Source organism: Pistacia vera, unplaced genomic scaffold (assembly GCF_008641045.1).
Source record: "Pistacia vera cultivar Batoury unplaced genomic scaffold, PisVer_v2 Contig678, whole genome shotgun sequence".
NCBI lineage: Eukaryota > Viridiplantae > Streptophyta > Magnoliopsida > Sapindales > Anacardiaceae > Pistacia > Pistacia vera.
The window spans coordinates 140212-282892 of NW_022196532.1; the positions used below are offsets into that span (position 1 = coordinate 140212).

General features: G+C 35.7%; 14 protein-coding genes and 3 pseudogenes across 19 annotated transcripts; 7 read left to right on the plus strand and 10 right to left on the minus strand.

The window, feature by feature from the left end:
* Positions 1 to 9101: 9101 nt before the first annotated feature.
* Positions 9102 to 10145, minus strand: LOC116113326 (protein FAR1-RELATED SEQUENCE 5-like). Its single transcript, XM_031399483.1, has one exon. The coding sequence runs from the start codon at positions 10143 to 10145 to the stop codon at positions 9102 to 9104; it is 1044 nt and encodes a 347-aa protein (XP_031255343.1).
* Positions 10146 to 20378: 10233 nt separating this feature from the next.
* Positions 20379 to 21559, plus strand: LOC116113327 (annotated as a pseudogene).
* A 4576-nt stretch (positions 21560 to 26135) lies between these two features.
* On the plus strand, positions 26136 to 27974 carry LOC116113354 (squamosa promoter-binding protein 1-like). The gene is made up of 3 exons (XM_031399501.1): positions 26136 to 26196; positions 26303 to 26694; positions 27433 to 27974. Exons 2-3 carry the CDS (start codon positions 26363 to 26365, stop codon positions 27662 to 27664), a joined length of 564 nt encoding a protein of 187 aa, XP_031255361.1. The 5' UTR covers positions 26136 to 26196; positions 26303 to 26362; the 3' UTR covers positions 27665 to 27974.
* Positions 27975 to 30080: 2106 nt separating this feature from the next.
* Positions 30081 to 36648, plus strand: LOC116113361 (putative E3 ubiquitin-protein ligase RING1a). Of its 2 annotated transcripts, XM_031399514.1 has the most exons (10): positions 30086 to 30473; positions 30598 to 30640; positions 33040 to 33098; positions 33831 to 33912; positions 34052 to 34172; positions 34262 to 34303; positions 34844 to 35380; positions 35574 to 35681; positions 35860 to 36042; positions 36353 to 36648. In XM_031399514.1, the coding sequence occupies exons 1-10, from the start codon at positions 30227 to 30229 to the stop codon at positions 36383 to 36385; spliced, it is 1455 nt and encodes a 484-aa protein (XP_031255374.1). In that variant the 5' UTR covers positions 30086 to 30226; the 3' UTR covers positions 36386 to 36648. The 2 variants fall into 2 exon arrangements, with proteins under 2 accessions (XP_031255375.1, XP_031255374.1); XM_031399515.1 differs by lacking the exon at positions 36353 to 36648 and having other exon boundaries at positions 30081 to 30473; positions 35574 to 35746; positions 35860 to 35986.
* A 183-nt stretch (positions 36649 to 36831) lies between these two features.
* Positions 36832 to 42701, minus strand: LOC116113360 (protein TPX2). 2 transcript variants are annotated; one of them, XM_031399513.1, is made up of 21 exons: positions 42392 to 42701; positions 41560 to 41645; positions 41329 to 41472; positions 41190 to 41254; positions 40825 to 41049; positions 40629 to 40725; positions 40358 to 40471; positions 40172 to 40270; positions 39887 to 40036; positions 39732 to 39794; positions 39561 to 39641; positions 39316 to 39468; positions 39089 to 39220; positions 38915 to 38995; positions 38703 to 38822; positions 38438 to 38604; positions 38243 to 38351; positions 38112 to 38171; positions 37928 to 38022; positions 37727 to 37837; positions 36832 to 36955 (listed from the first exon to the last, which is right to left on the minus strand). In XM_031399513.1, the coding sequence occupies exons 1-21, from the start codon at positions 42546 to 42548 to the stop codon at positions 36952 to 36954; spliced, it is 2313 nt and encodes a 770-aa protein (XP_031255373.1). In that variant the 5' UTR covers positions 42549 to 42701; the 3' UTR covers positions 36832 to 36951. The 2 variants fall into 2 exon arrangements, with proteins under 2 accessions (XP_031255373.1, XP_031255372.1); XM_031399512.1 differs by having other exon boundaries at positions 39316 to 39471; positions 42392 to 42700.
* A 1662-nt stretch (positions 42702 to 44363) lies between these two features.
* On the plus strand, positions 44364 to 44651 carry LOC116113328 (non-specific lipid-transfer protein 13-like). Its single transcript, XM_031399485.1, has one exon. It carries the CDS (start codon positions 44364 to 44366, stop codon positions 44649 to 44651), a length of 288 nt encoding a protein of 95 aa, XP_031255345.1.
* Positions 44652 to 53084: 8433 nt separating this feature from the next.
* Positions 53085 to 53821, minus strand: LOC116113329. Its single transcript, XM_031399486.1, has 2 exons — positions 53477 to 53821; positions 53085 to 53321 (listed from the first exon to the last, which is right to left on the minus strand). Exons 1-2 carry the CDS (start codon positions 53819 to 53821, stop codon positions 53085 to 53087), a joined length of 582 nt encoding a protein of 193 aa, XP_031255346.1.
* A 3399-nt stretch (positions 53822 to 57220) lies between these two features.
* On the plus strand, positions 57221 to 59413 carry LOC116113300 (probable protein phosphatase 2C 58). 2 transcript variants are annotated; one of them, XM_031399448.1, is made up of 5 exons: positions 57221 to 57304; positions 57695 to 57940; positions 58077 to 58353; positions 58719 to 58873; positions 59095 to 59413. In XM_031399448.1, exons 1-5 carry the CDS (start codon positions 57272 to 57274, stop codon positions 59230 to 59232), a joined length of 849 nt encoding a protein of 282 aa, XP_031255308.1. In that variant the 5' UTR covers positions 57221 to 57271; the 3' UTR covers positions 59233 to 59413. The 2 variants fall into 2 exon arrangements, with proteins under 2 accessions (XP_031255308.1, XP_031255309.1); XM_031399449.1 differs by lacking the exon at positions 59095 to 59413 and having other exon boundaries at positions 58609 to 58746.
* Positions 59414 to 61630: 2217 nt separating this feature from the next.
* LOC116113358 (zinc finger CCCH domain-containing protein 2-like) lies at positions 61631 to 62987 on the plus strand. Its single transcript, XM_031399509.1, has one exon. It carries the CDS (start codon positions 61702 to 61704, stop codon positions 62872 to 62874), a length of 1173 nt encoding a protein of 390 aa, XP_031255369.1. The 5' UTR covers positions 61631 to 61701; the 3' UTR covers positions 62875 to 62987.
* A 2052-nt stretch (positions 62988 to 65039) lies between these two features.
* On the minus strand, positions 65040 to 84765 carry LOC116113313 (phospholipid-transporting ATPase 2). Its single transcript, XM_031399469.1, has 25 exons — positions 84698 to 84765; positions 83622 to 83823; positions 83079 to 83292; positions 82058 to 82174; positions 81451 to 81543; positions 81175 to 81349; positions 80424 to 80590; positions 79571 to 79675; positions 78589 to 78686; positions 78355 to 78497; positions 78065 to 78161; positions 77813 to 77922; positions 77561 to 77725; positions 76462 to 76616; positions 76278 to 76358; positions 76002 to 76122; positions 75154 to 75260; positions 74132 to 74263; positions 73503 to 73656; positions 72347 to 72464; positions 72056 to 72229; positions 71897 to 71948; positions 71171 to 71298; positions 65832 to 65982; positions 65040 to 65668 (listed from the first exon to the last, which is right to left on the minus strand). Exons 2-25 carry the CDS (start codon positions 83744 to 83746, stop codon positions 65336 to 65338), a joined length of 3315 nt encoding a protein of 1104 aa, XP_031255329.1. The 5' UTR covers positions 83747 to 83823; positions 84698 to 84765; the 3' UTR covers positions 65040 to 65335.
* Positions 84766 to 90162: 5397 nt separating this feature from the next.
* LOC116113314 (ethylene-responsive transcription factor 4-like) lies at positions 90163 to 91239 on the minus strand. Its single transcript, XM_031399470.1, has one exon. It carries the CDS (start codon positions 91113 to 91115, stop codon positions 90447 to 90449), a length of 669 nt encoding a protein of 222 aa, XP_031255330.1. The 5' UTR covers positions 91116 to 91239; the 3' UTR covers positions 90163 to 90446.
* A 1238-nt stretch (positions 91240 to 92477) lies between these two features.
* On the minus strand, positions 92478 to 96559 carry LOC116113296 (probable aminotransferase TAT2). Of its 3 annotated transcripts, XM_031399440.1 has the most exons (7): positions 96147 to 96559; positions 95425 to 95767; positions 95097 to 95315; positions 94878 to 94937; positions 94635 to 94790; positions 94424 to 94533; positions 92481 to 94053 (listed from the first exon to the last, which is right to left on the minus strand). In XM_031399440.1, exons 1-6 carry the CDS (start codon positions 96401 to 96403, stop codon positions 94432 to 94434), a joined length of 1137 nt encoding a protein of 378 aa, XP_031255300.1. In that variant the 5' UTR covers positions 96404 to 96559; the 3' UTR covers positions 92481 to 94053; positions 94424 to 94431. The 3 variants fall into 3 exon arrangements, with proteins under 3 accessions (XP_031255299.1, XP_031255301.1, XP_031255300.1); XM_031399439.1 differs by having other exon boundaries at positions 92478 to 94533; XM_031399441.1 differs by lacking the exon at positions 94424 to 94533 and having other exon boundaries at positions 92479 to 94053.
* A 489-nt stretch (positions 96560 to 97048) lies between these two features.
* On the minus strand, positions 97049 to 98827 carry LOC116113330 (annotated as a pseudogene).
* Positions 98828 to 113197: 14370 nt separating this feature from the next.
* LOC116113332 lies at positions 113198 to 114647 on the plus strand (annotated as a pseudogene).
* A 2475-nt stretch (positions 114648 to 117122) lies between these two features.
* On the minus strand, positions 117123 to 118334 carry LOC116113333 (zinc finger MYM-type protein 1-like). The gene is made up of 2 exons (XM_031399487.1): positions 117944 to 118334; positions 117123 to 117808 (listed from the first exon to the last, which is right to left on the minus strand). The coding sequence occupies exons 1-2, from the start codon at positions 118332 to 118334 to the stop codon at positions 117123 to 117125; spliced, it is 1077 nt and encodes a 358-aa protein (XP_031255347.1).
* Positions 118335 to 127701: 9367 nt separating this feature from the next.
* Positions 127702 to 132007, minus strand: LOC116113370 (nicotianamine aminotransferase 1-like). Its single transcript, XM_031399526.1, has 7 exons — positions 131832 to 132007; positions 130028 to 130367; positions 129590 to 129808; positions 128970 to 129029; positions 128474 to 128629; positions 128270 to 128363; positions 127702 to 127975 (listed from the first exon to the last, which is right to left on the minus strand). Exons 1-7 carry the CDS (start codon positions 132005 to 132007, stop codon positions 127857 to 127859), a joined length of 1164 nt encoding a protein of 387 aa, XP_031255386.1. The 3' UTR covers positions 127702 to 127856.
* A 5536-nt stretch (positions 132008 to 137543) lies between these two features.
* LOC116113368 (nicotianamine aminotransferase 1-like) lies at positions 137544 to 140460 on the minus strand. The gene is made up of 7 exons (XM_031399524.1): positions 140174 to 140460; positions 139461 to 139800; positions 139070 to 139288; positions 138518 to 138577; positions 137972 to 138127; positions 137770 to 137863; positions 137544 to 137662 (listed from the first exon to the last, which is right to left on the minus strand). The coding sequence occupies exons 1-7, from the start codon at positions 140458 to 140460 to the stop codon at positions 137544 to 137546; spliced, it is 1275 nt and encodes a 424-aa protein (XP_031255384.1).
* Between the last annotated feature and the right edge of the window lie 2221 nt (positions 140461 to 142681).

Sequence of the window (142681 nt, forward strand, 5' to 3'; positions counted from 1 at the left end):
CATCAACATACACTAGAATGTAGACAACAATTGAGCCCTGGGAGTAGTAGAAGAGGCTGGAGTCAAAGGAGGAGTTCTTGAAATGTTTCTATAACAAGGCAGATTTGAGTCTATCAAACCAAGCCCGTGGTGCCTGCTTTAAACCGTAGAGGGCCTTGTGAAGTTTGCAGACATGATGAGGTTTGGATGAGTCAAGAAAACCTTCCGGTTGAGGCATGAAGACAGACTCAGAGAGTTCACCATTTAAAAATGCGTTATTCACGTCGACGTGCTGTATATCCCAGCAATGGTGTACTACCAAAGAAATAATTACTCGGATTGTAGAACCCTTGATCACGAGAGAGAAATTTTCAAAATAATCGAGACCAGGTGTCTGATGAAACCCCTTGGCGACGAGTCTAGCCTTGAATCGTTGAAGGCTACCATCAATATTTAATTTAACCTTAAAAACCCACTTGTTACCCACTAAAGTCATATCATTTGTGTAGGGAACTAAGGACCAGGTTTGATTACGTTAAAGGGCCTCGTATTCCTCCGTCGTGGCTTTCAACCATAAAGGATTATTTAAAGTTGATGTAACAGATGCAAGTTCTGTGTGTAAAGAAGGAACGACAGAACTGAGGAGAGCAGTATTTTGAGTAGTTGTCTTGCTTCTAGTGAGCATGGAGTGACAATTTTGTGTCAAGGAAGAAGGTGGCAGTGCACGGGAGGAAGGAGCATGAGTTTGGTAGGACTAAAGATCAACTTCCAGCCTGATGGAAGGATGCACAGATGAGTGAGTGAGAGAACCAATAGAATTGCTACATGAGGTGGAGCTCTTTTGAGGTTCTTGTTGTGAGGAAGGCCCACAAGAGATGTCTTGATAGTGACATGTATTAAAAAAAATCAACAGAGGAGGATAAGTTAGTAGGAAGTCGCCAAGGTTGTGACAAAAGGAGTTCACTAGTTGCTTCAGATCCTAAATTAGAAGCACTAAGAAAATTAGTAGAAAAAGGAAATATTGCTTCATTGAATTTAACACTCTGTACAGTATACACCTTGCCACTTGAATTAAGACATAAATGCCCCTTATGATGTGAACTGTAGCCTAGAAAAATACATTGTTCAGTGTGAAATGCAAATTTGTGTCTCTGATACAGTCTAATAAAAGGAAAACACTGGCAACTGAAAGTTCGAAGGGCGTTATAAGCTGGTGTCTTGTAAAATAAAAGATAATAGGGAACCTGATTTGATATCATAGAGGAAGGTAGGCAATAAATCAAGTATACTACTGTGTGAAATGCAAACCACTAGAAGCGAAGAGGAAGAGAAGCTTGTGCCAGCAAAGTCAGCCCCGTTTCTGTTACATGGCGATGTTTACGTTCAATCTTGCCATTTTGTTGATGTGTGTGCAGACAAGGGTGGCGAAAATGGATACCCTATTGAACAAAAAACTGAGCCAAAGGTCTGAACTCGCCTCCCCAATCAGATTAAAACACCTTTATTTTACTATTAAATTGTTGCGACAAAAGCTAATTAAATTACTGAACAACAGTGATAACTTCATATTTTAGTTTAAGAGGATATATCCATGAGTATCCAATGTAGTCATCAACAAACAAGAGATAATATCGGAAACCTGTAGCAGAAACTATAGGTGCAGGTCCCCAAACATCAGCAAAAACCAGCTCAAAAGGATTTGATGATTGAGTAACAGAAGGTGGAAAAGAATTTTGATGAAGTTTGCCATATTGACAGGCTTCACAAAACTCTGTTTTATTTACTGTATTATCCTTTACATTCAATGTTGGAACAAGACATTTTAGAATAGAAAAGTAAGGATGACCAAGGCTCTAGTGCCAGAGATCACCGTTACTAGTATGTGATGAAGGCTGACTTTTATTTTCAACTACACCAGATTTATTACAAGAAACTAATTCACTTGCTGAACAACCAGGGGTAGCCATCATGTTGTGAGAAGATGTTGAAGAGGTGGTTGATGCTTGTCACAGATAGGATTGAGATGAATTAGATGACATGGACACATCTTGCCGACTTACACCATTTCCAGTGGGAACATCAAGCTGGTATAAGCCATTATGCTTGAAGCCCTTAAGAAGAACCACCTGTGAAGCCTTGTCCTTAATAACACAAGTATCGGTAGAAAATTCAACCAAAACATTGTTGTCCCTTGTTATTTTGGATATACTAACCAGATTTTTTGTCACATGTGGAACACAAAGAATATTTTTGAGATGTAAGGATCTGTCAACACAAAAGGAAGGGAGAGTAGTCAAACCTGTATGAGAAATATTCAAACATTGGCCACTGCTGACTTGCAAGGATTCTGATCTAGTGTACTAATTTTTGAGAGAGAGGTTTTGGAGATCAGGAGTTATGTGATGAGTTGCTCCGGAGTCAATAAACTAGTTAGGATCTACTACTGTGAGAGGTGTTGCTGTTGGATTGGACTGTTTTGCTCTAGAGAATTGTGTCAGTTGAATTTCCCCTGAACTACCAGAGTGCTGTTGTGGCAAGTTATTCTAAGATGGTGATTCGTTGTTTGGTACATCATTCTGAGGAGTCATTTGAGGGTACATAGCTGTAGGTGAATTGGTGAAAGGTTGGTTGGAATAGTAATTGAAGTATCCAAGTTGAGTATTGGCAAGCTTGGCTTGAGCAGGACCTAAATTCTGAGTAGGTTGTGATGATGAATTATACTCATAACCAAAGGAAGGCCTGTGATTTTGATTACCTTGAAAAGAGGTATCAAAGCGATGGTAGCATTGGAGCGCCATATGGCCACTCTTCCCACACAATTGGCAAAAAAATCGTGGTTTGTAAAAATTTCTTCCTCTTCCTTTACTTCAACCAAAATTTGGAGTATAGGTTTGAAAATTTGGAGCAAGCTGATAGGAGTTCCTTGGTTCATTCTGATTCTGATTCTATAAGAAAGACTGTGTAAACTGATTTTATTGCTGCTCTGAGGTGTTTGCAACTGACATGACTGTTTGAGGTTGTGAGTTAACAGTTTGTTTATTTGCAATGAAGGCAGCAGCTTCATGAAATCCTATATAGGCTAAATGTTGTTTCTCCAACCTCATTTCATGCTTATGCAACAAGAACTGTGCTTCTTGCAGTGATACTTCATTACTTCTAACAGTTAAGGTTGTTACCATGGTATCATACTCCTGTCCAAGTCCATCAAGCAAATATAACAGCAGTTCTTCATCAGTCACCGTCACACCACTTGTGGTTAAAAATCCAGCAATCTCTTTCATTTTTAACACATTCATTGATACATGAATTTTCTTTTCTTGTGGTTTTAATTGATTTATTAAATGCAGAATCCTAGCCTTAGAATCTATTAGAAAATGCATCTCTAGAGTGTGCCAGATTTCACATGTGGTTTCACAGTTAGCTACATGCCTAAACATTGTTTCAGAGATGGAGGACATCAACCAACTGAACACAAATTGATCAATCTTTTTCCATAAGATATATTCTGGATTTACTATCTTCTTTGGTTCATTAGTTTCAGAAAGGATAAAAGAAGGAGGACAAAGTTTTTCACTTGACACAAATCCTTCTAGTTCGTATGCTTTCAAGGCTGGAAAGACTTGTGATTTCCAATAGCCATAGTTTTTCTCGCCTAGTTGCACCGTGACAGTAGGTAAAGCATTGTTGAGTGTTGAGGATGAAAGTGAGTTCATTGTTTTTCCTTCTGTGTTGAAGGCTGAAAATTGAGGATTTTTTGAATCTGCCATTGACGTCTGTAAAAAAAGCTCTGATACCATATGAACAACTCAAGAACAAAGTAAGAAAGAAAAAATCAAAACAAAAAACAGAGTAAGCTGAAACTTTTCTAGAAAAAATGAGAGACTGTTTTTCATACCCAAAAGACACAACTCTTTACACTTTATAGGAAAAATTGTTACAATCCTTGTCAGCTTTAAATCTCAATCATTCATTAGATAACAAACAAACACAAAACTTTCTATTTGAACCCTTCGATTCAGCAGGAATCTTTTTCTGTTACAGCTCACACTTCTTGAGTTGACGAAGAAGAAGCTCACATGAAACATGTTTGCTGAGATGAAAAATAAGTAAAAATGACACAGAAGAATGTCGTTTCTTGCTTGATTCTTTTGAGGCTTGCATGCATGTTAACAGGGTCCAAATGATTTGGACATCATCAATAGAGAAACAACTACAAAATTTAAGAGTAATTGCTACAATTATTCAAACAAGAAGCTGATTGTGATGGTTAAGAGAGATAGTTTAATCTGTTTACTCAAGGAAGCAAATTGAGTTGATGATTCTAACAATCAATGAAAAAGAAATTGTACTATCTTCATTGCTAGAATTTAAGAATAATTGTTGGAATCATCGTCAGGATTTGCAGACAAGGGAAACGAATTGCAAGGTTGGGTTTTGAGGGAGTGAAGAGTGAGAAAGAGAGGGGAGAAGTGGAGTTGGAGGAGAGAGAGAGCGAGGGTTGGCTGGAGGCAGAGAAGGCGATGTCGGAGGGAGTGAAAAGAGCGTCAGCGGTGGCAATAGAGTGGTCGTCGTCGACGGTTCAAGAACCGCTAGCACCAGTTGGTTGGCAACCTACCCACCAATTGTTGCTTTTTCTATTTTCAAAATTGTTATTTATTTATATAATTTTTAAACTATTTTAATATTTAAAAGAAAAGAAAAAATAAAATAACCTGAATTTAAAATTTCTATCTTTTCTGTAGTTGAAATTAACAGACAAATTATAACGGAGGGTGGAAAAATGTCATTATGAAACCTGGTGGGTGGGAAAGTGTCATTAGGTCAAACCTTGGGTGGGAAAAAGTCGTTTACTCTTTTTTATAAGATAAAGATGATGGTATATTTTTTATTTGAACCATACCATTACAGTCCATACCATAACGTGTCCACACTATTTTAACAATAAATAATAATAATAATAATAATAATAACTTTAAAATTATCATTTAACTTAACATTTCAACCGAAGTCTTATTATTGGCAATTATACTAGTTTGTGTTAAATTTATATGTATAGTATTTGATTAAATATAAAGCTTGCTATTCATTTAAAATAGTTAAATTAATCAAGACAAGTTTTGATATGTTAATGACCATACGCAATGAATTGACAACACGTGCATCACATGAAAGAGAAAGACCACTGCTATCCCTAATACAAGCACCATTCTTCCCTTTTTCTTTTCTTTTTATTTACAGAAATACTATGCATACTACTGGTTTTTACTAACCATTATACAACATGACATGACATCTGATATGGCGATGCCAACTCATTTGCCACATCAGTTACGTGCCACGTCAGATAGTTAAAAAAAAGTCCCCAAAAAAATTTCCCGCTTACGAATTTTTTGCCCAAAAAAAATTTGTGCCCTAATCTCCTTCTCCCCTAAATCACCAACCACCACTCCGGCACCGAAAATAAACTCCAACACCACATTTCACTTCATCGGCCTCCCCTGACCAAAACCCCTATCATCCCCACCGAAGATCACCCATCAATCACCGGCCGCCGCTCATCTAGGGTTCGCACTCTTCAAACCAATTTTCGATCGATTTCGGCATCGGAAATCTACCCCGATACCACATTTCACCTCACCGGCCTCCCCTGACAAAAACCCCTATCATCCCCACTGAAGATCACCCACCAATGCAATGTTTAAACTTGTTTTCTGGGTTTGCGATTGTTTCAATTAACTGTAATATTTTTTTTTCATTTTTCATTTTGGTTTACAACAAGATCGGTTATGTTAGTCAATCGAATCAATCCTTGGTCCCATCAAATGCTAGAACTTCTTTTGGAAAACAATGCTTTGTAAAACCAATTTGTGCAGAACTAAGGAGCGACTTAGGGGTTCCTCTTGCAGCTGGTGTGGTTGCTCCAGGTACAGTTAAAATTATGAACCCTGCAAATGCGATTTCTAAAATAAATTGAAGTTGAAAAAATTACATACAACATGTAGAAAATAAGAAACAAGCAGTAACATTTGATAGATTGTCATAATCTGAACTTAAGAAAACGTTGAAAACCAAATGAAAAGAAATTTCTTGGCTGAAGGTGGATTTGGTTCTGTGCACTGGGGTGTAATTAATTTACTGTAAATTTCTTAAAAAGTGTGTAAATAATTTACTCAAATTGTTTTTCATGTAAACAGTTTCTTTCTTAAGAAGAGTTTCTTGAATTGGTTTTGAAATTTGGACTGTATTGTGTATGGTTATAGTGTGCCTTGAATATACTTTTTGTGGCCAAGCAAGTTAATAGCAGAATTGGGGCTTTGCAGGATGTGATCAAGAACCATTGGAATGGTATGCAAGTTAATTAATATTAGTTATTGAGTAAAGAGTAAAGCTGAAGTTGAGAGAGAGAGTTCTTAAATTTCAGAATTCACATTAACTCAAATATGTTTCGAAGTGGTGGTGCTCATACTAAATGTTGTGGTTCAGATTGATTAATGCTCCTGCTTTGCAGATTACAAATTGCTGATACATGTTTTTAACTTCAAAATTGAGTGTCTGGTGAATCAATGGTACAAAGTAAGGTGGCTCAGTTTAAGGGAGGATATTGAGTAAGTTGAAAGATGAAAAATGAAAAATGGTCACAGTAAGGTGGTTTGGCTTACGGGTGGAATGGATGGTGGGAATGGCAGCTTGATTGGAGTATTTGTTTTGGAGTTTGTTTGATGGGAGATTGATTATATTGGGAGTGTTTGTGTTGTTAGATTGGTTGTAATGTTTTTCGGCCTTCCCTATGCATCCAGTCAGTCAGTCACCATATCCACTTGAATATGTTCTATGCTCACCACTTGCTCAACCATTTGCCAAAACCAAAACCAAGGAATAAGCAAGCAAGCGCATGCGCGCGCAAGCAGCTCCTAGCGCATGTGCGTCTCCTCCCAGCGCCCCAAACCGCCTTTCTTGGCCTTGCCCAACCTACATTTCACCAACCTAACACTGCCAGCACCCCTGCAACCACCTGCAGCCATTGCCTACCACACACTGCCCCCCTTTTCTGTCTATTGCAGTCACTTCCCAGCCATCACCCACCACCACACACTGCCTCCCTTTACTGCAGTCTCTTCCCAGCCATCACCCGCCACCACAGCTGCCTCCTACTATACACAAGCCACCCTGCCCTCCCTGCGCCCCAACCACCTTTCTTGGCCTTGCCCAACCCAGATTTCACCAACCTAACACCCCTAGCACCCCTACAACCACCCGTAGCGATCAAGAAAATCACATAAATTGATTGTTTAGAATCAAGAAGTCAGCTCATCAGACTCAACTTGTTTAAAGAGAACCATATTTTTGTGACTCATTGATGTAATTTATTGCTTCTAATTTAGGTTTTCAAATGCTTCAAGGTTTAGATGTTCTTTCCCCAATGTTATGTTGTGGGGTCATGTTTTGTTTTGGTAAAAATATTGTACAAGAAATGGCTAATACCAACAATTGTATTAATAAAGTGTTTTTTTGCTTATAGTAAATCTTGCATCTTTTAAATTGATGTCTTGCATGTACAAAATATTATACAAGAACAAAATATATTGTTCATGATACAAGGGTAAGAAGCTATGCACAATATATGATACAAGAACAAAATATTATCCAAGAACAGCATGATATGTTTAGCTTGGATTATAAACGAACAAAAATAAATTATATAATACAACTTTACGATATAACATCTTCAAACTGTCTATTCTTTTCACTATGGTCTTCACCCATTATTCTTCATTCACAAGCTTGAATCTGTTGGATACGGCCTATAAGCGACTGACCTTTCACTGTAATTCTGGAAAATGTAAAACAAAATGACTTAAGAAATTAATTGTACACCAAAAAGAAAAGGGCAGAAAATTAATGAATCATACCTGATTTAATATATGAACTCCTTTTTCACATCCTTGGAAGTTAATCGCATCTTGAAAAGCTTCATTTGCTTGCTTGGTTTCTTGGGAACCCCCATCATACAATCAATTTAGGGATGTCGCAGCACACACTTTTTCATGAAATTTCTTTTGTTTACCTTTACATACATTTTGTTCGAGCTTCGATTGCTTCCTTTTGAATGGAGGTCGACCTTTGCAATGAACAGCCTGGGGAGTTAAAATTTTATTGCTTGCCTCTGTGGAATTAGCATGAACACTATCAAAATTTGATCCACTGTGACATGACATGTCACCATGTCTATCAAGCCCACCAGCACGTTCATTTGACAATAATTTCTTCTTCATGTCAGTAATCATATGCATCACCATATTACTATCATCAATATTGGTTAAGGCTAAATCAGCCACTTCAGAGAATGAATTAGACAACTGATCAAACCGTTCTCCTTCAACAGTCGTGCTCTAGCTATTATAACTAACTCTAATCTTTGTGTGGCATCTATATACATTTTTCCTCCACTTTCTTAAAATGAACTTTTCAGGTATATGATAAATCTCTTTATGAAGCAATACCACTATTGCATGTCGACAAATAATCCCTATAAACTCAAACAATCGACAGTTGAAATGAACATCACAACCACGGTCATCATAGCAAACCACAAAAGGCACACTACGACATGTATCCCCAACCACGACAACTTCCTTTATAATATATTCTATTTCAGATTCAGTGGCCTAGAAAGAAGATATCTCACAAGGCAACTTAGCAGTAAGCTCTTACTGAAACTCTTTGAATTTTGCGGTCGTGTATGCCTCCTTAAATTGTTTCTCCATTGGATAACCGGTTATGCAAGGAATCCATGATTTCCATGATTTAAAATCAGCCTCCTTTTCTTTTTCTACTTTATCACACAATGCATTCTCATACTATTCTGCAAACTATTTCAAAGTGGTTTTAGAATTTACATACCCATCAAAGAATGCATGCATACTTTCACTCCGTTGAGTGGTAGACATACCTGCCCAAAAGGTGTCTTTTACAAACGTTGGCACCCAACGTTGTCTTTCATTATACAGTCCAAGTAACCACTCATTGTTGTGAAGGTTGTATTTATCAATGAATCCAGTCCAACATTGTTCGTGTGTCAATGAATTATACACAGCATTTTGCAAAGCAAACTTAATACGTTCCTATTCGCTATAACCCCTTAACTTTTCTGGCAATTTCTTCATTATGTGCCACAAACACCATCTATGCCGTGTACCAGGAAACACAATCTCGATTGCATTTTGCATCACCTTATCTTGATCAGTGATTATTGCATTTGGAGCACAATTCCACATACATGCAAGCCAAGATTCAAAAAGCCAAACAAAAGTCTCTGTGTCCTCATGAGAGATTAACCCACAACCTAAGAGTGTTGAATGCCCATGATGGTCAACACCAACAAACGCCGCAAATGGCATATCATACTTGTTGGTCAAGTATGTAGTGTCAAATGTGACAACGTCGCCAAATTCCTTAAATGCAGCCCTATTTCTTGCATCCACCCATATAACATTCTGTAATCGACCCTCTTCATCTAAATCCATCATGTAAAAGAAATTTGCATTATCTTTTTGCATCTTCAAAAAATATTTTTGGATTGCATAAGTGTCCCTAGCACCAAGTCGCATCCTCATAACTTTTTCAATATAGTTCCTATAATCTTTTTGCAAGAAAGTCAAATTCTCAAGACCGCCTGCTTCAACTAACATGGAATTGAAATATTTATTCGGCCTAATCCCGGCCCTATCATTTACTTCAAGTCTCCTTTTCATGTATGGTTGTATACCACGATTGCTCCTAAAATATCTAGTTTTTGTTGGGCTACTGAGCTCATGGTTATGATTCAACCCCACTGAACATATTTGCCATTTTTCGTTACCAAGTATATATGCACCAACCCGAGCCTTACAAACCGTCTTTGTCACTGGGTACAATTTAAAAGCATTTCGGGTGTTACTACTCAACTTCCCAGTACAAGAACAAGCTAGTGTTGCGTTTGTCATCTCTCCATCATCTCCTTTCCTTAAGGATCTTATAATAACTTCAAACTTCATTCTATTCCCGTAGCTTCTGTAGTATTGGAGAAGATTATCAAGTGAATCAAAAACCATCCCAAGCTTCGACTCCCATTCCTCCTCTGCACTTCTTTTATCTTCAACTTCTTCAAATTGATTATCCTGATTCATTTATATTATAATAACAGAATTAGAATATTATAAGATAACAAACATGATAGAAACAAAACCATCAAATTTTTTGTTTAAACTACATTAACTTGTGCGTATACAAAAATTTATCATTTATCATACAAACATGGGTACTCATTGATACATAATAATAACTTCGTTTCATTACAATGCTTACCCTTTTAGTATTAGAAACTGAAGCCTTTAACTATTCATTTGTCTCCTCCATTGTCTGCTCCTACATGTTATCAGCCTTTGTTTCTGCCTCCTCTGCAAAACCCTTAACAACTTAAATTCATTTTGAATGCAATGAACTAAACTAAACTTGTGTATTAATAATTAAGAAAAAAAAATTAATAATTACAGTTAAATCAGGAAGATAATCTATTACATTTATGAAGAAAGTTCTATTCAGCACTCATGTTTCAGTACATGGGTACTCTCTATGATTCCCATTTATCCACATGCAGCAACTATATGTAAAGACACAACAATCCAAACCATATAAGCTAGCACATCAAATCAAAGTAGTAACAACTAACCTCCCAATTGTAAGAACTAAATGTTTTCTAAGATACCAAGGAACATCTCTCCTGGATATATAATAAGAAACTGATTTTTAACAAGAAGGTAGAAAACAGGAAGAAACATCCTTATGAAATAAGGGGCAAAAAGACAAGTGCCTTTATAGCAGGATATTTGCTACGAGTTAGCTAAATCTAAGGAAACAAAAATGATAGAACAAAGATCATCAATTTCCTTAAACATATAAAACCATCTGCAAATTTATGAATAATCATCCATCAATATTTCCCAACAAGCCGTAAATCTAAACTCAATATCCAGTAAAAAAAGGAGTTGACCTCACCAGAGTCCACCATCCTGCTGGTTATAATAAGAAATGGGTTTGTGTACATCCCAACATCAATGACCAGCACCTAACTCAATAAAGTACATATCATTACTTAAAAGCATGCATGTTAGTAACAAAAACAATACCAAAAATGTCCACCACCAATATTAAGGTCACACAAAGATGTATTTTCCATGAAGAATTTCAAGAAAGCATGCATAAATCCAGGCCTTCGACAGACACAAAGATTTATTAACTTGAACAACACATAACAAAACTATACCAACACATACCAAAACTATACCAACACATACTAAAGAATTTGGGTTGCACTTGAAAATTGGGGAAAGACAGTCCAAATGGCTACTTTAGCCATTATGATTATATGATTATGATAACTAATATAAAAGATTTCTAAGTGTCTTGTTGAAAACTATATTATTAGTCCTCAAAAAAAAGGTTCCAGGCATTACTAAAACCAGTCACCAAGTCATCCGATTTTCACCTTTTCTTCCTCAAATTGTGCAGTTCCCTTTCACTGTTTTACATTTGCACAAAATTTCCTCAATTTATTGGATTTACAAAGCTCCTTTTCACTATAATATTGTTTATCATAAAATTTATACACACTTATACATGGTTCTCAACTCAAAAGCACCAAGCAAGTGTTGTGTTCCACTTCTCCCAACAGCAGCAAGTAAGTAAGAGAGACCATTGAGTGAGTAAGCTCTTACCACTCAAAAGGAACTCTCACTGGTCAGTGACGGCGACAATGGATGTCACAGCCGGCAGTTCAAAGTTTTTGGGTTTTGAGTATGATTTAATTTGGGAGAAGATTTAGGTTATTAAGATTGGGATTTGAGAGAGAAGATTTAGGTTATTAAGATTGGGATTCGGGAGAGAAGATTTTAAGTTATTAAGATTGAGATTAGGGAGGCAAAGTTTTTGGAGGCAAAAATTCGTTCTAGTAAGACAAAAGCAAAATTTTTTTGGGAATTTATTTTTTTAACTATCTGACGTGGCAGATGAATTGGCATCACCACGTCAGATGCCACGTCATGTTGTATGCTGGTTAGTAAAAACCAATAGTATGCATAGTATCTCTGTTTTATTTAATACATTACAAATATTTTGTTTTTAAAATGCCGTGTAGTCAAGTGATATACTGTTAAACTAACAAAAAATAAATTTGATTGATAAAACGGTATAAAATGCAAAGTAAATATTGTGTGATGTATTTTATCAGTCTATTGATTTATCATTCGTATGATTCAATTACTCCCTCTATTTCAATATATATGTCTTTTTAGACTTATTACTTTTTTCTAAAATAAGTGTCTTTTGACAAAAAAGTTGAGCGACCCTCTTTATCTTTCTCGTTTTATGGCCCTTGTCTCCTCTCTTTTTCTTTTTATCTGGCCACTCGTCTCCTCTCTCTCTTTGTTTCTTGATGTGCCCTTTATTTCCAGCAAATTCAAAATCCCTCTTGTCTCAATTTTGAATCTGTCTCCGCGACTTAAACACAACCCATGTTAGCCTTGTCTACATCTCTCTGTTTATATACTGTGTTTTTGTTCATTCTTTCAAACACCATTAACTCTTCACATTTCTCTCTAGTTTCATATAACTGGCATCAAAATGTTCTCCTCTCACTAGCTTCTAGCTCACAAAGCTTCTATGGGACAAATATGGTGACCTTATTTAACTTTTATGAAATTAATTAGTTGGCAAAGTTCTTCAAGGTTCAAACTTTAAATTATTGGTGCTTTTGTTTTGCTTGAACTTGATTTATTCTTTTATTTTATGTCTTTGCTTCCATTTCCCAGGTCACTTATACTTTCATTATTGTTAAAAATTGTTACTTTCTATACTGGGTATTAACTGGTCGACATTAAATTATGAAAATTTCATTGACATTAGAACAGATTTGGGACACTGCTGGTCAAGAGAGGTTTAGAGCTATTACTTTTGCTTCCTATAGAGGTGTTGTTGATACACTAGTTGTTTATGACATTACCAGAAGAAAAAATACTGTAATTAGAAGGCGTTACTGTTATAATGGCTAATGAGGGAAATAGTAATAGGGCATAATGAGAGAAAAGTACTATAAAACCAAAAAAATCCACCAGACTTTGAGAGGGAAAAGTAATTTTAAATTTGTAATTTGTCAAATTTTCAATTATTGAAGAGTAAATAAGAGCAGACAAGGTAAAAGACAGATTTTGTTAATGTAAAAGAGTAGCAACAAATTATTAAAGATGATTTGTTTATATAAAATTATTTCTTATAAGAGAGAAAAGGCATCATTATTTTCATTTATAAGAGAAAAATATTCACCTTAATTCGTAAAAAATGGTGTAATTTACTAAAAATAAAAAGAGGGAGTCGGGTCGTCAGTCAATAAACTGGGATCCCAGGCCCACCACTGTAAATAGTTCCAGCTTGCGCCTTGATATGCATTTCATAAACACACCTCATTCTCCGTATCCGTGTGCATAACGACTTTCCACACCCATCCAACAAAAGTCAAACTGTCATTCTAATGAACGCCACCATCTTACTATCTCCTCAGTCACATCCATCTGATAAACACGACACAATTATTCATTGCATCGGTATTAAATGACATATTACACTTGACACACATACGGATACGGCTGGACCCTAATGTCTGCCAAGACATACGGCCACATGGAGGTTAGCTAGCTGGGTCATTCAACTGGAATTTATCATGTTGTAATATAAAATATAATACGTGGGTCAATTTCTATTCTCCTTATCACAGTTATGAATTTAATTGGTGTGTCTTATGCTTAAATTATATATATATATGATTTTAGTTAGGAATTTGTCTTTAAAATTATATTTGTTTTGAAGAATTAACATATATTAGGGTGTATGACATTTCTTTTCATCATTGTTTCAATCTAATATTGATATACACATTATAATAGTACTGGAGATTTGTTCGTCCTTGCTCCTAAATTAATTATTTTCAAGGTTTTTAAGTGAATCTACCTGTGTTTGACTTTTTTTGTCATGAATTTAAAAAGAGTAATACTATATGCACTAACCAATGTGTACTAATTCAAGTATTAACATTGAAAATTTGAAAAAAAAATTTGGAGGAAATTTCAATTTCCAATGTTAATACTTGGATTAGTACACATTGGTTAGTCACATATTTTTATTCATTTAAAAATGTCTTTAACCCTTTAATATTGAGTAACCTAAATTAATTATTTTTCAAGGTTTTTTTTAAGTGAATCTCCCTGTGTTTGACTTTTTTTGTCATGAATTTAAAAATGCACTTTAACCCTCTAATATTAGTAACAACTTTTTCTCTCTCAAATAATAGCTTAATGATACTTTTCTATCTACAAATTTTAAAATATCATTTTCTATCCAAATTTATATCCGTTTCCGATTCTGGTATCATGGTGACCTCACACCACCACCATTATCTCCTAGATCATACTCACCAAAACCCCTCAAACCCTACTCTTGTCGACCCTGTTATTGCTGGTAATCGAGCGATTAGGGTTTATGCAACCACCCCTCCCAAATCAAATTATGATCAATCACAATCACACAAAATCCAACTTTCCACCACCAAAAGATGCATCGACCTCCCCTCTTCAAATGTCCTAACAGTTTGACTATGTTTGCTCTCTGTTCATCATAGGAATATAATTTTGATAATAAGTGATATTTGAAAAATATGTGAGTGGAAAAGTGTTATTAAGCCATTATTTGGGTGGAAAAAGTCGTTAACTCTCTAATATTTGACTTTTTTTTTTTTTTTTTTTGTGAACATCCATTGTTTCAAAAATACAATCCTAACTTCTGTTTTTAATATATTGTTAGATTATTTAGTTTAAATTGGAAGGAAATGATGTTTTTATTAAATTCTGTTAATAACATTAAGAGATTATTTTATTGTTTATAGGTTAAATTGATGAAGTTATTGATTTGAAGGTTCAATTGATGATATTTGTGAACTACAGTGCCAAGGCTAGGATCGCATTTTCCAAACTAGCGGGAGCTAGAATACATTTCTGAAACTAACGAGGTGCTCACTAAAAAAAGTCAAAACACACTAGAGTTTACTATTAAAAAGAAACTCTTTCAAATCACCAACATTTTTCATTCTATTTGTTATAGATATATCTTCAAATCTTTTATTTGTAATTAAGTTATTTCAAAAATTTGAATTTTTTTTTTTCTAGTTATCGAAGATGTCCAACCAGCTGTTGTCACCTCGACTAGTCCTACAATCCTGAACAAAGCTTTCGAAATAAGGCAAATCTCCAATCCGTGACCAACAAAATATTAACAACCTTTCATATAATTCGAATTTGAGACCACTATGAGCAAACCCTTTAATCCAAGGCTTTACCACTAAGCCAGGCCATTGTTGGTTATAAATTTGAAATTTATTATCAAATAACTTTATACAAATATTTCATCTAAAATAGATAAAAAAAGATATTATACATAAAGAGTTCACATGTACATAAACCACTGCGCCGACGTCTCATCAGTACAAGTTCGAAATTAATTAAATAGAATGATAAAAAAAGGATGTGTTAATAATAGCGCAAAGTCATATCTTGATCAATTAATCTGTGGTTGAAAAAACTGTAGAGGTGTTAATTTGATTGGTAGATATAATTATAGAGGTTTCGAAAGAAGAAAAAGAAAAACTCCGGCAGGTGGCGCGGGGAGAAGAAGAAAGCGTCTCAGTCAACAAGCGTGTCATTACAATCAATGGTTAGGGGCCACCACTCACGAGATCGATGAACCCCGCCCCAGCTTACATTACACTGCAGCGTTCCCTCTCATATATGAAAATTATTATTAATTAATTAATAATAAAGTGAATATTTTGTTTAGCGTTTCTTTCTTTCTGACCTTCCTATAGACAACAAAAAAGCCAAGACACAGAAAAATAAGAAAGAAATGAAGATGGTCTTGTGGTCCTCCTCTCTCACTCTTATCAATATCTTTCTCTCTGTTCCCTTTCCCCTTACTTATTAGTTATTACTCTTGTACCACCACTTTGGTTTTTATTTTTACTTCTATTTCTATTTCTCTGGGTGGTAGTCGTTTCTCGCTCTGCGCATACCTCCACGCTTTTAAGTCCTTCACTTTTTGCAACGAACTATGGATGCAAAAGGGAAGACACGGTGGGAAAAGTCGTCAAAGGGAAGCTGGGGAGTCTGATGAGGAGGGATACTGCGAGTCGTACAATAATATGGCAAAGATGGCCATAATAGTAGCTGCGGGAAAAAGAAAGGATTCGTGGTAAAGAAAGCTGGTTCAAGTGGTGTGGAGGTGGGAGTGGGAGGAATTGTCAAGCGGAGAAGTGTACGGCTGATCTGAGCGATGCAAAGCAGTATCATGGAGGCATAAAGTGTGCGAAGTTCATGCAAAGGCTCAGGTGTGCTTTTGGCTGGGATCAAGCAGAGATTTTGTCAACAATGTAGCAGGTTTCTCAGTCCTTTGCTTTACCCGCTCTTGTTTCTTTCACATTTGATTTTCTACTTGATTTTATGAATATAGCTCCATATCACAGCTGTCGCTTCTAAATTGTCCGTTTTGATGGATTATTCAGATTATTTATTTTATTTTTTAATCTTTTTTCAGTGTTTATCAGTGTTCTTTTTCACTTCAATTCTGGTTTGTTCATTGTTTCTATGTTTCTTATTTGATTGAAGAAGTATGGTAGAGCATTATCTTTTTTCTTTCCTTAAAGTTTATGATTATGTTCCCTTTACTTTTACATAAGAAAGTTTCTTCTGCAGATTAGCTTATGATAATGAATTATTGAATTTAATAGGCACTTCAAATGTTTGAATTGTGTGTCTAGTGATATACAAATATTTTTTAGAGTGCCTTTTAATCCTCCCAGGTGATTCTGCGATATCTTGTTTAATCTGGTGATCATGTTCTGATTGGATTTTAGTGCCTTGTCCTTTTCGCAATTGAAATTTTTAGTGTTTAGTATAAGATGATCAACCGACCAGCTTTTAGTTTTAGATTTCATTGGATAATTTTTCTTATCTTATCGAAACCGCATGACAACTATTGGATGATCCCACTATTCACATATGGTTGTTGCATATCCTTATTATTGCGGTCTTCATTCGAACTAATTATTTTGTTAGTTAGTCGTCTAATTTTTATGATTTGGAATTACTGTGAGCAGATTCCATGAGCTATCAGAATTGATGAACAAAAGAAGTTGTCGTAGGCGTTTGGCAGACACACGAACGACGAAGGAAGAATGGAGCTGATTCAACGGGGAAGGCTCAAGCCGCAAAGGGATAGGCACTCATTAAAGATATGGTCTGTGGCAGGTTGATGAAAAGGGAAGAATCAAAATAGCTATTCAAGAGAATGCCACCAAACATTTCCAGATCAGATAACTGTTTACTCTTGAGGATGCTCTCTCTCTTCTGTCAGCCAAGGGATGTAATGACAGTGATCGTGCTATTAAACATTGTACGTATTGAATTCATAGTATTAAGCTGAATACAAGCCATTGAATCAGAACATTCATTTCGTGGTGTTAGGATTTCTAGCTAATCGCGGCCTTAGTATATATACTATCATTTTGTTAGCCATTAACTCATTTACGCTATTTAGTTAGATTATATTGCTTGTACTTCCTTGACTCTTCCTGAGTGAATTCCTCACTCTATTATCGACTGAGAGTTGACTTTTAAGAGCTATTATGCTGAAGATAACAGATGTATTTGGCATTTGAGTATAGGAGATAGCCACGAATAAGTTATATGCAAGATTGAACATTATCTTTGTGGAGGTTCATGCTAAATATTCTACCTGGTTTATGTTAGTACATCTATTATCTCATGCCTTAAGCTATCCATATCATATGAATCACGAGTTGATTAACAGGTAAATTTTGTGTGGTTTATGTTTTGCTGAGTGAAAATGCACTATTTGTTTGTCAAGGAGGCAGAAAAACAAAGAAACATGGTCTTATTGCTGATTGCTGTGGAATATTGTGGTCTCCCACAAAATCCTGAGATATATGAATTGCACATGGGTATTCTGTTCCTTGCAGAAAGGATCCACTGCCAATCTTTTGGTTTTTGAGGTTACTGTTTAAGGCTTTCTTCTATATAATTTTCTCTTTTAAATATTTTATTCACTTATATAGTCCTTGTTGCTCCATGACAATTTATAAAATTTGCTCTGGGTGATGCCAACAACCTGACAACCTTAACCGGCTGGCCCAGCCGTATCATCATTCACATCACAATGCATTGACATTTTTTTTTTTTTTGGTTGCATTGTCTGCATTTCATTACATACATGCTCTTATAAGAACACACAACACGTGTTATATTTTGTCACAGTATTTGCCACTTCCTGGGCTGTAAGTGAGCCCCACAACCCTTTTATTGAAATTTTGCGCTTGTTTTTGTTACTGGGAAGTGTGAAAAAGTATTGGCCCTATTGCCATTCACCCACTAAATACAATCTACTATTATCCATGACATCTTTTTACTAGGTTTCTGCCCCAAGAGGGACCAACCGCAAAGTTCTGATGTCCACTTTACTTGTTTTCCCCTATCAACTTCTTCACTGTTTAGCCTTTAACACAAGGCAATGAAACGGCAAACCTGTGACCTTACTGTCTCCATGTACCGTTGATTTTCCTTCACAAGAGTGGCAATCGAGGGCACGCATGGGGGCTAATGTAACCCTTCCCTAATATTAGCTAAGTCGCAATCAAATAAAGTCTACATGATTGTTGATAACATAATAATCCACAATGACCAATAGCTGTGCAATGAAATCCCTTTGGGGCGTTTGGTTGACGGTAATGTGAGATTATTAGGGTAATGTCATCTTATATTACTTGATTACCACGTTTGGTTATCAAGTAATATAGATTCTGGTAATCTTCAAATACCAATAGTAGTTACTATTGGAAATATAGGGTAATCTGATTATCCAATTTTCTTAAATATTTTAAGATTACCAAGTTATCTTTTTTTTGTTACAATTTTACCCTTATTAATACAAGTTGTTGGACAATAATGCCCTCATTTTAAAATAAATTTACATTAATATCCTGTTTCAATTTTACCCTTATTTAACTAAAATTTTGGACAATAATGTCCTTATATTTAAAACAATTTATAGACCACCACTGCTACTTAACCACCACCACCATTGCCACCCAGCGACCACCGTCGACAGCGGTCAACCACCACGGACCGCCGTCGAAAAGTTGCCGGAGTCCCTAAAAAAGAACGAGATTCGGTGGGAGGCTCCGGGAGGCTTTGATATGGCCGTTTGCGGCCATATTGATGGTCGAAAACGGCCATATCAAGCCAGATCTGGCCGTTAACGGCCATGTCCCTAGCAGTTAATGGCCAAGGATCTAGCCGTTAACGGCCAGTCCCATCGATTTGGCCGGAAATTGCCAGAATAGATCTGGTCATTTCTGGCTTGATATGGCCGTTTTTAGCCATCAATATGGCCAGAAACGACCATATCGGAGCCTCTTGGTCACGATGAGCTTCTCACGGGGACTTTCAGAGCTTCCGACTGTGGTTTGCGGTGGCGGCAGGAGATGAGGGTGATTTCGTAATAAATTAAAGTTTTATATAAGCGGGGATGTTTTAACTAAATTTGAAATATTGGGGGTTAAAAAAATTATTCAAAAATTAATAATAAAAATAATATTATATTAATATTTGAAAAAGAGACAATTTAGTAATTTAAATAACATACCCACCAATTTATTCCTCATAACCAAACATATTAATATAATATATCCATCAACTAACCAAACATATTTTCCTAAAAATTCTCAGTAATCTTCCAAGGTAATCTATCTTTCCAGTAATCCAATATTCCCAGTAATCTAACATTCATGAACCAAACATCCCTTTATTGCAGCGAATACTTTAAAACATAAATGTGATTAGTCAATGTATGTGCATCTCTAAATGACACTGTTTGACTTAAATTTCATGTAAGTGGGCTCTCTGGACAAGATGGACTGTTCACATGATGAACCACAACTCCCAGCTTGCAAGTTGTTCATATTTTGGACTCAGTAAAGACTTGTTTTGGTCAGTCAAACAGAGTAGGGCTTTCACATTTCTATTACTTTGATTCCGGGATAAAAACATTATAGAATCCTGTTGGATTATAAAATTGAAAGCAATTTTTCTCTTTCTTTTGTGTTTTATATAATTAAAAGAAAGCAGCCTATTTTCTTTAGATGAAGTAAACCCATCTTCTTGATTTTAGTACCAAATCCAATCATAAGAAAAGTCGTCAAAAGGGAAGCTGGGGAGTTGATGAGAGGGATACTGCGAGTCGTACATAATATGGCAGAAGATGGCCATAATAGTAGCTGCAGGAAAAAGAAAGGATTCGTGGTAAAGAAAGCTGGTTCAAGTGGTGGTGGAGGTGGGAGTGGGAGGAATTGTCAAGCGGAGAAGTGTACGGGGATCTGAGCGATGCAAAGCAGTATCATAGGAGGCATAAAGTGTGCGAAGTTCATGCAAAGGCTCAGTTGTGCTTTTGGCTGGGATCAAGCAGAGATTTTGTCAACAATGTAGCAGGTTTCTCAGTCCTTGCTTTACCCGCTTCTTGTTTCTTTCACATTTGATTTTCTTACTTTGGATTTTATGAATATAGCTCCATATCACAGCTGTCGCTTCTAAATTGTCCGTTTTGATGGATTATTCAGATTATTATTTTATTTTTTAATCATTTTTCAGTGTTTATCAGTGTTCTTTTCACTTCAATTCTTGTTTGTTCATGTTTATGTTCTTATTTGATTGAAGAAGGATATGGTAGAGCATTATCATTTTTTCTTTCCTTAAAGTTTATGATTATGTTCCCGTTACTTTACATAAGAAAGTTTCTTTGCAAGATTAGCTTATGATAATGAATTATTGAATTTAATAGGCACTTCAAATGTTTGAATTGTGTGATTCTAGTGATATACAAATAGTTTTAGAGTGCCTTTTAATCCTCCCAGGTGATCTGCGGATATCTTGTTAATCTGGTGATCTGTTCTGATTTGGATTTTAGTGCACTTGTCCTTTTCGCAAGTTGAAATTTTTAGTTGTTAGTTAAAGATGGAATCAACCGACCAGCTTAGTTTTGATTTCATTGGTAATTTTTCTTATCTTATCAGAAACCGCATGACAAATATTGGATGATCCCACTTCACATATGGTTGTTGCATATCCTTATTATTGCGGTCTTCATTCGAACTTAATTATTTGTTAGTTAGTCGTTAATTTTATGATTTGGAATTATGTGAAGCAGATTCCATGAGCTATCAGAATTTGATAAAGCAAAAGAAGTTGTCGTAGGCGTTTGGCAGGACACAACGAACGACGAAGGAAGAATGGAGCTGATTCAAACGGGGAAGGCTCAAGCCGCAAAGGGATAGGCACTCAGTTAAAAGATATGGTTGTGGGCAGGTTGATGAAAAGGGAAGAATCAAAATAGGATTCAAGAGAATGCCACTTACAAACATTTCCAGATCAGATAACTGTTTACTCTTGAGGATGTCTCTCTCTTCTGTCAGCCAAGGGATGTAATGACAGTGATCGTGCTATTAAACATTGTGTACGTATTGAAGATTCATAGTATTAAGCTGAATACAAGCCATTGGAATCAGAACATTCATTGTGGTGTTAGGATTTCTAGCTAATCGCGGCCTTAGGTATATATACTATCATTTGGTTTAGCCAATTAACTCATTTACGCTATTTAGTTAGATTATAATTGCTTGTACTTCGACTCTCCTGAGTGAATTCCCCACTCTATTATCGACTGAGAGTTGACTTTTAAGAGCTATATGCTGAAGTATAAGCAGATGTATTTGGCATTTGAGATAGGAGAATAGCCACGAATAAGTTAGTATGCAGAGTGAACATTATCTTTGTGGAGAGGTTCATGCTAAATATTCTACGGTTTTATGTTAGTACATCTATTATCTCATGCCTTAAGCTATCCATATCATATGAATCACGAGTTGATTAACAGGTAAATTTTGTGGGTTTATGTTTTGCTGAGTGAAAATGCACTATTTGTTTGTCAAGGAGGCAGAAAAACAAAAGAAAAACTCATGTCTTATGTGATTGCTGTGGAATATTGTGGTCTCCCACAAAATCCTGAGATATATGAATTGCACATGGGTATTGAGATTCTGTTCATTGAAGGATCCACTGCCAATCTTTTGGTTTTGAGGTATATGTTAGGCTTTCTATATTAATTCTCTTTTAAATATATTTTATTCAGCTTATATAGTCTTGTTGCTCCATGACAATTTATAAAATTGTGCTGGGGTGATGCAACAACACACTGACAACCTAACCGGCTGGCCAGCCGTATCAGTCATTCAATCAGAATGCATTGACATTTTTTTTTTTTTGGTTGCATTGTCTGCATTTCATTACATACATGCTCTTATAAGAACACACAACACTGTTTATATTTGTCACAGTATTTGCCACATTCCTGGGCTGTAAGTGAGCCCCAACAACCCTTTTATTGAAATTTTGCGTTGGTTTTTGTATCTGGGAAGTGTGAAAAAGTATGGCCCTATTGGCCATTCACTCCACTAAATACATCTACTTATCCATGCATCACTTTTACTAGGTTTGCTGCTCCTCGAGAGGGAGAAACAACCGCAAAGTTCTGAGTCACTTTACTTGTTTTCCCCTATCAACTCTTCACTGTTTAGCCTTTAACACAGGCAATGAAACGGCAAACCTGTGACACTTACTGTCTCCATGTACGCGTTGATTTCCTTCACAATGAGTGGGCAAATCGTTCAAGAGTAGAGCGACAATTGGGGCCAAAACTAATGTAACCCTTCCCTATATTAGCTGCTAAGGCCGGGCATCATCAATAAAATGAAGATGGAACCATTGTGTTGAGGGTATAGGAATGCACTCCTACGATTCTCAGTATAAATTCGCGATTGAACTAGACCCCACATAGAGCTCGTGCACACTGACGCAATCCCTTTGGGGGTTTGGTTGAACCCCTGCGCTACCGTGAGTTTTGTTATGTGGTGCGGTGTATGGTAACTTGCTCCCAATCCCTATCTATTCTACCCTTATGATATGAACACGTTTACTCTTGTTAAGGTATTAACAAATGTTTAAATTTAGTTTAAGATTATGTGGGAATATTTTTTTCATACAAGAATAACTATGCTAAAATCAACTATAAGTATGTTTGACCCGGGATGGGGTCGGGATATTATTGATAGTTGGTCATACTGGAGTTGATCGCTGACTTTTCGTATTATATTATTTGGATTTAGGAATTAGCGAAATTGGGTGAATAGTTTATACGTGTTTATTATTTGTTGTACAAATTTTATGTCCTAATTATGTAATAAAAAGGTATTATTTATGAGGTGACAATAATGTTGACTCATTGCTGATAGAAAATAAAATTTTACACTGTATTAGGTATTCCTATGTTGTGCTAAGGTTTTTACGTCACTTTTAGTTGTAACTAATAATTTGGGACAATAAATTTGATGCCTTTTTATGTTATAAAACAATGTATAGTACCACCTATGTTGAACGTGTTCTAACCCACCACCATTCGCATTGTAACCTTACGAATTTGTCACACCTAGCGCGAATCTGAAGCGACGCCCAGGTCTGATCATTGAAACGTTAACGGCCTGAGTCACGAACCATGTCATAACGGTACTCGACGGCGTCGAAAAGTTGCCGGGGCCCTAAAAAGAAAGAGCTTCGGTGGTGCAGTTCATAGTAGGATTGGGAGCTCGGGTTTAGAACCAATCTCCTCGTACATCTTAGGTGGCTTGCTGAATGTAGTGGCGGACATCTTTAGAGGGTCAGGGGCCATTTGTAGGTCTGAGAAGGTAGGTTTTACTATCTCCTCACTGTCAACAATCCATCTGATAAACACGACACAATTATTCATTGCAGTCGGTATTAAATGACATATTACACTTGACACAACATACGGATACGGCAAAGTTCCTGGACCCTAATGTCCGCCAAAGGACGATACGGCCACATGGGAGGTTAGCTGGGTCATTCAACTGGAATTTATCATGTTGTAATATAAAATTATAAATACGGTGGGTCAATTTCTATTACTCCTTATCATCAGTTATGAATTTAATTGGTGTGTCTTATGCTTAAATTATATATATATATGATTTTAGTTAGGAGATTTGTCTTTAAAATTATATTTGTTTTGAAGAATTAACATTATATTAGGGTGTATGACATTTCTTTTCATCATTGTTTCAATCTAATGATTGATATACACATTATAATAGTACTGGAGATTTGTTCGTCCTTGCTCCTAAATTAATTATTTTTCAAGGTTTTTTAAGTGAATCTACCTGTGTTTGACTTTTTTTGTCATGAATTTAAAAATGCACTTTAACCCTCTAATATTGAGTAAACAACTGTTTCTCTCTCAAATAATAGCTTAATGATACTTTTCTATCTACAAATTTTTAAAATATCATTTTTCTATCCAAATTTATATTCCGTTTCCGATTCTGGTATCATTGTGACCTCACACCACCACCATTATCTTCCTAGATCATTACTCACCAAAACCCCTCAAACCCTACTCTTGTCGACCCTGTTAATTGCTGGTAATCGAGCGATTAGGGTTTATGCAACCACCCCTCCCAAATCAAATTATGATCAATCACAATCACCAAAATCCAACTTTCCACCACCAAAAGATGCATCGACCTCCCCTCTTCAAATGTCCTAACAGTTTGAACTATGTTTGCTCTCTGTTCATCATAGGAATATAAATTTTGATAATAAAGTGATATTTGAAAAATATGTGAGTGGAAAAGTGTTATTAAGCCATTATTTGGGTGGGAAAAAGTCGTTAACTCTCTAATATTTGACTTTTTTTTTTTTTTTTTTGTGAACATCCATTAGTTTCAAAAATACAATCCTAACTTCTGTTTTTAATATATTGTTAGATTATTTAGTTTAAATTGGAAGGAAATGATGTTTTTATTAAATTCTGTTAATAACATTAAGAGATTAATTTATTGTTTATAGGTTAAATTGATGAAGTTATTGAAAATTTTGAAGGTTCAATTGATGATACTTTTGAAACCAGCAGTGCTCAGGGGGCTAGGATCTCATTTTCCAAACTAGCAGGAGCTAGAATTATATTTCTGAAACTGACGAGTGCTCACCAAAAAAAGTCAAAACACACTAGAGTTTACTATTAAAAAGAAACTCTTTCAAATCACCAACATTTTTCATTCTATTTGTTATAGATATATCTTCAAATCTTTTATTTGTAATTAAGTTAAATTTCAAAAAATTTGAATTTTTTTTTTTCTAGTTATCGAAGATGTCCAGACCAGCTTATGTTGCACCTCGACTAGTCCTACAATCCTGAACAAAGCTTTCGAAATAAGGCAAATCTCACGATCCGTGACCAACAAAATATTAACAACCTTTCATATAATTCGAATTTGAGACCACATATGAGCAAACCCTTTAATCCTAAGGCTTTACCACTAAGCCAGGCCATTGTTGGTTAATATAATTTGAAATTTATTATCAAAATAACTTTTATACAAATATTTCATCTAAAATAAGATAAAAAAAGATATTATACATAAAGAGCTGACATACATAAGCCACTGCGCCGACGTCTCATCACTCATCAGCACAACTTCGAAATTAAGTTAAATAAACAATGATAAAAAAGGATGTGTTAATAATCAGTCTTCACTCATATCTTGATCTATTAAATCTGTGGTTGAAAAACTGTAGAGGTGGGTTAATTTGATTGGTAGAATATAATTATAGAGGTTTCGAAAGAAGAAAAAATAAAAACTCCGGCAGGTGGCGCGGGGAGAAGAAGAGAAGCGTCTCAGTCAACAAGCGTGTCATTACAATACAATGGTGTAGGGGCCACCACTCACGAGATGCGATGAACCCCGCCCCAGCTTACATTACACTGCAGCGTTCCCTCTCATATATGAAAATTATTAATTAATTAATTAATAATAAAGTGAAGTATTTTGTTTAGCGTTTCTTTCTTTCTGACCTTCCTATAGACAACAAAAAAGCCAAGACACAGAAAAAATGAGAAAGAAATGAAGATGGTCTTGTGGTCCTCTTCTCTCACTCTTATCAAGTATCTTTCTCTCTGTTCCCTTTCCCCTTACTTATTAGTTATTACTCTTGTACCACCACTTTGGTTTTTATTTTTTACTTCTATTTCTATTTCTCTGGGTGGGTAGTCGTTTCTCGCTCTGCTCATCACTCCACGCTTTTAAGTCCTTCACTTTTTGCAACGAATTATGGATGCAAAAGGGAAGAACAAGGTGGGAAAAGTCGTCAAGAGGGAAGCTGGGGAGTCTGATGAGGAGGGGTACTGCGAGTCGTACAATAATATGGCAGAAGATGGCCATAATAGTAGCTGCAGGAAAAAGAAAGGATTCGTGGTAAAGAAAGCTGGTTCAAGTGGTGGTGGAGGTGGGAGTGGGAGGAATTGTCAAGTGGAGAAGTGTACGGCTGATCTGAGTGATGCAAAGCAGTATCATAGGAGGCATAAAGTGTGTGAAGTTCATGCAAAGGCTCAGGTTGTGCTTTTGGCTGGGATCATGCAGAGATTTTGTCAACAATGTAGCAGGTTTCTCAGTCCTTTGCTTTACCCGCTTCTTGTTTCTTTCACATTTGATTTTCTTACTTTGGATTTTATGAATATAGCTCCATATCACAGCTGTCGCTTCTAAATTGTCCGTTTTGATGGATTATTCAGAATTATTTATTTTATTTTTTAATCATTTTTCAGTGTTTATCAGTGTTCTTTTTCACTTCAATTCTTGTTTGTTCATTGTTTCTATGTTTCTTATTTGGTTGAAGAAGTATATGGTAGAGCATTATCATTTTTTCTTTCCTTAAAGTTTATGATTATGTTCCCGTTACTTTTACATAAGAAAGTTTCTTTGCAAGATTAGCTTATGATAATGAATTATTGAATTTAATAGGCACTTCAAATGTTTGAATTGTGTGATTCTAGTGATATACAAATATGTTTTAGAGTGCCTTTTAATCCTCCCAGGTGATTCTGCGATATCTTATTTAATCTGGTGATGATGTTCTGATTTGGATTTTAGTGCACTTGTCCTTTTCGCATGTTGAAATTTTTAGTGTTTAGTATAAAGATGGAATCAACCGACCAGCTTTTAGTTTTAGATTTCATTGGATAATTTTTCTTATCTTATCAGAAACCGCATGACAACTATTGGATGATCCCACTATTCACATATGGTTGTTGCATATCCTTATTATTGCGGTCTTCATTCGAACTTAATTATTTTGTTAGTTAGTCGTCTAATTTTTATGATTTGGAATTACTGTGAAGCAGATTCCATGAGCTATCAGAATTTGATGAAAGCAAAAGAAGTTGTCGTAGGCGTTTGGCAGGGCACAACGAACGACGAAGGAAGAATGCAGCTGATTCAAATGGGGAAGGCTCAAGCTGCAAAGGGATAGGCACTCAGTTAAAAGATATGGTCTGTGGGCAGGTTGATGAAAATGGAAGAATCAAAATAGCTATTCAAGAGAATGCCACTTACAAACATTTCCAGATCAGATAACTGTTTACTCTTGAGGATGCTCTCTCTCTTCTGTCAGCCAAGGGATGTAATGACAGTGATCGTGCTATTAAACATTGTGTACGTATTGAAGATTCATAGTATTTAAGCTGAATACAAGCCATTGGAATCAGAACATTCATTTCGTGGTGTTAGGATTTCTAGCTAATCGCGGCCTTAGGTATATATACTATCATTTGGTTTAGCCAATTAACTCATTTACGCTATTTAGTTAGATTATAATTGCTTGTACTTCCTTGACTCTTCCTGAGTGAATTCCTCACTCTATTATCGACTGAGAGTTGACTTTTAAGAGCTATTATGCTGAAGTATAAGCAGATGTATTTGGCATTTGAGTATAGGAGAATAGCCACGAATAAGTTAGTATGCAAGAGTGAACATTATCTTTGTGGAGAGGTTCATGCTAAATATTCTACCTGGTTTTATGTTAGTACATCTGTTATCTCATGCCTTAAGCTATCCATATCATATGAATCACGAGTTGATTAACAGGTAAATTTTGTGTGGTTTATGTTTTGCTGAGTGAAAATGCACTATTTGTTTGTCAAGAAGGCAGAAAAACAAAAGAAAACTCATGGTCTTATTGCTGATTGCTGTGGAATATTGTGGTCTCCCTCAAAATCCTGAGATATATAAATTGCACATGGGTGTTCTGCTCCTTGCAGAAAGGATCCACTGTCAATCTTTTGGTCTTTGAGGTTACTGTTTAAGGCTTTCTTCTATATTAATTTTCTCTTTTAAATATATTTTATTCAGCTTATATAGTCCTTGTTGCTTCATGACAATTTATAAAATTTGCTCTGGGTGATGCCAACAACCTGACATTCAATGTTTTCTCTAATTATTGATGGACCCATGTATGGTGAAGTTGCTTTCTATGGTCCAGATTGCAGTCCAAACTGGAGGCATGACTAGTTCAATGCCATATAATTTCATGGCTTGTAACTAAACTTCAACTCTCCAACCTTAACCGGCTGGCTGGCCCAGCCGTATCAGTCATTCACATCACCAATGCATTGATATATTTTTTTTTTGTTTTGGTTGCATTGTCTGCATTTCATTACATACATGCTCTTATAAGAACACACAACACTGTTTATATTTGTCACAGTATTTGCCACATTCCTGGGCTGTAAGTAAGCCCCAACAACCCTTTTATTGAAATTTTGCGCTTGGTTTTGTTACTGGGAAGTGTGAAAAAGTATCGGCCCTATTGGCCATTGACTCCACTAAATGCAATCTACTATTATCCGTGACATCTTTTTACTAGGTTTCTGCTCCTCAGAGAGGGAACAACCGCAAAGTTCTGATGTCCACTTGACTTGTTTTCCCCCATCAACTTCTTCACTGTTTAGCCCTTAACACAAGGCAATGAAAGGGCAAACCTGTGACACTTACTGGGTAATAAGACTCTCCATGTACCGTTGATTTGCCTTCACAAGAGTGGCAAATCGAGGGCACGCATGGGGGCTAATGTAACCCTTCCCTAATATTAGCTAAAGTCGGCAATCAAATAAAGTCTACATGATTGTTGATAACATAATAATTCCACGATGACCAATAGCTGTGCAATGAAATCTCTTTATTGCAGCGAATGCTTTAAAACATAAATGTGATTAGTCAACGTATGTGCATCTCTAAACGACACTGTTTGACTTAAATTTCATATAAGTGGGCTCTCTGGACAAGATGGCCTGTTCACATGATGAACCACAACTCCCAGCTTGCAAGTTGTTCATATTTTGGACTCAGTAAACACTTGTTTTGGTCAGTCATACAGAGTAGGGCTTTCACATTTCTATTACTTTGATTCCGGGATAAAAACATTATAGAATCCTGTTGGATTATAAAATTGAAAGCAATTTTTCTTTTTCTTTTGTGTTTTATATAATTAAAAGAAGGATAAATCTATCCTTATAAAGAAGTTTACAAAGTAGTTTACAAAGTGAAGGAAAAAACAAAAAAAAACGGAAAAAGAGAAAGAAAGAGAGAGAAATGATGAAGATGAAGGGTGGAGATTAACTTCGTATGCCCCCTTTATAGGCTTCTTTATAAGAATAGCAACTCCCTTAAAAGAAAGCAGCCTATTTTCTTTAGATGAAGTAAACCCATCTTCTTGATTTTAGTACCAAATCCAATCATAAACTAAATATTTAACAATTTTTTTTATATTAATGAATAATGGTGGATACATACAGTAATAGAGTAAAAACCTATTAAAAAAAAAAAAAAATGGTTGGAAATGACAAAAGTAGAAACAAGGAGGAGAAGTAGACAGAGGGCCGCCCACCCAGCCAACAAGTGCTGCTCTTTTAGAGTTGCCGTAACATCTGATTCTGCTCTCTCTCCCAATGTTTATTTATTAATTTAATTAATTAAAATTTTAATTAAATAATTAAATTAAATACACAGCAACAGCGGCACCTCTTCCTCATCATCTCTCTCTCTCTCTCTCTCTCAACTTGTTTTCTTTCTTCATTTGTCTTCAAAGAAGCCGAAAAACCAGCAGAGACTCCAACAAATCTCTCATTCTCTTCTTCATCAATGCCTGCTCAGAGGCGGTCTTCGCTAGACAATCACCAGCCCAACAACGATGACCAACACCAACCACAGCACGACTCTGCTCACCACAATCTCCACGCCAAGCCATCACAACATCTAGATAATAAACCACCACTCCAACACCTAGACAAAGACAAAGCCAAAGACAAAGACGTGAATTTTGAAGAACAAAAAATCGAAGCTTCTCAAGATGGAGACGAAGCTGAAGCTGAAGCTGAAGATGACGATGGTAACACGACGTGCCCCTTTCTTTATTTTCCTTTACATGTGTTTGTTAAATGCATATATTTATAATACACCACGTGTAATGTAATTAACGAGATTGATTCAAGCGATTCCTTTATTTTTCTCAGATTCTGAAGCAACCCCATCTTCTACTTCTCAAGATAAACCTGCGTACTGTACACTCTTTCCCTCTCTTGAGCTTATTATTGCTTGGTATCTGGGTCGGTCAGATTTTTGCTGTTTTATGAGCATTTCATGTGGTTTAGTACAACACTTTCTGTGATTTGGCTTTTCTGTGCTGAGTTTGATTTTGGGGTTTACATGTTTTTGTTCTTGCATGTAGCCCAATGTTTCTCGTAATTGGCACCCGAAAATTCGGTCTTTTGAAATTTTGTTTTGGAGGCGTTGTAGCCTTTCAGGTGGAAACAGTTTCTTGTATATAATTACAGTAGAAGTTGGCAGCTGCATAAATTGGTTGTAACAATTTTCATGCATCAACTGCATTGAGAAATTAGAAGTTCTTGTCTTTCTACTGTATGTAAGTTTATATGGCCATTTGTTCGAGCTGCTGTCTACTTATTTATTTTCCTCTAGTTTTTACCTTTACTTCTAACACTTTTGTCAATTATAAGAAAGTCCGTAGAAAATCTAAGCTGTAGTCTCATCTTGCTAGTCTAAGCAACATGTTTTCAACGAATGTATTTGCAGTTTAATTAAGCAGTTCAATTTTAGAATTAACATGAATGCATACTTCCCATCCTTTAATAACTCTGTTTCCATGTTCTATTTGGTTGTCCAATTATTTTTACAATACTGTATTTATTAATATATTATATCTGGAAAACAGTGCAACTGCCCTGCTTTCCTCTTGCATGTTTGTACGCAGAAAATGATCAGATGTGGTCATTTCTATTGCGCAATTCTGTTTCTGAGAATCTATTTAGTTTTTCTAGGTTAAAATAGCAGTGTAGCCTTGATTCTATGAGATTGTGATTTCCAGAGCATATATCAGAATGCACCCATGTTACAGGAGCTGATTATGAATCGTGATGCTATTCTGCATTAGGATGGAGTTACGTTTCAAAAGCTTGATTGACCTTATTGGATATGAAAAAAAAACTATGATGCTAGGCTTGTCAGCATTGATCAGTTTCTATAATTTTGATGATGATTGTGCTTTGCTACTAGAAATAATAGAGAAGAAATTAGAAAATTAAGGGAATGTGATAAAGCAGTGTGATGGAGCTTGAATGTGAATCCTAATTGATTCTAGATTTACCATTCTAAGAAATGGGTGGGTTGCCCTGTCTGTTAATCTATCTTCACTGTCATCGGATTAGTAGTTATGAATTTTCCTCGAACTTGCAAATAACCATCTCAACTAATAGGGAAACAGTAATTTAAATAATGAACCCTCTTACTCTTAATATTTGGGATTTGATTAAGAGATAATCATGTTCATCAATTTAGTTGTGAAAAGTAAATACCATTTTCCTAGTGTTGGTGTCACTGTGAATAGGTTATTGGGCAGCATGAATTTTCATTAGAAGATCACTGGGAAACTGAGTGAGGCAAAAAACTTTAAAAGTCTAGGAAGGCCTAACCAAAAGAAAAAAAATAAAAGAGAATGAGCAAACTTTAGCCTATGAATGGTGTTGGCCTCTGGCATTTTCCTTTTTGCTTTACTCTTTGATGGAACACACACAATTATTAATGCCTTTTGTTTTCTACGATAAGGGCCAAAAATATCATGTCTGGTAAAAAAAGGTTTCCTTCTAATTCCACTAAAGGTGCAGCTTTTATGCATCTATTGTGGTTGTAACTGAAGTACAGCTGATTTATCTGTAATCTTGAAATTATGTAGCCTTGAATGTTTGTAGGTAACATAATACAAATCTTTTACCCTGCTGCTTTCCTCTCTGATTGGGGATGAGTCAACTTAGTCTTCAAACTATAACAGAGGCACTAGCACTGTATTGGGGAATTATTTAGATACTTGGGTCTGGTCACCGAGTCTTCCGCATAGGAATGTGATTGCTAGTTTTTTGCAGTATCTGAAGTAGGCAAGAACATATTGTGCTTTTGCATTGAACTTGATTGCTTAAAAAAATTGGTAGCTCTCACGTAAACCAACTCTGATCCCAAGACTGTTGCTTCCTTCTCACCTCTTATAGTTTCATATATGTGTTGGTTCAATCCTGTACTTCTTAAGCTGATCACAGTTTTAATTTTGCTGATTTTGATAGTCTGAGCCACTGGGTCAACTGATGTTTCATGCTAATGTAATTTCCACTAGAGGAAACATGAATCCTTACTCCTCTGTTGCTCCTGTGTTGGGCAGTTATATGCATTTCCTACATTCTAGTCTTACCTTGAAGTAATATCATTTGGAAAACTAATTAAGTTGCTTCTGTAATGTATAACTACAGTAAGAGGTATATGTATGCACTTCATAGCAATAACTTTCTCATTCATTATTCAGCGGTTTGTATGATTTGCATATTTTAACATAATTACCAATGACAATATATAAAGCTTCAATCATGTTCTAGTTCTGGCTTCCATTGCAGATTTGTCTATGTAGAACTGCCAGAAATTCGCAAAGATGTGCAGTGTCCGATTTGTTTAGGTACTTTTTTCCTTGAATTTTCAACATTTCTTCTTTTCCTTTTGTTTCTTATCTTGTAAAATTATTATTGTTAATTCTTCTCCAAAGAGGATGGTATCTGAATGTATAATACATGATATGTTGGACATATATTCTATATAGAAAAGTTTTATCTTCTGCAAATGGAGAAAATCAGAATGAGGATAAAAAAATCTAATACGTAACTCTTTAGTGGACAGGGCTGTCCTGGTTTTCAAGTATTCTGCGTGACATTCCCCCGTGAAGTAAAACTTAAAATTTTACTCTGACTAACATTTAATATATTAAGTTCCGCTTCCATTCAAAATTTTGTGATGTTTAGACTGCATATTGTTGCACAGTAATGCTCATATTGCTTGACTGGTTTTCCAAATAATGTTCAAAGTGCAATGCCAGTTTGAATTTCTCTCAGTAAAGTTCTGGTGTACTTTTTGAAGCAAATTTGAGTTTTACCCAGCTTCAGTGTGGCAGAAGATGACATTTTTTTTCTCAGTCATCTATTACATGAATGAAATGCAATGAGAACGCATTTCTACGAATATAATTGAATTTGGTATCATCTAGTCTGAATGTAGTAACATTAGTGTAATCCTTGAAGGTTTAATTGCTCCATGTTATGATCTAGGCTGAATTCAAGGTCAATGATGTTTATATACAACTAAAAAAATTTCACTGTTAAGGTCAATGATGTTTATATGCATTTTGCTTGCACAGGGATCATAAAGAAAACACGAACTGTGATGGAATGCCTGCACCGTTTTTGCAGGGAATGCATAGACAAGTCAATGAGGCTAGGGTATGTGATAAAAGATGGGCCATATCACATTTGATATTTTCTGTTCAATGTTCATACCATTTTCAGGCTTAATTGTTTGAATGATTCAAAATTTTGTTTGTTCAATTGAATTCTAACCTAAATCGATATCCAACTGCAGGAACAATGAATGTCCTGCTTGCCGCACACACTGTGCCAGTCGGCGTTCTTTGAGAGATGACCCGAACTATGATGCCCTAATTGCTGCTTTATATCCTGATATTGATAAATATGAAGAAGAGGTATAAATTGCATTCCTTATTTACTCATTCATATGTTTTTCATATTGTTTTGCAAATTGAAAAGTAATGTACTGAGTATTTGTCCTCAGGAATTGGCCTTTCATGAAGAAGAAAGAACTCGCAATAAGCAGGTCAGAGGCCACGGTACACTTGTAATCCTGCATGCTTGCAGATCTCTGCATTTGTATTTTATTGTTTGGCTTGCATGCATGGTTTCCCTTTTAAATTTTAGGTTAATAATTACAAATGCAAGAAAAAAATTCGTGGTGTCCTATAATATGTGTTATTTTTCTGATTAATGAATTAGAATATCTTAAATAAATAAGCTAAAAATTTTTAGTTTCAAGATGAGAATACAATTGAACTGGTGGCCTGAGCTTGGCTTGAAGCTTGCCAAGTGTTCTTTAAGTCAAGCTTGATCGTGTATTTTGGCCTGAGTTGAGTTCCAGCCCATGCTCAAGCACTCGTATCACACAAGTGATTTGAGCAGGAAAAGCCTCTACTACTCAGTTCAGTTTGTTTACTGTCCTAAGTCCTAGAGAACTCCTGGAGACTGACCTATCCACTCATTATTGTCATTGCTTGAAATTCAGTTTTCAGATTGCATCCCATGCTTTTGCATGGGAAGATAACTAGATAACCGGTTTAACTTAAAAAGCTTTGTTGGATAGATTCAAGCATCAATTGCCCAAATATTTCAAAGACAATCAGAAGCACTGGTTAAGAGACGCACACAGGGTAAAGATACACTTGGTGCATTTATGACAAGACCGCAGCGAAATTCTCGTAGTGCTCATTTTAGACTGAGAAGAAACTGCCGAGGCACTGAACACCAGGGATCTGAAGACAATGAGGATGATCATGATGATAATGCTGGCAAAGAATCATCTTCTACTGATGAGCGCTGTACAGAAGTTCGGCCTAGAAGGCGTAAGAGACGACGAGGAACTTGGCCATCCCAGCCTTCAACATCAGCAGCAAACTCAGATGGTGCATGCATTGAGAATGATATAGAAGTGGGTAGAGATAGTAGAGGAATATCTCCTGGACTTGTTTGGAACCCGGAAATGCTTGCTTGGGGCAGGGGCGGTGCTCGGAGTAACACACGACATGGCAATGCTAGTGGTTGTAATAATAAGAGTTTGCGAAGTGCCCGCTTAAATAGGCTGGTAGAATATCTCCGGGGATTACATGAAAATAATGATGAGGTATAATAGGATGCTGTGGGACTTTAATCGAGCATAAATTATGTCAATCATGGTTCTCACATTCCACAATTGATATTGTTGCTGAAGAATCTTTCAGTAATCTCTGGAATGTCCTGATCTAATTTAGTAGTTCTTTTTCCAGGCATGTTTGTTCACATCCTCTGTAATTAAAGCCTATGCTCCTTTCTTGCAGCTAGATGTTTATCTCAGGCTTGTTTCTCTGGACAACCAAAGTACACCAAGTTTGCAGCAGCCTTACCTTTGTTGTCGGCCCACTTTGTCAGTTAAAAAGCTTTGTGAAGTGAGATTCCTCACCCAGCTCGTCAATTCTTAAAAACAACTACTTTAATGAAGTAAAATGACTAGGTTTTGGAAATTCTACCTACACTATACTTACTCTCTCCACTTCAAAATCTAACAAAATTTCTGTTTTTCCCCTTTCCTATCTGGTGCTCATAAAATCTTGTGGATGTATACAGTATGTCTCACTCCAGACACCTTTGCGAGCGGAGGAAGTTGAAATATTGGTAGTAAAAGAGCAACTCAATACCATTGGTAACCTGTCCACCCCAAATCCTTCAACAGATAAGCTGCAGATTTTGGAAGGCCAAGAAACTTTGGCAGGGCTAAGAGTCAATTGCACTTCCAATAAGGATCATCTGGTGAGCATAAATATATTGATGTTAATTTGTGTATCTTGCTGTATGCAAACATATGGACATCTCATAGTAATCCTTTCAGAACAATTTCCTCCTAATAGAAAATTTCAAGTCAAACCCAAAAATTGCCGAAATGGTAAGTTCATAGAAACAAAATTATGCACATTTCATATGTGTTTTTTTATTTTTATTATTATTGAAAATGACACTATTTTCTCATGAGTCCATCGAGAGCTATGCAGATAATGATTTCATCTGCACTTAGTTTTTCAGCTGCCTCTAACTTTATCTGTGTTGTCTTCCCCTATTTCAGATTTTAGCATATAGGCGGAAGCAGAGTAGCTAGCAAAGTTTTTGGGAGTTACAGATACGAAGGTCTGACTAATTTGTTTGATGAAGATTGTAATGTAGTGTTACAATCTCAAGACATCTCATCAATTGAAGCATTGTTTTCTGATCTTTCCACCTGTATGGAGAGTTAAATTAACCGTTTAAGCATTATTTTCTCATGAATGGATAAAAATTCCCTTTGTTTATTAATTTGGCCTGCAATTTTTGACATTGAAAGTTTTGAAGTTGTATTCACTTTGAAAGTTAATTTCAGATTTGGTTGCCTTCTCGTTATAGAGTTTGTGTTATTCCAGCTTTGGTTGCCTTCTCGATATAGAGTTTGCGTATTTGCTTTTCCCGGATGGGTTCATTTTTTGAACGCAACAGATGCCAGATTTTCTGAACTTGGGGCTTCGCAACGTTCGTAAATACTTGGGGATTTGCAAAATAATGTGATTCTCCTCATAAAATTGAAAATAGTGTACATACATTACACTTAAAAAAACATTTTGCATGATACATATTCCTTTACAAGTTCAAGAGTTCTTGAACAGCTTCCAACATTCAAGAACTACAACCAAATCACCTGTGAGCTGTAGCGCTGGAAATTACTGTTGCAAGCAGCATTTTTCTTCGTTCTTTTCTCTGGATTACTCGCAACTTCGGTGACTTTGGTTTCGTTGATTCTTTAGAAGACCTATTATGTGACATATCAATCAGTCAGTGGGGAAAAGACCCAAAAAACAGAAAGAAAAAAAGACAAAAAAAAAGAGTTTTCCTTACTTCTGTGGGCAAAAAGGTTGGTCGAAATTAGGCACTGGTCTTGCATGAGGAACTAATGTCCTTCTCAACTGTTTCAATGCCTTCTCTTCCTCCATCTGTGGGATATCAGTCAACACAATTGAGGATCAAAATTTAAGGCAATACTCAAAACAACAATGGTAATTCTTATAAATATCAGAATCATACCATCCTTGCAGCCTCGGTCTCCTCTCTGTATCTCTTATACATCATTTCCTTCTCCTTAATCTGTAAATTAACTTTATTAAGTAGTTGAGCAATTGCCTAGTTATGTTCAATCATAATGAAACAAATTTTACCTTCTGATCAAATTCTGCTCTCTCCGCAACGCGATGCTCTAAATGAAGATTAAAGCCCTTGACTTCTGTGAGGGGTTTACGTACTTTCTCTGGAACGGGAATTGGATCCCTACAAGAAAAGACGTTATATGAATTTAAAAATCTTAAAATCCTTCAACTGTATGCTAGATTATTCATGTGCCATGAACAACTTACTCTTGCAGGACTGGCTGTGCCTTGAACATCCTCATCTGGGCTTCATCTTTTTCCTNAATCACCTGTGAGCTGTAGCGCTGGAAATTACTGTTGCAAGCAGCATTTTTCTTCGTTCTTTTCTCTGGATTACTCGCAACTTCGGTGACTTTGGTTTCGTTGATTCTTTAGAAGACCTATTATGTGACATATCAATCAGTCAGTGGGGAAAAGACCCAAAAAACAGAAAGAAAAAAAGACAAAAAAAAAAAAAGAGTTTTCCTTACTTCTGTGGGCAAAAAGGTTGGTCGAAATTAGGCACTGGTCTTGCATGAGGAACTAATGTCCTTCTCAACTGTTTCAATGCCTTCTCTTCCTCCATCTGTGGGATCGGTCAACACAATTGAGGATCAAAATTTAAGGCAATACTCAAAACAACAATGGTAATTCTTATAAATATCAGAATCATACCATCCTTGCAGCCTCGGTCTCCTCTCTGTATCTCTTATACATCATTTCCTTCTCCTTAATCTGTAAATTAACTTTGTTAAGTAGTTGAGCAATTGCCTAGTTATGTTCAATCATAATGAAATAAATTTTACCTTCTGATCAAATTCTGCTCTCTCCACAACGCGGTGCTCTAAATGAAGATTAAAGCCCTTGACTTCTGTGAGGGGTTTACGTACTTTCTCTGGAACGGGAATTGGATCCCTACAAGAAAAGGCGTTATATGAATTTAAAAATCTTAAAATCCTTCAACTGTATGCTAGATTATTCATGTGCCATGAACAACTTACTCTTGCAGGACTGGCTGTGCCTTGAACATCCTCATCTGGGCTTCATCTTTTTCCTTCTTCTTTCTTTCTTCCATTTCCCTTTGCATTTCGTCTTCATGTCTCACTAGACTTTCTAATTGAAAAGGTTCGGGTTTTGTGTATTGCTTGGGCTCTGGTTTTGGTGGAATCTACATAAAAAGTGGTGGTTAAAACAAACTTCATATATGTTTGAGAGGTAAAGCTGACTTGAAAATAGATGGAACGGATGGAGTCTTGGGCTCTGTACCACAGGATAGTCAGTTGTATAGGGGTAAGGATTAGCTTTGCGAATCCTAGCTCTTTCCTCTTCCAATTGTTTGTGCACAACTTCCACCACGAATTTCCTCTCCTTTTCAGCCCCTCTTTCCTGAAGTCGTAAAGCCACAAGCAAATAAGAACACGAGTAAATCATAAAGATTCTGTTGTCCTCCCATCAACCATGGAAATTAATGAACCTACCTCTGTGTATAGATGGAATGGATTTGGTTTTGTATTTCTTGGAAGTGGTTTGTCATATCGAGGTTCTGAGTTCAAAGACAACTGAAAGAAAAAAGGACATCATATGAATAACTGCCATTACTGTTTTTAAAGTGCTCTAGTAAATTCAAGAGGTGCACCTCCATTTCAGTGTACCTTATCAAACATATCAACCACAGCAGCAGCTGGCGGGATCCTCTCATTTATACTGAAATGAAATTCTTGGGGTTTGGTCACATGTTTCTTTGCGTTACAGAAAATCCCCAATTCCCCTTTGCTTTCAAATATCTACGCATAAAATCCCCGATTAATCATTTTTTAATTTATAATGGAAAGTAAGGTCAAAAGAACTGCCCATTACATAGAAAGTAATGGAGCCCCACCTTTTTATTTAGAGGCCTTGCCTTAAACTTTGGGGCCTTCTCAAGTTCTTCCAGCTCAAGTTCTGCAGAACTTTTAACTGTTGGTGGACGGGCTCTCAATAATGTATTTAGTGCAGGGCTTCTAGGTTCAGTAAGGCAAGGTTTCCATTGTTTCTGCTGTTAAGAAATTGAAGAAATGTAGTGAGTACTGAACCAGTTCCACAAGGACAGAAAAATGAACCAAGTATCAGGATATAGCTCAGTACCCGACGAGAAACTTCGGTTGAGGCCACGGAAGATGTTTCCGTGTTTTGATTGGCCCTAGCCATTGTCTCCAAATGGAACTCCTGTGACAATTAAGAAACATGCGGCCAAATTAAGAATACTAATTGTCATTGTTCTTTTTCATTCATCAGGTTTTCCACAGTATAGCTTACCTGAAATTCCGTAGGTTGTCGCGTACTTCTAGGTGGTGCAGGTAAGGTTGGAGCTTCCATAATCTGTAATGGAAACAAGAAGAAAAAACTGGTAAGTAAACAGTGAACTAAATTAACACATATCGAGGAAACTGAACAAGCGGAAAAAAGAGTACCTTTTTGTTCAGTGGGCGAGCTTTGAACTTTGGAATCTTAGCCATCATCTCTTCCTCAAGCTCAGCTGTACTCTTAACCCTGACTGAGCGGACTCTCTGAGATGTTTCCAGTTCAGGTTCCTTAGGCCTTGTCAGTGTCAGTGCCTTCTTCTGGATAACGGAAACGGGATTTGGGAAACAAAGAAGGGTGACAAATTCGAAAATGTAGAAAAATGCAAGAAAAAACAACACGGGCAAAAAAAGTGGAAGCCATGTACGTGTGGAAGATGTTTCCAATTCACTTACATGAACGTGTGGCAGTGACAAGTCTCTAGTACTAGAATTGAACTTTTTCATCATCTCAGCCATTGAAACAAATGGTAGTTCCCGCTCGCGAACATAAACCTTCATGATAAAAAGGCATTTAGTGAGACCGTCAACCATCAATCCTGTAAACATTTCGCAATCTAAGATAGCTCAAACACAACAAACCTTTCTATCCTCTTTGTTAGATTTACTAGCAACCGAGGTGCAAAAGCTGGAACTGCTTCTAGTGAGACCCAATTTGGACTTGTGGGGCAAATTTTGGGGCTTGACATTTAGAATCTGATTAAGGGAAGCAGACACCCCAAAAGAAACAAGAAAAAAAGAAAAGTTAAGTTGGAACAAAAAATTAACGAGGCAAAAAGGAAAAGTCATGAAAAAGAATAGCCAACCGAAGAGTCACAAATGACAGTCTGTAGTAAGAGCAGTAGAAAGTCACCTGTCTGGATCTCCCACTGTCAAGCTTCTGCCTCTTAATGGCTTGGTTTTCCAGAGCTAAACTGGGAGTGCCTGCAACATTTTTTGCATTTGTGTCTCTGCAAGTATGAGTTGAGTGAGAGTCAGTAAAATAACAAAAAATCAAATGAACACATATCAACACATACACACACTATTAAGACTAAATATATATCAACCTCTTAGCTTGTGCTGACTTTAACTGATTTTTTGGCTTCAGTGATGATGGGTTTTTAATTATACTAGCTATCTTTTTAGCTGTCTGTTGCTTCTTGGAATCAATCGCTCCTTTTTGAGAAGGGATTAATGGTTTTGGGGTGCAGAATTCTGCTCCCACCTGAACAGAGGATTTACTCTTCTCTTCATCACCAGCCGGTTCCATATTCAGAGTGGAAGATGCCGTTCTATCCAAAAACACTCAAATCAGCACAAAGAAAAGCAAAACAGAAAAAGGAAAAAGAGGTTGGATTTACATAGCTCTACTTTATACTAGCAATTCTTTGTCTAAACAAATCTCTAGGAACAAAAATAAAGGGTAACAAACCTTCCATTTTCTTGCGTGGATACAGTTCCAGCCAAATCTTCACAGGCATCCGTAGCAACAGAAACCTGAAAGGAAATTGAATTATGACAAGACAACAAAAACTGAAGAAATATAAATCGAATGTAAAAAAGGTGATTACCACATTGACAAGGTCTCCATTGTGTTCTTCCTTTGCCTCAGTGGGAGTCACTTCAACTTCCTTTGTTTCAGCAGAAATAAGCTCGGGTTGCTGCTTCATTTCTGAGGGACAATTAGTAGCATTTGAATCTGATGACTCTGAGGCCTGTAACACAAAAAAATTGACCAAATTAAATCTCAGAATTGTTTATTCCAGATTCCGAATCACAAAACAAGGATAATGACTCATAACCTTCTGAATTTGGTCTGCTGCTTCACTAAAATTGCATAAGCTCTCAACCTTAAAAGATCTATCCGTCTTAATTCTTGGCATAAAAGCTGGACAAATAAGAACCAAACAAGGTCTCAAAGTCAAGTTGACTGCAATTACTTAGAATTGTTCAGCAATACACATAGAATGGTAGACAAAGAAACTGAAACTAGAATTTTCATCATCTGAAGACCTATAAAACTAATCCAACACAATTATTTCAACTTTCATTGCTAATACCACAACAGATTCATTTGATGGATAATGAACTATGGAGCAAAATCATAATTCTAAACCTTATACTTTAAATCCTAAAACTGAACCTAATTAAGCCTTGGTTAACTCACAAATTTTTTATTACATCTCCGATGTTTCCCACATTTTCTATGCGAAAAAAAAAAAAAAAAACGAATATATTCTCCTACTAATCCATGACGTTGTTACAGTTAGCATGAAATGTCGTATAATAGATTCAAAAACAAAAGAGAAAATTCTATTTTGAAACATATAATCTACTAGTAATTCTACTGTGACTTAAATCTTTAACCGTAATCCTAATCTTTATCTTAGACATGCAAACCCTAACTCTGTACTACTGATCCACTGAATAACGGACTCACAATAATATTAAAAAGACACAAAATTTGAATTCCTTGATCCACAAACCCTAAAATTGAGAGAGCAAAAACACACTAAATAGCAATTCAAAGATTTTCAAGAACCATCAATCTTTAAATTCTTGATTCAATCTCTTGTAATGGGAAAAGACAAGTGTAAAAAAAAAAAAAAAAAGAGCAACGAAGAAGAATCGTACGGGAGGGCGCGTAGCTGAGAGCTTTATCAAACCAGAGTTCGGCTTTCTGCATTTCTTCATCGGATTCTCCTTTAATGAAGTCGAAGAATCGGGGAGCCGAGAACTCGTAAGTCTCGTCTATCATCACCATCATTGTCGGTTCCTCCACCACGGACATTGTTGTTGATTCCGTTGAGGTTTAGTTTTTGGGATAGAGAAAGAGAGCGCGAGAGAAGAAAAGGAAATCTTTTGGTGTTGTAAATGAGAGATCACAGGATGCGGGGAGATATGAGAAAAAATGGAGAGGAGTGGAGAGTGGAAAGAAGTAATAACGTTCGGAACTCAACGGTCGAATTTTTGAAATTGGGGTAGGAGTGCAACGGCCATGTAATATAACACTTCGCTCTGCTTAGTTGTGTTTCTAACGGCTATATTTCTCTGTCCGAGCCATTTACAACGCTGCCGTTTTAACGCTTTTTTTTTTTTTTTTTTTTTTTCAGAAAAAGGAAAAAATCTTTTTTTTTCTTCATTAATACTTGAATACATGTACCCAACAAACCCACGGCTACAATACATCACCACACAACATCTTAGTGAACCAATCTGAGGACTAAAGGCTTATAAATGTTAAAAATATATTTTTAATACGAAGTTAAAACTTAAATTCATATCATATTATTATTATGATTGATTGATTGATTATAAATCTAGTAATGATCTGTTATATCATTTATTTTACAAGCTTAGAAAGAGATGACAATTGTAAAGAGTTTTTATTTAAATAGACCAAGAGAATTCTGGAAATTTTTTTGTGAAGAACTCCAACTTTGAATTAAGCACAATATTATATATGTATAAAACTTTGCTGTCTCACATTATGAGTAATGCTATGCCATCAACCTTTTTTTACAAACTTCTCTTACAACCCCTGACCTGGCAGTTGAATTGGCATTGTCACGCCAAAATTAACCAAAGAAACGGTCGTCACTTATGAAAGAATGACCGTTCCTTATGAAGGAACAACCATTCGAATGATTGTTCTTTATGAAGGAACAACCATTCCTAATGAAGGGAACAACCATTCTTTTTGTCGTTCCTTCAAGTTGTTCCTTAGAAAAGAACGATCGTTCCTTCATAAGTAACTAACTTTTCTTCTGAAGGAACGACCGTTCGTTTTTAGTAGTGCCTTTGGTGTCTTGGGTGTAGTGGGAGTTGACATGACATTACTAATCTGCTGACATGTTAGGGTTGTAAGATAAGGTTGTGAGACTGCGTTGTAAATGTATTATTTTTCCTCACATTATATATAAATTTAGGAGTGTTTATGTGATTTTTCCAAGTAAATCTCTTCTCAAGTCTTTTTTGTATAATCAAACTAACCAATTATCCAATTCAATAAATATTGGCTCACAACCCAATCTTATAAACTTTCTCTTACAATCTCGACATGGTAGCTCGTAATTGAGTAGACGAGACCCATTGCGAGCTGATCAATTACGAACTATTATGTTGAAGTTGTGAGAGAAAGTTTGCGAGATTGAGTTGTAAGTGAGCATTGCCCTTATCCAATTAACTAGTTCTTGTTTGTTCAATTAATTGCTCAATTTGAACTACATTAAGATATAAATAGTGTATATTCAAGAACTATAAAACTATAAGAAACTATTTATAATTGTACCCTTTTAAATTCTTATACTGATCTATTCAACGAGTTAATTTACAATGAGCTCAATCTGGAAACGAAACTTCTCAGTGATTCAAGGAGCATGAGAATTGCATGGGTGATGCAAGTTGTTGAGCTTGAGTTCCCTGATATAGAGTTGTCAACGACTTGGATGCTGCTTGGGTGTTATATTTGTACCCTCTTCTTCACAATCGCAAGCATCAACTTCATGGCCACGACCGCTTTGCTGTTAATTAGCAATTAATGGGTTGCCATATTAATCTTGCTTGGTTTTTAACACTCTTCCTCCTTTTGGTTTTTGAGTCAGCCATGGCTGACCCTTCATGTGAGATGGTTTTTGTGTCCTTCCCTTATTGCTTGGAGTTTCTGATGGGTTTGTATTACAAACCATCAACCAAGTGCTGTAACCACATCAAGAAACTAAATACAGTTGCAAAACAAAGCGAGGGGAATGTGAGGCTATTGTGCAATTGCATTGAGAGCATGGTGAGGGAAATGCAACCTCCACTGCAAGCCTCTCGTATTCGGCAGCTTCCATACCAATGCAACACACATCTTAGTTTTCCCATTTCCGAAAGCATGGACTGTTCCAAGTAAATAATTTAAAAAAAAAATTAACCTTCTCTCTCTTACTATAGTAAAATCTAACTACTTTTCAATTTATTGCAAGGGATTGAAAATTAAAGTAGTATTTGGGAGCCCTTATGGAACTGCTAGTGTCAAGTTAATGAATTAATTAAGCTTGCTTTGTGGTGGTATTGTAATGGTCTGTTATAAATAAATATTATGAAATGGAATAGAATTGTATCCATAGTTGTAGTCTTGCGTTTTAAGCAGGGGATGAGATAGAAAAAGTGTAGAATGGATGTGGTACAAAAAAACTCTCCCATCTGCTATTGATTAGGTTCATGAAACAACTATGAATCTAATTGCTCAAATGATTCAACCATGACACGATCTTTCAGCCCTCATGCTGCAACAATGACATGCTACAACAATGACATGCTTAATTTTTCAAAATGTTAAACCATCATGATCTCACAATCTCAGTGATTCACGGAAGCATGATATATATGTACATGTTAACAAAGCTTATCAGCAAACTAACAAATGCACTGGTTTTGATTGTAAATAGTGGATAAATTATGCTATGCGTGATTTTGACACCAACGACTGTACACATGCAAAATGCTAAGAAGTTACACGTGAGGTGGTTATGAGAGTGTTTATGGTGCAGTAATGATATTTGTTTGTTAATATGTAAATAAAAAATTTACAAGAGAGATTTTTTGAGTGGTTCGGATGCTATGAGCAAGTCCTAAATCCACTGTGATTGTATTTATGGTTTCCTCTATTCTCGTTATTGAGGAATACAAAGGGAGCGATCTCTCAAGGTTACAAGATTGAAGTGTTCTAAGAGAGAACAAGTCATTCTCTTTCTAGTAGTGTGTCTTTGCTATTTTTTTCTATAGAATAAGTGTGAGAATAAACTCCCTTTTGAGGAGGGAGAGCTGTCTATTTATATTCTTTTTAGCTCAATGTAATGAGTGCTTTTGCAAGTTATCCCAATTTGGTGAAGATCTTCCTTCATTCTGATTCGTTGAGAGCTTTCATCCGTATCCTTAAATTTAATGAAATTACAACATTTGCCTGCACAAAATATCCTTCTAAATTGGTTTAAGGTCAGACAACTAATATAGTTTTGTCTTCAAGTGCTTGATGAATCCTGATTGGTGGAGATGCATGCTAAGATCTGATTGGTGGAGAAGTCTATTGCATCTTGATAGGTGGAAATGACGTTAGCATATCATTTAGTCATAACACTAGTAATTATGTAAGATAATCAAGTGTTTATGCTTTGAGAGAATGCCTTGCTTTTACTAAAGGAGAAACTTGGCTTAAATAGCCTTTACAACATTGGAAAAACAGAAAGATAAACCCATGACTAACAACTCCTAATTTCATGGGATTTTTCTAAGGAAACGTTTAAACACAAAGACTAATTCAAACACTAATCTAGTTTCCTCAAGAAGAGGGATTATTCAACTAAAACAAACAAACAAGAAACTAATATCTTCACATCCTCCCTTAAACTGAATCAGATTAAGTATTTAGTCTACACATGAACTTAAACAAACTCCAAGTAGGTTGCGTATCTTCAGGAAAGCTTTTAGTTTTAATGGTTTTGTGAATATATCAGCAATCTTCTCTTGACTTTTGCAATGACTCAGCTTTACCACTCCATCCTTGGTGAGATCATGAAGCAAATGAAATCGGATATCTATGTGCTTGCTCCTCCCATGCATCACATGATTATTGGACAACTTAACTATTGAGCTGTTATCACGAAAAATTTGAGTAGCTTCACGTTGAGGAAAACATAACTTTTCAGGCAATCCCCTCATCCAAACCGCCTGACATGCACACGAAGCTACAGCTATAAACTCTGCTTCAGTAGTTGATAGAGTGACCATAGGTTGCTTTTTTGATAACCAAGCCACAACCGCTGAACTAAACATAAAAGCATACCCTGAAGTACTCTTTCGATCCTCCAAGTCACCACTATAGTCACTGTCACTGTATCCTACCAAATTTGCTTATGATTTTCTTTTATAGATCAATCCAAAATCGATAGTCCCCTTTAGATAACGCAAAACTCTTTTTGCTACTTGGAAATGTAGCTTTGTAGGTGATTCCATAAATCTACTAATGAGGCTCATTATAAACATTAAATCAAGTCATGTGGCTGTTGAATACATTAAGCTCCCCACAATTTGTTTGAAGTGAGTGCTATCAACCTTTATCCCATCAACATCTTTGGTGAGCTTAGTTCCTAGTACAATCGGAGTTTGGACATAATTGCAGTTGCCCATTTGAAATCTCTCAAGCACTTCCTAAGCATACTTCTTTTGCCCAATGAAGATCTCACTCGTTGTTTGCTTCATCTCAATACCTAGGAAATAGTGCATCTTCCCTAGTTTTGTCATCTCAAATTCAATCATCATGGAGTTCTTAAATTCATCACACATTTCCTCATCATTTCCAATATATATAGATCATCCACATAAAGACATATCACCAAGATTTTACCTCTTTTTCATGCTTGATGAACAATGTGTGTTCATATGGACACTTCTTGAAACCCGCCTTTGAGAAGTAAGTTTCTATACAACTGTACTAGCTCTAAGAGCTTGTTTCAATTCGTATAAAGCTCTTTTTAATTTGAATATCTTCTGCTCTTTTCTCTTCTGTACATATCCTAGAGGTTGATCTACAAACACCTACTCATTTAGTTCTCCATGCAAGAAAGCTGATTTTACATCAAGTTGGTAGATAGACAAGTTGTTTTGAGCTGCCAAGGATATCACAAACCGAATTGTATCGAGTCTAACTACAAATGGAAACACATCTGCATAGTCTACTCCATACTTTTGTGTGTAGCCCTTAGCCACCAACCTAGCTTTGTATTTGTCTATCTCTTCATTTTCTTTGAGTTTTGTTTTGTATATCCATTTCACTCCAATGGTTTTTTCTCCTACTGGCAAATCAATAAGTTCCCAAGTATTGTTTTTCTCAATTGCTACAATTTCTAAATCCATGGCCTTCCTCCATTTTGAGCTTCTCACAACATCATTAAAGGTGATCGGATCATTGTCACAAATAGAGTAAGTTGAGCATAATTTCCATCATCAGATAACTCATCACCACTCACATAATTTGTCAACCATGTTGGAGTTCTCCTTATTCTTGGATCTCTGGTTCTGTGCTCATTTGAGTTGTCTTCAGATGACTCATTTTCTGACTCTATGTCTATTGAAGACTCATTTTCTAATGAAGCACTTTCTGATGCTCCTGATATGATGTCTTCAGTTGTGTTTTTTTTAGTAGGATCAAAAGCAACAACAATCTTTTTCCCTTCATCTGTCCAGTCCCAACATTTCTTTTTATCAAAGACCACATCTCGACTGATTACAATCCTTTTGGTAACTAGTTATACAGCCTGTAAGCCTTGAACTCCTCACTAATTCTGAGCATGACACATCGTATGTTTTTTTCATCAAATTTGCTCCATAGATTATCATTCACATGAGCATATGCTAAGCAACCAAATACTTTGAAATGAGCAACCCTTGGTTTGTCCCCACATCCCTCTTCTAGAATGACATTCTTCACAGTAACTGTTGGGCATCTATTTAGAATGCGAACACTCCAATTCACAGCTTCAGGCCAAAATGTTTTTGGCACTTTCATCCTTGCAAGCATGCAACGTACCATATTCATAATGGTGCAATTTTTCCTCTCTAAGACACCATTTTGTTGTGGTGTATAAGTTGAAGTTAACTACCTATGAATACCATTCACTTCACAAAAATCATTGAAATCCTTGTGAAGTGAACTCTCCTTCACAATTCGTGCGAAATGCTTTAATAGACACCCCAGTTTCTTTCTAAACAATAGCTTTAAACTTCTTAAAACAGGTTATAACTTCAGATTTCTTAGATAAAAAATACACCCAAGTCTTTCTATTGAAATCGTCAATAAAGGTTATGAAATACCTTTTGTCGTTGTTGGAGATGGGTTTAATAGATCCACAAATATCTGAGTGAACCAGCTGAAGTATATGAGACCCTCCAAGTAGGGGTGTTCAAAAGAACTGGCAAGTACCCGGGGTTTGGTTCTGGTTCCTACCCGGAACTGGCTGTCAACGAGTAGGTTCTAGTTCCAAAAATTTGAAACTGACATTTTGCGATTCCGGTTCTTGCAATCAAGAATCAGAACCGAAATCGAAATCGGGAATCGAGTCTAATATTAAGTAACATTAAATTTTTTTTGGGGGGGGGGGGGGGGGGGGGGGTGGGGGGTTGGGGGGTTTTGGGGTTTGTAATTTTGCTATCATAAATAAAAACTTCAAGATTTTAGGGCAAACAAATTTACCCTTACTTCAGTACTTCTCACTGCTTCTGACTCTCTGTTGCTCTCTTCAAGATTTTAAGGCAAATGATTTTAGTCCCAATCCATCCCAAATCCCACACTCTTCTCAAACATTCTCTTCGTTGGGTTTGAAAGGTATGTCACTTTGTGTTTCTCACTTTCCATTTTTCCTTATGTAAAAGAATAAAGATTAAAGAGTGCTTTGCTTGAAGTGGAAACATACGATTTGATGCCATCTCAACTTTCATAAATAAACCCTTTTCAGCATAATAAATTTGACATGTGTTCTTTTGCATGAGAACAACAAATCCTTTTTCTTGTAATTGGCCAAGGTTGATGAGACTGCTTTTCAAATATGGTACATAGAACACTCTAGAGATACAATGCATAACTCCATTCACTCCATTCACTTCAATCTTGATATCTCCTTTTCCTTTGACACCTAAATTGGAATTGTTCCCCAGTTTCTCTTTTCCTTTGAATGTTTCATCAAGATTTGAAAACAACTTTTTATCTCCACTCATGTGATTACTGCAACCAGAATCAAGATACCATAATTTGTTGGAGTAATCATCTTTTACGTTCACATAAGACATCAACAACATTTCTTCTTCAACTTCAGTGAAATTTGCCTTGGTGTCCTTCTCCTTTTGAAGGCATTCATAAGCAAAATGGCCCAGCTCATGACAATTGTAGCACTCGGTAGTGGCCTTGTCAATTCTTCCTCTTCCTCTTCCACGTCCTTTATATCCTCCTCGGCCTTGCCCTCCCCCTCACCCAGGTGAGTGATTATCCAAACTTACTTTCAGGGCTTGTTCTTCTATTACATGGTCCATAGTTCTTTGCTCATGCACAAACAAACTGCTATGCAATTCATCAATCAAAAGATCATTTATCTCATTTGATTCCTCAATAGAGCAAACCATATAACCATACTTTGGTGTCATTGATCTCAAAATCCTCTCAATGACCACCACATCTCCCATATGTTCTCCATGAATTCTTATCTTGTTAGCCACTGTCAGTATTCTTACAAAATAGTCATTGACTGATTCTCCCACCTTCATGTGAACCGGTTCAAACTCTTTATGAAGAGCCTGCAACTGTGCGTGCTTGACCTTAGCCGTGCCTTGGTACTTCTTCTTCATCGAATCCCAAATGTCTTTTGTTGAGTCCTTTAAAATAGTCTCTAGTATGACCTGATCTGTAGCTTGAAATAGATAATTCTTGGTCTTCAAGTCTTTCAACTTCTATTCTTCTAGAGCTTTGGTATGGACATCAATTAAGACAGTTTCGTTAGGATATTGTGTGATCCCACTCTCTACGAGACTCCAATACTCCTTAGACTTCAAGAGATTCTCCATCAGCATGCTCCAATGGTCATAATGGCCATCAAATCATGGGATAACTGGTTGTATGAAGTTACTTCCCTTTCCTACCATTGGTGCTTACTGCTTCTTTGTTGGTCAGGTCCCGTGTAAGAGCTTTGAAACCAAATGTTAGATAATCAAGTGTTTATGCTTTGAGAGAATGCCTCGCTTTTACTAAAGGAGAAACGTGGCTTAAATAGCCTTTACAACATTGGACAAACAGAAAGATAAACTCAGGACTAACAACTCCTAATTTCATGGGATTCTTCTAAGGATTTAAACACTAATCTAGTTTCCTCAAGAAGAGGGATTATTCAACTGAAACAAACAAACTACTGAAACTAATAGCTTAAAAAATTAATCTTGAGTAATGTACTATATTAGCTCAATTGTCACGAACATGGATTAAACCAAACCGTTTAAAGCTTTTATATAGAAGCTAGCTAAAAAATGGCTCGCCTTCTGATGTTTGTTATCTGGTTCTCCTCATGGTTTTTGGATCAACTAGAGCTTAAGAATTCAAGTAGTGCTCGCAAGTGTCAGAATTTGCTTCCATGCGTAAGCTATCTTGCAGAGATGTGTTTTGAACCAAGCAACAAATGTTGCAATCTTTCAGATTTGAGTTGCATGTAATCATATACAAAGAAGTATGATATACATGGTTTTTATTTTATACATACATTCCTTTAGACCACGCAAGAAGGAAAATTATAAAAATGTGGTATACTGCTATATAATAAGTTAGCTGCCAAGGATATCACAAACTGAATTGTATCGTGTCTAGTTACAAATGCAAACACATCTGCATAGTCTACTCCATACTTTTGTGTGTAGCCCTTAGCCACCAACCTAGCTTTGTATTTGTCTATCTCTTCATTTTCTTTGAGCTTTGTTTTGTATATCCATTTCACTCCAATGGTTTTTTCTCCTACTGGCAAATTAATAAGTTCCCAAGTATTGCTTTTCTCAATTGCTGCAATTTCTGAATCCATGGCCTTCCTCCATTTTGAGCTTCTCACAACATCATTAAAGGTGATCGGATCATTGTCAGCAAATAGAGCAAGTTGAGCATAATTTCCATCATCAGATAACTCATCATCACTCACATAATCTGTCAACCATGTTGGAGTTCTCCTTATTCTTGGCTCTCTGGTTCTATGCTCATTTGAGTTGTCTTCAAATGACTCATTTTCCGACTCTATGTCTATTGAAGACTCATTTTCTAATGAAGCACTTTTTGATGCTCTTGATATGATGTCTTCAGTTGTGTTTTTTTTTAGTAGGATCAAAAGCAACAACAATCTTTTTCCCTTCATCTGTCCAGTCCCAACATTTCTCTTTATCAAAGACCACATCTCGACTGATTACAATCCTTTTGGTAACTAGTTATACAACCTGTAAGCCTTGAACTCCTCACTAATTCTGAGCATGACACATCGTATGTTTTTTTCATCAAATTTGCTCCATAGATTATCATTCACATGAGCATATGCTAAGCAACCAAATACTTTGAAATGAGCAACCCTTGGTTTGTTCCCACTCCATGCCTCTTCCAGAGTGACATTCTTGCAACTGTTGGGCATCTATTTAGAATGTGAACACTCCAATTCACAGCTTCAATCCAAAATGTTTTTGGCACTTTCATCCTTGCAAGCATGCAACGTACCATATTCATAATGGTGCGATTTTTCCTCTATAAGACACCATTTTGTTGTGGTGTATAAGTTGAAGTTAACTACCTATGAATACCATTCACTTCACAAAAATCGTTGAAATCCTTGTGAAGTGAACTCTCCTTCACAATCCGTTCGAAATGCTTTAATAGACACCCCAGTTTCTTTCTAAACAATAGCTTTAAACTTCTTAAAACAAGTTATAGCTTCAGACTTCTTAGATAAAAAATACACCCAAGTCTTTCTATTGAAATCGTCAATAAAGGTTATGAAATACCTTTTGTCGTTGTTGGAGATGGGTTTAATAGATCCACAAATATCTGAGTGAACCAGCCGAAGTATATGAGACCCTCCAAGTAGGGGTGTTCAAAAGAACTGATCGGAACAAGAACTGGCAAGTATCCGGGGTTTGGTTTTGGTTCCTATCCAGAATTGGCTGTCAACGGGTAGGTTCCAGTTCCAAAAATTTGAAACTGACATTCTGCGATTCCGGTTCTTGCAATCAGGAATCGGAACCGAAATCGGGAATTGAGTCTAATATTAAATAACATTAAATTGGGGGGGGGGGGGGGGGGGGGGGGGGGGGGGGGGGGTGGTGTTGTTGTAATTTTGCTGTCATATATAAAAACTTCAAGATTTTAGGGCAAACAAATTTACCCTTACTTCAGTACTTCTCACCGCCTCTGACTCTCTATCGCTCTCTTCAAGATTTTAGGGCAAACGATTTTAGTCCTAATCCATCCCAAATCCCACACTCTTCTCAAACATTCTTTTCGTTGGGTTTGAAGGTATGTCACTTTGTGTTTCTCACTTTCCATTTTTCCTTATGTAAAAGAATAAAGATTAAAGAGTGCTTTGCTTGAAGTGGAAACATACGATTTGATGCCATCTCAACTTTCATTAATAAACCCTTCTCAGCATAATAAATTTGACATGTGTTCTTTTGCATGAGAACAACAAATCCTTTTTCTTGCAATTGGCCAAGGTTGATGAGATTGCTTTTCAAATATGGTACATAGAACACTCTAGAGATACAGTGCACAACTCCATTCACTTCAATCTTGATATCTCCTTTTTCCTTTGACACCTAAATTGGAATTGTTCCCCAGTTTCTCTTTTCCTCTAAATGTTTCATCAAGATTTGAAAACAACTTTTTATCTCCACTCATGTGGTTATTGCAACCAGAATCAAGATACCATAATTTGTTAGAGTAATCATCTTTTACGTTCACATAAGACATCAACAACATTTCTTCTTCAACTTCAGTGAAATTTGCCTTGGTGTCCTTCTCCTTTTGAAGGCATTCATAAGCAAAATGCCCCAGCTCATGACAATTGTAGCACTCGGTAGGGCCTTGTCAATTCTTCCTCTTCCTCTTCCACGTCCTTTATATCCTCCTTGGCCTTGCCCTCCCCCTCACCTAGGTGAGTGATTATCCAAACTTACTTTCAGGGCTTGTTCTTCCATTACATGGTCCATAGTTCTTTGCTCATGCACAAACAAACTGCTATGCAATTCATCAATCGAAAGATCATTTATCTCATTTGATTCCTCAATAGAGCAAACCATATAATCATACTTTGGTGTCATTGATCTCAAAATCCTCTCAATGACCACCACCTCTCCCATATGTTCTCCATGAATTCTTATCTTGTTAGCCACAATTAGTATTCTTGCAAAATAGTCATTGACTGATTCTCCCACCTTCATGTGAAGCAGTTCAAACTCTTTATGAAGAGCCTGCAACTGTGCGTGCTTAACCCTAGCCGTACCTTGGTACTTCTTCTTCATCGAATCCCAAATGTCTTTTGTTGAGTCCTTTAAAATAGTCTCTAGTATGGCTTGATCTGTAGCTTGAAATAGATAATTCTTGGTCTTCAAGTCTTTCAACCTCTATTCTTCTAAAGCTTTGGTTTGGACATCAATTAAGACAGTTTCGTCAGGATATTGTGTGATCCCACTCTCTATGAGACTCCAATACTCCTTAGACTTCAAGAGATTCTCCATCAGCATGCTCCAATGGTCATAATGGCCATCAAATCATGGGATAGCCGGTTGTATGAAGTTACTTCCCTTTCCTACCATTGGTGCTTACTGCTTCTTTGTTGGTCAGGTCTCGTGTAAGAGCTTTGATACCAAATGTTAGATAATCAAGTGTTTATGCTTTGAGAGAATGCCTCGCTTTTACTAAAGGAGAAATGTGGCTTAAATAGTCTTTACAACATTGGACAAACAGAAAGATAAACTCATGACTAACAACTCCTAATTTCATGGGATTCTTCTAAGGATTTAAACACTAATCTAGTTTCCTCAAGAAGAGGGATTATTCTACTGAAACTAATAGCTTAAAAAATTAATCCTGAGTAATGTACTATATTAGCTCAATTGTCAGGAACATGGATTAAACCAAACCGTTTAAAGCTTTTATATAGAAGCTAGCTAAAAAATGGCTCGCCTTCTGATGTTTGTTACTCTGGTTCACCTCATGGTTTTTGGATCAACTAGAGCTCAAGAATTCAAGTAGTGCTCGCAAGTGTCAGAATTTGCTTCCATGCGTAAGCTATCTTGCAGAGATGTGTTTTGAACCAAGCAACAAATGTTGCAATCTTTTAGATTTGAGTTGCATGTAATCATATACAAAGAAGTATGATATACATGGTTTTTATTTTATACATACATTCCTTTAGACCACGCAGGAAGGAAAATGATAAAAATGTGGTATACTGCTATATAATAAGTTGATTTTAACTCTATTATGATTTGGTTTAATCATTTTGAATATATAATTGACAAAAAGATGTTGAATATCATTTTCAATTTTTATTTGATTTAGTCCATTACTAGTAATTTTACAATTTTGATTGAAATGTTTTGCATGTGCTGAAATGGAAATGTATGTATATATGTATAATAATTAATTGGATTTATTCAACTACTGTATATATAAAATCAAAATGGAGCAGCCATCGTGTATTCACTTGCATGTGAATTTCTTATCATCACTGCCTAGTCCTCGTTATATATGTTGAACGGTTATAATATTCTTCATAAAGAAAAGTAAATATTAATTCTTAAAAATCTAAAAACAAGGTTTACTAAAATTTTGTTCAAATTAAACATGAATGATATAATTTAATCAATAAAGCCATGATTTGGAATTGGTTTATTATACACAAGTTGTAATTTAATTATCAATTAAACGACTCCAAGCTATGAATAAGTAAAAAAATGTGATTTTATTAGAGGTCTTAAGAATGGTGTTGAAGAAGGTTAGTTTAGATTCTTAAATGAAGGCGCCACCAAATCAACCTAATGCTATGATATATATTTCCAAGCCCACCAACAAACTAATTAACAACTGAATTTTGTATGAGAAATGTTAGCCTTACGAAGATGCATACAAAGACAAATCCTACCCTTAATCTTTATGATTGTCTTTCTCTTTCTCTCTTTTTTCTTTTTTTCAAGGGTTGGATTTATCTTTGTATACCCCTCTTTGTAAGAGTAGCATTCCTCATTGTGTATTGTCATCAGCTGACTAACAATTGCACGCTAATGGATCATCTTCCTTGATTATGAGTTGGCCCAATCAATTTTAAACATTATATGAAATAAGAAGAATAAAGGATTATATTCTATGTGTGAATTAGATGCTTCTTACCCTAATAGAATCCATTTTATTAAAATAATAATTAACATAAATATGCTTTATTTTTTAACTCTTATTAATCTCTATAATATTAGGTGATCAAATATAATAACATCGATGCATGCATCCAACATCTTGCCCTTCCCTCTTACATGTGTCAAGAACCCCTTGATTGTTAATAGAAATTAAATTTATTTTTATTCGTCCTTGAGATAATATATTTTACAAATTTTCCTAATTTATATTCCTACATACAAATAAATAGAATTCAAATTAGAAGTTTAATTAATAGATAGAAACACATGACATTAAGGTGCGTTTGGATGTAGGTATTTAACATTACTCCAGTAATGTTATATTATATTATTTACATTAATATAAGATTTTAGTAATTCTCAAATATCAATAGTAATTATTGTTGGTTATATAAGTAGTAATCTGATTACTACATTTTTCTTAAGTATTCTGAGATTATTTGATAATCTCATTTTTGTTATAATTTTACCCTTTATTAATATATTTTTAGGACAGTAATGCCCTTGTTATGTAAACAATTTACAAGAATTTTAATAGACAATTTTAACCTTATATACAAGATTTCTAGGACATTATTGTCCTTGTACTTCAACCAAATTACCCAAGATCATAGCCAAATCTGGCCACCGGCGATAGTCACCAAAATGACGCATGACTGGCTAAATCTGACCGGTCATGCGTCGATCTGACCGTTTCTAGCTAGATCAATGCCCGTGGATTCGGAGGAAATCGCCAAATCCATGATTGTTTTCAGTCATTGATCTGGTCGAATCGACTCACGGTTGACCATATCTGGCTGGTTGTGCGCCGTTCCGCTGACTACCAGCGGTAGCCAGCGATGGTGGTCGACGGCCGGCAATGGCTTGGGTGGATGGGGATATTTTTGTTAAACTTTAAACTTATATTATGATTGGGGTGTTTTAATAAAATTTTAAATATATGGAGTTAAAAAATAATCTAAATGATAATAATAATGATATTAAAAAAGAAAAACAATTCAATAATTGATATAATATATCTTCTAATTTATATTAATCTAATTAAACACATTTAATATAATATTCTCAATAATCTTTAAAGCAATCTATCTTATAACGTTGGATGCACGAATAGCAGTTTACATATTAATTAAGTAGAAATAACGAAATTTATCAACTCCCTAAAGCAAAGTTCACCGAACCTTGAAATCATGCCTAGTTATCGGGGATAGTGTTAATAAATTAATAAACAAGGTAACGCCAACATTGAACATAAATTAATTGATTAACCATTCTCCTAATCCGCCTTATTATAAAGAGATAAACATTAATGACCAATTGGAGGAAATAAATATCCAGTTGGCAATATCAATAATTGTCCAACTTGTCACACACAGTGACTTGTTTGACTAACAGGAATTATTTGCAACATTTAATTATTTTGAGAAAAGAAAAGTCGTCGGCAAGAACGCGTTGTTCAATTGTAATGGCTGTATTTCTAAAGTCAAACAAACAACGCCTTATTTATGTACCATCACTTTTTCATTTTCACAAAACTTTTCTTCTCTCTCAAACACCATGACTGGCCGAGAAATTCTTCAAAAGATCAAGGTATGTTCAACTTAATTAACTTTTAATCACGTAATTAATGTTCTTCAGTTAATCAACTTAAGAAATGAATTTCGATTCTCTGCTGCTCAAGTTTCGGATTTAGTTTGATCTTCTGCAATTCATGTATAAATGTGTTTGAGTTTTTTGACGTTTTGGCTGATGTTACTTCTTGGAAAGTAATAAGGACTTGAAGTATAGAACTATAGATGCTTTTCCAGAGAGTGATTTCTATCTAGGCATTAGCTAATGAAGCTTTAGTTTTGATTTTCTTGAAATTTGTGGAAGCTGTCACTGTTTTTGTGTCTGTGGATTCCATAGAGGAAGTTTAGTTTTTTTGAAAATCGTTAACTTGAATTATGTGGTTTCATTGTTTATATTTTTTATCTTCAGGTTAAGGCTTTTGGTTCGTCTGCAGCTGATACAGGGAAAGGGAAGAGTAAAGTTTTAAAGCATATCACGCATGGCTTTCACTTAATGAAGGGAAAATCAAACCATGCCATGGAGGATTACCTAGTTTCAGAATTCAAGCAAGTACATGATACTGAGTTGGGCTTATTTGCTATATTTGATGGCCATTTGGGCCACGATGTAGCAAATTATTTGCAAACTCATCTGTTTAATAATATTTTGAAAGAGGTACTCATGTCTTCTGATTTTTCTAATATTTTCATTAATCGGTTTACGGTTTTCAGTAGGTATTATCATTACCTCCTGTGACTACAAATCTTTCAGGAAGTCATTTGTGATTATATTTCTAATGTTTTGCAAGCAGCACGACTTTTGGACTGAAACAGAAAATGCAATAAGGAAAGCTTATCGTACAACAGATGCTGAAATATTGGAGAAAGCGTTTGTCCTGGGAAAAGGAGGGTCAACTGCAGTAACAGCAATTCTAATTAATGGTCAAAAACTGGTAGTTGCAAATGTGGGAGATTCTCGGGCTGTTATATGTAAGAATGGGGTGGCCAAACAACTATCGGTTGACCATGAACCAAGCAAGGAAAAGAAGAAAATTGAGAGTCGTGGTGGTTTTGTATCAAACATTCCAGGTATCAGGTTTCTTGAAATGCGAACTGGTAGATCTAGTTTTGCTATTAGCTTAGTTTGATCACATGAAATCTTTTGGTACTTGCTGAAAACAAAGAAATAACAAATTTTAGCTGGCTTAAAAAAATTGTCTTTGGATGATCTGTCCTGCTGGAACTTTCTTTTATTAGTGAAACTTTTAAGGTGGAACACTTTTTTCTTGTTTGGAAAAAATGTTCTAATGTATAGAAAATTATTAATTGAAATTGTTTGGCCAGGTTTTCATGTCTCTCAAACAGCCTCATGTGTGCAGATAGGGACTAAAAAAACTTGAAAGTTTTTATCTATATAGTGGTCTTAGAAAATAAGTTCACAATCTATTGCACAGGGGATGTTCCTCGTGTTGATGGGCAACTGGCTGTGGCAAGGGCATTTGGTGACAAGAGCTTGAAAATACACCTTAGCTCAGACCCAGATATAAACGTGGAGATGATTGGTGATGATACACAGTTCATCATTCTGGCAAGTGATGGAATATGGAAGGTCAGTTAAGTTTTTAATGTTGATTATCAACTTCATGTTGTTTTATATCTCCTGACAATAAAACCGGAGGCAAAACTTAGTTTTTAATTAAGGAAAAATCAGAGTGGCCAGATTTTCAGATTTTGAAGCTACTTTTCTCTTTCCACCCTTTTGTTATGGGTAGTTTTAGTTTGAATGTGATTGAAGTTTTGGGTTTTCTGACTTCTCTTATTACCTTACAGGTAATGTCAAACCAAGAAGCTGTGGACTCAATCAAAAACATAAAAGATGCTCAATCAGCAGCAAAGCACTTGATAGACGAGGCTGTTTCTAGAAAAAGTAAGGATGACATATCCTGCATAGTTGTAAAATTGCATTAAATATTTTCTTCGTATGGGTCAATTTCTTTTTGCCTCTGTTCAATGTAAGGAAATTTATTAATTGATTCGCTGTATTACCATATGTAAACTTGTTTTGTAGCAACTGTGAAGATTTGTGGAACTGGTTTCAAAACTCTTGCGTGTACAAATAGAGCATTATAAAAAATTGATTGCTTCAACTTGATACCCTTCTTGTTATGTTAAATTAACGATTTTTATGGGTATTGTCCTGATGCGGTAGCCATTGGGGTGTCTTCTGATTCTTCTTTTAAGCTTGGATGCTATATATATTTTTACTATAATTTTCCTCTTTACCGAATGAAGAAGTTTAAGGATCTGGATAGACCATAACATTTGAGTATGCGGTTTACATTTTTTGGCCTTTCCTTACCTTGCCAGGCCACTTACCCTGGTTGAAGTTATGTCATGACAACAATTTTGTTCATGTTTTATAATCATATTCATTTACGCCATATGATTCATCCAAAGCAATTGGCATGTGGGAGGGAATGATCAGTCATATCATATGGAAAAGAGATTTTATTGCTAAATCATATTGCCCCTGTTACTGCTTAAATAAGGAACAGGATAATCTTGGATAGCTTCTTTACGTTGCCTTTATGGATAATCTTCAAATTCTGGTTTAAAAAATTTCCCATTGTCTTGTACAATGGTATGCCTTTCTTTTTTCGGCTAATCCGAAATGGATATAGCCTTGCAACTTGGCTAATCCGAAATGGATATAGCCTTGCAACTTGCGAGTACGAAAGAAAGAGAGCTAGCTGCACATTCAATTCAACTGGTATTTGGTGAGTTTGATCACATGGTGGAAATGTGATGATCTTAAAAACACATCTGTCTTAATTTAAATTATGTCCAAGATGGAGTAAATTTGCAACTTATTAGACGACCAGCTATTTGTGCCTGTTACTACTCTTATTTTATCTGGTCTATTAAATGTACCCCATTAATGTTATATGCAGAGAGAGAGAGAGTTCAAAGGATGAATCCATGGCATTAGGAATGCGAAAACTCATGTGCACACGGTGAAACTTGCCCAAAACAGCTTCAATGCCATAGAAAATCATTTTACCTTTCTCGAGTTTCATGTGCTCCATGCATTTGCCCCACTTATATTATTAGTCCCCTGGAAAAAGGGTGCCATAAAAAGTTGAATGCCTAAACTGGGCTTAAAAGCAGTTGGTTTAATAGGTGGCTAATTTGTTATCATGCAATATATGTTTTCCTGGAATAACTGAAAACATGAATTCAATCCTCTGTGTTCTGTTGAGTTAAATGAAACATCTTATGTCTACATCAAGGGAGCACATAGTTTCCTGAAATGAAACTACAATGTCGCTGGTTGATCCATTTAACTGGATTCGAACTCTTTCCTGCCTCTTCAACTGAGATATGAGAAAATACAACTTGCATGACTGAAAAGGATTAAGATAAGTGTTTTTGCTCCGTAGCCCATATGACATGTCCAAGAGAAGAAACATGACTAAATAAATAATGCCTTTCTTTTTTATCAACTATACTAAAACACTTGCGTTATATCCTCTCAATATCTGTAAGACTAAAAATAATAAATTTGTGGGCTTCACGTAATTGACTGAACTCGCAGCGCAGGTGGTGTTTATCCATCTCTTATCCCTCGCTGTTTTTATTTTATTTATAAACTGTTATCTTGCTGACGAATAACCGTGTTTTATAATGTTCTTTACACATGGACATGGGCTTGACTTGAGCTTGTAAAGCAAATTGGTTAAGAAGCCCAGATGAAATTAGCCTTTGCTTCTTCAATATGATCACTTGTTGTGTTGGAATTTGATTTTGCTTTGCTTGGTCATATATTCTAGAATTGATGAGATATTGCTCCATCTTCGAATTTATTTAATTTAATTTGGTGTAGTGTAAAAAAATCTGAATCTGAAGATTTTTGTACGTACAAATAGATACGCGGTGATCTGCTTAAGTTAAAAGTATCAGAGATTCATATTCAAAATCTTATTATTAAATAGGCGAATTAGATGGAAGTAATCATAGAAAACTAAGGAAAAAAAAAAAAAAAAAAAAAAAGGGTTTAAGTACAATGTAGTATTGTACATATATTCAATATTCAATCAAATAAACAGAAGAGTATGTGTAGAGAGTCTAGAACAATCAAAGTAAATCCAAGTGTTTGCAAATGAAACACATAGCAAAATCTAGCGTGCCAATGTATTGTGAAGTCGCCACATATCCCTTTTTGCATGCTCATCCCAAATTCTATTCTGCCACGCATCTCTAACCCCACACCCCCCCATTCCCTTCTTTCTCTCTAACCTATTTAATTAGCTCTTCCTTTGTTCCCTTCTCCCTCAACACCACCACCATTTCCATTTTTATTATTTCTCTCATTTCTACATTCATTTCATTTGATACCTTTTCCTTGTTACTTTGTTTTGCATTTTGATATTTTGAGCTATGACCACCATTTGTGCTGACCAACATCAACACAAACTCCATCATCTTCTTTCCCCCAAAAGTCCTACCAAACCCTTCAAAGATATTGAGGTTCCTCCCAGGAAACTTCTTCTCAACAGCAAGAAACTCTTGCACCATCACCATCATCATCAAGATATCAATAACATGTTTTTCCCTGAAGAACTCAACAGTCTTCATAAGTTCTTGCCTTTCAACAATACTGATGCTGATTCTGATCCTGACTCTGACTCAGATCCTTATGCTTCTGATCATTTTCGCATGTACGAATTCAAGATCCGTCGCTGTACTCGCAGCCGTAGCCATGACTGGACTGACTGTCCTTTTGCTCATCCTGGCGAGAAGGCTCGCCGCCGTGATCCTCGCAGGTTTCATTATTCTGGAACTGTTTGTTCTGAGTTCCGTAGGGGAGGTGGGTGTAGCCGTGGAGATGATTGTGAGTTTGCTCATGGAGTCTTTGAGTGCTGGCTCCATCCATCACGATATAGAACTGAAGCTTGCAAAGACGGCAAGAATTGCAAACGAAAGGTGTGTTTTTTCGCCCACTCTACACGTCAGCTTCGCATTTTGCCTGAGATTTTATCATCTCCCAAGTATAGTCACCCTCTCTGTGGCAATTCTCTGGTGAACAATCATAAGAATAATCATTGTTGCATGTTTTGCCATCATTCTGTCAATTCCTCTCCAACTAGTACTTTGTTGGGTATGTCTCATTTGTCACAGTCACCGTCTCAGTCACCACCATTGTCGCCGGTGAATCACGGATTCTCACCCATTTCTCGGTGCAGTGATCGTTTGATAAAGTTTAGCAGTACTCCTGATGCGGCCATGAGTTACAAAGATGTGCTCAATGAGCTGATGAGTTCATTGGCTGAAATGAATTTCAATGAAGTTTCTTCTCCTTTGTCAGTCCCCGGTGGTAGCAGCATGAATGGTAATATTCCTTGGATTGATGCAAATTCTTTTAATATTGAAGATCAGCAACAGTTTGTTCTTTCTCCTTCAACTCCAAACCCTTCAGGGTCAATGAATCCTTTTGGTTGGGATTGTTCAAACAAATGTTTGGTTGATGATCAGAAGATTAATGACATTAATGGCGGGCAGCTGGGCTGTCCTGATCCTGATCTGGGTTGGGTGAATGAGCTCTTGATGTAGATGAAGAAGATGTGTAAATACGCTGTTTGCACCAGCCGTATATATATATCACTTTATATATATGAGATTTGGTGTATATTATTATTGTTATTATTGGTTTTTCAGTACTTAAATTTCCTTGTTAATGTCTCTTTTTCCAAGTATTCCTGTTGTTTAAAGCTCAGCAGTGGAGCGAGATTTGATATCTTTGTTTCATCTACACACTTTTTTTTTATCATTTTGGTGGTTTGCTTTTAAGTATTGTCTTCTCCCTGTTAAGTGGAGAGCGATTTGATCTTAATTTCATGTACTGACTTGAACTGTAAGCAAGGTGTGATAATGAAGAATCTTTCTCTTTTCTTTTATTTCAGTAAATCTCTGTGAATGTATACTAGTGTCTGGAGAACTACATGTTTAACCTAACAACACAGTTTCTTAAACCCACCCAGTTGTTGCTTGGCTTGAATTGAAGATCTTGTGGGTGATACGTGGCTTACATGCACAATGGTGACTAGGTTTTTGAGAATTTCATGGAACAGATTCTGTAGATTTTTTTTTCTTTTTATTTGGCAGATGCGTATCCCATCCGTCATCCACGGTTAAAACTTTCAAGCCATGTTATTAATTTACCATTTAAATTGACATGGCCATGTATAATGTATTTCAACAGAAAGATTAATTATTGTACATGGAAAAGAAAACAGACTTGTTTATTTCAATTAAAGAGTAAATAGTGGCCAAATGTAGTTGAATCTTAATGCAGATATTAAGCAAAAGAAGTCAGATATGATTAATTTTATATGTGTAGATGGATCACAGTGCTGCCAAGGTTGGTTAATTCACCAAATTTGATTTTCTTGGTGGGAAACAATTAATATGTAGCAGATTACTTAATTAATCAACACTACTAAACCAAGTTCAAAAAAAAAATGAGGGATGGAATAATAATTTGTTTCCTAGGAGAGCAACTTATCTGAAAGACAGCTATAATGGTGGGGAAGGGGACCATAAAGGAGTGTTTAATTGAAGGAGAAGGGGATGAATGTTTAAACAGGCAAGAGGGATTGTTGGGGTTAGGTGGTGAGGGAGCAGCTGCCTCTGCCTCTGCCCATACTAATTTTAGGTTCAGATAGGGTTTTTGGGGTCCCCTTCGTGTCTGCCTTATTTCATTCATCCATCTTCTTAATTGATCAATTGGAACAATTCAATGCAATTCCCATTTCCACTTGTGCCCATACTTTATGTACTCTCTTGCTTCACATCCAGATCAAAGTATGGCTACATACCTTCTCTGTACAAATCTTTTCATCCTATTTCTATTTTAATTTGCTTGTTTGGAAATTATCAGAGGGAAAGTGGTAGACTGTGTGTCATTGAAGAAGGCCAGTATGGGTACATCATACAAATAATTAATAGAAGTGGGAAAATATCACCTTCCAAATACAAAGTTGTAGAAATGGTTAAATGTTTGTGAGGGTTTCCAAAAGATGTTACTGTGGGCAGCCATAATGTCTCATTTAAATCACTCTATTATGGTAATAAATAATTAATATCTATTATTATGAAGTTCATAATGAGGTACTCTAGTAAATGAAATGTGTTATTTATCATATAAATATCCACCTAATCCATCTTATTTGGATGAGTTTGACACCACACATTTAAATTTTCATTAAAAGACCGGTTTAATTACTTAAAATAAAATTTTCAAATTAGATTTTTTTTTTCTCCAATTAACCATCTAATTTAAATTATTCAATTAGAATTAGAAATTGGATTAAATCAATTTAAAATTCCTATAAATTTAGTCAGCATTATAATTGAGTTTTGAGTTTTGATAAAAGGCTTCCATTTTTCTCCACCTAAATAAAATTAAATTTCAAGTGATAAAATCACTTATCAATATAAATGTGAAATTTACTAGTCGCAGCTACTATACTAAGTAGCAGAAGTATAACCCACATATACACCCAACCATATACTTTAAAATTACTTTAATTAAATCATTTATATTTATAGGTTTAACATGACGTAAAGATTAAATTGATGCGGTTTATCGTATTTATGTTATACTTTGCCAACAGCTATACAATATATGTTACTGAAGATTAATTACGCTATAAATAATTTGCTAACCAATAGTATTACCTTATTTCAATTTTTATTCATAAATTCATGATAAACAATTTTGAAACGGCAATTATATCCATATGTTATCACTCAGTTTCTTTCAATCGTTGAAATACATCGATCAGAGTAAGTTCCAGCCTTCCAGGTCCACCCCATAAGCTCAGCCTCAGGCTCAGGTAATTAAATTATACCTGTATTTTCACTGTAAAAATAATTTATGGAGTTCTGTGAATGTATAACCTATGAAACAACTAGATACAATGAGGTATCACCAAAAAAATTTTAAAAAAATCCTACAGCTCAAATAGCGACTTATACATTTTCTAGCCATCAAATAAGTAGTGTAGTAAACTCAGTTATCCTTGCAGTTTCTCGAGTAAACAGAAGACAATCTGGACTGCGACGGAAAGAAGTCAAATGGAGTACCTGCCCCGAAAGACCTTCTAGTATTTGGAGAATCAGATAATAGAGGTTCATAAACTGGACTTCTGCTCTTAGGTTGAGTAATTGATAATGGTGAAACTTCTTTCTCTAAAGATCTTGCCTGCGGTTCGATAGTCCCCAGAGACAAAATGGGACCACCCATACGTTCAGCCTGCTGAAGTGCATTGATTTTACTTGGTCTGTAGGTGTAACGGAAATATTTTAAAGCCATGATTGGACCTATTCCTGCCCCAACTATGAGCTGTAATGGAATTACAATTTTAGTCAGTATATAATCCCTTCTACCGAAATAAATGGGGACACCTTCCATAACTTAAATTTCACCTTGTCACTTTTCCTGCTAACGTCGATAATACTGAGCATAAGAAACTAAAAGTGAAGTGTATTGATGGGTGAAAACTTACCAACATAGTTAACCAATAAGATGGTTGGCGACACAACCGGAACATAATTGTGTACATCCCGGATGATGGAATAGCACTGAAGATCCAGTTGATGACGTAGAAGGCAGCTAAATTCCCCCATATGGCAAGATGTTGGAACACGGTAAAGGAACTGCATGTGACAATCAAAACTCAGAGACAGTTAGTACAGATTAATCAATGAGGAAAGGATGAGCCATCAAACTCTCCTGTCCATATTCCTTAATGTTGAAGTGTATAATTCTATATTATGATATTAAGATTGTAATCAATATATATTAAGAACATAATTTGTAAAATAGCAAGTTAGATTATTCATTTCCTAGATTAGATTATTTGTTTCCTAGATTAGTTCTCTATTTTCCTCTATATTGGTGTATTATTTTCTGATCATAATACAAGAAATACAAACACACTATTAGTTCTCTATGATTTTTCACATGATATCAGAGCTAGATTGTCAGAAATTAAAATTTTTTTTTTTCGACGACGATTAAGTGTCTCTCTCTGGTGGTCAGAACCTCCAACTAACCATACACGTCTCATCGTCTCCATCTCGTTGGCAAAACCTCACAAAGATCAATGTCATCGGCCGTCGCACGCGCACCTCTACCCGTGGTGTTTCTTTTTGATAGATCCAACTTCGATCTCCTTTTCCAGCGAGCGTCAGTTCTCACCGCCAGCACCAACTTGCTCTGAAGATGACAACGAGCAAAACCCACTAAGGTTCTACTACCTCCAACGTCAAACTCCGACCACTTCACCGGATTCCGCCGCTGTCCTCGGCGGATCTTCTGCTCTAATCTGTTTGTTTGCTCCGTGTTACCTCTGGTTCTAGTTTCCGATCAGATTGTGTAGTTATCATGGTTACTTCCAACTCAAACTCCATTTTCGAGGGTTTTTCTTTCTTGTCTCTCCCACTAATCACCATTGATAAGTTGATTGAGAGTGCGAATTATTCTTCTTGGGTTGCCTCTGTCGAGTTATGGTGTACAGGTCAAGGTCTGGAGGATCACTTGACCACAAAAGTTGTTGACATCACATCAGATAAGTCTTCCTGGATCAAAACTGATGTTTTATTATGTAATCTATTATGGCAATCCATTGACACTAATCTGCATCCCATTTACAAAACATACCGCACATGTTGTGAGATATAGAGTCAGGGTAAACTACTATATACCAATGATATTCAACGCTTGTATTCCATTGTGTCCAATCTCATTCATCTAAAACAACAGGATATGAGTATGTCAGATTTTCTTGGTAAGATGGCCTCCCTCAAAGCAGTGTACAATCTTCTCCTACCCGTTGGTAAATCTACTGCAGAATATCTAGCACAACGAGATAAATTCTTCATGGTTCTAACCCTTGCTGCTATTAGTTCTGATCTCACTCCTATACGAGATCAGATTTTAGCTTGCGCTACAGTGCCATCTTTTGATGAAGTATTTGCTAGGTTACTTCGAGTTCCATCCCTAAGTACTGTCCCCAGTTCTACCGCTATTGACTCTTCTGCTCTGGCTTCTCAGTCTCAAACTATTTATAAAGGAGAATAGGGAGATCGTAGTTGAAGCGAACGACCCAAGTGTAGTTACTGTCATAGTTGGGGGCCATGCTAGGGAAAAATGCTACAAATTACATGGTCGCCCTACTCAGACCGCTAATGTTACTCAGGCTGATCTTCGTTTTGACTCTTCTGAAGAACACACTCAACCATCATTAACTCTTACTGGGGCTGATTATGAAGAATACCTCCAGTTTCAGGCAAATAGGCAGTCTTCTTCATCTATTGCCTCTATCGCTCAATCGGGTAATTCACTTGCATGACTTACTCAGTCTTCTTCTCTTGGACCTTGGGTTCTTGACTCGGGTGCCTCTGATCACATTTCTAGTAACCCTCACTTACTTTCTCATTTAACTAATGTTCCATCTTTACTATCCGTTACTTTAGCCAATGGCTCCAAAGCTATTATTAAAGTTGTAGGTCATGTCAAACCACTTCCATCCTTAGAATTAGACTATGTTCTCTATATTCCCAATTGTCCATTTAATCTTGTCTCTGTCAGTCAACTTATCCGCTCTTTAAATTGTTTTATATCTTTTGATACTGACTCCGTTATTATACAGGATCGAGGCACGGGACGGATGATTGGCACAGGACATGAGTCATAGCGCCTTTATCATCTCCACCTACCATCTATAGCATGCACTGTCACTGAATCTCCAGCACTCCTTCATAATCATTTGGGTCATCCCAGTTTAGTAAAGCTTAAAAAGATGCATCCTGATTTATCTAATTTATCGTCTTTAAATTGTGAGTCATGTTAGCTTGGAAAACATTCTCGTAGCACTTTTCCAAAGCGTGTCAATAAACGAGTTGCGTCCCTTTTTGAGTTAGTTCATTCAGATGTGTGGGGACCTTTATCGTGTATCATCTGTTCTAGGTTTTCAGTACTTTGTTACCTTTATTGATGATTACTCATGCTGTACTTGGTTATTCTTAATGAAAACTCGTTCCAAGTTATTTTCCATCTTTGAATCTTTTTGTGCAGAAATTAAGACTCAATTTTATTCTGTTATTCGAGTATTACGCAGTGATAATGCTCGCGAGTATTTCTCTAATCCCTTTACTAAATTCGTCTATTCTCAGGGAATCCTTCATCAGTCTTCTTATGCTTATACCCCACAACAAAATAGGGTTGTTGAGCGTAAAAACAGACATCTCATTGAAACTGCTCGTACCTTGCTTTTACATAATAAAGTCCCTTTTCATTTTTGGGCGAACACTGTTTTGACCGCCTGTTTCTTAATAAATTGGATGCCCTCTTCTGTCCTTAACGACAAAGTACCTCATTCCATTTTATTTCTTAATCAATCGTTGTATTTTATCCCTCCTCATGTCTTTGGGTGCACATGCTTTGTCCATGTTTTCCCCCTTGGTCAGGACAAACTGGCAACTAAATCTACTAAGTGTATTTTCTTAAGGTATTCACATCTTCAGAAAGGATATAAGTGTTATTCTCTATCAACACATCGCTATTTTCTCTCTGCTGATGTTACGTTTTTTGAGTCGTCTCTATTCTTTTCTTCTTCTATCTTAGATTGTGAGTCAATAACCACGGTCCTTCCTATACCGTCCATTTCCAATCTTCCTGAGTCTATCATAGGCCCACAGTCTTCTACTACCGAGTCTCCCATTACAGACCATAATCTTGTTCCATTTACAGGTACTACTCCTGATCCGGCTAGTGTCCTTGAAGCTCCTGTCGATGGCAATCCTGCTCTTGATTCCTCCAATGCCACGGTCCTCTCTCTTGATGATTAGTTTCCCATTGCCATTCATAAAGGTATGCGGTCTACTCGCAACCCTCATCTGATCTATAATTTTTTAAGTTATCATCGTTTATCTTCATCATATTATGCATTTGTGTCCACACTTTCTTTTGTTTATGTCCCTTCAAATGTTCATGAGGCACTCTCTGATCCCGGATGGCGTCAGACCATGGTTGATGAGATGATTGCTTTGCATCATAATCACACATGGGAGTCAGTTTCTTACCTCCAGGACATTCGACTGTTGGGTGTCGCTAGATTTATACGGTCAAAGTTGGTCTTGATGGTCAGGTTGATCGCTTAAAGACCCAACTAGTTGCCAAGGGCTACACTCAGATAGATGGGATGGATTATTTTGATACTTTTTCCCCGATTGCTAAGATGTCTTCTGTCCGCTTATTCTTAGCAATAGCTGCTATTCAACATTGACCTCTACATCAATTGGATATTAAGAATGCCTTTCTTTAAGGTAAACTTCAGGAAGATATTTGTATAGAGCAACCTCCTGGGTTTGTTGTTCAGGGGGAGTCTACCTTGGTATGCAAACTTCGTCATTCTCTGTATGGTTTGAAACAGTCTCCCCGTGCTTGGTTTGGACGATTCAATACTGTTATCCAAGAGTTTGATATGATTCGGTGCGAGTCTGATCATTTTGTCTTTTATAAACATACAATACTAGGGCAATGTATCTATCTAATTGTCTATGTTGATGATATTGTCATTACAGGGACTGATCAAGATGGTATTAAACAATTGAAGAAGCATTCATTCGGATACTTACAAACCAAAAATTTAGGACTTCTTAAATACTTCCTTGGTATAAAAGTTGCTCAGTCCAAATCTGGTATTGTTATCTCTCAGAGAAAGTATGCACTAGATATTCTTGAAGAAACAAGAATGTAAGATTGCAGACCAATAGACTCTCCTATGGATCCTAATTTAAGACTCTCACCTGGATAGGGGGAGCCGCTGGCTGATCTTGGAAGATGCCGAAGATTGGTTGGTAAACTTAATTATCTCACTATCACACAACCTGATATTTCCTTTTCTGTTAGTGTTGTAAGTCAGTTCCTACAGTCTCCATGTGATAGTCATTGAGATGCAATTGTTCGAATTTTAAGGTATATAAAGGGTGCACCAGGCAAAAGCTTGTTATATGAGAACGAGAGTAATTCACATATTGTTGAATATTCTGATGCTGATTGGGGCAGGGTCTTTGTCTGATAGACGTTCTACTTCAGATTTTTGTGTTCTTATTGGAGGAAACCTAGTGTCTTGGAAAAGTAAGAAGCAAACTGTTGTTGCCTGATCAAGCGCAGAAGCTGAATATCGTGCAATGGCCTTAGTTACTTGTGAGCTCATTTGGTTAAAGCAACTGATCCAAGAGTTGAAATTTGTAGAAGTGTCACAAATGAAGTACTATGTAATAACCAAGCTGCTCTCCATATTGCCTCTAATCTAGTGTTTCATGAGAGGACTAAGCACATAGAAATTGATTGTCATTTTATTCGGGAAATAGTTCTATCTGGATGTATTACCACTAGTCATGTTAGTTCCAACGACCAGTTAACAAACATCCTCACTAAATCTCTCAAGGGTCCGCGCATTGATTTTATCTGTAGCAAGCTTGATGCATTCGATTTGTATGCTCCAGCTTGAGGGAGAGTGTTAAAGTGTATAATTCTATATTAGAATATTAGGATTGTAATCAATATATATTAAGAACAAAATCTGTAAAATAGGAAGTTAGATTATTCATTTCCTAGATTAGATTATTTGTTTTCTATAGTAGTTCTTTATTTTCCTATATATTGATGTATTATTTTCTGATCATAATACAAGAAATACAAACACACTATTAGTTCTCTCTGATTTTTCACACCTACAAACATAATAGAAGCTACTCAAGCCAGTATCAATAAGGCCTCATTAATTTTAAAAAAAAAAATCATTGCCAAACACATATTTATGAGATGCAAGCTTACTTGGTCTCCAATGCCACAACAAAAGCCTGCAACCATATACATCCTGACAGTGCTACCATTGAAACCTCCTCCATTTCGCTTTTTTCATAAGCATAGACGTGTATGCTGATTACAAATACAACAATTGCCTACAATAGCCCCAAGTATTAAATTGAGATACAAGAAGAAAATAATACAAATAACAACAATCGAATCCACCATCACTCTCATGATCAAGCAAATCAACTCATTAGTTGGGAATTAAGTTGCTTTAGAGAGAACTGAGAGAAGCCCACAACAGGTGGTCATGACTGAGGACTTTCCAAACTCATAGAGCTACAGCCGTTTACTTCGGCTTCCTAACCGTCCCATTCACAGATATATGAAGAGAGAAACATATCAAAACTGAAAAGATCTCAGAAGTCATGCTACCTAAAAGAGATTTCCAACATCTTTCATTTGTAGAGTAAGTTTGCCATTAAGTTTTGTTCGCCAGGTCCACAAACTATTTTCAACCTTACATCTTGATATTCAATTAGTTTATCATGTTTATTCAAATTAGATAGGACAATTGGATGCTTTTATAATTCAAACCAGTTTCAATGATTTAAAATCAAGTTTCACGTATATAACAGATCTGTAGAAGTTTTAGGTACTGGGTCAAAACCTCAGGAAAATAAAAAAACTGGATCCACAAAGATATTTTGAAATGTGAACTAGAAAGAAAAACCAAATGATAGCACTCACATGGAATAGGGACCGGCCAAACCATCCAGCAAATGTGCTAGGATTAAGAAGCCTGTTTCAATAAAGGTCCTGAGTCAGTAAGATGTATAATAGCTTATACAGCAAGTTCCAAGTTCTACACCCCAAAAACTCAATCTACAAAGAGAATAAACAGCATACCTTCCTGCCTGGCAGTAGAATAAAATTTGAGGATGCTGCATCACAGTTTGTTCACTAAGATCTTTGTCAAGGACACTGACAAGAACAGGAATACTAGTATAGAAGACATTATAAGCCATCAAGCTAACAGAATTGAAAAGACTAGTTCCAGAGACACCTGAAATAAAAGAGAAGCTGAATATGGCCTAATGTCAGTATATCAGAAACAAAGCAACAACCTGATTTCATTAAGGAGAACCAAGATTGAAAAAAAAAAAAAAAAAAAAAGGGCAGCGATATAATGTAACTCACAAGATCTGGATAAAACATATCAAGAGGGATTTATAGAATGAATATTGGGATAAAAATGCTGTACGGTTGTAAGAATACCGCCCGTGAACAAGTATCAATCTTTTTAGAAACCTGAACTCTGCAATTCAGAAAAGCATTGTTACAATAAAATTTCATCCTAAGGCCAAACAATTTTTTTTTTTTTTTTTTTTTTTAACCTTTAAAGTAATTTAAAAACAATAATAATAATATAGCATGACAAAAGTTTTACACATACAACATCACTTTGTGGGCTTGAGTTAGATAAATATCCTCACAGACATGAATTTGTAAAAAATGGCAAATCTATCTAACAAAATTACAGTTACATTATTTTATGGCATGCATGAGGAAATACAACTGCTATTCCTCACACATATTGTCCATTTTCTCTCCCATGAGAACTCCAATGATTGCCGTCTCACCTTAACCTGTATGTCGAACCCCATTGGTGATATATAATCCCCTCGTGAGTCTATTGCCATCAGCTTATGCATAGAGGGAAGTCTATTTCAAAGTATTGTCAACTCTAGGATGCTTCTAAGTTAACCACTTACAGCCCCTGCCCATATCAATATGGGAAGCATTGTAGACCTATTGAGCCATGACCTAAGTATTAATCATCACTAAATACAATATAATTTAAAATGAGCTTGAGCAAGTGACCATGGGAGTACAAGTGACAAGGGAGAAACAAGCACACTTAAAGAATGTTTCACTAAGATAAGATTATGTAATTTGATTTCCACCAAACATTGCTTAATATGAGATATACGTAGACAAAATTCTGGCTGCCGTGGAAAAGATATTCTTTAGCATATCTATCTATCTATCTATCATCATCATTATGTGGTTCAGATGATCAGCCATCCCTCTTGTTCAGGTTCTCTAAAATTTACCAAGCGAACCTTTATTTTAAGCAACTGCTTGAGGTTTAGTAATAAGTAATAAACAATGTTCCCTTTTTTAATTTAAAAAAAGGGAAATATTCAATTAAGGAGAACTGGGGAAAAAACAGAAAACACCTGCCTTGAAACCTCCATAACATAGTATGCATGCAAACAACAGAACTCTGTGTCTCATGAGTGCATGAAAAAGAAAACACACAAACAGGGTAAAAGAAAAAGAAAAAGCTTACTTCCAATACTGTAGTCAGCTGCCCTTGCAGCCTGTAATCCTTCTCTCCCACTAATGCCAACCCCAATGTCAGCTTGTTGTATCATTCGCACATCATTCCCTCCATCCCCAATGGCTAATGTTCTATAGTCGCATGATTTTAAGAGTTCCACAAGCTGCATGAGAAAGTTTCATATTCATTTAAGTAATTATCCATCTTCTCAAACAAAGACATCGCAAACATATTCAGTCAAGTCATATTCTATCTTCTAGGAGGAAAGAACTAATACTCTCTTCAGTCAGTGACAAATTGGAAATTATCTTTAAAAAATAACTCTGGATTAGCTTTGTTCCTCCATACATGTATATTTTTCAAAAACTCCAATACTGTAACCAATCTAATCAGATATCATTCAAGACACACTTATGGGTGGTCTCAAACCCTTGATGCCTTTTACATCAACTTTAACTTCACTTCATTGATAGCCTATACTTTGTGTACCTTCCATACCACAGTGAACTTTGATGAAGTTAATGATTAAAAAAAGAAAAAAGGAGGGAGATAAACATGTGAGAACTGGACATATATATATAGTCTTCAATTATTCAAAAGCCACATAAAGTATGACAAACTTGAAATTTGAAAAGAACCTGTGCTTTTTGTGATGGTGTCACACGACAACATATTGCAGTTCTTGACAATATTGCTAATTCAGTGAAAGCTTTCCGGTAATGCTTCAGGGCAATCTCAAGGGCCCAGCCATCAACAACAAACGCCACATCCTGACAGAGGGAGAATAATGAAAAAAGGGAAATGTTTAGACACAACTAATTTTTGAGACTTCTAAAGGCTGAAATTAGCAAAGTAATAATAATAATTATTAAAAAAAAAAAAAAGAGCACCTATGTTAAAGATGTAATATTCTCTTAAGATTAATGCTAAACAAAACCACCTAGCCTTGCAACAGACTGAAAAATCATTATCGCTGTTACATTAGAGATGATCGAAACATCAGGAGTTGTATGCTTAATACACAAAATACAGCAACAGTTACTACTTTCAAAGCCCACATAGCTTATGCTTCACCAACACTCTTATGCCAATTATGTAACACTGGTTGGTTACATAAAGTGAATATCAGAGTGGCAATCATTAATTAGATTCTCTATAAATAGTTTGAATTTCCTCTCTTTAACTTATATTTCCCAAAAACTGCATTTTCTCTATGTCTAGTGTCTCTCTCTTCTAGTTTCCTTCATCTATCATATTAGATTCAGAAACCAAAAGTCCCAAAACATTAAGCAATGACAATGCATCCATGTACACATCTATCCTTTAATTAGTGTTTCTGTATACACATGTAATCCAGAAAAAGATTATATCCTTACATAGTACAAAAGAAAAACACTTCATCACAAATAGAAACTTCTGCACACATAATTTTGTCCAACCATATGAAAACAACCGTAAGAAAACCTCCCCCAACCCAATAAAATCATGAGAAAGACATACAAAAGATACCCCACTCACCCCCAACATTCAATACATACAGTTCTTAAAGAAAGCAATAATTTAATAAAAACACAGAAAAATTAATTTGCTGAAATATACTTTCCAAAATATCAATAAAGGAAGCAACTCTGAACCTGCAATCAACCAGTTGTTTAAGTACCTTGGGTTCTGAAGTTGTTATCCTCATAGTAAGCAAAACTCTCTCTAAACTTCTACAAACTTCATCCACAGTTTTTCCATCAATTGACAGAAGCTGACCTTTTGGCTCTGTTAAGAAATTGTGGGGTGGGAGGATGGGGAGGAAAAAATCAGTGACATAAATTTAATGTGAAAAACACTTTATGTGACACCTCATGTTACGCTTTCACGAGCAACATATTTTATGTCATACCAGTACCATTAAAACTGTGCAAGAGCATCATGTAGATGGCAATAATTTAATAGAAGAACAAATTGCAGCTCTTTAATCAAGGATATGCATAAATTAAATTTAACGTGTTCTCTTCTTTTTTCTGGAATAAGGCACCACGCATATCAGCATAAACTATATAAAACATCTTAATTTAATGCAGCTAATAAAACTGAAAAAATAATCAAGTGTAAGCTAGATAATGTGTGTTGCATTATCATTTGAAGTGTGTGCTTTAATTCTTATTAATCATACTAAAGTTTTCTGGATAAATTAACGAGCCTACAAAATTTCAGCATAAATTATGTTAACATTCAAATACGTGTGCATATGCAGATATAAAAAAGAAAGGGGGTAAATAGCCACACAACAAGAAGTAGCACTAAATAAAGCTTCAACATATAATTTAACCACCTCCTAAAGCTTCAGCAAAAACAGGCTTAGTTTTTTTCAGTTGCAAACACGAGTCCCAGGACTTATAAAGAGAGTGACAAAAAAAATTAAATAAATAAATAGCAGAAGGCAATGACAACTACTAAGAAATTTGCGGCCTGAAATACCATAAGACAAACGGGTAAAGGAAAACAATTTCAATGTACCAGGGGAAATGAAATTGCATGAAAGAGCAATTTGCACTGCAGTATTCTGCTTGTCTCCTGTTAGCATCCAAAAATTAATTCCTGCTTTTCGAAGTGTCTCAATTGTTTCAGGCACACCATCCTGAAAAATTATTAGAAAGTAAATTCAATAACTTTATATCTGGATACCACTAGAAATGTATCGCTTAGACAAATAATGAAATAAAACAGTATAGAATTGCTATATTTTGTGCTAAAATTAACATTTCTTAATGCCACAACAATAGCAAAATTCACCTGTAGACGGTCCTCTATTGCAGTAACCCCAAGAACTTCAAGATCATGTTCTAATCTTTGGCAGACCTCAGCTATTCTCCACTACAGAAAATAGTGAAAAGAGGAATCAGATGTGATTACTAAACATAGGCAGAACGTTTGGAAAAAGTAAATAATTAAATCAGACAAGATTTGCACCCTTTACCTCCCTATCAACCAATGTACTACTAGCCTCTTTAAACATCAAAGACCACTCCGCATATTCATCTTCTCTTAGTTCACACCAGGCCAAGCATAATGTACGAAGCCCCAATTGTGAATATTGTTCTACAGCCTCAATAAAACTCCTGGTTTGTTGCCCTGAAGTAAATTTTGGTATTATCTATCAAATACATGAACACATTGAAGTAGTAGCAAAATTTTATTAAGTTTAAAATAAGTTTATCTTTTTTTTTTTTTTTTCCATTTTCTCTCTAAGATGGAAAGCAGAGTATTCTAAGTACAATAATTAGCTAATTCACATTAATAAGCCATCTCAAAGAATTTTTTTTCCACACCAAAAAGTCATAGAAAACACATGATGTAGTTGCAGAGATCAAGAGCAAAGACAGTTGATAAGAAGGTAAAGAAAATCTCTTCACTTGTTCTCACCATCAACAATAATGCTTCATCCCGAATTTAATTAATTTACTGCAAAGAAGGATAGGATCCATGAACACAGAAAGGATGTAAAGTGGGCTTGTCTGTGTATTACAATTTTGTTTTGCTAATTATATAACCATTTGAAGAACATATTTTATAATAATTTCATGTCTCCTTGCCTTGTGCTACAACCCCCAATAGGCCCAACACATGCCAGTATTGTAAATTACACCAGTCAACACAGGAAAGTTCATTCAACAGATAGATAGGGTTGAACCCTGCATCATATGTATTAATGATTAAATTGTTTCTTGTTATGACTCCAGATATAGCATGTTTTAACTGTCTAAATAAAATATCATTCCTTCAAAGAAACTTCATATTTTACTATCGCTTTAATGTAAATAAATACACTACCCAAAAAACATAAAAGACCTTAAACTTGATCCCAACTCTTTTAGTACATAAGTGATTTCACTGATCAAATGGCCATGAGATCAAATCATTCAGGTTTCTCATATAATTGGTCACCAAAAAGAATCTCTAGTTAGTAATCATCAAACCCAGAACTTAAATTCAGAAGAATAGTATTCTCTACACAAAATAAAGTGGTCTCAGAAATTTCCAGATTGAGCAAGAAATAGCTCCAATAAGTAGGTTACCAGCATGAGCATAAGGAAGAACAGCTTCGTCTGCGCCTTTTGACAGAAGGATGATCTTTCCACTCTGACAATCTCTCACCACTACTGACATTCTTTTCCGATCAGAAGTGAACTCCAGAATTTCCAATACTTCATAATGCAATACTGAAGCATTAAACCTGATCTCTGCAAAAAATTCCAATAAAAGAAACTGTATCATCTCCACTGACAGTATTGTCATCTTAAAAACAGCCAGAAGCAAAGGAGTTTTACCAACAATATTTGCATTCTTGTTGACAAAAACCATATGCAACTTAGCAGCAGCATGAACAAGAGCTTCCTCATCCTGAGATTGTGCCTTGTACAAGATAGCTCCAGTTTTGCTACAGGCAAGAAAGTATCCAAAACATGTCAACTACATGTTAGTACCAAAGAATTTTAAAATAAACCATGTCTTATGGCTTAAATTTTAGGAAGGACTGCCATATCAAGGCCAGAATCCAACCAAAAAGAAGCTGCAATCACCTTTGTATAGGTATTACAGTATTACATACTGCCATAACTGTAAGAAACCGGATAACATCAGGAGAACCACTTGCAACAGCATTGAGCAATCCTACATCTGTGTATCAATGGTAATATAATCAGAAACCAATTTTTGCATGTTTCATTAGGAGTGATCCTAGAAGTAGCAATAAATATACAAGCAATTCAGAAGACCAATATTTATCAGAAACACAATATGTAAAAGTGAGAAAAGGGAAGGCATCAATGCATAATACACCCAAAAGAAACAAGAAAGAGAGGATTAGAACCTTTTAAGGCATCTCCATTCTCATTCCCATAGAAATGGCCACTGATACAACATCTTCTAAAGATCATTTTATTTTCAGTTAAGGTTCCAGTTTTGTCAGTCAAAATGTACTCAACTTGCCCTAAGTCCTCACTTATTGCTGTGCTGCCACATGTAACAAAAACCTCTTATAGATATATGCAGAAAAAATCGAATTCTGTAATTAGCTCTAGATATAGGTCCCTAACATTCTTACTTTGTTGCATGGGACGGAGTTCCCGTTTCAGGGTCAATCATCTCATTGTCCCAATCAATAAACTTTGCATATAAGCTCTTCACAAGATCCAGAGACACCTGCCATGTAGAAGCAGTTTAGTTAGTTGTACACTAAACTAGATATGGAATTCTTGAAATTTATGGTCAACCTTGTAATGCACTAGAATGAAATCAATAAAATAACAATAGTAAACAGAACAGCAATTTGAAAGTAGAAAATAGATGATTCCAACATGTAGCACAAACATGTAAGCTTGCTCTAAACCCTAGATGCAACCCAGCTCCATTCAATGACAGAGGACGATTATAACAGCCTTGTAGGTGTTCATATTATGACATTAATACATGAAATTGGAATATTTTTAACACTATTTTTTTGGTTATCCAAGGTTCACAATTTACATAATATATAAGTCCATACAACTAGCCAAGAGGAACTTCAACCTTATAAGAGCATCTCCAATGGTGCTCTTTATTTTAAAGAGCATATTTCATATATACAAAGAGTATCTTCATTAATTTTTAAATATAAAGAACAAAATTTTTATTCAAATCCAATGCACTCTTTAAATTTAATGAAAATGCTCTTTATTTTCAAGAAAGAGATTTAATAGGAGAGAGAATTAATAAATAAATGCATAGAAACTTGTAATTTATTAATTAAAATTAGGATAGAGAGTGAAATTTGATTTTCTAGATGTGGTGAGCCAAACTAACTCTTTAATTTATATTTAAAGAATAAAACGTCTGTTGGACTCTTGTTTTTATGGATTAACTCTTTATAATAAAGAGTTTAAGTCATATAAAGAGTCATTTGGAGATGATCTAAATCCATAAATCTATCCTTAGAAGCACATAGAATTTATATTTTAAAATATACATAGTGTGACATCAAAAATTAAAAGATGATCATGTCAAACCAGGTGAAAAAATGTCGGAAAGTAAAATTATTAGCAAATTACCTTGATGGATATGGGTATCATAATGGAACATAGAAGCTCAAACCGTAAGGGAATGACTAGTAGCTCATACCAAGGGCCTTCATTTGGGTACAACACATACCATTGCTAAAAAAGAAAAACATAAAAGTGGTTATAATATCAAAGTCATCAGTGCATAATAAGAATATATATCAAAGGAAAAGCCTTTTAGGTAGTCAATCTAGAGAACAAGACATAGGAAATGATTCTAGACAAGGATATGAAAACCATTTATAGATGTGGCAGACATGAATTTATGTTTAAACAAGAATTTTGAAAGATGTATTCAAGCATTTCCATAAATTCCAGCCAAATTTCCAAACTAAATGTCCACTAGGGTTGACCTAGGTTTTGGTGTGTTTCTTTACAAATTACCATTTATCAAAAGTTCTACTTGCCTGCCATAATTGGGATGCAAAACAAAGACAACATTTATTTATTGATTTGTTTATTTTGATAAGAAACAGAAATTCTTTAATATGAAAAACCATCACAGAAGCGTGGACCAACAGTCCACTGGATAAAGAAATTCATTACATATACAAAAGCCCAAATCCACAATCATCCAACTACAACTATCCAATTTTCCTAAATTGAAAATAGAAAAACAAAACAATAGAACACCCATAAACTCATTAGAAACCAAAACCAAAAGAGAAGCAAAAAAAATCAACCCTATATCCTTATCCCATAAAATATCAACATCTACCTTAGTAGTATCATCAAACATTCCTCCACAAATTCATCCCATAAAATAACATCAATTGCATGTTAGAGAAGATGCTTCCAACAATTTAACAGATTGAGAAACACAAGCTCAAAAAATCTTACTAACCTTTCTTGCTTCTGTATCCTTCCACACGTTCCCAGCTACACCGAGAACCAAGACAACCACTATTTGGAAAACGAAAATAGCCCCAGTCAACTTGTCAATCATGGCATCAACAGCTGTAAGCTTTGGTTCAGGTATACCCCTACTCATTCCCAGCTTGGTTTCATTGCCTAAAAAATTATAATAGATAATTCAGCGATTGCTGCAACTAATGGCAAGACCATCACATTGACAGGTGAGGTCAAGAATCAATTGATGACCAATCTTTAAAGAAAATATGAAAAGGGCCAGGATACCAACTGGGACAATATTCAGAAATAAGCTTCAATGATATTTGAATTTTTTAACATTGACAAATTTGGCCACAGCATTGATATATATTATGTAATTACAAATTTATTAAAAGTAATTTTAAGACAACAAAAAAAAAAAAAAAATTTAGTAGTAGCTTAAAGCAGACATAAACCAATGTCAAAATCTTGACCTCAAGTACAGTTAAAACCAGAGTGAGTCAACCTAAACTCATCCCATAAACAGGCATAGGACAATCGACCTAAATAGTACAATTTTGTTTCCTCCCCGTGTCATAGATGTCTTACCAAATGAAAGCATGCATAAGGTAAATACGCTTTGCTTCTTTAATAAACAACCCTTAAAAGTAACAGCACTATATGAAACTTTAAACAGCTCACAAAGAACAAACTAGTCCTTTAATTAGTTACGACCCAGACGTTTCATTCTAATAGGAACTTGCCCGTGTAGACAGCTACTCCACAAGCCCACTCTGTATTCCGTAGATAGCATGACTGAAGAATTGTGTTTTTAATGGTCAAAGGGCACACATCATTATCAATAAATGGTGGGAAAAGACGTAGATTTGCATCAAATCTTCTAATGTCCTTATCTGGACCGGGACATTCAATAACACCCTGGCCATGGCAGATAGATAATGAAATGTCATGATGAGAATAAAGCTGGAAAAATTACAAAGAATATTGCATTTATAATGAGTAAAAAAAATATGTCTTGCCTTAATTTTGTGCAACAATTCAAAATCCATTCCCATGCAAGCAGCAGGTATGACCCTTGTCTTCAGATCAGTTTCACCATCTAGGGCTGCAGTCTACACAATAAATTATCGAGTTGACAATTCACAATCTTAATAATATACGGTTTAAATTGGTTAGATAGAGAGCTACAGGAGTGATTTAAATTTTATGCTTCAAACAAAAGTTAAAAGACTTTCAGGTTTCGTCTATGGTTAAAAATGAATATTTCAGGTGAACAGAAGGAAATGCCCATGCAATAGGACTGTACATTTGGCTGAGCTGTAATAAATGCAGCCTGGCTTTTTATCGGAGTGGTAAGCAAGCACTTAACTTGTATTGGGCTGAGAGTACAGTTAAATCGACCTGAAGTCCGCCAGAAACTAGTACAATGACACATATCTGTGTATTTCAAGGGGATACACAACAGATGCTTGCAATAAAACGGTACTTATATGATGAATTTGCAATAAATTGTGGTCAAATCATTTTCATTTGAATGAAAAATAAGAAACTGCAAAATCTGATACAGGTGAATCCTGTGCCATATAAACATCATATTAACCTTTTATATGTAGAATGTATATATACCTCTACATAGCAAACGCCTTGCGGGTCAGAGGTACCAATCAGTACAAGATCACATGGCACTTCATCATTCTCACGAAGCCATACTATATTACCTACACGAATATCCTGTGCTTGTATCTGCAAAATCACCAATGACGTACAAAGAGACAAACTGTTAATTTTTCAGTCTTTAAAGATAAAGAAACAGTGACAGGTCAAAAAGATTTATCATCTTGCAAAAACCTTAATCGAAGAACTTAATTGTTTTATAGGAATTTAACATGCAGTTGCAAATAAATTTCAAAATTCATCTAAAATAAATAATACTATAAACTTCAGAACTAGATAAAGTGCTTTCTATAAATAATTCCTTTTATTTTCAGGTTTATGGGCTCCTATGATGACTATCTCTACATCCCTAACCAAATGCAAATCATTATAATTTTACCTCAATGACAAATCAGCTCAAACCTAAGAAATGTCCCCAATAATATCCACCATATACACATCAAGTCATGTAAAAGAGATGAACTTAAAAAAGATTCCTCGGAAGCAATAGAAGGATTTTCTACGTTAACAAAGAGGAAGACGCCCACTCTTTGCCCTTTGCAGGGCAGAGTTCAACTTTAAGCTTCCGTTTGGCATTTTTTACCAAAAAATTCAAGATATTACTTTCCTATTCATTCAATGTTAATTGGGAGAGAATTTGGGCTAGGTTTAGTTTTGATAACTGGGATTCAAAATTTCTCATCAAAAGAAGAAAAGTCCTTGGAACATTATTGAAAAATCAAAGAAACAGCCACAAATTTTTCAAGGCAGTTCCAATGTTCCTGATCTTATAGTTATATTCATTACTCTTAGAAGCAAACTAATCAATTCAGTAACGACTATAACATTATAAAATCTATAGGAACAAAAAGAGCATCAAGTCAAATACACTTGATCAACTGCTAAAAATTCTAACTTTCTTTTCCAATTAAATTTCAAACATTAAACAGCAGAAATATGAAATGGAAAAGAAGATTGAGAAAATTCTCCTTACATGTTTTTTGATGCCTTGTTTAACAATCCAAACTTCTTTCTCGTTTGCTTTTTTGTCTGAGAGATATCTATTGTAATCATCCCAAGCTTCTTTTGATGCTGAGACTGCAAATATAAAAATTAGTGGACCCCAAGTACTGGCAGGATTTACTGGAGTAATAAGTGACCACAGCTGGAGGCAGGCAATCAGCAAGAAATACTGGTTCATAAAACGGCTGGAGAAAACAAAAAAGTTAGAAAAGGAGAGCTGGAGAGAAGGATAAAATTATGAGAGAGAGAGAGAGAGAGAGATATCTCAGAAATGCATACTAGATTTTACATATGAATGCATAAACTCTAAACTATTCCAGAACAGCGTTTTTATTAATAAAGTATCTTCCTGACAATCAAACTTTTAAAATGCAGAATATACAACAATAGAATGATGATGTAGCAGAGGATCTTAACATGGAAATTAGACTTATTTCCTATAAGCACAAGGCAAAATTTTTTACTAACAAGAAAATAAAATGAGAGCCAATAACATTAATATTGTCAAAATCACCTGAACTGCTCCCATAAATTTTTGGGTAAGAAGTTCAGTAATGTATATTTTCTGTTCGATAAGCGGTTGTCACAATAAAGATCCTGTGATGCTTCATCATCATTGATGTAAACATATCGCTTCATTTTGACCCAGAAGCAAATGATAATGGTCAACACATTCTTTCCAAGTTTGCCACAGAACTCAACAGCATGGAGGTGCCCTGTCAAAGAAAAAAATTCAAAGTTTTACTGCATGTCAAGGGAAAAAATTAGAATAAAACTATTTCGGGCATTTATGCCATCAGTAATGCCACTGACCAAACACTGATAAAAGAGAAAGTCAACAAGATTAGCATCAATGTGTTTGTGAGTACAATATCTTGAACTGAAGAACAACACAATCAACATAAAGTGGCTATAAGAGAAAAAACATATTTGTGAGTACAATATTGTACCACTTTCCCTTAAACATCAAGATAATGTTCTTGTTTTCTAATTTCTGAAGAAAATGAAACCTACTAGAAAATGGCAAACCTCACTCATTGTTTTTTGAAGATATATTTCTACAACAAAAAAAAATGCATTCTAAAAATGCAACTAGGAACAAAATTCTCGGCGTTTTTGTTTCAATAAAATGAGAAGTTCAGCTCAGTCGAACCACACAGTTGCAATGCCCTCAGCTTGACTGAACAGTCAGGTCCCAAATAACCCAAACTTTAACAATTTACCAGAAGCTACAGTAAAGTGAATTCATTCAAACAGACGTCGATACTAGAGGAAAAAAAAAAAAACAATTCAGTTCATCGAAAACGAAGCAACTGCATCAATTTATCACTTGCATTTGCATTTATAAATTATTCAAGTCTCTGAATGGATCCGAGCTAATTTTACAATCTGCAAACAGTTGATTGCAAAATTTAAGCGGTAATTATCACTCAAATCTTAAGAAAGAATAACTATATTTTAATTTCTCGATTCGACAACTAAGATATATCGAAATAATTTTAAATCCAGATGTTAATTGAAAACCTACAATTAAAAATCTCAACCTACTAAAAAAATGAGAAGAAAGAAAGAAATGGCGAGATATTTTACCTGTTAATGCTATTGTTCTTCCTGAAACTTGGTCGTTGGTCCCGCTCTCTCCTGTCTCTGTCTCTCTTTCAATAGCAAGGGCTGTGATTTGGTGGGTGAGTTACCAGCGTTTTATACCCTTGCGTACGGTGAAATGCCAACAATGTCTGGACCCACTTTAGTACTCAGATAGTCAGATCACAACCGTCATTTCCATTCAGATTTTTTTTTTTTTTTTTTAACCTAACGATAATTTGTTATTTTGAAGAAAATAATTCATTAACCTCTTAATCTTATCAATATCTGTACTTTTATTAAAATCTTGTTTAAAAAATTTGCGCGATAGCTGTGTGAAAAAAAAAAATCAATTCAATTTTATTCCATAAAATTTGCTTTAGGGAATAAAATTCAAATAATTCCATTAATTCTCTCAAAAAATTTAAATCCATGCGTGGATGCCTCAGCTTTACTAGAGTGTTGATTAAACCAGGTTGGGCCAGTCCCAGCTCGGTCTACGACAAAACCATCTTAGAACTGGGCTTCGCTGGAATCCATGACTATAAGACCTTCGGGACTGCCTTTAAGCCCATTTTCAAACTATCCAAGCCCAGGCAATAATGGAACCCACTAGCTGGGATTGAATCTAGACACATAACTAATAAAGTTAGATGTTTCAGAATGTCAGAAAACGAAATGATAATTCTTCTATTTTTACCTATTATAAATTCAAAAGATGTTATTTAAATTTTTTATTAAAGTTTTTTAAAAACCAAAATCCTATCAATTGAGTTTGTATATTTTATATATATCACACAATTCAATGTAATTATCTCAATGGAATATTGTATTAATTAATATGATCTGGTAGTGAGTATAATATGATATATCACAAACATGTATGGAGTAATTTATTATAAGAAAATATATCAACAAATTGCAGCATGTAGAACGTGCAATTAAGCATCTAGTAGATTGATGAAAGCCTGTAAATTATTGAGAGGAATTTGTTCTTGTAGTACTTTTTGAAGAGATTTATATGAGATAATTCTATATAATAATTTAAGGTACACGTTTTTGGTAAATTTCAGTTTCAATGCACTATTAAATTTTCTACTTAGCCTTATCTATTTCAATCCAAAGATCTAACTTAAAGTTGCGTAATGCAATTTACTTTTAATTATCACAAAAATAGGAAAAAAAAAATGTCGCTCTTAAAGTTTAAAAAGGTGGTTGAAATTGATTCAATTATGATGGTGAATTGAATTGATAAATAAAAAAAAAATTAATTTCACAAAAGATCAGTGTTAAGTCATATTTGCATTTAGAATATGAGTATAAGGGAATAAAGTAAATATTACACCAATAATTTTTTTTTATAAATTTTTTTTCATAACCTTGATATGATAATTCATAATTGATCAATTCGTAATTAATTAGTAAGATTTATGTGAAACTCATATAAGATTTATTGTAAATTAATTAATTATAAACTGTTACGTTAAGGTTATAATAAAAAATTTGTGTGAGAGAATTATCAAACTACAATTATTCATAAGAAATATTGCTCTCCCTGAAAATAAAAAAAAAAGCTGTTGGAATTCATAGTTAGCGGTTAGTTAACAGACGGCGTGTCGTTTTTGCCGAAATTACACGTACCTCGATTTGAAAAGGAGCGGTGTGGCAGACTGGCAATAGCCGCCCACCACCACACAGAATACTTGTTCAGTTGACGGCAGCTATGAAGTGAAGCTGGTGACACGTGGAGGGCAAGCGAAGTCTCACTGATTGAACGGGCCCCACTGCAAAACAAACCGAAAATGACGTTTGACCTAATGCGGCGAAGGCTTTTTCTGTCTCTGACATTTCGACACGTCACAAATTCCTCACGGCTTATCTGCGCCGTACGCATAACCACCGCCACTTCACGTGCTGCGATAGTTGCGTGTTATAAGTTAGGAGAGTTTGCTTCTCACGCGCGCGCTGTGAGCGTACGATAATTACTTATGGTTTGTTGCATCTCATGTAGTGGTTGCTTCACGTTCATCTCATCTCAACTAAAATGCCCCAATGACATGTTCCCACCCGATGTTTTCCCTAATGATTTTACTACCCGAAAAGATTTAAAATAACAATTAGCCACTTCCTGGTAATATATGTTTCAAATTTAACTGAAGAAGGATACGATAATAAATTCAAAAATAGTTAAAAGATAATTATGTCATTTTACCTTTATATATAAATTTTAAAAAATCTCAAATCAAACTTTTTTACCTTTCTTCCCTAACCCTCAACACCAAAATCCTTTAGATGCGATTTTGATCTAATTGCGCTAAATCCTCTACCCCCAATCTTTTATTTTTTGCATTTTATTTATTAAATCTTTTTTTCTCGTCTTTGTATTTGTTTGAGATTTCTGTAATTTAATGATTTGATTTTATTATTTCATGTGTTTTTTCATTTATGACTGATGTCGTGGATCGAATTTTGTTTTTCTGTTGGCCTATTTCTTTGATTTTTGATATTTTTAGTTTTTGTTTATTCAGTTTCGTAGAAAATTAGGTTTTCTTTTCGATCTTTAGAGGTTGACATAAGGAAGTAAGCGGAATAACTAAGAATGATTGGTTGCTTTTATTTAGGTTTTCTTAAAAGCGCGAAATTATGAGAGATTGATTTTGATTTTATGAACTGGAAAATTTGGTCGGGATTGCATCCGACATATCGCACCAGATCTCGGGCGAATCTGGTGCGATTAGGATTGAGTGGGGGGTGTTCAAGCTTAGAGAACTTTATGTTGTTGGGGAACTTTGCAAGAATCTTGCCACTTTCTTGATTTACAATATTTGAGTCTTTGGGACTATATTCCAGGGCAAGGTTTTGTTGTGGGCTAGCGTGAATATTGTAAACCAACGAATCTGGTGGTCGACAATCATATTCATTCGAACTTGGTAAAGGTTGTCGTGACACTTGTAGTAGGACACATGACTTATCGCAATGCTTTCGGACCAATTTACTATGTCTCTGTCACCGACATTCTTCAAGGAGGCCAATGGGGTGTGAGTTGGTTGGTCGCCAAGCTCACCTCTCTCTCGCTGTTGCATGCCTTTGATGTACAAAACAAGCATAGCTCGTAGACGAGCACACTAATAAGGCTTAGAATGAAAATCTCTTGGTTGGGGATGGGAGGAAATCAAAATGAGATTTTGTGCGTTAATTTGTGTGAGAAGATTGATGGTGGGATGGTGGTGGAGGAATAGATGAGATGGGTTGGGATTGGGTGGTGGGATGGTGGACGATGGGTTCATGGGTACTAACAAGTGGGTCCTGTTCGGGGTTGAGAGCAAAATAAAAATGATAGAGAAGCCATGAAAGTTGGTATTATATCTATGGGGGATGACAAGGTTAGCTACCAAAGATGGTGGTAGAGTGCAATGGTGCGATTCCGGTCGAATAAGATCTGGGATTTGGATTCAAAGAGGAAATGATATTTTTATCTTTAGTCAATTAATAGATTTCACTCATAAATCTTCATAGAAAGTGGGTAATTATTATATTGGGTAGTAAATTGTCCGTAGGGCAATCTTCGGGTGAGAAGATAACTGAGGGCGTGTTTGGTTCAATATTTCTACCCATATTCCCAATCCTATTCCCCAAATATTGATTGACACATTACTTGAGAAATATTAGTGTATTTTTAATTACTTTTAGACCCCTTAAGTTAATTAATTTCACTAAATACCTCCAGAAAAAAAGTTTAAAAATTAGTAAAAACACCCCCACCCACCCATGCTTGCCAGATTCTGGCAACCATTGTCGGTGGTAATCGGAATCTATCACAACGGCTTAAACCAAAACCGAAACTAGCCGGTTATTCACCGATTTAGCCTTCAGCGACAACCAAAGAAATGACCGGCCAAATCTTGGTCATTGTTGACTGAAAACGACGGCCAAAGATGGACATTTGTGGCTGTCGATGGCCACAATTGGCCGTAGATCTGACCTTTTCCGCCAGATATATGGTGGATTTGGCCGAAAAAGACCATATCGACGCGTTACGACACAGATCCGACCTGTCTGTGTTGTAACGCAATTTTTCGGTCGGATTTCGGTGGTGGTGGCCGAAATTTGACACTATGAATGGTGAAGGTGTTTTTGCCATTTTATATATTTGGGTGTTTAATTAAATTAGCAAACTTAGGGATTTTTTTATAAATTTTTTAATTTTATCTCGTAATACTCTCCTATTCAACTATCAAATATTATTCTCAAAATCCTATCCAAAATAATAAACCAAACGTACCCTAAAATATTCAAAACAATTGGAGAACACACATTTTCATCAGACATCTATGACCACGAGTAAGACCTAATCTTGTAGCCTAATTTCTGATTCTATTTAGCGCAAATTTAAATAATAAAATATTAAAATAAAAATGTATTAATTACTAATTAACTCATGTCAAGAGTATATTTCATATTAAAATTAAATATAATAAAGTTGTATTCATGAATAATCTATGTATATAACATTAGTCATTCGCGTCTACGTCATAAAACGCGTTACGCTGCACACGTCGTGAGACCCCTAGGCCTGTGCAATGTCATGTCTTTTTGACTGGAGTGTCCGATTTTATTATAATGCAGGCATGAATGTTCATGAGATCTGATGCATGCATGGACCAACATAGCTCGCCGACGGAAAAGGAGGACCCCACCGAAAGCGGCAGCGACGGCTCCACTCTCAAACCCAAAAAACAAATAAAGAGTAGGACCCAGTGGTCCCACATCTGCCTCCTATTACGCTCCTCTAGGCTTCCTGCCTCTTACCTAGCAAATTACTTTGATTAATACTTTAAAATTTGGACGGCAAAATATTACACGTGCCGGCCTCCATGATCACAGACATGTAACCCGTCAACACGGAATGTGAGGGCCCTACCTTTACTCACAGAATGAGAAAGTCTCGTGATTTGCTCAGTACAGACTACAGAGAGATCTGATTTTCACACTAATTATTATTTTATTATTTCTTCTATTCACATAGTTTCGGACAAAGGAATCTATTAAGATATCAATGTAAGTGTTTGCTGCTGATTTCTTCACTCATAAACAAAATTTAAGACCGTCTCTTACACTTGGCTACGCCATTTGTTACTCAGATCGTTTATAAAATTGAATTATTATTTTTTTAATTGTGATTCTATGTTGTTTACTTCAGGGGTTATGTTGTTGAGTTCTCAAAAGATGGGTTTAAAATTTATGGTAATTTAATTCAAAATGTTTGTGTTTGAGTTTTCAGGTTCAAATTTTGAAATTACTATTATAATATTATGATTTATCTTATAAATTTTGAAATTATTATTATAATATTATAATTTATCTTATCTTTTGAGTTTGTAAAATATTCAATCTCTTAAAAGTTAATTAAGATATGTATAAACTCTTGAAAAAAAAAGAAAAAGAAAAAAGGTAACAAATGAGCAAGGAAGTAGAGAAATTTGTTATGGATATTTGATAGTAGGAAATAGAAAATTACATTTAAGTGCGACTAGAGGTTACAACAAAAACAGGATAGAGAAACTTTAATAACTTCTCTAAGCTGCAAAAAGAGGAACCTAACTTATTTACATCATTTCAACAGGTCCACGTCCATCATTCATCACTCTCTAGTTCAACAACCTTTTTAAACATTAAAGAAGAAATTAGTACTAAACAACTAAAAATTTTATATCTCCACAAATTTGTTAAAAATCAACGGTTATAAACTCATCCATCATGCATCCACAACTGGTGGAGCCAGATTCAGATCAAGATTGAGACCTCTTCTTGGCTTACAATCGACGGCCGATGATGAATCTGACCCACTCTGAACCCCACCACCAACTCTACTAACCCCAATCGGTTCAAACCGAACTGGATAAACCGGACCCATCAAATCTGGCCGTACCAACGTGTCAATGAACAAAACAGGAGGCGCGTGGGTCACGCACCCAATTCTATCACCACTCAGCGCCATAACACTCGGCTGCTGATACACAAATGGAAAACGACCAACGAACCCATGCCCACCGCCAATATGGCGCGTGACTTCACGCTCCACCTCATGCTCCGAGGACTCCACGGTACTACTCTGGCTGGGACTATGCTGACTATTGTTGTTATTGTTATTATTACTGTTTACAACGGATACAATTTCATTGGGTAAGGGGAAGTTAGTTTTAGCCTTGGAGCCACGAAACTCCCGAGCCGCCGCGTCGTACGCTCTGGCCGCGTCCTCAGCGGTATCGAAGGTACCGAGCCAGACGCGGCTCTTCTTACCGGGGTCTCTGATCTCGGCAGCGTAACGGCCCCACGGCCTCTTTCTGACTCCTCTGTAATGCACCTCGGTGTTTACAGAGCTTCTTCTAGTAGCGCCATTATTTGATTTTTCTTTGGGTGCCATTGTTTGTTGTAAATAGATAGATAGGATTCAAGTAAAGGGACGTGGTCGTGATGTATTGTGGTTTGCATGGAAGAGGAGAGGGTGGGTTGGTTTTTATATAGAGAAGAGAAGGGGTGAAGGGTGAAGGAGAGTATTAAGGGAGTGCGGTCAATGCGGGATTTGACTGAGGCGCCGCCCAAGCGAGTAGAGAGAGGAGACAATATGATAACGTTGTCTAGTGATACGTGGCACGCGGGAATGTCGAGACAAGCGGCGAGCTACTCTTGAATCTTGATGCGTGCCGGCTTTTGCCTAACGGTGTCGTTATTACACGCCCTTGACTTTTTTGTATAAAACTCCACTCTATCTTTGAGAAAATGAATTCACTTTCTTATCCTAGGAATATATTTATAATTCATTACCAATAAACAAAGGAGAGGTGTTTTGCACGCTCCCTTGGTGAGTTTGTGAATAGTAGGCATAAGAGTAAGGGGGATTAGATTAGCTAAGGACCGATTCTTAACATCTGTCAGCGTTATCCGCCACATCGCCGTCTCTCTCTCTGAACCTTTTGAATCGCTCTGTTGGACCGACAGCTAAAGGAAGTAAGCTCAACAGCCATTCAAGTAATGACACGCGTCCTTTTCTTGCGTTTGACGCGTCCTTAACAGAAGGCCCCCTCGTCAATATTTCGGTGCAATCAACTAATTGCATCAGTGTCTTTGTCTACTGATCCATTTTCTCGTGCGCGTGATTTTTAAATACTCTTTTAATTCTCATTTAATGCGCGTGAAAGATACGAAAAGTGGTACTCTCTTTGTGATTGGAGATTGATGAAAACGAGTTTGTAGAGCACGTGAGGGGGCGTGTTAAACAAAGTTAGTTAAATATAATCTAGCAGAAATTGATGATTCTTAGCTAAAAAGCAGTATAGATAACGGAATTTATTGACACGTGTTATCCGTTTGATGCTTATGTTATGTTGATAGGCGGTGAGTGGAATCGTATCCACCCTTTAAATGTCAGGAGTGTGATTGGGCTTTTAAATTATAAAATTAATGGTATTTGGAATTCGATGTTTCTATTTTAAATTTAGTTTAATTTAAGTTAATATAAAACAAATCTTTGAAGTACTTTTAAATTAAATAAATCTTAAATTTCTTGTCAGTTATTCAGTTTATTTCTTTCAAACATTATTATTATGTCGAAAATAATATGTATATTATGAGTTTAAAAATTATTATAATTTGCATTAAAGAGCATTTATTCATCAGTATGATGAAAAGATAGGATAAGATTAAATAGGGGGAATAAGGTCTAAAGTTGCTATTCTGGGGTGTAATTTTAGCTAAATTACTTCACGCATTTAATTATTCAATAGCAAATTGGACAGAGACACAAGAACGACAGTGACAGTAGCTAAGACTCAACCTATGATTTAGGAGGGTCCCAAGTAGCATGCTTAATTTGTCCTTAATACAAGAAAACTAGAAAATTACAACTCATGGTAAAGGACAAATTCTATTAACGTGTAATACAATCCCTTCATAAGTGCTAAAAAGATGTTGAGAATAATAAAATGAGTAAACGCAAAATCCCCACTCAAGGTTTGACTAAATCCCAAGTTGGTATCTTTGATTACATTTATTCCAAATTCTCATCCTTAAAGTAATAAAAAAGTGTTTGATGTAATGATAAAAGAGTAAATTGATCATTTTGCATGGACGACGCGCGTTAGCAGATCGTTGCCTTTAATAATCCTCCGACACACGTTAGCAAATGGCGTCTCTGATTTTTTTGCCTTTTTTCTGGTGATTCTTTCACCAAAAATCACCATTGTCACCACCATTTGAACCCCCATCCTCTCCTCTACAAAACCTTACCCTTCACAACCCCTCATCACTCGCCGATTGTTGGCCACGGCAGCCACAACATAAGACCAGTTTTTGTTGGTTTTCGACTGTTTTGAACGACGACAACCCCAACCACCACCACCACCACCACCATTTGACTCCTCGTATCCCCCCTTACAAAACCCCTAACCTTCCCAGTCATGACAGCTCACTGTTTGCCGTCCACCACTTCACCAAAAAGGCAATTGAACATGAACTCTTAGCCTGCGAACGGCGACTAAATAGTTGTTGGGGACATAAGAGTTTTACAAAGTTGGAGATGCTGGTTGCAGGGGTGGTGTCCAATTGGATTTTCGCCGCCGAAATCTAACGAAGAATAGAGAAACACTAAGCCTAACGGCACCGACGATTGGAAGGGCCAATGAGTCGGGAACCAGAGGGGTTTTGGATGAAAAACTACGGGGAAGGTGATGGAGGTGACCAGGGGGTTCGATGCTGTCAGAAATAGCTTAGATCGGGCAAAAATCGATAAGGTGTGCAGTGACCAAGAGTGTTATTGAGATAATTTGAAAATAATATGGTAAGTTATAATTCTACTAATTTAGGGGTTAAAACGTAATTTATTAATTTAGAGTTAAGGAAATTATGGTAATTGCATCATCTATACCCTAAAAATTGCTAACATTGTTATTTTAAGAGTGGAAATCTAGAATAGATGTAATTTGGGTTACTAACTTGGGATTTCGTCAAACTTTGGGTGGGAATATGTCGTTTACTCTAATAAAATTATAAAAATAATATTTATTCTTTACATTTATATATGTTAACATTCTAATCATTTATAAAAGCAGATTCAGTAACCAGAACATCATGGTTCAACTATAGCATGTGAACCAAGGTGCCGTATTCACATTCTAGATTACAAAAGAATATATTAGCGAACTAATGACTCTAATTAAGCTCTAATAAGCACATAATTAATTAAGTTTACTGCTTCTTGGCATGTCTATGACAGAAGGCCTTGATCCTGGCAAGCCCTTCTCCAAGACAGGTGGGTTCAACTGCAATATTTATGCGTACCCAATTTTTCAATCCAACGGCCACCCCTGCATTATCATGCACCACACGCAGATTAGATTTTTGGAGAAAGCGATTCATCACTGCCCATGAACTACCAATCAACTTATCATAGTCTGAACTCTAAAGTCTAAACAGATAATACTAGAAAAAGCTAATCAGAAATGTCTTATGTATAATTTTAAGCGGCCACCCAAATCTGGAAATTTGGGCATATATAAATGTGAAGAATATTTGAAGGTCAAAACTCATATATAAATGTCCTATGTGTAGGACATATTAATAGGCATTTCAATTTATATTATTGGCTTCTTAATTAAGAAAGAAATCGTACTAAACATAGGGTATTAAATGATTCTAGACAAATGCGTAAGGAAGCACTAAGGTAAAAGTTAATACACTGTTATCTAAGTTCCTGGTAGAACAATCACAGATTCCTCTTTGGCCAGCTTCAGACTAAAATCCATATCATCTCTAATTCCTTCAAGTAATGATAGGTTTAACTTTATCTGCATGTAGTAGTTATTAAGCATAAGAAATCAAATATAATTTTCTATTTCAAAAAGTTTTTGAATCGCAAGATTAGTATGTTTTAGCCATGTGTATTTACCATCACAGACATGGAGCCTTCATGTTTTTGTTGGCAAGCAATGCAAGGGATGTCCTTGATTTTACTGTAAAAAATGTCCGCAGCTTCTTTTATGGTGTTGAGAATACTGGAATAAAAATCTTCTTTTAGAGTCTCTAAGATTTGAGGAATGGCCCCTTGATGCATAAACCATATTCATTAGAGAACTTACGACAACTTTGTTTATAAGCATTACTTGAATTAATAATTAGTTCCATTACATACCTGAATAAAGGTTGCGGGAAAGGTGGAGATATTGAGATAATTCTTAATGTCGTCCACAATCTGGTTAGAACAAAAAATTGTTAACTAAAGCAAACCACTAAAGTTGAGCAGCATATAAATAATCTAAACACCCAATCATTTTTTTTGTCTAACTAAAATTTATTGTTTAGATAAAACAAGATATTTTTGAGGGTTAGTGTAAGTGTGAAGATCACCAACCCCAGATTTTTGAAGGATGCCATGAGGATCGGTGGTGGCAATCCAACCAAGCCTCCAACCAGGAAGAATCCATCTCTTTGATAGAGATCCCAATGTAACTACAGGTACAATGGATCCAAACTGTCCCATAGGTACGAATGGTGTGTTCCCATAAACAAGATGCCCAAAAACTTCATCAGCAATCACAAATATTCCAAGCTTTCGTGCTGTCTCTGCCACCTGAATGAATTTGCACAAAACGTACATGCATAAACCAAAAGTTGGCACTTCCAAAGTAACTATAACAAATCAATATTGATACCCTATAAAGATATAAAAATATATAAACCTTTTTCAATTGCTGGTATGTGAAGACATTTCCACAAGTGTTGCAAGGGTTTATGATAACAATGGCAGCAGTGTTTTCATCTGCTAGAGATTCAACTGCATCAAGATCAATTTCCCATCCTTTTTCTGGTATAAGATCAAAATGGCGTACTTCTAGTTTACTAAAAGCTGCACAAGATTCATAGATCGGGTAACCTGGCCTAGGAAGAAGAATATTTGCACCAGGAGGAGCAAGGACTGATATCATTATTTCAATTGCATGTGCGCAGCCAACTGTAACATAAACATCATCTGCTGAAAATTGACTCGAATTAAGATCACGAGAGAGAAATTCTGCAATTGCCCTGTCTAATGGATGAGACGATGTTATTACCATCATTTTAATTATGTATTTATATAAAATTTTGCACTATAATATACTTGAAAAATTAAAAGAATAAGAAGAAACAAAGTTTGATTGAGTTTATAAGAAAAAAAGTAGGTTAGTTTGACACTTATATTACAGAACAGAATTTGTCTATAAGTGAGAGTTCAATGTGCAAGGTGGAGCTTTTTTGAGGAGAATAGATATGTAAATAACAGAAAATTAGTAAATAAAATAAGCTGCTACTTGATCCTTAAATAAAAGAACCATTGGCATGTAGTTTAATTTTTCATTTTAAATAAACATTAAATTTGTACGTAGATTGAGAGATACCTGAAAGTTTAAATTAAATTTATTACCTTCTTGCAGGAGGAATACCAAAGATAGGAGCATAACCATTGAACTTAGCTGATCGTACAGCATCAACAATAGCATCATCGGCTAACGCCGTGGTCCGAAAGCACTGAAAAACCGAGGGATCGCCTAGGCCAAGGGAAATGACGGGCCGGTCATCATCTTTGTTGAGATTTGCCATCAACACTTCATTAACTCCTTCAATGTTACAGAAAGTTTCATTATGATCATGAGTGGAACCTTGTTTCAGTTTCTTCTCCATTTCTTCTTAATTACTTGAGTTTCTTATAATTTGGTGGATCAAGATTCAGTGGAGAAGGGTACTTATATATAACTCGTTAGACAGTCAAAAAATTCCACTTGTTTTGGCTTTATTTTGTATACACTTGCATGTATGTCAACTCAATGGAAAGGCATCTACGCGATTTGTCTTAACAGAGATTCCTTTAAAATAAGACTTGACATTGCCTTAAAACAAGGCTAGAAATTCCTTTAAAATAAAACTCATTTAGTAATAATATCAATTGAGTAGTTTCTATATTTGCACATGATATGTATTTCGATTTCCAATAAAATATTTGTATTGACTGCTAGGGTGCGTGTTCCCATGCATAACTAACACGTTTTAAACTCTTTCGGAGCTAGGTCAAAAAGCACGTGGAAATTCATTATACAAACAAGTAGTTACACTGAGAAAAAAATATATGAAATCATATCAATTTTGGTACAAGCTAGGAAGCTTCAGGTCTACAATACAAAAAAGTTAATTTATTTTAAAGATCAACAAGCAGTCTTAATTTTATAATCAATTATCCAGTTTGTGTTTCTCAGATGTTGCACGATAAAAGATTATTACAATTAATTTGCCCGTAAATATAGAAATTAAACTAGAACATTAGTACACACGTCAGGTGGGTTCAATAGCAATATTTAATGCGTAGCAGATTTTTCAACCCAACAGCCACGTTGATATCATGACCAAATGCAAACACGTAATTGAAGATATATAACTGCGTAAGAAGTATATATAAAGGTAAGGTAATTCTAAACTATGTTAATTAATTACCTGGTAGAACAATCACAGCTTCCTCTTTGGCCAGCTTTAGACCAAAATCCATGTCATCACTAATGCCTTCAAGTACCTAATGACAGGTTTAGTTCTATCTGCATGTAGTAGTAATAAAATACAATTTTGTATTTAATTTTTTTTTTTTTTTTTTGAATCACAATATCAGTAAGTCGTGGCAATGTGTATATACCATCACAGACATGGAGCCTCCAGGTTTTTGTGGGTAAGCAATGCTCGGGACGTCCTTGATTTTGCTGTAAAAGATGTCTACAGCTTCTCTAATGGTGTTGAGAATACTGGAATAAAATTCTCCTTTTATAATCTCCAAGATTTGAGGAATGGCCCCTTGATATATATATCATAATTTTCATTTCTAGTTTAAAATGATTTAGTTCCAAGATAATTTAATCTTTTTGATAAGTTGTTTACAATAAAAAACTCATATTTGTATACCTGAATGAAAGGTTGCAGGAGAAGTAGAGATGTTAAGATAATTCTTAATTCCGTCCACAATCTGGTCAGAACAGAAATTGGAACGATTTGAAGTTTAAATGCATATTCGGTTAAGTCTCTCGGCTGTATCAATTTATAAGTAATTATAGCGGACATGACCAACCCCATAGTTTTTACGGATGCCAATATTAGGATCATTTAACACAATCCAACCAAGCTTCCAACCAGGAAGAATCCATCTTTTTGACAGAGACCCCAATGTAACTACAGGCACAATGGATTCAAACTGTCCCATAGGTTCGAACGGTTTTTTCCCAAAAGTTAGATGCCCAAAAACTTCGTCAGTAGTCACAAATATTCCAAGCTTTCTGTTAAGCACAAATCTACTCTATATGAGGGAGTAGAGCCTCCAAGAAGAAAGAAAAGAGAGAATAGAGTTTTAGTCAATAAGTTCTTCGCTACCCACATTATTCCAGTTCATAGCTAATATAGCTGGTACTTAAAAACTTAATAATTGCAGTTTTCTTAAAATTATTGAAACTACCTAAAATAACGACATAAACTGCTAAATCAATGCTAATTATGTAACAACATAATTTTTGGCCCAAAATGGAGACTGACGAACCCTCTGGGTTTTTCTGATTTCCTTTGAATCTGCCTTCCTAACATTTCCCTCCCCATTTGGTGCAACCTTGCCCTCAAGGTTGGAAGGAATCAGCCCATAAACAGCTTCCATTTCTGTTGCATTTTCCCAGGATGCGTCTTCCAAAGGAAGACCTTGCCATTGCACTAATAGCTGCTCCACTCTTCCACCAGATCGCATTCTTGTTCTATGTTCCACTACTGCCAATGGTACAACCTGTGGGTGACCCTTAAAAACTGCCGGAGGTAAAGCCAATTCGTGCTCGTGAACCAATGCATACAAGGTTTTAAAAGTGAAACATGAAATACGGGGTGAATTTTTTATTCAGGCGGTAACGCCAACCTATAAGCCACTTGACCCACTTTTTTAACAACCTGAAATGGACCACAATACCATCGACCGAGTTTTGTATATCCTTCACCACGCAAGGAATTCTGGTGATATGGTTGAAGTTTTAAGTACACCCTGTCACCCACTTGAAAATCTAATGCACGACATCGGTGATTAGCACTTCGAGTCATTTGCTGTTGAGCAAGAGTTAAATTTTCCTTCAATCTCGCAGTAGCACATCTCTATTGGCTAGTTCCCAATCCATTGCTTCCAATTTTGAATCACCAACTGTATAGGGCTGAATAGTACGGGGGTCACAGCCATACACAAGTTTAAATGGTGTAGTGCTTGCGGCAGTATGACAGGAAGTGTTGAAGAAGAACTCTGCCCACAGTAAATACTCCACCCACTTTTGCGGCTGATCCAAGGTAAAACAGTGTAACTACTGCTCAAGTGTACAATTCGTCATCTCTGTTTGACCATCCGTTTGAGGATAGTATGCCGTACTGTGCTTTAGAGTTGTTCCACTAAGTGCAAACAATTCTTGCCAAAAAGCTCTCAAGAAAATAGGGTCGCAATCACTTTGAATTAATTTTGGTAGTCCATGAAGTTTGTATACGATGCTCACAAATAGCGTTGCCACCTTCGCAGCTGTAAATCCCTTTTTGAGCGGCCTGAAATGCGGATATTTGGTTAACCTGTCAACCACAACCAAAATGACTGAGTAGCCAGCCGACTTTCGCAACCCCGTAACAAAATCCATTGCTATTTCCTCCCAAATCTGATTAGGTACTGGCAATGGTTGGAGCAATCCCGTTCGTGCGCGAGCTTGATACTCAGCTTGTTGACAGACATGACACTTTTGCACAAATTCCTGAACATCCTGAGCCAATCCCTGCCAATAAAAATTTAATGATAATCTGCTCACCGTCTTACGAATACCACCGTGCCCGCCTAAAGGAGAGGAATGGAATTCAGTCAAAAGCTGCTGCCGCAATTCTTTGTCTGCAGGAACCACAAGTCTGTCATGATAAAATAATAGTTGATCTCGCAATGCAAAGCCTAGATGAGTGTGTATCTCTTGTTGAAGATCTGTCATTATTTTTTGACAAAATTTATCCCACTGTAATGCGTCTCGCAGCTGGCCCAGGATAAAGAAAATTGGAACTGAAAGAGAAAATGTCTCAGCCTGGATCTGTCGTTGTTCACCCTTGAACTGTCGTGATAATGCATCTGCCGCAAGATTAGATTTGCCCGACTAATAAGTCACTATAAAATCAAATCCTAAGAGTTTAATGAGATAGGCATGTTGCTTTGGAGTTTGGATTACTTGTGACAATAAATTCTGCAAGCTCTGATGGTCTATGCGAATGACAAACTTTCGTCCCAGTAAATACTACCGCCAACGCATGATTGCTTCTGTAACGGCATACAACTCACGAACATCTGCCGAAGCTTTCTGTAACCGAAGAGTCAGATTCTTGCTAAAAAATGCAATTGGGTGACCGTCTTGCATGAGTACAGCGCCAATCCCAGTACTTGAAGTATCCGTTTCCAATTCGAATGGCTTATTAAAATTCGGTAGAACCAAGACCGGAGCTTGAGTCATTGCTTGTTTCAAGTTTTTAAAGGCTGTCAAGGCTTCAGTGGACCACTCAAACTTGTCTTTTTGTAGGAGGTTTGTTAATGGGGCGGCAATGGAAGCATAATGTCGCACAAATTTTCTATAATATCCTGTTAACCCCAAGAATCCACGCAATTGTCGTATTTTCGTTGGATGAGGCCAGTCAATCATAGCTTTGATCTTAGAAGGATCAAGAGCCACTACTCTACCCAAAATAATTGTGTCCCAAATACTCCATACGACTAACACCGAGCACGCATTTCTCTCACTTAGCAAAAAAAAATGTTATCCCGCAAGCAAGAAAGAACAGCTGAGAGGTGCTTTGCATGAGTATCCAAATCACAACTGTATACCAAAGATGTCATAAAAAAATGATTACAAACTTAGGAAGGAACGATCTGAATACTTCATTCATGGTACTCTGGAATGTCGCCAGAGTATTTGTTAAGCCAAACGGCATGACCACGAATTCATAGTGGACCTCATGAGTTCTAAATACGGTCTTTGCTATGTCCTCCTCTGCCATGCGAATCTGATGGTATTTGGACCTTAAGTCAATTTTAGAGAAAATTGTGGCACCATATAGCTCATCTAACAAGTTATTTACTGTTGGAATGAGCAACTTATCAGGTACTGTAATCTTATTCAGGGCTCGATAATGAACACAAAATCGCCACGAACCATCATGTTTCTTTACCAATAGAACCAGTGATGAAAAAGGACTTCAACTGGGTCTAATTAGTCCGCTCTCCAACATCTCTGATACCATTCTTTCCAACTCCCCTTTTTGAAAGTGAGGGTATCGATAAGGGCGTACTTGTACTGGCATGGAATTTGGTTGCAAGCAAATTCGGTGATCGTTAACTCTTGGTGGCGGCAAGGCTGTAGTGGCCTTGAAGACATCTTGAAATTGATCCAAAACAACATCAATAGGTTCGGCTTGGTTACGTAATGACCACATTGACGATGTTGTAAAGACCATGAGTGGGATGCTAACACACTGAAAAAGAAACAGCAATAGAATTCACTTCCATTAATCGTTCCAATTAGTGAAGATGAATTGGTTCTACACTTTGTGGTTGTCGGCCATGCAAGGTCAAGTGTTCTTTTTCCTTTGTAAATGAGAGCGTCAACTTTTTATAATCCATCAAAACTGGTCCCAAGGTGGAAAGCCACTGAGCGCCCAACACAATGTCTGCCCCTCGAAGCGGAAGAACAAATAAATCCACCCCAAATTTATGCCCTTCCAAATAGAGTGTTACTTTTTGACATAATCCAACATCCCAAGGTCTCACCATTCCAAATCATCACTTGAAAATTAGTTGACTCAATTATTGGCAACCTAAGGTGAAACGCCACTCTCTCTTAAATAAAGTTATGCGTTGAACCTCCATCTATTAGAACCTCCATATTTCGACCCAACAATGTACCCTGTATCCTAATTGTATTGGGGTTGTGCTGTCCTACAAGAGCATGTAAACTAATTGCAGCAATCTCGGTTTCTACCTCATTCATCTCTTCCGTTTTCAACTCCTCAACTGGCAATGAATCTTCCCCATCATCAACCATTAGGAGATAGAATTTTGCCTTGCATCGATGTCCTGCCGAAAATCTCTCACCACAATAAAAACAAAGCCCTTTATCACGACGCTCTTACATCTGAGCAGCCGTCAGTTTCTTCACTGGAATTGGACCTGTTCGAGCAGTAGTCTGATTTTCCATTTGGCTCGTCAATGGTGGTGTAGGCAACAAGGGTGGCAATCTGGTTGCAGGTGTGGTGCTTGGTTTTGGTGGCTCCCATTGTTGGTTTCCTGTTGAACGGAAAGGTACTCGTAACTCACTCATTTTATCCTCCTAAAGTCTTGTTGATCCCATAGCCTACGTTAGATTTGTCGGACGAAAGGAACGAACCTACCTTTGAATCTCCAGTCGCACACTCGAAACAAAACAACTGAGTAGAAACGAATCAGAAATACCTGAAACTTTATTAGCCAACTCCTCAAATTTATTTTGATACTTCGCCACCGAACCTTGTTATGTCAACTTTGCTTATTGACCCTGATAATCCATAAATTCTGAAGGTCCAAAATAGATCTGCAAATCTTGAAGAAACGTCCTCCAAGAGCATATATGCCCATTCATGTGCATCCATCGATACCATGCCAACGCGGGGCCGTCCATGTGAAAGGAGGCGATAGTTATCCTATGTTCCTCCGGTGTCTCATGACAATCAAAGAACTATTCTGCCTTAAATCGCCAACCCTCCGGATCAGTTACATCAAATCTTGGTACCTCCAATCGAAAGAGTTTAAATGAAATCCATGCGAAACTCGTTTGCACACTGCCATTCCCCATGATCAGATATCTTTCGCCTCTTGTGGTCGAACCGCCATTCTCTTCTTTGATACGTGATTGCCGCTCCCGCTCTTATTGCTCCCATTTACTATCCATCTTTGACACCTTCATCCTTGACTCCTTGAAAAATTGTTCCAAGGAATCAAGTTTCTCCACAACCACCTACTGAGTTGTTGTCATCTTTTTCATTTGGTCATCCAGAGTTTTTAATCTAGTTCCATCTGCCATTTCGTCTCTCAATGAAAGCACCAATTGTTAAGCACAAATCTACTCTATATGAGAGAGTAGAGCCTCCAAGAAGAAAGAAAAGAGAGAATAGAGTTTTAGTCAATAAGTTCTTCGCTTCCCACATTATTCCAGTTCTGAGCTAATATAGCTGGTACATAAAAACTTAATAATTGCAGTTTCCTTAAAGCTATTGAAACTACCTAAAATAACAGCGACATAAACTGCTAAATAAATGCTAATCATGTGCTAAACAACATAATTTTTGGCCCAAAATGGAGATTGACGAAACCTCTGGGATTTTTCGATTTCCTATAAATCTGCCTTCCTAACACTTTCGCGCTATCTTTGCAACCTATATGAATTTCCACAAGACATACACAATGACACAAAACAAGAGGTTGCCACATTTGCAAATAATTAATAACAAAGATGATAAGATCAAAATGGTGTACTTCTAGCTGACTAAAAGCTGCACGACCTTCATATATCCGGTAACCTGGCCTAGTGTCATTGGTTGGGAGCTTCACACCTAAAAGACTAACCTATTTGGTGGAAAGACTCCCCCTTCATAAGCCTAAGACCTCTCTAATACGTTTCTGAGGCAGGTCTAATACGTTTCTGAGGTAGGGGTGTCACAGGTGGGACTTCTTGTCTACCTGTCCACCTCATTCTCATGTGGACCCATAATCACATGGGATTCCTCCACGTGGAGGCTTGGTAGGACATCGAAAGATCTATTGGATTCACTCTGATACCACTTGTCACAAGTTAAAAGTTTCACACCCAATAAGCTAACCTATTAGGTGGAGGGACTCCCTCTTTATAAGCCTAAGACGTCCCCAACACGCATTTGATGTGAGATTTGTTACATTAGGAAGCAAAATGTTTGCTCCAGGACGAGCAAGGACCTCTATGATGATTTCGATAGCTTGTGTACAAGCAACTATGAGATAAACATCATCTGCTGACAATTGGTGGGAAATGTCACGCGAGAGATATTCTGCAATTGCCATGTAAGAGGATAAAAATAGGACACCAATAGAATGAACCTATACGAATTCTACACATATCAGTGCATACACCTAGTTACTCTTTTTGTTGTTACTGTAATGTCTCTTCATTTTCCAAATTATAGGATGACTTCAATATCTTGCTAAAGCTTGGGAAGGATTATCATGCAAGAAAAGCAAATAATTTAAACTGCTACTCTTTTTTGAAGAACCATTAATTGCATAGCTACAAGATGATAAACATTCAATTATCATGTATATAACATTACATAAATTGCCATCTTTTGAACATTGAGAGCCCTGAAAATCTAAAATTTACCTCCTTGCTGGAAGAATACCAAAGTCGGGAGTGTAACCATTGAACCTAGCTGCGCATCAACAATGGAATCTTCTGCTAAAGGAGTGGTTCGAAAGCAAGGAAAAACGGAGGGGTCGCCTTGTGCAAGAGGGATGATGGATGACACGACCCGTCCCGACCCCCCTTATCCCATAGGCTCCGAGCGCACCCATGAGACTCAGGTGATCGAGACGTGCCATGTGAGAAAACTATAAAACCTGTTTATAAATAAAATATCATAAAAATGTAACGTCATTTGCATAATAACCAAATGACAATTGAAATTTTCACAAATGAAGTTTATGGCATCAGAATTTTTTCCATATCTTTAATAATCCAAACAAGAAATAAATACATGATGAAAAAAAATAAACTTTGCAGCGGCAAACAAAATACAACTATAGAATCTATGGTGAAATGAAGTCGTGTGGCCCAACCTGAGTGAAATCACTCCTCTGCACTATCACCTTCTAGACCTGTGGGGGGGGAAAGAAAACATTTGAAAAGGGGGGTGAGCTAGGAATGCTCAGTGAGGGAATGGGTTAGTATGTAATAAAACATTTCAATATACAATAAAAACACTCATGCTTATAAAATTTTAATTTAGTCCTCACTTATTTCGACTATCACCTTGTACTCCCCAAAACTTCAAATTATTACACTTTACCCCAGAATCACAAAAAAAAATTTAATAAAACTCCATTAAAAAAATACGGGGTATTACATCTTCCCTCCTTAAAGAATTCGTCCTCGAAATTTAATCACATGAAGAATATGTGGGTACTAGCTCTTCAATAGGGCTTGCATTTTGATCACTCCTTTAATCAAGCTCATTCCAGGATACTTCACCCATGTTACACAAATGACCCTTAAAATATTCAATTAAAATACTCTTGCACCCTTTCAAATGGTCACTATTTTGCCTTTGCTTCCTTGAAATTAATTTCTCTCTCTTTATATCATCTTGCTTTTAATAACTTGTTATCAACACATCTAACTAACCTTTATATCAATACATCTATTGCCTTATTGGAAGAAGGATACTTAAATTTTCTCATCCATTCAAGTAACATGTCACTTTATAATACTCTCACAACTTCTTCCCCATATAAGATTTTCACAAATTAATGCTTCCTTCTATTAACTCAATTAATACAATTTCATCTTGTATTCTCTCACCATAAGTATCTCTCATAGGTCAATCATTAGCTTAGAAGCCTTTAATATAGTTCTTCCCCTCGACACTTGACGTGGGGCCTATGGTTTTTGCAACCATTTAAATCAGAAATTTCCATAATCACTTTTATTTCATTCTCATTGCGTGCTTGTGTACTGAATCTTTGAGACACCACTTATAAAAGATTCAGCCTAACATTAACTCTAGCATTTCCAATTCCATGACCCTTATTCTAGTACACACTCTCAAGAACAATGAACCTTAAAGTAGTGGGGGATCTTCTATTTTACACTCCAAGGGTCCTAGAGGAATTAGAGGCCCTTGCCTCACCACGGATTACTCTATATGGCTTGTTCATACTTGCTAGTCAGCAAGGCAAGGTTCTTCATTCAAGCTCTTTAATCTCCCAGTTCTTTCCCTCAATCGGTCACTTCCTTCCTTGACCCCCCGTAAGTCATTACATTTAGATTATACAAGTCATCATCGTTATTCTAGATGCTACAATACTATAGCAGAGACTTCCTTTTTAGCTTAAAATAATCAACAACCCTGAATTAGGAAATAAAACCAATAATATAAACTCTATCCTATAATGAAATCATCACTACTTCAACCCAAGAACAGATCCAATGATTTATTGCCCAGTCATAGGAAAACTTTCTCATTCCAAATAACTAATGAAACCATAGTTGGACCTGCCTCTCCAATGATGATAATTTCTTTTTACTGAGTGGCTCTCTAGAGCTCTCTGCTTCATTCTTTCTCTTGGAAGCAGATTCAGGAACGACATCATATCATACTTCTTACTTTGCTCTACCAATAGCAATACGTTTTCACTAATAATAACAATGCAATTACAACTGAAAGTACCATTTTTCTTATCTCCAATAACAAATTTCGAGGGTGTCATAAAACGTGCACATTAACCCAGTTCGATGCAACCAGTGAATAATCAGGTCTCCCCTTCGTGAATAGATTACCACTTCCAAATAATGAACAATTCCTACCAAATTGTTGTCCTTTGCATGAACCACAATATCCTTTACTAAATTTTTCCAACACCCTCAACACCTTGTCCTTAAATTTTGAATCAGTCTTATGGTCAAACCTATTTTTCAGTCCCTCGTGCATGTGGAACGTTATTCCAACACCTTTCTCTGCAACCTTCATATGCTTTTAGACGAAGTTCCAAACTCATCATTTTCTTTATTCCCATGGTTGCATATTCTTTAAGATCAAGGAGATCTTGATCCCAGATGATTCTAGAAATATCACCATCCAACATACTGTTGTATGCATACCATGATAATCATCCTCTTCCATTAGTTTCACATTAGTCTCCACACTCTCAGGGCATTTCCTCAGTGACAAAATTCTCTTCCTCTAATTTAATCTTGATCATTAATTAAACACAATACACTTCAATCTTCAAATCAAGCAAATCACTCTCACCAATTGGCTGGATTTTTCTATTGCACCAACCAAGTTCGTTACACATTACACATTACACTTACCCATGATATCCTTTACACCAAAACAGCATGCATATACATTATTTAAACATGCTACAATTAAACCACAACACTCAATTTCAAACTCCATATACTAGTAAAATACCACATGCATGCTAAACATATATCCGAACCTGCAACTACAAATTGAATTTCAAACCAAGGTAAAAAGGGTTGTTCATATATCCACACCTACATGTCACCCATAAATCATCACTTGGCTGAAAGTCAATAATCCTCATGTTGTCATATGCATGTCAACACTTAAATCAACTAAACCAATACTACCAATTAATAATCAACAAAACCCCTCCAAAATTGAGTGGATTTTCTCACAACCATGACCCATTCAACCTACAATCCATCCATAATTCATTCTTGGCATAAACATTAAAGATGCATATAATTTCACGCAATATACCAATACCCTTTCACCCACAAGCAATATAAACATTCTTCAAACTAACCAACACAACGTTCATACCATGTACCATCATTGCACTTTCAAGTTCATATTTGCCAAATTTCCTAAGGAAACATTCATATTCAAATCAATCAAAACATAGCAAATCATATGTAACACATTCAACCATGTGAATAGCCACCTTGCTAATCACCTTCAATTAAAGTCTCTAAAACATAATCTATGCTGATTTCTATAAAACTTGTCAATTAAGGCACAAAATTCACAACTCAACATTACCAAAGTTCAACCAAATTTGGAAAAAAAGAATTGATTTAATCCACATAACACATGTAACGTCTAACTCAATATCAACCTAGAGGACTTCAAACTCAATAGCATACCAACACGTATAATACATTAGTCGCACTTTCTACAACTAGATTGAACCATATAATACTAGAGAGGTTGTACCACAAGGAAAAGTAACTCACAAGGCTTCAAAAACATACATCCTCTCAAGTGAATACATCATACATGCTATTGAAATCTCATCACACTTCAAATCAAAATTTTGGCTAACCCCTTACTATTCCTTCTACCAAAGTTATCAAGACAATACACCCATACCAATCGAACCCATACCTACATTATAATTCCTCCTGTGGCACATAATACATTTCATTTCCATTTCTCATACTTGGGGAAAATTAATTCACCACAGTCTCGTGCGAGGTTGGCCACAGCGACTCATGCTCATGTAATAAACTTTATTCTTAAGATAAAAACTTTACATATACATCATGAAAACATCCGAAGAATCTTAAACCTTTGCTCTGATACCAAGTTGACACGACCCGTCCCGACCCCCCCTTACCCATAGGCTCCGGGCGCACCCATGAGACTCAGGTGATCGAGACGTGCCATGTGAGAAAACTATAAACCTGTTTAAAATAAAATATCATAAAAATGTAACGTCATTGCATATAAACAAATGCAATTGAAATTTTCACAAAATGAAATTTATGGTCAGATTTTTTTTCTATATCTTTAATAATCCAAACAAGAAATAAATACATGATGAGAAGAAACATAAACTTTGCAGTGGCAAACAAAATACAACTATAGAATCTATGGTGAATGAAGTCGTGTGGCCCAACCTTGGTGAAATTCACTCCTCTGCACGATCACCTTCTAGACCTGGTGGGGGGGAAAGAAAAACATTTGAAAACGAGGGGTGAGCTAGAAATGCTCAGTGAGTGGGGAATGGGTTAGTTGTAATAAACATTTCAAATACAATAAAAACACTCATGCTTTAAAATTTCATTTCCGTATACATATTTTATAATATAAGCCATCTTTTATAACCATGCTGAAATCTCTCATGGCAAGACTTCTTTCTGAACACATTATGATAAACGAATAAATACTCATGTTTTCTCTAAAACATCATTTCTAAGAAACAGTTCATATACGAATAACATACATTTATAAGTTCCCATTTTCAAATAAATGATATACATATCCAAACTATCTCTCAATCACATGTGAAAACTTCACCCAACTAGTACCCTGGGGAAAATCTGTCATACTGGTGGGCGTCCCACACGCAGGCAGAGCGAGGGACGTACTTGTCATACCGGCAAGATCTATCATGTCGTGGCAGAGCCACCGAAACTGTCATACTGGCGGAACACTCAACGCCAGGCGAAGCCAATAAAATCTGTCATACCTGGCAGACCACTCAACGCCCAGGCAGAGCCAATAAAATCTGTCAACCGGTAAGATCATCAGCACGGGCAAGCCACTGAAACTGTCATACCGGCGGACCACTCAATGCCCAGGCAGAGCCAATAAAATCTGTCATACCCGGCAAGATCTATCATCGCACGGGCAGAGCCACGAAACTGTCATACCTGGCGGAACACCTAACGCCTAGGCAGAGCAATAAAATCTGTCATACGGCGGAATCCTGCATCGCTCAGGCAGGCCAAATCTGTATCTCTGGGGGATGGGTACTCGTAGGGTGGTTTTAGCACCACAGCATACTCATGCATAGTCTCAAGTAACATGTAAGTCAATAGCATATTTCGTATGTGCTTATGAATCATACATATAGACATAATATTCAAAAGTCACATATAAGGGTAAACTACAATTTTCTAAACATGTTCAGAAACTGACGGTTAACCCAGATTGAAAATTATTACTAACCTCACAAAATGAGTCTTTTCTTTAACATTTTAACAGCCAAAATGACTTAACTCCCCGCATTTTAAAAACAAATGGAAACAATTTTCTCAAAAGCAGTCCAACTGGAAGCATACAAGTGTATTAACCAACCAACTTTTAGTCCAAACATAACTCAAGCACTCTCAAAATGCAATCAGCCGAGTGCTGCAACCCAAATATCTAGCCACCATCTCAGTTTATTGAAAAAGCCAAATGCATGCAAGTTTAATTAGCAAGCAATTCCCTTTAAAACTCAAACAACCACTCTAGAATTTGTCCGAAAACATGCAAGAAGAAATAAACCAAGCAAGCTCACAATTTTGCTCAAACCTCACCAACAATATAAAAATGGCATACTAGAAAATATCATACAAGCATAGATCTGAAATTTTAAGGAAAGTTTTTATTAAAACCACTCACCGTTTGAAGCTCGACCCTTAAGCGAAAAATGACTGAATCTTCTAATAATGCCCTCGCTTGCCTCCCTATGTACAAAATTCAATAAATCCTCTATACATAAGTCCCCATAAGGTAACGCCTCAATATTAAAATCATTGGACACTTCACACACCAAAAGATTAACATAACTTCTGCTTTAACAAAACTGTTCATAATCGAACATCGGTCGCTCTCAGATTTTCTTAAAAATTCTATTTATCATTTTTAAGCCATAATTTAAAGAGCGGTTCTAGAGACACATAAGTTGTTCCCATAATTTTCTCAAGTCACCAGAATCAATAACTATTTAAAACACAATTCCTTCAACTCATCAAATCTGTCCCCTGTTTCCAAAATTGAGTACGACTTGAAAAATTCATACAATTCAGCCCTTAATCAAACCTCATGAAACTCCAGAATTAAATAGACCACCATAGGATTCACCAGAATTTAAAATCACTCAATTGTGATAAGAATAGATGCATCAAACATTTTCCAAAAATACATGTTCTGCAGAAAACGAAAATTCCAGGATTCACAAGGCAAATTCAAAAATCCATATAAAATTCAATCCTTCGAATTTTTAAGTGAAATAAATTTCTAAACACTCTCAAGAAGTCTACAACAACATATCCAAAATTCGGCTTAAAAACAAACCCAAACATACAAACAATTTTCGGAGTTCCAATGGTCAGATTTCTGTAAATAAACCCTTACATCAAAAATCATATCTTTAACCTTTTGTTTAGAAACAACCTCTATGTTCACCACACCAAATTATTAATCAATCTCCCTATTTTAGTTTTGTTTTCATGAATTTATACCAAATCATAGACAAAACAATCCAAAGAGAGTTGAATCATAAATCACCAAAAAGAGGAAATATCAAGCTTTACTAACCTCCCATTTGCTCGATCTTCCTCCACTCTCCGATCATCGGAGTTTGCTCGCCGGCAGCCCCTTTTGCAGCCACCTCCGTCGGTCTCCTATCTCCTCTCTCCCTCTATTCTTGGTTTCATCTTTCTCTCCCATCTTTTTCTTTTCTTTCTTTCCTTCTTCCTCTCCTTCTCTTCTTCTTCTTTCTCTCTTCTCTCTTTTCTTCTTCCTTTTCTCTCTTTTCTTTTCTTCTTCTCCCCGTTTTTCTTTTCATTGAATGATCACTGTTCATCAAAATATCTGGAAAATTTCATTAGTCCTCTCTTATTGACTATCACCTTGTACTCCCAAAACTTTCAAATATTACAACACCAGAATCACAAAATAAAATTTAATAAAACTCCATAAAAAATACGGGGTATTACAATGGACCTATGATCATCTTATTGAGATTTTGCATCATCGTTTGAGAAACTCGTATGGTATTAAAACTAGGTACTGCGTTAAGCGTTTAGTCTCGTTGATAGACAATATTGTTTCGAAGCATTTTCATTTCTTGTTTAGGTATTTTTGTAGAAGTGATACTGCGAAGTGCTTTGACAATCTCTTGTGGGCTATATATATATATATATATATATATATATATATATATATATACACCGAAGGATAAGCTATATATGGTTATTTTGAAGCTTTAGAATTCCTTTATTTTGACATGGGTGTAATATTGTTGGACAAGTGGTATTATATATATATATAAAACCGAAGGATAAGCTATATGATGGTTATTTTGAAGCTCTAGAATTCCTTTATTTTGACATGAGTGCAATATTGTTGGACACGTGGTATCATGTAATTGGGACATCCAAAGGTCTAATTAAATCTTGATTAATTTTCACATAAATATAGACTATTCACATTCACATACAAACACTTCAAACGTGTTAGTCCCTTCACATTCGCCAGAATTGAAATTCAAAAGGTCTACATAAAAAGATATAAAGATTGGAATGAGTCTCTTTGATAAACTGACTCTTCACTTTCAGATTAATTTCACATAAACACAGATGTTTGATATTCACATTCAAATACAAACGCTTCAAATTAATAGGCTGAAAGAGGAGTCGTCGCTGCTTTTGCTTCTCTACATCTGAGCTGAATCAGACAGCCTTAAGTTTTCTCAATTTCTCTTTGCTTTTTTTAATTATTTTTCTTGGTTTTTATGTGTGATTGCTTTATTTGTAGGTACTAAAACCTAGGAAGAGGTTAGTGAAGAATGATATATCAATTGGGTTGGAGAAACTATTAGCGACAAGGATGGCTGCACAGCTTGTTAGGGTGAAAAGGTTGTTCAAGAGAAGAAGGTGTTGGAATTAGTAGTTGAGAAGGGTATACAAAATGGATTTAAGATTACATTCCCTAGAGAAGCTGATGAAGTTGTAAGTAAATAATTCATACTTAGCTTAATTTTGAAGCTTTATTATATCTTGATATCATCTTTCTTTGTCACTTCTTCTCTCAACTCTTTCTGATAGTGTACTTGTGCTTTCATACTCTTTGGCGGGAGTAACCTCCGTCCACTTGGTTTGATCGTGGTTGAAATCAAGGTTTTTTTTTTTTTTTTATTGGTATACAAGAAAAAATTGGTTGATTCAATTTGTTGATGGAGTTAGTTTAGGGTTTGGTCGGTGGTTGAAGATTGAGGAAAGAAAATTAGATGTGTTTTTTGTGTAAGGTGAGTAAAAATTAGGGATTTTAGCGCGAATTGAGTGAAGGAATATGTGTGATAGAGAGAAAAGCGTGCTAATTAGGGAAAACTTTTGGTGTAAAATTAAAGGATCATATTGCCGATCCTAATTTTGGAAGGTTTGGATCTGGAAGATTCTAATAAAACAAACAAATAGCCAAAAAGAGTAGGATGTTTTTAGGTTTTTCTTACCATATCGGATGCTACATTGATAGAAGAAATTTAAAATAAAAATCACATCGCTGGTTTTTTGGATGTGTAAATGTGCAGGTAGAGAAGAGTGAGTGAAAGCATTGTTTTAAAACCTGGTCCGGACCGGCCGATTGAACCGGGACCCGGCAACTTCAACGAGTCAGGTTTAATTTTTCCGATTCACCCCAAAACCCTAAGATTTGGGAGGATGATTGGCAAACAATCAACAGCTGGAAGGTTAGGTCTTTTGAAGACTAAGTTCCGGTGAATACAATGGTGGTGACGGCGTTGATTTTCGGTGAGTAAATCGACCGAAAATCGAACAAACCTGGCAGCAGTAACAATGGGATTTTTCCGGCGATTGGTGAGGCTAACGGGGGTGGGGCGAGGTGGGTTTTGGTCGGGAGGAATAAGGGAGTAATTCCTGGGTGATGGGGAGGTTTGTCGGTGCCGGCGTGGAAGAGATCTGGCCTGGAATACCTACGCCGGCATTTCGGCCAAATCTTGGGTAGATTTTAATGGAAATGGGCTCAGGGGACGATTGAGATTGAATCTGGGGTGTTGTCGCTGTCGATCAGTCGCCGGTCGATTTTCATTTGGGTGTGTTTGATAAAGTTAAAACATGTAGGGACTTGGAGGTAATTTTCAGGCGTGTATTTGTATAGTTTTAAAATTTTTTGTCAACGGGTTTGACCGTTAAACCGGTCAACCCGGGACCTGAAAACTTTACCGTGTTTCACCCCGGGTTGGGTTTTAAAACATTGAGTGAAAGAGACAGATGGGAGGAGGAGGAGGGATTTTTACGGGAGAAAAGTAGCAGCAACTGAAGAGTGGTGGCGGTTCCAGAATGAAGCTTTGGATGATACAGCTACGACATTGGTTTTGCTTTGGACTTGCATAGTTCAATTAACGACAATTAGTGAGACTTGGGGTCCCAGACTAAAGAAGGACACAAGGAGGTTGCTAAAGTTGCTAAGGAATTGCAGTAAGATTGTGTTAACGAACCAGTAAAATGCTCTCTTATCTTTGGAGGTAAATTTTAGCTTCATAATTTATTTTTGAATTTAGAACTCAATGCATGTTGACTGTGGAGTTAGATATTGTACTCAGATTACCTTATTTTAGTGAAGATTTTGTTCTAGGCTAGCTTCACGGACTAGATACTTTCCTTGGAAAGAAAATGCACTGCATGCCCAGAAAATTTAAGGCTTACAATGGAAACAAATATGATGAACGAAATTAGGTGAAAAAAAGGCATTTTAATTAGAGAAAAATCCTACCAATGAATGGTTCCTGTGAGACCATAGATGCGCTCTGTTGTTAGGAATTTTGAAATGCATCTTCTTTATTTGAAATTACAGTTGTTGATTACATTTGGATGATTTGGGGGTTAATAGATGAAATGTTTTTTCAGAGTGTGATGTGGTTTACTGTTCGAATCCAACATCTCCTGGGGATGGCTACAGAAGTGCAGTGGGGCGCCTTTTCTTCAAAGCAAAGGAAATGGTTCCAGTTGTTGAAGCTCTTGACATTGTCAAAAATAGTGTCTCTTTCACTGCTTTGGGTTTTCTTGATGGAGAAGTCTCTTTCAAAGGTAGAGCATGCAAATCATTTTACTTTGAATCGTGAAACAAATTACTTATTGCCTTTTTGCAACTTCTACTGATGTATCTTCCTTATATGCACATTGGCACGAACTATGCCTTGGATGACAAATGGATTCAAGTTATATTTGAATCGCCAGAACTCAAAGTTGGAGGGTTAGAGTTCCAGTACGGTGCTGAGAGTGAGGTTAAGCTGCATATCACATGTATAGATGAGAAGATCAGGCTAGGATTAGGATCCAAAGGCTCTTTATTTGTATTCCAAAGATACAAGTAGACAGTATGAACAACTGTAGAGATCAATTAGTGATTAGTAAAAACGATGAGTTCTTATCAAATTTGGGTATTTTCTTAGTGAAAGAGCAGCAAAAGATGCCAAAGAAGGCAATGAAGGAGGAAGAAAAGGTTAGCCGAGAGGCAGAGAAGATCGTGAAATGGGAAAAACAAGTGTCAATGAGAATGAGTGCTCATGACATTGAAGATGAGCTCGACGATGATTAGAGTGCAAACTAATGAGTATAGTTTAAGGGTTTTGATTTCTATGATTGTTTGATCTTTCTATTATATAAACATGTTAAATGGGATTCTCCTTACTAATATTTTGTTATGGAGTTGTCTAACAATTTAAGCTTATTGATAAGACTTAAATTCTATCTTTTTGTATTCTTTTATATGAAAGCTGTAGTACGATGGTTTTGCAAATGCTACGCAAAAGTCATAGAATTTTTGCTGGGATATGTTTAATTTCCGTTTTGGCTAATGAATCTTGACCTGCAGTTAAATTTCATAATATCTTATTTGGATGAAATGCTTTCCAAATTGTCCTAAGAAAAGTGTTACGACTCCTGTTCTTTTGCTTTGAGAAGAGAATATATTCCTATCACTAAAATGGTCTATTATTATTTTGTTCTTTAATTAATTTATTGATTTTTTATTTGGTGTCAAAACCACTTTCATAAGAACCCGGGCAACGTGCATGCCTTTCAACTTGTGCCTTATATATGAGTGCCACTTAACCGTTGAATTGAAGGTAAGATGGGTAGACTCTTAAGAAGCATTAATAACATCTGTTGAAGAGTGCGAAAATGATACAGAGGAGAAAATTGAGGAAAAATGAATTAACTCTTTCATTGAATGAATACTTTCTTTATATACAAAACAATAACTCTAGTCAATGGCAGACCAAAGATTTTTGCCCCGGGTTCCCCTGGCTCCGCTATTGTTTGTCAATCAACTAGTGAAAACACAAGAAAATAACATCCAATTCACAAAGAAACACAAAAAAATTTTTATGTCAAAAAACCTCTTCAATGTGAAGAGATAAAAAAACCGCGGGAATCTAACGATTAACTTAAATCCAATATAATCAAAAGAGTTTACAGTAACCACAAATCCACCAAAAATACTCTACACAAATTTAGAGCCTAATCACAACTCTAACAAAAAAAAAAAAAAAAAAAAAAAAAAAAAAAGATACATAAAGGTTTACAAAGAGATGTATTACAATCACTCCAAATCCAGATCCAAACGTTAATATTCCAACTCAACCGTCTAGATTAAAGATTCACATATCCTCTGCGTATTGACCCAAAAATCAAGTTAGAATGGTATATATAAAGATCTAAATATATGAATATTGATTATTTAAAGATGAAAGCAAGTTAGAATAGTAAACATGAAGAGCTTCAATTTAATACGATTTTCCGCTTCATTATGTTATGAAAATGTTCAATGATATCTTCATTTTGAATTGTAGCAAAAACTTCCTTTTCAATGTAAAATACTAAGCAATTGTTCATCCACTCATCTCCCATTCGATTATGCAAAGTAATCTTAACAAGATTCATTGCAGTGAACACCCTTTCAATTGTTGTAGTAGCCACAGGCAAAACCAATGTTAATTTAATAAGCAAGAAAACTTTGTTGTAAGCAACATCCTTCTTAAACTCAACCATTTTTTTTTTTGCAAGGTCAGCAATCCCATCAACATGAGTGAAGCGTTGGTGCTAACATCCTCATAATAGTTTTCAAGTTGATTATCGAGCAACCAAATATCATGTTGAGGAAAATCGGTAGGATAGAACTTTGCAAATTCAAGTAATCTATCTTTGTTAAATGCAGCAAAAGAGTTACTTGGATCAAGAGATGCCATACACTGAAGCAACCTCATATTTATTTCATCAAAACAGTTATTGAGTTCTTCTTGAATGTTATCTAAAACTGTGTACATCAATTCCACCTTAAAATGATGTTTATTCGTAATTTGTGCAATCCCTCATTTTGTCCTCCCAAAATTATCTTCCATGTTCTCCAAGATTGGTATGTCATTATCTTTTCACAGATCAAAGGCTTCTTCTAACAATATGTTGAAGCAAGTGTCTTCATTTATCATTTTATGCAATTGAAGCTTCAAAATTTGTATAAATTGCATGGCATTAAGAAGATATTGGTCTTTTCTTTGTAATGCTTGTGACAATTCATATGTGATTCCTAATACTTTTTTCATTAAGAGTAAAGACGAATTCAAAATTCTCCATGATTCGTAATGAACTTCTTACTTGACTTTTGTTTTGCCAATCATCTCCTTCAATCTCAATCACTCTGAGCACACCTCAAACAGAAGAAAATAAGTTTATGACACTATGAATTGCCCCTATGTGTGAACCCCAACGTGTATCTTCTGGTCGTTTAATAGTGCATTCTTGATTCAAATCGCGTCCTATTTGAAGATCACCATTAGAAATCAAAGATATCACATATTCATCTGTTTATCACGTAGAAGATCTCCGCACTTGCAAGATGCCGCTACAGTGTTTGATAACATAGAAAGAGATTGAAAAAATTCACCCAATGCTGAATGATTACTTACAACTTTGTCTAGCGCCAGTTGGAGTTGATGAGAGAAACAATGAATGTAGAAAGCTGATTTATTTTCTCTCAATATCAAAGTCTTCAAACCATTGAACTCACCCCTCATATTGCTTGCTCTATCGTAACCTTGCCTTCGTAAACTTGTCAAACTCAATCCATGCTTTACAAAAAAGGTATCTATTGCAATTTTCAAAGACTTTGCAGAAGTATTCTTAACATGCACAATCCCAATAAAACGTTCAATAACATAACCTATTTTACCCACATAGTGGAAAACAATAGCTATTTGTTCTTTCACTGCCACATCATGAGATTTATCAACTAGTAAAGAGAATGGTTGTTTATCTCTTACAATTTTTGCAATAATTTTCTTGGTCGTAAAATGAGCACAAACATTAGTTAGCTGCCTCTGGATTTTTGGGGCAATCATTTGATGGTTTTTCGAAGCATTTCCCAGCACAACTTTCTTTATGTCGTCATTGTGATTGGATAAAAACTTCAATAGTTTCATAAAGTTACCTTGATTTTCAGATTCAACCAACTCATCATGACCACGAAATGCCAATCCTTGATATAAAAGGAATCTAATGCAATCAATTAGTGCATTCAAGCGAATGCGATAGTCCAATTTTACCTTTTTCTACACGCAAGCAAGATTTACATCGGTGTGTTGCCTTTGGTTCATCAAATCAACACACTTGCCATGACATTGGTTATTAGTACTAGAATGGTCATCAACACGTTTTTTCACTTTTGTTTTATCTTTCCAATTATTAAATCTCTTATTCACAAAAACTTCACCACCTGCTTGGTCACCATAATTGGGTTCGAAAAGATAATTATTCAAACAGAAGATTGCATCTTTTGCCACACTATATTCCATCCAACTTGAACCTTCTTTGTACCACTCTGATGTAAACCTATGCTTTTTATCTCTGAAAGGAGTGAAAGGAAAGTTATGATCTTTAGGTTGGCAAGGACTATTCAACAAGTATGCTCTTTGAACTTCCTCTATTTGTTTGACAGTACAACAAAGCTCATTAATTGGTATCCTCAATCTTGCATCAGTTTCAAGCTCATCTAAATTGAACATCCCGATCGAAGGTTAAGCTTCTTTTACTTGGTGTTGTTGTCGCTGTTGTGGGGCTTCTTCTTCTGATATGGTTTGATTAACCTCTATATTAGTAGAGTCTCCATCAACATTTTCTGCTGGACTTTTCTTCAATCTCTTAAAATAATTGGATATCATAATCTTATTAGCGCAAATATATTTCGAATGATTCTTGCTTGTTAATGCTTTGGATTTCAATAAACATATAATGAGTCGGTACCAAAATGGGATCCCAAAAATAAGAGACAAAGAGATTTCTATATAAAAAAAAAAAATTAATGTAGCAAATTAATTAAATTTCTCTTGAATAAGATACATGAACAAACCAATACATGTAAACAATTAAAACAAATAGCATAGTTTTGGCGAATTCAACCCGTGGCCAACAAGGCAACAACTATAATGTAGATGTGGTCATTAAATGCATATTTTAACACATTAAAGGCATATTTTAACACATCTATTTTATTCTATTAGGTAAAGTCTAATAAAGAAGACAAAATATGAATAAGTATATGCATTTCCAGTATTTTACTCCCAAAGTATCTCCTAATTCCTAATTCCTAAATTGCCTAGCACCATACCTTCCCAAATTGGGAATCTCTTTCTTTTTACTCATTGGGAATCCCAATGAGGCAATAAGTAAAAAGAAAGAAATGCAACATCAATTTCCCCCTATCTTGATGTCCCAATTTTTGCTTAAGAAGGAAATGCAACATTTTAATTAGAAATAGTGAAAAATCAAGAGCAAAGAGCCAAAGACAATACCAAATTACCAATCTTCTTGTTATTGTTTTGAGGAGGAGGAGAGAGCTAGGACTTAGGAGTCAGGAGATGTGAGTGAGAGAAGCTGAGAGGCAGGACTTTAACCTAGAATTTTTTGAATATCTGGTTCAAGGTCTGGAGGTAGTGTAAAAGAGAAGATGGGTATTGGGGAATGAAAGAGTTGAATATGAATATGGAAAAAATCTACCTTTTAATTTTTAACTTTTTTCTTTTTTGGTTAGAACTTTTTAACTTTTCAATTTTTTTTTTTTTTTTTTTTTTTTTTTTTTTTTTTTAAGTTGAGGGCTTGGGTTTGCCCTTGACTTTAGTTAGTCAACTGATATAGAGTTAACTAACTAAACTAATAAGCAAACTAGCTAACTAACTAATCAAACAATAAATAAATTACATTTTGACTTGACTAATACACCCTTATACTTTGGAGGGTGGTAAAGATTAAGCACACTCAACTTGTGCGACATATGATGATGAAGATGTTTCCCAAGAGCTTTAGTTAATATGTCAATTGGCTGTTCAGAGGAAGAAATGTAAGCAGTGCTAATGAGGCCACCTTTGACCTGTTCTCAGACTATATGGCAGTCAATGTCAATGTGCTTGGTCCTCTCATGGAACATGGGATTGGAAGTAATGTGGTTGGCTGCTTGATTGTCACAATGAAGAGTGACAGGAAGTAAATAAAAAAACCAAGTTCCTTGAGTAGTTGTACTATCCAAATCACTTCACAAACTGTTGAAGCCATGGCCCTATATTCGGCCTCAGAAGAAGACTTAGAAATAGTGGCCTGACGCTTAGATTTCCAAGAAATTAGTGAAGAACCAAGGAAAACACAGTATCTAGTAGCTGATTTTCTTGTCACAAGACAAGATGCCCAAATAGAGTCACTATAAGCTAATGAAGTGAAGGTGTTGGTAGCAGGGAAAAACGTACCTAATCTTGGAGCTGACTTCACATATTTCACCACTTTAAGGGCTACTATCATATGAGATTGCTTGGGCTAATGCATGAATTGATTTAATAGGTTGATTGAATAGCTAAGATTAGGTCTAGTCATGCACAAATAAAAGAGTTTGCTGACCAATCTTTGATAAATAGGATTACGGTTAGATTTAAACTGATCATCATAGGTTGAAGTGAGCTTTAAATTAGACTCCATAGGGACAACAAATGACTTTGAACCAGACATACCGGATTCTGAAATAAGTTCTAGTGCATATCTTCTCTGACAGAGGCTGATTCCCTTAGAAGATCTAGCCACTTCAAAACCCAAAAAATGCCTCAACAACCTTAAGTCTTTTATCTTAAAATTAGAGTGTAACAATTGCTTCGTTTGATTGATCATATCCTAATTATTCCTGGTGATTACAATGTCATCTACATATATTAACAACATGACAATGGAAGAATGTTGCTGCTTAAGAAATAAGGAATAATCTGACTTTGATTGCTGGAATCCACCATCGAAAAGGGCTGTGATTAGTTTGTAATTGCAGGCTCTAAAAGCTTGTTTCAAACCATAGAGAGATTTATGAAGCCTACACACAATATCTTGGCCCCTTGCTTTGGAAAGCCTTGGGGCAATGTCATATAAATCTCTTCTTGTAAATCCCCTTGCAAGAAAGCATTATCAACATCCAGTTGATAAAGAGGCCAATTGTGCATGGAAGCGAAGGCCAAAATAGTCCTAACAGTAACCATCTTCACAATAGGAGAGAAGGTTTCAGTATAATCAATTTTGACCTACTGTGTATATCCCTTAGTAACCAAACGTGCCTTGCATCTGTCCAAAGTTCCATCAGCCTTATACTTAAGTTTGTAAACCCATTCGCAACCAATGGGAACCTTGCCGGAGACAAAGGCACTAAAGACCAAGTATGGTTGTGCTCTAAGGCCTGAATTTCTTTTTGCATGGCAGCAACCCAATTCTGGTCCTTAGAAGCTTGAGGAAAATTGGTGGGTTCTACTAAAGAAACGTTGGACAAAAAAGCTTTATAGGAAGGGACACAGTGGCATAAGAGACAAAATCAGTGATGGGATATTGTGTGAGATGAGCTGAAGAGTTATGAGTAATTGAAGGATAAGCAAAATCATGAGTCCAAATGGGTGGATTAGTATGTCTATTGGACCTTCTTAGAACAAGAGGAGAAATAAGAGGGACAACAGGAGAAGGAAAAAAATCTGAAGTTGTGTGAATAGAATTAGGATTAGAGGAATGAGGAGAGACTAAGGGAACAATAGAAGCTATAGAATCTGAAGTCTGGACAATAGTTGGAACATTATCTAAAGAAGGTGAATGATTGGACTCTAAAGCAAGAAAATCAGAATCAATAGGAAAAGGAACATGGGAAGATTTAGGCAAGGCAAAAGGGAAGATGTTTTCATAGAAAACAACATCCTTGGTTACGGTTACAGAATGAGAGGACAAATTGTAAAGAACGTATCCTTTTTGTGTGAGAGAATAGCCCAGAAAACCGATGGGACAGCTCTTAGGGATAGTTTGTCCGTAGAAGGAAGGATTGTTGCATAAGCCAAAGATCCAAATACTCTTAAATGATCCAATGGAGGTGGTTTTGCAAATTTTTTTTTTTTTTTTTTTTTTTTTTTCAAATGGAGATAAACCTTTAAGAACTAAAGTAGGAAGTCTATTAATGATGTATACTGTTGCTTGCACACAATACCCCAAAAAATAAGTGGGAATGTGAGACTGAATTTTTAAGGCCCTAGCAACCTCTAAAATGCGTATGTGCTTCCTCTCAACAATACCATTTTGTTGAGGAGAATATGCACAAGAACTTTGATGAACAGTGCCCTTACTACTTGAACAATTTTACTTTCTCACAAGTGCACAAATTGCTATCGCAATATAGTGTGCAAAAGTAACGGTCGATCCCACAGAGATTTGTAAGTTATCAAGTAATCCTAATAAATATGCGTTAATTAAACAAATAAATTCAAGCAAATTAAAGAACTAGTGATTAAAATTAAATGTAAAAAGAAAATAAAAGTTAACTACTACTAACTGAGCCAAAATAACACCAATAAAAACTAATTTAAGAACCAATGAACTACAACTCAGGTATCCAATTTCACCATAATAATCCAGTTTTATGCCAACTATCAAACTATTGTTATCACAATCTAATTTCTAGGGTTCACACTCACATAATTAAGGTACTACCATAAGGCGTTCGAGATTAACCTAGTATCTTTAACATGAGACTAGCTAGGGCGTATAGTCTAGCCTAATGATTAAAAACCCATTAAACACAAGAGCACTCGAAATCAAGAATAAAGGCGCATTTGTCAGGGCGTATGCACAAATACTAATCATTCAAGAAATCATGAACCAATTAGCATTTTGTCAGGGCGTATGCACAAAATACTAATCATTCACTCACACGAGCTATTCAAGATTATCTAGGGTGTGCAGTCTAACCTCATCTCACATAATCAATTAATTAACATTAAAGGTGATCAAACAATAACATCAATTAAAGATTAAATAATGGATAATGAATAAAACTAGAATTGCAATGGATTGATAAGACAAATAGAATTAATAAAGACATAAAACCTTCTTATTAGGCTACATTGGATCCTAGAAAAGTATTTAGTTGCATAGGAGCATAAGGAAATCAAACCTTAAAATCTTGAAAAGCATGAAGTACAAGAAGAAGAAGAAGATGAAACCCTAGGTAAGATCTCCTCTCCTTGCCTCTTCCTAATTATATTTGATATTATAAACCCTAGCTCCCTAAAATACTGCTAAGGACATCTATTTATAATATTGAAGTCATGAGGGTATTATGGTAAAAAGTTATACTTCAATTAAAAATGCATAATAACAAATCTACACATCTGCAATCACTAACGTAATTTTCATCTCCATTTTTAACCATCAACCAGGTCTAACTGGGCCATATAAAAGTTGTAGCTCTATCTCTTAGCTTTAAAACGCCACCAGAACCAGGTCAATCAGAGTTGTAGCTTTAGTTATAATCATTTTTGTACAGTATGTTCTGACAGAAAAATTTCCGAACATAAATTTCTTGCATTGCGTTTCAACATGATTTATTGGTGCTGCGGCATGAAGTTTCTGTCCATTTTGCAATTTTACGCTACGGCGTGGGAATATTTCCGCTGCGGCGAACAATCTTCAAAAATCCATAACTTCTTCGTTTGAGCTCCGATTCTCGAACCGTTTGTTCCTACACGCTAATGATTCTTTCATATTCAATGTCCATTCTTGAAACCCTCATTTTTCAACACCTAAATGCCTGAAAATTCACAAAACATACACGTGACTCTAGAAAACAAAAGAGATACATAAATTAGGTAAAATTAACCAATTAAACCTAATTCCCTCACAAAATACCCTTAAAATCACTAAGTATGAGTGCACTTCCAAGCACTCATCACTATTCAACAGATCATGACAAGCCTTGTTAAAGAATTCTAAACCATTATCAGCCCTAACACATTTCGGAATCAAATGATACTGTGTTTGGACCATTTGAAAGCATTGTTTGATGGTGGTAAATGTGTCTGACTTGAATTGCATAAGAAACAACCAAGTGACCCTTTAATGGTCATCAACTATGATAAGGAAATATCTGGCATTGCCATGAGTAGGTGTCCTATATGGACCCCATACATCCATATGTAACAAGTCAAAATTGTTCTTAGAGTGTGAAATACTTTGAGGAAAATGAAGCCTGGTTTGCTTGGCTAAGGGACAGACATGACAGTGAGAATTAGGTGAAGTATGTCATGTATCAAGCTTATGCAATCGAGGATGAATAAGTGGCAGATTTTAATAAGACACATGACCTAACCTTTGATGCCATAATGCAGAATTGTGAGATAAAGATGTTGACATAAATGAAACAAGAAAAACAAGCGTTTTATTCAATGACAAATCAGGAAATACAACTTGTGATGAATGTAAATTATTGCAAGCAGGTTTATTTATCTGTCCTAAAGTTGATACAACTAATGAAATTTTTAATTTTGGATCAAAATAGTAACGGCCTTGACTATGCTTACCAATCCCCTTCAATTTGCCATTGTAAAGATCCTGAATTAGGCAAAAATAAGGATAAAAAATAATGAAACAATTGTTAGAAACAGTAAGCTTTGAAATAAAAAGCAAATTATGGTGGAAATCTGGGACATGTAAGACATTTGATAAGTGAAGACCATTGTCTAGAGCAACAGACCCTACGTGCTTAACATAAGTTTTTATTCCATTTGGTAAACCTACAAGATATTTAGAAGCGGGTTTTATGGCAGTAGGAAATTGTAGGATAAAATGGTTGAAAGTCATGTGATCAATTGCTCCAGTATCCATAATCCAACTATTGTTATCAAAATGAGACAACAAAGCAATAAAGGTACCTGCAAGGTTGGCAGCTGGAGGAGGAACATTCTCTTTTCCCAGCAATTGGAGAATTTGGTTGTATTGTTTAGTGGTTAAAACTAGGCCAACTACTGCACCAGAATTTCCAGCATCCAAGGACTCAAAAGTTTGTACTTGATTAGCAAAGGCTTTGGTTTTGGAATTTGTCTTGCCCTTTGTGAACTGATAATCTGCTGGATAAACGTTTAACTTGTAACAAGTCTCTCGTCTATGTCCAGGTATATGACAAAAATCACATTCAACATATGGCCTTTTTCCCTTATATTTTTGTCCTGAACTTTGACCTTTTCCATGTCCATTATTGTGAGCATAAAGTGCTATAGTCACTTCATAATTTAGATTCATTCCAGCCAAAACTTTTTGACTTTCATCTTGATTGACAACTGAATAAGCTTGTTTAACACTCGGTAGAGAGTTCATAAGTAGAATTTGACTTCGAACCATAGAGAATGAGTCATTTAGTCCCATCAAAAAATGCAATAGATTTTGTTGATTAAGATGTTCCAGATATGCTTTCGCCGAAGTACTATCTGGAGTAGGTAAGCTAACTAAGGAATTAAGCTCACCCCAAAGCGATTTGAGCTTGTTGTAGTAAATGGATACTGTGTTGGTTCCTTGTGTTAAATTAACAATCTCTCGATGAAGACCAAATACTCTGGTTCCATTTACTTTGTGGTATTGTTCCTTTAAATCTTGCACACTTGAGTAGCACTTGTTGAGTAAACTATGCCACTGAAAATTTCCTTTGAAACTAAATTAAAAATCCAAGCAAGGACCAACAAATTACACCTTTCCCATTGTGGAATTGAGTGAGAATGTACATATGATTTTGTGCATGTGCCATCAACAAACCCTAACTTATTTTTTGCACAAAGAGAGACCATTATTGATCGACTCCAAATGTCATAGTTATCTGTACGACGAGCTGTTTAGAAACCAGAACAAAGCCTGGTGTATCCGACAGATGGACATAAAGAGGTGAGTTAGAATCAATTGAAGAAGCAATTAGATCTTTAGTCGAATTGGCCATAACAGCTAGACTGAGAAGATAGGAACTTGAGCTGAACAAAGATCGAACTAAAATTTGATGAAATGAAGATTTGAGAAAACAAGAATTCGAGCTGAACAAACTGAGCTAAAAATTGAAGTACGAAATGAAGTTTTGAATAACTTTGAGCTTCTTCGAGCTTGTCTGGAATGTAAAATAGGTTTTAATTATTGATCTGATTATTGATCAAGAAGCGGAAATTTTGATGCTCTGAAACCATGTTGAAGAGTGCGAAAATGATACAGAGAAGAGAAAATTGGGGAAAAATGAACTAACTCCTTCATTGAATGAATAGTTGCTTTATATACAAAACAGTAACTCTAGTTAGTCAATTGATCTAGAGTTAACTAACCAAACTAATAAGCTAACTAACTGACCAACTAATCAAACAATAAATAAATTACAATCTGACTTGGCTGATACAACCTTATAATTCTAATAACATCAAATTAAAGTACACCAATAATATTACACTCACAAACTATTCTTACGCATTTATTTCATAAATACGACGTGTTAGCTCGTAATTAGTTAGTTTGTAATGAATCTCACTTGTCCAACAATAGGTCTTGCTTAACCAAATACAAATTGACTAATTATGAACTGTCATGTTAACGTTTGTGAGAAAAAGTTATAAGAAGTGTTTGTCTAATCCACCTTTATTGAAAGTACACCAACTGTACAATAGAGCTGGGTCAAGTATCGATGGAAATTCATACAGATAAGATTAAGTGGTACCAACTGCCAGAAAAAAAGTCAGTATTGACGTTGATACCTCCCAAATGGAAAGACAGACGTCATCAAATTCAGGAAAAGGGGATCAAATATTTTCCATGAATTGAAAAAACTGATTGTGACACTATGGCCACGCATAAGTGCGATACAAAAACTCAAGTCATTGATATGTAACTAACATTTATAGTTAACTCGACAGCTTTCTTTTTCTTCATTAAACCGTGCATCTCAAGGAAATTAGAACGACCGTTTATTGTTAACTGGACAGAGTTCTTTCCATTGAGCAATTAAATCATTTCAAGAGAAACATATGGAAGATGATAAGGTTAGGATAGAGTATAGTACTGACAAAATATATTAGCTCATGTCCTGGTTAAAAAAATAAATGTAAGTAGTTTAAGTTGGTATTAGGAAAATTCATAATCTAATAATTTTATTGTGATAATGTTAGATTGCCACTTACCAGTAATCGATATTGTTATTCAAAAGAGACAGCGACTAGGAAAGAAAGAAGATTAACAATAGTTGATACTAATATTATTGCTTATGTGATCATTCTAACCACTTTGTATAGTGTAAATAATAGATAAAAGCTTATGAAATAACTAATATCCATTTTATTGATCTATAAATAACTGTTTACATGTCCTTGTGCTGTTGGGTGACTGATTGGGTGGTGTTGTTTGAGAAGTTGACTGGCATTTCCACTTAGCCTGCTGAGGCTGCTTCTGAGTTGCGGTTTTGGCTTGTTTTCGGTGCTGTTATTCAATGTGAATCTTGCTGCTGGTTTGATGTTTTTTTGGGGAGTTTTTTGTCTGGCCGCTGTGCGCTCTGTGATAAGAGCTGTCAGGTTTCTTAGAGGATATGCATGGGGCTGCTGAAATTCTTCAGTGGTGATTTAAGGTCTTTCTGCTGGTTGGGGATTGAGTTTTTGGGCTCTTTTTAGTGGCTGGCCTTTGTCTACAGCTTGTGCTGTTTCCAGATGGCCTGCATGTTTTTTGTTTTGCTGGCCCTTTTGTTTTGTCCTTTTTGAGGCTTGTTAGGTGGCCGTTAGGATTGTAAATCCTTGATTTCACTTTGTTTTGCTTTGCTTGGTTGCTTGGGCTTGTCCAGGGACCGTGACTTTGTAGGGTCTTGGGACTCATTCTTTTATTCTTTAAATATTGTCTTTTACCAAAAAGAACTGTTTACAAGTAGTACATAGAAAAAGTGTAAGGTTGCGAAAAATGCGATGTGAATGATGATTCAAAGCTTTTGATTATGTGCGCAATTTATATAGTTTGTACCTTTCGTGAATAAAAAAGGTTAAATTTAGAGTATCCAAATCATATTATTAATAGGCAAATCATTCATAAAAGCAGTAAACAGGACATGATCATACAACTTGAATTGTACATCTCCCTACTCTATGTCTACATAATTGCATGTCAATGCAATTATAGAACTGATGAAATGACATCAGTGTAGAGCTCCCTAAGGGTTGAAGAAAACTTGGGAAAACAACCACATAATGATAACGTTACAGCTTCTTGGCATGCCTCTGATAGAAGCTCTTTATCCTGTCAAGGCCTTCTGCAAGAATCGCGGGTTCAATGGCAAAAGTTATGCGTATCCAATTTTTCATTCCCACTGTAGTCCCTGCAAGAAACATTATCAATAGGAAAAAAAAACAAGAAGTTTAGATAGCTGTTCTGCCGTGATCATGAACTGGTTTGAATGAGCAAAGCAGATAAATTACATTATTACAACAGCCATTTGTTATTTTGTGTTTTTATCCCTTTATCTCAAGTAAACATAGTCAGAACACAAACTACATTTCTAATATCAGGAAAAGAAAAATGCGAAGTTTCAGGATATAGCTTTTCCAAGAGGATGTTGAAATCTACACACTTTAGGAAGAGTAAACATTAGGTTATAAACCGTGTTAATTACCTGGTAGAACAATTACAGATTCCTCTTTGACCAGCTTGACACAAAAGTCCATATCATCGTTAATTCCTTCAAGTAGTGACATGTTTAGCTTCACCTGTGGTAGTTAACAATTTGGAATTAACATCTTCCTTTTCAGAAGGAAAAGAAATGAAAAACAAAAAAAAAAAAAATTCATGAATTAGCACAAGATTGTCCAGTCCTTACCATTACAGACATGGCTCCTTCAGGTTGTTGTGGACAAACAATACAAGGGATCTCCTTGATTTTACTGCAACAAATATCCGCATCTTCTTTTATGGTGCGTACGATATTGGAGAAGAAGTCTTCCTTTGTGTTTCCAAGAATTTCGGGAATCGTCCCCTGATAAATAAACGAGATCATCATAGCTTAAGTTATGATAAGAAGAGGAAACCAGAGAATTTATGCATGATACTTGACAGCCTCCACCGACCTTTTATTGTTATTAGTTTCTATTAGCTCATAATATGGAAACTTATGTATATCTAAAACTTATTGGTAAAACATCATTGTGCTGCCTACTATAAACAAGTATAATATACTTTCATAACTCCCAGATGTAAAGATTAATTTTAGTGCACAATCCTTGAGCCATTTTAAAATATTCAGATGGCATTGCATTATTAAAATTCTTATTTGTATAGATACGTTATCTACGAGAAAAAAACCTTAAACTACATACCTGAATGAAAGTTGCAGGGTCACTAGAGAGGTTAACATAATTCCTGATGCTGTCCAAGATCTGGTGAGAACGAAACAGAGAAATTATGTTTAAAAGGAAGTATTTCCTGCTTACAGACTAGCATTATGGAAAAAGCAGGCTATTCAGTGAAAGCGACTAACTCAACACAGTAAAATGTTCAAATAAACTTCTTAAACAAGGTGCACCCATGAAATCAGAAGGAATTTTCTTTGTGACTTTTACACGTAACTGCAGAAGTTAACACACATGCTGCTGACTCAAAAGTATTTGTGAGGAAAAAATATCACTCACCAAACATATAATCGAAGTGAATCAAGAATTGTTGCTTCCAACTTTGAAAGGATTTTAAGAAACATATGTGAGATCAGAGTGTTGTTGAATAAGACTGTTGAAGTATGATGCTTAAGCATCGAGGAAATTTGCAGTAGAAGTAATACTCTGGATTGAATTCGTATTATATACTGTTCTTGATTCTCCCTTTTCATGTTAAGTTGGCATGAAAGCAAACGATAGACACAAAGTTTTAGGAGAAGTGAACCAGTTTTACAAATTTAACAACCATGCAATATGAGAAACAAGCTGAAAAGATAGACACTAACCCCAGTTTGCTTCAAGAGGCCACAGGGGTCGTTTGTCGGAATCCAGCCAAGTCTCCAACCTGGAACAATCCATTTCTTTGATATAGACCCTATTGTAAGTACAGGAACAATTGATCCAAACTCTCCCATGGGTACAACTGGTTTATTCCCAAAGACTAGATGGGAATTAACTTCATCAGCAATCACAGAGATTCCAAGCTTTCGTGCCGTCTCTGCAACCTGTATTCCCACAGAACACATAAACCAAGACTATAAAACAGTTGGACTTTCAAGTTATATATAGAACATAGTTGATTCCAGATTCTTTACATTCGATTTCAATTCTAAACTAAGCTAGTGGCACCCTATGAAATAATCAAGACTCGTATCGAACATAGTGATAACCAAGATGTATACGACATATATGATATAATGATACTAGGCTATATAATGACATGCCTTTTTCAAATGCTGGTATGAGAAGACATTTCCACAAGGATTGCCAGGGTTAATGATGACTATAGCAAAAGTGTTTTCATCTGCCAGAGCTTCAACAGCATCAAGATCAACCTCCCATCCCTTTTCATGTATAAGATCAAAATGACGAACTTCAAGGTGACTAAAAGCTGCATTAGCTTCATACTGTGGGTACCCTGGCCTAGGAAGCAGAATGTTAACACCGGAATGAGCAAGGGCCGTTATGATGATCTCAATTGATTGGTTGCCACCTGCTGTGACATAAACATCATCCGGTGACAATTTGTAAGGAAGATCATGGGAGACATATTCTGCAATAGCCCTGTAAGACCACGTAAATATCTTGTTACTATCGTATGAAGGCATTTTTATAACAGTTTTCAGATAAATTGCGGATGTCACATTTTTGCACTTACTGCCAGATAAATAACTGATAACTTGATAAAAATATATATGTCACTGCGTCTTCTTGAACTGAATTATTCTTATAGTATGATGACTTGTAATGTCCAGTCCATTGTTTTGCTTTTGATCATTTTATATTACAAAGGCAAAATGAAAATATGGCCAAGGCGATATAAACGAAGCTCTTAAAAAACAAGAACGGGAGGGAAAAGTCCTTGGAAAGCTTGAAGCACAGCAGAGAAGAACATGACACGTCTTATATATACATATAAGTAAGTAATAATGTAAATAATTAATCTTGAAAAGATTCAGTTAGCATTCCTAAGTCTATAAACCCAAATGAACTCCTGAAGACTTTTTTGTTACTTAAGCGTTGAGTTAACTTTTTTGGTACTTGCGCATTGAGTTAACTACTTTTTCTTACCATTATTAATAATGGGTTAATGATATTTTATCACTATAAACTTTTAAAATATCACTTTATTATTTAAATTTATATTTTAAAAGTAAACAAAGAACAAACTTAATTAAGACTATTAAGGCTTTTGAAGAGGAGATACCTGATAAATCTTTTAGTAGTGGAATATTAGATTTTGGTGATGGGGATAGATATGAATTTGACTTAGGGTAGATAGTTGTATAAATCCTAATCGCTCGATTACCAGAGATTGACAAAGTTGGCGAGAGTAGGTTTGAAGAGTTTTGGTGAGATGTGATCGAAGAAAAAAATGGTGATAGTATGAGGCACAATGATGTCGAAATTAGAAACTGAATATAAATTTGGATAGAAAAATTGCATTTTAAAAGTCTTGGTGAGAACGTTTTCATTAAACCATTATTTAGGTTGAAAAAAAAATCCTTTAATCTTAGGTTCGCATTTCTACGAAGAAACCAATCAACTTTATTCCGATTTCCTTTATTTTTTTAAAATTATTATTGGCATAATAGTCTAGTCATTCATAGAACTATTTAACATGTACCTTGAAGCTAAAAACAATTTACAGTATATAGCATTAATTAGAGTTACTCAATTATACAAAATCGAAGATATAACAAGCATGGTAAAGATGTGAATGTTATCTTTTCTAATTTCAACAACTCATTTTTTTCCTTATAGAATCCACATATATATGCGTTATTTATTTTCAGTTTATAATCTAACATATAAATATTTCCTCTATATAAAAACTAAAGTTAAAGAGAGAAGATATAATAACATAATCATGAAAGTAGTCACATGAATGTTGAAATTAATGAATTCCCTAATTGAAATCCATGCAAGTAAAAATACATCAAATAAAACTCTTCCTCCTTATTGAAAAAACTGATATTAATGGATGCGTATACGCAGCTACATGGAAGTGTAAAATTGATATTTTACCTCCTTGCCGGAAGAATACCAGCGGCGGGAGGATAACAATTGAACTGAGCTGATCGGAGAGCACTAACAATGGCGTCTTCGACCAAAGGAGTGGTCCGAAAGCACGGATAAGCTGAAGGGTCGCCATGGCCAAGATGGACGAAGGACCTTTCATCATCTTGGTTAAGATTTCGCATTAACTCTTCCCGAGCTTCTCGGATGGTTATCATGTTGAAAAATGGCTTTTAGCAAAATCATATAGGGTAGAAATGATAATGGAGAAAGGTTTAGGGACTTATATGTAATAGGCCAAAAAAAAGGTTAGTTTGTCCCACATTGATTAGGATTGAAAAGTGGGAAACTTTTGGGGCTTATATATAAGGACCCATATCATTGTTATTATGCATCCCTAGTTGTAATTCCATTATACTTCTTTTGTTTAGGGTTCTTTCTTTAAGGACCCTTTAGTTTGTAAGTTTTGTTGTATCTCCCCTTTGTTTTGGGTATTTGTTGTATTGCCCAAAAGTTTGTAATATTGTTTGGAGATAGTGGAGTTTTCTTTTGCAGCGCCCGAGGACGTAGGTTTCAATACCGAACCTCGTTAATTCCTGGTATTCTTTATTTTTGCATTTAATTTTGGCTATTTATTTATGCTTTACTACTTGTTATTATTATATTCAATAGCTAGCGTTAGAGTTTATGTTTCCGTTGCATAACAATTGGTATCAGAGCCTAGGTTTAGGACAGTGAGTAGCTATTTGTATGGTTATATGCATGTCTAGGAAAATTCTGTCAAAAAGACGATAAAAGTCTAAGGAGACTGGATTTTAAGTGGGACCATTTGTGACCCCTCCATTGTTTCCTGGGAATTTTCCTGGTGCGTATTTAATCATTTCAGCACTTACTACTACCTAGGGCTATTGTTGATTTGTTGGTTAGCTATTGAATATAATAATTTGTGGAGCTTGGTTATTGGGAACTTTGTTTACCAAGCTAATTGAGTAAGGCATAAATGGCATCATTGTCCGAGGATTCATCGTCCGAGGCATCACCGTCCGCGGCACCACCATCCGCACCAGTAAAGATGATAACGGTTTCAAATGCAAAAATTGATGTTGAAAAATTTGATGGCCAAAATAATTTTGGCTTGTGGCAGAGTGAGGTAATGGATAGCTTGTATCAGCAGGATCTAGATATCGTTCTGGAGGAGGAAAAACCAGAAGATGTCTATGAGAAAGACTGGGTGAGGTTGAATGTAAAAGCGTGTGGGATGATTCGCTCATGTCTTTGTAGAGAGCAAAAATATCCATTCATGAAAGAGACTTCTGCCAATAAGTTATGGAAGGCGCTGGAAAACAAATACATGAAGAGAAGTAATGAGAATCGGCTCTATTTGATGAAAAGACTGTTTCGTCTTCAGTTGAGACCAGGTACGAATATCAGTAGCCATATTGATACATTTAACAGATTAATTGCTGATTTGTTAAATTTGGATGAAACATTCAAAGATGAGCATAAGGCTATGTTGTTAATTGGATCTCTTCCAGATGAGTTGGACTATCTTAGTATTACACTTCTTCATGGGAAAGAAAAATTGTCCTTTGAAGAAGTTTGTTCTGCTCTGTCCAATCATGAAATTCGGAAGAAGGATCAGAAGGAGAATAGAGATGAGTCAGCAGAAGCTCTTGTAGCAAGAGGGCGGAGTCAAAATCAGAGTCGTAAGAAGGAGAGAAGAGGAAGATCTCGTTCAAAGGGAAAACTCAATAGGGATCAATGTGCCTTTTGTCGTGAGAAAGGGCATTGGAAGAAAGATTGTCCGAAGTTGCAAAAGAAAGAGGGCAAAGCTACTTCTGATGCATACGTTGTTGAGCGTGAAGAGGATGAGTCTGATTTCTGTCTAGTTAGCCTACCATCCACCTCTGGATCAAATGAGTGGATTATGGATTCAGGTTGTACCTATCATATGTGTCCCCACAAGGAGTGGTTCTTTAATTTTGAAGAACTTGATGGTGGAGTTGTTTATATGGGCAATGATGATGCTTGTAAAACAACTGGGATAGGTTCAATTCGGTTGAAGAATCATGATGGCTCAACTAGAACTCTGACAGATGTTCGGTATGTACCGAAGTTGAAAAAGAATCTCATCTCTTTGGGAGCCTTAGAATCTAAAGGCTTCACGGTGAATATGCGAGATGGAATTCTAAAAGTTTCTTCAGGCGCTCTTGTGGTAATGAAAGGCACAAGGAGAAACAACTTGTATTACTATAATGGTAGTACAGTTATTGGAACGACAGCTGCAGTCGTACAGGAGGATGCAGATTCAGAAATGCTCAAGCTGTGGCATATGTGTGTGGAGCATACTCGGCAGCAGGTGGAGTTTGAAACAACAGTTGAACCAGATAGTGTCCACGAGACAGAAAGTGATTCTGAGGTGACTAATGTGGATACTATAGATGAAAAAGAGATTTTACCCCAAGAATCTCCTCAGCAACAGGAATCGATTGCATATAATAGGCCAAGACGAGAAATTTGCAAGCCTGCTCGTTTCGCTAATATGGTGGCTTATGCACTTCCAATCGTAGGTGATGATATTCCTACTACTTATAAAGAAGTAGTTAGGAGTTCAAATTGTGAATCATGGAAACCGGCCATGAATGATGAAATGCGATCCCTACATAAGAAGACGATTGGGTGCAAATGGGTGTATGCAAAGAAGAAGGGATTTCCTAATAGAGAAGATGTTCGGCACAAGGTTAGGTTGGTAGTAAAGGGATACGCTCAAATGGAAGGATTTGATTACAGTGAAGTGTTTTCTCCTGTGGTAAAGTATTATTCCATTCTAATTTTGCTAACCTTAGTGGCACAGTTTGATTTTGAACTAGTTCAATTGGATGTGAAAATCACGTTTTCACATGATAGTTTGGAAGAGGAAATCTACAAGACTCATCCAGATGATTGTAGGGTTGCTGGAAAGAAAAATTGGGTTTGCAGATTGAAGAAATTGCTATATATAGTTTGAAGCAGTCACCAAGACAGTGGTATAAGCGATTTGATCAATGTATGATAGGTCATGGGTACACAAGGCTTGATATTTCACAAGCAGTTAGTATGGTGAGCAGGCATATGCATGATCCTGGTAAAGGACATTTGCAAGTTGTAAAATGGTTTCTACAGTATATTTTATGTACTATAGATATTGGTTTAGTTTTTGTGTGGGATTATATTGAAAATGGGAAAATGATCCTCCAGAAGATTGGCACAGAAGATAATCCTGCAGACATGTTGACTTCAGTAGTGACAAGGGTCAAGTTCATTTATTGTTTGAACTTGATCAACATCCTATGAGCTTGATTGCGTTTTTTGGCACATTTGAAGGTGTTGCAAAATTTGATAGAAGAATACAAAACTTTGAAGGTTTGCTAATTCGCCAAGGTGGAGATTTGTTAAAAAATGGCTTTTAGCAAAATCATATGGGGTAGAAATGATAATAGAGAAAGGTTTTGGGACTTATATGTAATAGGCCAAAAAAAAGGTTAGTTTGTCCCACATTGATTAGGATTGAAAAGTGGAAAACTTTTGAGGCCTATATATAAGGACCCAAATCATTGTTATTAGGCATCCCAAGTTATAATTCCATTATACTTCTTTTGTTTAGGGTTCTTTCTTTAAGGACACTTTAGTTTGTAAGTTTTGTTGTATCTCCCTTTTGTTTTGGATATTTGTTGTATTGCCCAAAAGTTTGTAATGTTTTAGAGATAGTGGAGTTTTCTTTTGCAGCGCCCGAGGACGTAGGTTTCAATACCGAACCTCGTTAATTTCTGGTATTCTTTATTTTTGTATTTAAATTTTGGCTATTTATTTATGCTTTACTATTTATTATTATTATATTCAATAGCTAGCGTTAGAGTTTATATTTCTGTTGCATAACTGTTTTGTAGTAAACTTTTGACTACCTCGGAAAACCCATGGTTTTGCTCCATTCTCCATTTTGAAGTTTAGTTGGTAGAACTTGAGTGAGTCTGAGTGTAAATAAATATGGTGAGTACAGGTAGAGTGAGGAAGGTAGATGAAGAGACAGAATTGATAATAATAAAGTACAATAAAGTAAAGGATATTAGTTGTAAAATTGATGAAAGAATAGATTTTACTTATTTCTCTTCTGCACATGAATCAGCAGACAACAACCATCAACTCATACAGAATGAAGACAATTAGAAAGAGACATTGAAGACCCTTCCATTTAGAATAAAGACTCGAATGGTTACTACTTCTTACAATTTTTTCAAATAAATGCTTACGAATCAATTCCCAATTAGTTGGTTCGTATTTGATTAAATGAGATTTATTGTTGGCCATATAGAATCTATTATGAGTTAACCAATTATGAATTGACATGTCATATTTGTGAGAGAAAATTAATAAAAAGAGTTTATAAGTGTAGTATTACTGTTCGATTTATGTGGTGTTTTTTGAACTAAAAACATTATTCTTATATTTATAAAACAATAAGAATAGGTATACAAATAAATTTACAAATATTTTTTTCTGTACAAAGTGATGTGACAAAAGATAAATGAAAGAGTGAATACAAAAAATCAAACTCATCGTATTTATTGTTCCATTCATCTAATGTTACCTTACTTTATACAAGAAATCTTTATACATTTCTTAATACATCTAGCATTATTGTTTCTAAAATTGTTCAAAAACGAGCCTTCATAACTAACAATGTGCTGCGCATGTAATGTATTGACTAATTTGGTATTGTCCAGTACATGTGTTAATACAATTACCATAAATCATGGACCATATATTTAAAAAGTTTTTTAGATAAAATAAACTTTTAAGCCTTATTTAATATATTGTATAAATTTAAATTTATGACAAATATATTTTTTTTTTTTTGAAACAGGGTGTCACCCACATATTCTAGAACTTGTCATACCACTTTGAACCACTCAAAGATGAGTTAACGACTTTTTCCTACTCAAATAATGGTATAATGACACTTTTTTACTCAAAGACTTTTAAAAAACTACTTCATTATCCAAATTTATATTCTATTTTCAATTCTGGCATCATCGCGACCCCACACCACCACCATTCTCTTCTTCGATCATCACTTGTTAAAACCCCTCAAACCCTACTCCCATGGACCCTATCAATCACCGGCAATCAAGCGATTAGGGTTTGCATAACCACCCCCCAAGTCAAATTCCGATTAATCCCTACCACCAAAATCCAACATTCCACCACTGAAAGACTCATCAGCCTCCACTCTTCAAAAGCCCCAACAGTCTAGATCGAGTTTACTCTTTGTTCACCGTCGAAATATAAATTTAGATAATAAAGTGGTATTTTAAAAGTCTGTGAGTGAAAAAATATCATTAAATCATTATTTGAGTGGGAAAAAGGCATTAACTCCCCAAAGATGGGTAACTTAATTTATGATAAATATGCTCATATTAAAAATTTAATTTATGTTTTTGTTAAAAAAATTCAGACTTTAGATATAAGTTATGCAAAGAATTAAATTATTTAGATTTAAGTGAAAAGTAGTAAAAACAAATAGCCCTTTCATATTATTAATAGGTTCATAAAAGCAGTAAACAGGACTTTTGACTCCATGTCTACAGTATTGTATGGAAGTTGGAACTACTGATGAAATGAGTTCAATATAAAGCTCCCTAAGGGTTGTAGAAAACTTGAGAAAATAAACACATAATGATAATGTTACAGCTTCTTGGCATGTCTTTCATAGAAGCTCTTTATCCTGTCAAGGCCTTCTGCAAGAAAAACGGGTTCAATCGCAAAAGTTATGCGTATCCAATTCTTCATTCCCACAGCACTCCCTGCAGGTTACATCAATAAGTTCAGATAGCTTTTTCAAGAGGACATTGAAATCTGTACCACTTAAGGAAGAGTAAACGTACATTAGGTTCTAAACAATGTTAATTACCTGGTAGAACAATAACAGATTCCTCTTTGGCCAGCTTGGCACAAAAGTCCATATCATCGTTAATGCCTTCGAGTAGTGACAGGTTTAGCTTCACCTGTGGTCGTCAACAATTTGGAATTACTATCTTCATTTTAATAAGGAAAATAAAAATAAAATAAAATAAAAAGATTACCAGAATTAGCAACAGATTTTAAGTACTTACCATTGCAGACATGGCTCCTTCAGGTTTTTGTGGACAAGCAATGCCAGGGATCTCCTTTATTTTACTGTAACAAATGTCTGCATCTTCTTTCATGGTGTTTATGATATTGGAGAAGAACTCTTCTGTTGTGTTTTCAAGAATTTTAGGAATTGCTCCCTTATATATAAACAAGATCATCATACCTTAAAATTATGATAAGAAAAGGAAACCAGAGAATATTTATGCATATTCAGGCAGATGAAATGAAGCATTATTCAACATTTCTATAGATTTAATGATATTTTATTTGATTAGCAGTCTCACGCAAATCAGCCTCCGCCAACCTTTTATTGTTATTAATAACTTTCTATTAGTTCATAATATGGAAACTTATGTATATCTAAAACTTATTGTTAAAACATCATTGTGATGCCTCTGCTTTAATTGCATATGATATAATTTCTTTAATTCCAGATGTAAAGATTAGTTTTATTACACAATCCTTACGCCATTTACAGATGTAAATATTCAGATGGTATTGCTTTATTGATATCTTAGACTAAATACCTGAATGAAGGTTGCAGGGTCACTGGAGATATTAAGATACTTCTTAATGCTGTCCAAGATCTGGTAAGAACAAAACAGAGAGATTATGTTTAAAATATGAAGTGGTTCATGCTTAGAAAATAGCAGGATGGCAAAAGCAGGCTAGTGGTAACCACCGGAAGGTAAGCAAACTATTCAGTAAAAGCGACCAAGTTAACACAGAAAAACATTCCAATAAACTTCTTTAACAAGGTGCACGTGCACCCATGAAATGGGAAGGAATCTACTTTGTGACTTCTACACGTACTTGCAGAAGTGAATAGTCATGGTTCTGACTCAAAGTAAATAAGTAATTGCTGCTTCCAGCTTTGACAAGATTTTACGAAACATATATCAGATCAGTGTTTTTGGATACAGATTGCTTAAGCCTTGAAGAAATTTGCAGTAAAAGTAATGTTCTCGATTGAATTCATAATATATACTGTACTTGATCCTACCTTGTCTTCTTAATTTGGCAACACAGCTTAACAATCATACAATGTGAGAAACAAGTTGAAAAGATAGAGCACTGACCCCAGTTTGTTTCAAGAGGCCACAGGGGTCGTTTGTCGCAATCCAACCAAGTCTCCAACCTGGAACAATCCATCTCTTTGATATGGACCCCACTGTTAGTACAGGCACAATTGATCCAAACTCTCCCATAGGTACAAATTGTTTATTCCCAAACACTAGATGGGAATAAACTTCATCAGCAATCACAATTATTCCAAGCTTTCGTGCTGTCTCTGCAATCTGTATCCCCACAAAACACATAAACCAAAACCATAAAAAAGTTGGGAGTTTCCAATTTACTGAACATAGTTGATTTTAGATTCTTTACATTCAACTTCAATTTTAAAGCTAGTGCTGCCAAAATATATACAGAATATAGTGACATATATGATATCAGGTTATAATAACATGCCTTTTTCAAATGCTGGTATGTGAAGACATTTCCGCAAGGATTGCCAGGGCTAATGATAACCATAGCAACAGTGTTGTCATCTGTCAGAGCTTCAACAGAATCAAGATCAACCTCCCATCCCTTCTCTGGTATAAGATCAAAATGACGAACTTCTAGGTTGCTAAAAGCTGCACGAGCTTCATACAGTGGGTAACCTGGCCTAGGAACCAGAATGTTAGCACCCGGACAAGCAAGGGCTGTTATGATGATCTCAATTGCTTGTGTGCAACCTAATGTGACAGAAACATCATCTGGTGACAATTTATAAGGAAGATCACGTGAGAGATATTCTGCAATAGCCCTGTAAAACGATGTAATTATCTTGTTACTATCATATGAAAGTATTTATCTAACATTTTTTCAGATTAAAATGCGCATATCACATCCTTTACTTACTGCTAGATAAATATAACTGATGAGTTATAAAATAAAATAAAATGTATATGTCAGTGTCTTGACTCTTGTATATAAAAAGAAAATAAGTGAAAAAATGAAAGAATATATAATAAAATAATCATAAAACTAGAACTCTTCCTCCTTTATTGGAAAAACCGAACCGTTTACTTAGCAATCAAATGAACATTAACCTCTTAGCTAATCACATGAAATCTAACAAACCATCCAAATGAATGCCGTATACACGTCTACATGAAAGGCTAAAACTAATATTTTACCTCCTTGCGGGAGGAATACCAGCGGCCGGAGAATAACAGTTGAACTTTGATGATCGGACCGCATCAACAATGGCATCTTCGGCTACAGGAGTGGTCCGAAAGCACGGAAAAGCTGAAGGGTCGCCATGGCCAAGAGGGATGACGGACCTGTCATCATCTTCATTCAGGTTTCCCATTAACTTGTCCAGAGCTTCTCGGATTGTTACCATCAGTTTAGAGTCTTTAGACTGTTTTGCACTAAGCTTTTGAGTCCCTCTGAAAGCCCATGATTTTGCTCCATTCTCCATTTTGAAGTTTGCTCGGCGGCACAGGAACTTGAGTGAGGCTGTGTGTTGTTATAAGTGAAGTGGGAATTAAGAGAGTGTAAATAAATATGTCAAGTAAAGGATAGGTAATAGGTTGAATTGGAGGCTGAGGAAGTGACAGAATTGATTATAAACAAACTATACCATAGTTAACGTGAGCAAAGATAACAAAAGAGATTTTTGTATTCCTCTTCTGTACATGATACATACAACAACTATGAAATCATACAGAAAGAGAAGGAACACACTCACACTATAACACTGGAATGTGAATAGACTATAATACCTCCCGAAAAATCTGGATTAATACTCATCACATCCACTGAAAAATTCAAATTAATTGCTAACCGCAAGGCTTCCCATTTCCTAAGCAGGGTAGAGTTTAATGGGAAGACCTCGAAAAAATCTTATTAATATATTTATTTTTATTAAATAGTGATTATCATTAAATATTTTATCTACATTTATCCTAATTCTTTCTAATAATATTTAAGAAATTATAATTAAGATCTTAAAATCATAATTACGTTATAATAAAATGGTATTAAATAATTCCATATAAGATTAAAACTGTTTAAATTATTTATTTTTCAAAATTTTATTCTTATATTCAAATCTCACGTTTATCTTCTCCACTTTATTCAAAATAATCAAAACTCTTTCATTTTAATAGCTCTACAAATGAATATTAAGTCAATTCCAAAATGGAGTTCTTGATAATTTTTTCATAAAAAATAAAGAAAATATATAATTTAAGTAAAATCTAAATAAAACATTTTTCTTATAGAATATTAACTATATATATATAATAAAACCTCTTTATAGTCATAATGGTGTGACTAACTAATTTTATTACATGAGGAGATTATAACTTAATGGAGGTGTAGTTACAAAAATTATTGTTTTGATTTTTTATTTTATAATTCACGTCTTAATAGTATAGTATTAGGATTTCAATTTAATGCTTTAATTGCCTATTTTTGAAACTAATAGACGATTGTGTCTTGGAACCAGCAAAGATCAATGTCATTGATGGAACTGTAAATGCAGTTAATTCATAGTCAATTGATGTAAAGTCACAGACAATAGCCAATGGTTTTAAGCACTACAAAATTAGGACCCTTAATGTCAATGAATTGCAAGTTACAAATAAAGTGGATGAGGAGGATAAAAGAGTCCTTGCAGAATTCAGTGATCAGTTTTGACAATTTTACTACAATAATCAAATGGATATTAATGTCTTCCTCGATCATCCAAATGAGCAACAAATCGTGTATGCTTTAACCAAAGAAGAAATCATTGCTGTAATTAGACAAGAAGAGAAAAAAAAAAATCCTAAGGATGATAGTATAGAAATATAAAAAGTTTTGTGCTATGAAGCTCTAAACATCCTTGAGAAGTTAAAAATATTTTGGCTTCAACAAGGAATGTGTCCATGCTAACGAGTTATTACATACTCGCCAGATAAAAGATGTAATAACAATTCTAAATCATAAATCATTGTCCCAAACAACTGTAGATAAATATTTTATTTCATCTTAAACCTTAAATCTAACATACCATATATATATATAATATAATATATATATATATATATATAATATATATATATATATTATTTTTGTATAAACTAATAATTATTACTATGTAGAGGTAACTTTCCTTAAGGTGGGATAAAAAATTATAACTTATTATAAATAGAGTTTATTCTTATTTATAATTATCACAAATTGGGACTAGAATTTTTTTAGGACTAATAGAGTTTATTCCTATATAGAGTTTTATTATAGAGAGAGTTTTACTGTATAAAGCTGAATACGTCCCTGGTTGTTTGACACGTGACACATTTTAGAACTTATAGAATTGTTTCATCTTGACACATTAGATTGACAACTAGGATTTGTGGTTTAGTGAGCCCAATCAAATTGCTCCATCTTGACACCTTGGATTTGTGATTGCCATGTGGTTGAATTTTAGTGGTGATGATGTAGACAATATTAATTGCTACATTGGTATTCCAAAGTCTAAATAAATAGACATAAAGATTAGATTACATAGGTGCATTGCATTGGTTGTATTAATAATTAATAATAATACTAATTATATAGGTGCATTGCATTGACATTCTAAAGGTTTAACCGTAATGACACCTTGGATTTGTGATTGCCATGTGGTTGAATTTTATTGGTGATGATGTAGACAA

Coding starts and splice junctions, on each gene's coding strand:
- LOC116113326 (XM_031399483.1), bottom strand. CDS start 10,145: ATGAATCAGGATAATCAATTTGAAGAAGTTGAAGATAAAAGAAGTGCA.
- LOC116113354 (XM_031399501.1), top strand. CDS start 26,363: ATGGATGCAAAAGGGAAGAACAAGGTGGGAAAAGTCGTCAAGAGGGAA. Junction 26,695..27,432: donor TTTTGTCAACAATGTAGCAG/GTTTCTCAGTCC, acceptor ACTGTGAAGCAG/ATTCCATGAGCTATCAGAAT.
- LOC116113361 (XM_031399514.1), top strand. CDS start 30,227: ATGCCTGCTCAGAGGCGGTCTTCGCTAGACAATCACCAGCCCAACAAC. Junction 35,381..35,573: donor TACATGAAAATAATGATGAG/GTATAATAGGAT, acceptor CCTTTCTTGCAG/CTAGATGTTTATCTCAGGCT. Junction 36,043..36,352: donor CTTCCAATAAGGATCATCTG/GTGAGCATAAAT, acceptor CCCCTATTTCAG/ATTTTAGCATATAGGCGGAA.
- LOC116113360 (XM_031399512.1), bottom strand. CDS start 42,548: ATGTCCGTGGTGGAGGAACCGACAATGATGGTGATGATAGACGAGACT. Junction 39,221..39,315: donor CAAGGCCTCTAAATAAAAAG/GTGGGGCTCCAT, acceptor TTTTATGCGTAG/ATATTTGAAAGCAAAGGGGA. Junction 38,352..38,437: donor GCACAGCCAGTCCTGCAAGA/GTAAGTTGTTCA, acceptor CTTTTCTTGTAG/GGATCCAATTCCCGTTCCAG.
- LOC116113328 (XM_031399485.1), top strand. CDS start 44,364: ATGGCTGACCCTTCATGTGAGATGGTTTTTGTGTCCTTCCCTTATTGC.
- LOC116113329 (XM_031399486.1), bottom strand. CDS start 53,821: ATGAAGAAGAAGTACCAAGGTACGGCTAGGGTTAAGCACGCACAGTTG. Junction 53,322..53,476: donor TGGAAGAACAAGCCCTGAAA/GTAAGTTTGGAT, acceptor TGCCTTCAAAAG/GAGAAGGACACCAAGGCAAA.
- LOC116113300 (XM_031399448.1), top strand. CDS start 57,272: ATGACTGGCCGAGAAATTCTTCAAAAGATCAAG. Junction 57,305..57,694: donor AAATTCTTCAAAAGATCAAG/GTATGTTCAACT, acceptor TTTTATCTTCAG/GTTAAGGCTTTTGGTTCGTC. Junction 58,354..58,718: donor TTTTGTATCAAACATTCCAG/GTATCAGGTTTC, acceptor TCTATTGCACAG/GGGATGTTCCTCGTGTTGAT.
- LOC116113358 (XM_031399509.1), top strand. CDS start 61,702: ATGACCACCATTTGTGCTGACCAACATCAACACAAACTCCATCATCTT.
- LOC116113313 (XM_031399469.1), bottom strand. CDS start 83,746: ATGAAGCGATATGTTTACATCAATGATGATGAAGCATCACAGGATCTT. Junction 80,591..81,174: donor TGGAGTAGCTGTCTACACGG/GCAAGTTCCTAT, acceptor ATAATTTTTTAG/GCAATGAAACCAAGCTGGGA. Junction 74,264..75,153: donor TAACAACTTCAGAACCCAAG/GTACTTAAACAA, acceptor TCCCTCTGTCAG/GATGTGGCGTTTGTTGTTGA.
- LOC116113314 (XM_031399470.1), bottom strand. CDS start 91,115: ATGGCACCCAAAGAAAAATCAAATAATGGCGCTACTAGAAGAAGCTCT.
- LOC116113296 (XM_031399439.1), bottom strand. CDS start 96,403: ATGGAGAAGAAACTGAAACAAGGTTCCACTCATGATCATAATGAAACT. Junction 95,768..96,146: donor GGTATTCCTCCTGCAAGAAG/GTAATAAATTTA, acceptor TCCATTAGACAG/GGCAATTGCAGAATTTCTCT. Junction 94,534..94,634: donor AAGGCTCCATGTCTGTGATG/GTAAATACACAT, acceptor TACTACATGCAG/ATAAAGTTAAACCTATCATT.
- LOC116113333 (XM_031399487.1), bottom strand. CDS start 118,334: ATGTTCAATTTAGATGAGCTTGAAACTGATGCAAGATTGAGGATACCA. Junction 117,809..117,943: donor TACTAATAACCAATGTCATG/GCAAGTGTGTTG, acceptor TTTTATATCAAG/GATTGGCATTTCGTGGTCAT.
- LOC116113370 (XM_031399526.1), bottom strand. CDS start 132,007: ATGCGAAATCTTAACCAAGATGATGAAAGGTCCTTCGTCCATCTTGGC. Junction 130,368..131,831: donor GGTATTCTTCCGGCAAGGAG/GTAAAATATCAA, acceptor GTGGTCTTACAG/GGCTATTGCAGAATATGTCT. Junction 127,976..128,269: donor ATCTGTAATTGTTCTACCAG/GTAATTAACACG, acceptor TGTTTCTTGCAG/GGACTACAGTGGGAATGAAA.
- LOC116113368 (XM_031399524.1), bottom strand. CDS start 140,460: ATGGAGAATGGAGCAAAATCATGGGCTTTCAGAGGGACTCAAAAGCTT. Junction 139,289..139,460: donor CATACCAGCATTTGAAAAAG/GCATGTTATTAT, acceptor GTGGGGATACAG/ATTGCAGAGACAGCACGAAA. Junction 138,578..139,069: donor GCCTCTTGAAACAAACTGGG/GTCAGTGCTCTA, acceptor TGTTCTTACCAG/ATCTTGGACAGCATTAAGAA.